Source organism: Anolis carolinensis, chromosome 2 (assembly GCF_035594765.1).
Source record: "Anolis carolinensis isolate JA03-04 chromosome 2, rAnoCar3.1.pri, whole genome shotgun sequence".
Lineage (NCBI taxonomy): Eukaryota > Metazoa > Chordata > Lepidosauria > Squamata > Dactyloidae > Anolis > Anolis carolinensis.
Window position 1 is genome coordinate 128,691,789 of NC_085842.1, and position 143,215 is coordinate 128,835,003.

The 143,215-nt window shown below is 42.8% G+C and overlaps 5 protein-coding genes across 28 annotated transcripts in view; 2 read left to right on the forward strand and 3 right to left on the reverse strand.

The window, feature by feature from the left end:
* The first annotated feature begins 5,006 nt into the window (after window positions 1-5,006).
* stx10 (syntaxin 10) lies at window positions 5,007-20,632 on the forward strand. 2 transcript variants are annotated; one of them, XM_016996152.2, is made up of 8 exons: window positions 5,007-5,274; window positions 9,021-9,187; window positions 11,286-11,380; window positions 12,181-12,240; window positions 13,104-13,193; window positions 14,604-14,710; window positions 17,059-17,153; window positions 18,617-18,709. In XM_016996152.2, the coding sequence occupies exons 1-8, from the start codon at window positions 5,240-5,242 to the stop codon at window positions 18,658-18,660; spliced, it is 693 nt and encodes a 230-aa protein (XP_016851641.1). In that variant the 5' UTR covers window positions 5,007-5,239; the 3' UTR covers window positions 18,661-18,709. The 2 variants fall into 2 exon arrangements, with proteins under 2 accessions (XP_016851641.1, XP_008115683.1); XM_008117476.3 differs by having other exon boundaries at window positions 5,038-5,274; window positions 18,692-20,632.
* A 1,501-nt stretch (window positions 20,633-22,133) lies between these two features.
* Window positions 22,134-61,168, reverse strand: nacc1 (nucleus accumbens associated 1). Of its 5 annotated transcripts, XM_008117470.3 has the most exons (8): window positions 60,939-61,168; window positions 49,190-49,226; window positions 37,590-38,604; window positions 35,778-35,834; window positions 33,177-33,350; window positions 31,473-31,578; window positions 31,105-31,202; window positions 22,134-30,851 (listed from the first exon to the last, which is right to left on the reverse strand). In XM_008117470.3, exons 3-8 carry the CDS (start codon window positions 38,569-38,571, stop codon window positions 30,592-30,594), a joined length of 1,677 nt encoding a protein of 558 aa, XP_008115677.2. In that variant the 5' UTR covers window positions 38,572-38,604; window positions 49,190-49,226; window positions 60,939-61,168; the 3' UTR covers window positions 22,134-30,591. The 5 variants fall into 5 exon arrangements, with proteins under 5 accessions (XP_008115677.2, XP_062826580.1, XP_008115676.2 ...); XM_062970510.1 differs by lacking the exon at window positions 49,190-49,226 and having other exon boundaries at window positions 33,177-33,347; XM_008117469.3 differs by lacking the exon at window positions 49,190-49,226.
* Window positions 61,169-72,987: 11,819 nt separating this feature from the next.
* On the forward strand, window positions 72,988-99,382 carry trmt1 (tRNA methyltransferase 1). Of its 8 annotated transcripts, XR_507094.3 has the most exons (19): window positions 72,989-73,132; window positions 73,631-73,726; window positions 75,176-75,411; window positions 77,180-77,235; window positions 78,381-78,526; window positions 80,872-81,059; window positions 82,309-82,424; window positions 83,407-83,519; window positions 84,766-84,914; window positions 85,915-85,998; window positions 93,519-93,588; window positions 93,683-93,817; window positions 94,500-94,585; window positions 95,494-95,602; window positions 96,672-96,748; window positions 97,222-97,341; window positions 97,557-97,677; window positions 97,832-97,891; window positions 99,190-99,382. XR_507094.3 is itself a non-coding variant. In XM_003225207.4 (18 exons), the coding sequence occupies exons 3-18, from the start codon at window positions 75,203-75,205 to the stop codon at window positions 99,265-99,267; spliced, it is 1,857 nt and encodes a 618-aa protein (XP_003225255.1). In that variant the 5' UTR covers window positions 72,989-73,132; window positions 73,631-73,726; window positions 75,176-75,202; the 3' UTR covers window positions 99,268-99,382. The 8 variants fall into 8 exon arrangements, 7 of the variants coding, with proteins under 7 accessions (XP_008115675.1, XP_003225255.1, XP_008115673.1 ...); XM_003225207.4 differs by lacking the exon at window positions 97,832-97,891; XM_062973942.1 differs by lacking the exons at window positions 72,989-73,132; window positions 97,832-97,891 and adding an exon at window positions 73,141-73,263.
* Window positions 99,383-99,896: 514 nt separating this feature from the next.
* On the reverse strand, window positions 99,897-126,542 carry man2b1 (mannosidase alpha class 2B member 1). Its single transcript, XM_003225206.4, has 24 exons — window positions 126,377-126,542; window positions 121,944-122,046; window positions 119,830-120,003; window positions 118,809-119,002; window positions 118,455-118,587; window positions 117,073-117,215; window positions 116,351-116,467; window positions 115,129-115,211; window positions 113,899-114,019; window positions 113,678-113,756; window positions 112,809-112,918; window positions 112,210-112,317; window positions 111,949-112,065; window positions 110,134-110,346; window positions 108,933-109,030; window positions 107,386-107,503; window positions 105,918-106,036; window positions 105,737-105,838; window positions 105,395-105,482; window positions 105,056-105,136; window positions 103,483-103,719; window positions 102,449-102,598; window positions 101,219-101,321; window positions 99,897-100,358 (listed from the first exon to the last, which is right to left on the reverse strand). The coding sequence occupies exons 1-24, from the start codon at window positions 126,467-126,469 to the stop codon at window positions 100,234-100,236; spliced, it is 3,009 nt and encodes a 1,002-aa protein (XP_003225254.2). The 5' UTR covers window positions 126,470-126,542; the 3' UTR covers window positions 99,897-100,233.
* A 14,530-nt stretch (window positions 126,543-141,072) lies between these two features.
* cacna1a (calcium voltage-gated channel subunit alpha1 A) overlaps window positions 141,073-143,215 on the reverse strand; it is a 389,802-nt gene continuing 387,659 nt past the window's right edge. For 11 of the 12 annotated variants that reach the window (XM_062973920.1, XM_062973922.1, XM_062973927.1 and 8 more), the window contains one exon: window positions 141,073-143,079. In XM_062973920.1, coding sequence (XP_062829990.1) covers window positions 142,330-143,079 — 750 coding nt within the window. In that variant the 3' untranslated portion in view covers window positions 141,073-142,329. The remainder of the gene's footprint in view (window positions 143,080-143,215) is intronic. The other variant, XM_062973925.1, reaches the window with a different exon arrangement.

Genomic DNA, 143,215 nt, shown 5'->3' on the forward strand with positions numbered 1-143,215 from the left:
ACCGCAATCCGATACATAAACAAAGCACACGCGGCCACGCAATTCCCCCCCCCCCCGGGTTTCTTTTTTTAAGGGTGCGTCAACACTAGGTATGGGCAAACTTGGGCCTTCCCTCCAGGTTTTTTGATCTTCTACTCCCACCATTCCTGAGAGCCGCTTAAGCGGCTGAGGGGGAAAAGGCAGGGGCCTGAGGCTGTTAGGAATGGTGGGAGTTGAAGTCCAAAACACCAAGTTTGCCCATGCCTGATCTAGGAACACATTGCCACAAAGCTGTGCCTAGTCATTCTTTCCCTTCTCCCTGCTATGGGATCCTAGGAGTTGTACGTAGTTTGGTGAAGGCAGAAAAGCCTGGTGAAACTAGTTTCCAAGATTGCAAAGCATTGAGCCAAGTGGCATAAAACTATCAAAAAATGGGTTGCTGTGAATGTTCCGGGTTGTATGGCCATGTTCCAGAAGCATTCTCTCCTAACGTTTCGCCTGCATCTATGGCAGGCATCCTCAGAGGTTGTGAGGTCTGTTGGAAACTAGACAAATGGTGTTTATATATCTGTGGAAAGTCCAGGGTTGGAGAAATAATTTGCGTCTGTTTGAAGCAAGCATGAATGTTGCAATTAGCCACCTTGGTTAGCATTTAATGGCCTTGCAGCTTCAAAAACTGGCTACTTGCTGCCTGGGGAATCCTCTGTTAAAAGGTGTTAGCTGGCCCTGATTGTTTCCTGTCTGGAATTCCCCCGTCTTCTAAGTGTTGTTCTTTAATTACTGTCCTGATTTTAGAGGTTTTTTTAAAATATTGGTGGCCAGATTTTGTTCATTTTCGTGGCTTCCTCCTTTCTGTTTAAATTGTCCGCGTGCTTGTAACACCATGCAGCTGTGGATAAGTCTACATAGAGATCACTAAACGCAGCACTGCCTAAACACGAGTCAAGGAGCATGAAAGGCACTGCAGACTCACTCAGCCTGAGAAGTCAGCCATAGCGGAGCACTTGACGAACCAACCTGGAGACAACATATTATTTGAGAACACAGAAATGCTGGACCACTCTAACCACCACCATGTCAGACTACACAGAGAAGCCACTGAAATCCACAAGCATGGGGACAATTTTAACGGAAAAGAGGAAACCATGAAATTGAACAAATGCCAGTATTAAAATAACTCTAAAATCAGGACAGTAAATAAAGAACACAAATAAAGAATTCCAAACATAAAACAATCAGGGCCAGCTAACACCTCCCAACAAAGGATTCCCCCAGGCAGGAAGCAGCCAGATCTTAAAGCTGCAAGGCCATTCAATGCTAATCAAGGTGGCTAATTGCAATATTCACACTTGCCTCAGGCAGACAAAAGTTCTTTCTCCCACCCTGAACCATCCACAAATATATAAACCCCACTTGCCTAGTTTCCAACAGACCTCACAACTTCTGAGGATGCCTGCCATAGATGTGGGTGAAACGTCAGGAGAGAATGCCATACAGCCCCGAAAACTCATAGGAACCCAGTGATTCCGGCCATGAAAGCCTTCGACAATAAAAAAAATGCACCCAACGACGCATCGCACATCCCGCTCAACAGTGTCCTGGGAAACTCTTCATGGTTTCTGCAAGCGCGGCTCCTTTTCTCTCCTTGAAGTGTGTTGCTGTGTGTTTTGGAGTAATCTCTGACTGACCGGGGGGGGGGGGGGGGTGATCCTTGGCAAACTTTATTCTGCGCTGATTCGAGCCCAAAGGCTACCGGTATTTAGGACTCAGTGGGGACTCGAAGCATGCAATCTGCCCCATACCACATCACATAGAAGCCTAATACAATCCCTACTTGATCCTGGGGGTGGGAGGTGAAGAATCCCACGCACATTTATCTGGAAGCAAGTTCTATTAAAGAGAATGCAGGTAGCCTCCGATGAAACCTGCACAGGATTAGGCTGGCCGCCATCCCACCGAGGCCCAGGCAGCGAGCAAATAAGGACGCGCGCGCCCCCGACCGTCTCGCGCCGCCCCGGGGATTTCTCCCCCCCCCCCCTTGTAGCGCCCTGCTGATTGCGTCATTCTCACGAACTCTTGCGAGCCCCGCCCCTCTTTTGGCCAGGAGGCGCCGTACCGTCGGGTCTGCGCATGCGTTGCTGGTTTTGCCACTCCCGGAGACCATTGATAAAAACAAACCAAAATATACACTGTGTTGTCGAAGGCTTTCATGGTCGGAATCACAGGGTTGCTGTGAATTTTCCGGGTTGTATGGTCATGTTCCAGAAGCATTCTCTCCTGTCGTTTCGCCTGCATCTATGGCAGGCATCCTCAGAAGTTGTGAGGTATATTGAAAACTAGGTCAATGAGGTTTATATATCTGTGGAAGGTCCAGGGTAGGAGAAAGAGCTCTTGTGTGTTGGAGGCAAGTGTGAATGTTGCAATTAGCCTTTAATGTCCTTGCAGCTTCAAAGCCTGGCTGTTTCCTCCCTGGGGCAATCCTTTGTTGGGAGGTGTTAGCTGGCCCTGATTGTTTTGTCTGGAATTCTCCTGTTTTCAGAGTGTTATTTACTTTATTTACTGTCCTGATTTTAAAGTTTTAAAAAATATTATTAGCCAGATTTTGTTCACTTTCATGGTTTCCTCCTTTTTGTTGAAATTGTCCACTTCCTTGTGGATTTCAATATACCCCACAACCTCTAAGGCTGCCTGCCATAGATGTGGGCAAAACGTCTTTAGCTGGTTTCTCCTGTAAAACATAACCCGCAGTCCCTTGGTCTGAATCCATTCATAGTCTCCCCTCCGAAAACTAACCAGGACTGACGTTTAGAATGGGGACTTGTGTGTGTCATCACACTAGAGCAGGGGTCCTCAAACTTTTAAAGTGGAGGGCCGGTTCATGGTCCCTCAGGCTGTTGAGGGGCCGAATTATCATTTGAAAAAAACAACAACAAACGAACAAATTCCTATGCACAGTGCACATGTCTTATTTGTAGTGCAAAAAAACCAACAACAACCCAACAACAACTATTTATTTATTTACTACATTTATACCCTACCCTCTCTCACCCCGAAGGGGACTCAGAGCGGCTTACAAGTTGTATGTACGTATAATATATTATATTATTGGCATAGCACAATATTAGCATTATATATTACTATGTTGTCCTATACCACTATACCGTAATATTATTAGTAATATTCCATTTAATATATAATATATACTTAATATTATATTGTATAATTATTAGTATTATATTGTATTACATTATAATATTAGTATCAATATTATATCTATACACAATATATTCAATTGTTACCATAGCACAGTATTAGTAAATGAAAGAACAATACAATATTTAAAAATAAAAATTTTAACCAACATAAACCTATCAGGATTTCAATGGGAAGTCTGGGCCTGCTTCTGGCCAATGAGATAGTCAAGTTAAGTAGGATTGTTGGTATTGTGTGCTTTCAAGTCATATCAGACTTTGGGCGAGGCAAAGACTAAAACTAAGAGCGGGGGCCAGGTAAATGACCTTGGAGGGCCGCATCCGGCCCCCGGGCCTTAGTTTGGGGACTCCTGCACTAGAGCATGAATCCACTTTAGACCTGGTTTCTGCCTCCTGCAAAATTCTGGGGTTTGTGGTGTGGTGAGGCCCAGGACCTATCTGTCTGAGGTGTTTAAAGCCCCCTCCCTACGATGGATTTAAAAGGGATTCAAGCTCTGCGGTGATGAGGTCCTATGTCCGGGCCTTTGACAAGGTCCCCCATGACCTTCTGGCAAACAAACTAGTCAAATGTGGGCTAGGCAAAACTACGGTTACTTGGATCTGTAATTGGCTAAGTGAACGAACCCAAAGGGTGCTCACCAATGTGTCTTCTTCATCCTGGAAACAAGTGACAAGTGGAGTGACATAAGCTGGGTTCCGTCCTGGGCCCGGTTCTGTTCAACATCTTTATTAACGACTTAGACAAAGGGTTAGAAGGCAGGATCATCAAGCTTGCAGATGACACCAAATTAGGAGGGATAGCTAACACTCAAGAAGACTGGAGCAGAATTCAAAACGATCTTAACAGACTAGAGAGATGGCCAAAATTAACAAAATGAAGTTCAACAGGAACAAATGCAAAATACTGTACTCCACTTAGGCAGAAAAAATGGAAGGCAAAGATACAGAATGGGGGATGCCCAGCTTGACAGCAGTACGTATGAAAAAGATCTTGGAGTCCTTGTGGACAAAAAGTTAAACATGAGTCAACAATGTAATGCAGTGCCAAAAAAGCCAATGAGATTTTGGCTTGTGTCAATAGTAGTGTCTAGATCCAGGGAAGTCATGCTCCCCCTCTATTCTGCCTTGGTCAGACCACACCTGGAATACTGTGTCCAGTTCTGGGCACCACAATTGAAGGGAGATGTTGACAAGCTGGAATGTGTCCAGAAGAGGGCGGCTAAAATGATCAAGGGTCTGGAGAACAAACCCTATGAGGAGCGGCTGAAAGAGCTGGGCATATTTAGCCTGCAGAAGAGAAGGCTGAGAGGAGATGTTAGCCATGTATAAATATGTAAGGGGAAGTCATAGGGAGGGGGGATCATGCCTGTTTTCTGCTGCCCTGGAGACTAGGACACGGAACAATGGCTTCAAACTTCAGGAAAGGAGATTCCACCTGAACCTGAGGAAGGACTTCCTCCCTGTGAGAGCTGTTCAGCAGTGGAACTCTCTCTCTGCCCAGGAGTGTGGTGGAGGCTCCTTCCTTGGAGGCTTTAAAGCAGAGGCTGGACGGCCATCTGTCGGGGGTGCTTTGAATGCGATTTTCCTGCTTCTTGGCAGGGGGTTGGACTGGATGGCCCACGAGGTCTCTCCCAACTCTATGATTCTATGAAAGCCTACGAAGTCCTTGCGACCCCATGAACTTCACAAGCAAAGAATACTCAGAGGAGGTTTTGCCAGTCCCTCTCTCTGAAATCAGACAGAAAAAAAGGGAAGGGAGGGAGCGAGAGAAAGAAAGAAACAAACAAACCCGAGGCCCTTCGGCAAGAGGCCCGTGGGTGCTCTGGGTCCCCCAGGGCGGGGAAACTCCCCCCTTCCGTTCCGGGTACTGTAACTGCAGTCTCTTCCTCTTCCTGCTCCTCCCTGGGAAGTCTAGTTCTCCTTTGGCCAGAACTTTTCCCCCTGAGCGCGGCGGGGAAGGGCCTCCTCAGCCCTAGGGGCGGGGCCGGGTTAGAGTGAGAAGTCTCCCGCGGACCTTTAGGCCGCGTGGTCCGGCTGAAGGCGGGAGGATGTCTCTGGAGGACCCCTTCTTCGTGGTGAGAGGGTGAGTGGGCGACCGAGGGAGGGAGGGAGGGAGGGAGGGAGGGAGTGGGCGTGAGGAAGCGCCTCTGCCTCTAGCGGGAAGCGCCCTCCTGGCTCCAGCGAGGACAGGAAGTCAGTCCCCTTCTGAGCGGCTTCCATTATGGGTGCTTTCAAGTCGCCTCGCCATCCTTTGGATTTCATATAGGACACACTTTTGAAGTTGGTCAGGCACGGGCAAGCTCCCACAATTCGAAGCTCAAAACACCTGGAGGGCCGAAGCTTGCCCCCGGCCAGTGGAGCCCCCGGTGGCGTAGTGGGTTAAACCCTTGTGCTGGGAGGACTGCTGACTTGAAGGCTGCTGGTTCAAATCCAACCCGGGGAGAGCACGGATGAGCTTCCTCTGTCAGCTCCAGCTCCACGCGGGGGCATGAGAGTAGCCTCCCACAAGGATGGTAAAAACATCAAAACATCCGGGCCTCCCCTGGGTAACGTCCTTGCAGATGGCCAATTTTTTCACACCAGAAGCGACTTGCAATTTCTCAAGTCTCTCTTGACACAATAAAAAGGTTGCCAATTGCAACATTCACACTTGCCTCAAACAGCCCCCAGTGGAGTAGTGGGTTAAAGCCTTGTGACTTGAAGGTTGGGCTGCTGATCTGCAAGCTGCCAGGTTCAAATCCCACCCAGGGAGAGCGAGGATGAGCTCCCTCTATCAGCTCCAGCTCCATGCGGGGACATGAGAGAAGCCTCCCACAAGGATGGTAAAACATAAAAAAAAACATCTGGGCGTCCCCTGGGCAATGTCTTTGCAGACAGCCAATTCTCTCACTCCAGAAGCAACTTGCAGTTTCTCAAGTTGCTCCTGACACACACACACACACAAACTTGCCTCAAACAGACAAGAGTCCTTTCTCTCACCCTGTACCTTCCACAGATATATAAACCCCACTTGTCTAGTTTCCAACACACCTCCCAACTTCTGAGGATGTTTGCCATAGATGTGGGTGAAACATCAGGAGAGAATGCTTCTGGAACATGGCCACACACCCTGGAAAACGTACAGCAACCCAATATAACTAACAGTTTGTGTGATTTTGTTTCTCTCTTTCACGCTGGAAGCACAATTGCCCAGAAGGATATAAGGGACTTCAAGGAATTAGTGACATTTTTGAAGTCTCTGTTGTAGGAACACGATTTTTGTTCCAGGGTTATAAATGTCATTTCCTAATTGCTTCTATTATAAAAACATGGAAAAAGTTTATTAAACTGCAAAATCTTTGTTTTTGTGGGATATCCTGCAACACACTTTGCTGTCGTTTTCCAATGAATATCATACATACATACATACATACTTTATTACGGTCCATGGACCCACAGCTGTTAAGTGAATAACGTACAAGAGTTTACAGAACAGTCACACTGGGGAAATTGCTTAACAAACACAAACTACACAAAGTCAGGTAATACCCTGATCGGAGACTAGGCTCTTTCTCAGCCTTGCTGCCACTGCAAGGAACTTTGCCACCATGAGGGTCACCTCATGGTGCTTATCCTCCACCAGATATCTGACCTTCCCTTGCGATTGGCAATGTATATCTAATTCAGTCTCAACCAATTCAACATAGCTTGTGGCAGCCACAAAGACAAAGTTTCTGGAGTATAACAATTACTTCCAAAGTAAGTACTGCACAATTAAACAGGAAGTAACACTTTCAAACCAGGAACAGAATATTTTTCAAAGTTTGTTGCACAGTGTAATTCATAGGCTCTTGCAGTCAGCCTTCTGCGTCCACAGATTTGGTATCTATGTGTTCAACCATCCACGGTTTGAAAATATTTTTTACAATCCGAAAAGCAAACCTTGATTTTGCCATTGTATATAAGGTACTCTATTTTACTATACTGTGTGCTGTAATCTGCCAGAATTCTAGAAATGAAACTCAGTGCTGGCAGTCATCTTCCACAGATGGAAGCCATTTACTGATGGGAACCTTCAAATCCCTTGTTGTTGCTACTTTACCCTTCACTGAGAAGGAACACATGGCAGAGGCTGGGTGTCCTGCCTCTGCAGCCGACAAGCAGATGCCTTCCAGGCTCCCCTCTTTGTTCTCCCAGCACCATCTTCTGGATTCAGCCAAGCATCACTGGAGCATGCCACCTCCTCTGCTTCCTGGGTGACTTCACCAGCGGCTGAGAAGCCCAAAGGCATTCAGGGAGTCTCCCCACCTATGTCCTTCTGGTCAAGTTAAATTCAGACCTGAAGCCAAACTGAAATGTGTCCACAAAACACAGCCCCAAGTTACAAATATCCAACTTAATAATATAATAGTAACAACTTTATTTTTGTATCCTGCATCCATCTCCCCAAAGGGACTCGGGGCGGCTCACACAGGGACAAGCCTAACAACAACATAAATAAAACATTATACAAATATAAAACAACATAAAACACATCAACGAAATGTAAAATATGGACAATAATAATAGCTGGATATTCAGAGAATAAAATTGTGCAGAACTATGACTAGGGCCCCTGGGTAGTATAAGGACGACCAGGGATAAGGGGAGGAACAATCTCAGTAAAGCATTAAAACCTAAAAGATGAGGAACAGTGATAAAGTGCAGTAAGAATTGTAAACTGGCTGAGTATCTGGAGGGACTACTTATCATAGGCGCATTGGAAGATCCATGTTTTAAGGCCTTTGCAGGAGGTGGACAGGGAGGGTGCCAGTCTGATCTTCCTGGAGAGAGAGTTCCAGAGCCGAGGGGCCTTCTCCCTCGTTCCTGCCAATCACGCTTGAGACAGCGGTGGAAGCAGGAGAAGGGCCTCCCCAGTAGATCTTAAGGCTCGTGGAGGTTTGTAGGGGGGGAGGCGATCGCGGAGATAAGCAGGTCCTGAACTTACAAACAGTGCACAGTTAAGAATACGGGTGAGACAACAGGAAGTGAGAGGAATCTACCCTGCGGAAAGGAAATCCTCGCCCAAAAGAATTTTCATGGGCGAAAGATGTCTCCACTGAAGCTTTCTTACCAATCCTTGTTTCCACAAGCCAATTTTTTCAAAATCCAACAATCATAGGGATAAAAAGTGAGGTGAAATCTTCTGAATAGGGGCAGAAACAGGAAAACAAACACCACAAGTATATCAACCCTTCCCTATGCAACCCAATGGTAATACATTTATATATTTGGCTGGAGTTAGACTTAAAATATGGACCTGTTCGACTTACAAACAAATTCAACTTAAGAACAAACCTACAGAATCTCTCTTGTTCATAACTTGGGGACGGCCTGTATTGTGACTCAGAACTGGGAAACAGTAACATATAGGCTAAAATTGATGCAAAAGCATCAGTACAAATGTAGTATGACCCCATATCAGCAGGGGTATATTCCTGAACTTAACCTGTATACATAAAACCACGGATAATAGCAAGCTGTATTGGAATTAAGGATTTCTGGCCCAAAAGTAGTGCTGGAGAAGCTAGGAAATGCCTTGAGAGGAGTGTTTTGTTAGATGTGGATTAGTGAAATCACAGATACCAGCCCTGTGGATACAGGGGTCATGCTGTATATAAAAAACATTTTGTAGAATTAAAACATTTTAAAGAAGGTCATTTGGAATAGAGAATGAAAATCAACCAGCCAACATTCAATTCAAAGCTCCCGCAGTCAGTTCCTAAAAGCCTGTTGGAATAGCAACGGTAAAGAAAAAAGCATGCCACCCTGTGTGTCCTTGTAAGCAGTTCTCTTGCTTCTGTTCCACAGGGAGGTTCAGAAAGCCGTAAACACAGCCCGCGGACTCTATACCCGCTGGTGCCAGCTGCTGGAGGTGAAGCATGTCAGCAAAGAGGAGCTGGACTGGACAACCAATGAACTACGCAACAGCTTACGCAGCATCGAGTGGGACTTGGAGGACTTGGAGGAAACCATATATATCCTTCTGAGTCTGGCTGCTGGCGCAGGGGAGGTGGGGAGTGTGGATGGTGGATTACAGGCCGGGTTTGAAGCTTCCTAGCATCTCATGTTGTTTTTTTTTTAATGTTTTTATTGAGTGTTTCTATACATAAAAAGAGTGAGAACAATGGTGGGTCAGAAAGATAGAATGAGCAAAAAAGGGGGAAAGGAAAAAGGGAAAAAAAGAAAAAAATAGAGGAGAGACAAAAAAAGTTAAAAAAAGGAAAAAGGGAAAATATATTTTTAAAAATGTGTTTGCCTTACAATTCATTCCTTTCAGGCATGTTTCATATCCATCTTATATAGTTTTCATCTTCTGTCTTTTATATTTATAAGTATCATTATCTTTCTGACTTCTCATATTGATTCTATATTTAATGGTATTTGTTGTTTTTCTAGGAAGTCCTTGACTCTTGACCAGTCTGTTACTTTGTGTCCTAATTTTATTCTTTCTGTCAAAATGTCCATTTGCATAATCTCAAGTACTTTAGTAGTCCATTCATATATATCTGGTATTTCTTTTTGTCTCCATTTTTTGGCTATCATAATTCATCTCATGTTGTTGTTGAGTTTTATGTGTGCACACATAAGACTCCTAGCAACTATGGGAGCGATTTTGCTATGCCTCTCGGTACTGTTTGAATCCTGGGAGAGGCCTTTTTGAACTAGGATGTAAAATGTCCATTGACTTCCAGTTTGCATCTTTGTTGAAAAAAATGTGTCTGCTAGGTCTAACAAAGCCCATAGAGGCTCCAGAATATAGCAAATGCACCCCAGTCACAGCTTCCAGGAATGCAAAAGGTTTCCACAGTGATTTTTAAGGGTTTAGCAGAAGGGTGTGACCCCGTTAAGTCTCATTGGAGGACAATGCCACCATCCAACTTTCAGCAGTTGCCTCCTCTCTCTCTTTAAAATATATATATATTTAATTTTAGGGCATACACATACACAACATTTACAATTCCCACCACCACGAGGATTATTTTCTTTTACATATTGATCTTTTTTGAAGCGATCTATAGATTTAGATACTGTATAACATTTGTTTCCTATTTCTTATGGCCTGATCTCTAGACCTATTCGTAATATAATTCTTAACCCGGTTCCATCTTTTTTCAACTTCTCGCATTCTGTTTTCATTATCTTTTGAATCATTTAATTTTACATCCATAATTTTGAATTCAATTTGGTCCACCATATACTGATACCATTTGTTTACTGTCCGCTTTGATTTGTCTTTCTATCCCAAAACTATCACCGCTTGTGTGTACTCAATTATTGCTTCTTTTATTTCGCTGTAATTTCCCATTCCCTTTCTTTTTACCAAGACTGCCATTTCTTTTGTTATCACCTAATTGATTCCTCATATTTGGTTTGACACATTTTGTATAGTCTGCCAGAAGTATTGTACCTGTTTGCATTCCCACATCATGTGCATAAACTGCCTTTTCTGTTGACACCCATGCCAGCACTGACTTCTCCCATTTTTATAATAGTACGCTAATTGACAGGGTGTACAATACCACTTGTGTAATATTTTCCTCCTCATTTCTCTTCCTTTTGTATTCCTTATCATCCCTGTTGTCTCTACCACTTGTCTCATATCTTGTTCTGTAATTTGTAACTCCGTTTCCCACATACTTTTTCCTTCTCTTGGCTTAAGGCATTGAAACACTTCCATTGAGAGGGAGGTGACTTTAATGGAGTAAAACCTTTATGGGGTCCATACACATAAGACTGCAGTGGCAGGGAATTGTTTCTGCACTGTCCCTTTCGTTAAGTGTTTTGATAGAATTATAGGGATTCCCACTACAGCTAGATCAGGCATGGACAAACTTTGGCCCTCCAAAGTTTGCCCATGCCTGAGCTAGATGAACCATTGGATAGCAACATCTGTCAGCTTCAGCCAACATATCTAGTTGGAGTCCATCATAGAGGGGCACAGGTTATGCACCCCTGAATTGGAGGTTATACAAAATGAAATCTCAGTGTAGGGTCACAATCATGTTTTTAGCTGATCTCCCTTCACTTTCAAAACTCAGAAACTGAAAGCTCTTTACACTTAACTGTTAACACGCATTGTGGAGTCAAACCCGCTCAAGTTCAAAATCGAGCCCTGTGAGGTTGCAGCACGGCGTTCCTTTGTCATGGAGATGCGGGAATCAGTCAAGGTTAGTTCTCTCTATGAAGTCTGTATTTTGCCACCACAAGGGCAGACAGAATAAAAATCTCCAGAGGTGGTTCTGCTGAGAATGAAAAGCTTGAGTAAAGACTCTGCCCTCTGAGGCAGAAGAGAATTCCACTCTTGAACAGCTTTCACTGTCGGGAAGTTTTCCCCAATGTTTAGATTCCACCAAAATATTAGGAAGATTTTCCTAATGGCAAGAGCTGTTTGGCAGTGGAAGATGCTGTCTCAGAGTTTGGTGGCATCTCCTTTTCGGAGGGGGGCGGGGCGGGGGGAAGGTTGCAGAGGCTGTATGGACATTTGTTGGGAGTGCTTGATTGTACATTCCTGCAGTACAGAATAGGGTTGGACTGGATGGCCTTTGTGGTTTCTTCCAATTACCATTCTAAGATTTGGAGGTATTCCCAAAAGGGAGAGACGTTTTCTTCTTCAGGAAAGAGTCAGAAATTGTATGAGTCCTTAATTTTCCAACAGAGATTGATAATTGCAAAACAAGATTATGGAACTGAAGAAATCCTGAGTTTTATTCCCTGGAGATACTTTGGTTAGGAAGGAAAAGTTTGGAAGCCTGTTTCCTGGTTTCACAAGGAAATGATCAGATGACTGAAACTGTCGTGATGCTAGGTTGTCTAATGTATCAGATTTTTTTTGCTAAATATGAACCACCTACAGTGGAGTCAATTTATGTGGAACATCATTTATTTCCATATATACTCTTCTATAGTCCTTAGGTTTCACACTTTGTCTTGGTCATATATAATCGCTGCTTCTGTTCTTTTTCTTTAGGAAATGCGGGAACATATGTCCAGCCCAACAGCACAAACATTTCTGAAGAAAAACAAAGAGGTAAAAATACTTTACCAATTTCATCTCACCTCCATGCTTTGCTAGAATTAATTGTCAGAGAGGTGAGAAATTACAATTTGGCTATTTTAAGAAATATGTGGCCTTTCAGATGTTGCTAATCTGCAGTTCCCATCACTCCCCACTATTGCCTGCTGTTTGTTGGAACTAATAGGAATTGGAGGTCAAGACCATTTGGAAAGCTGCATTTTGTCCAGTCCTGGGACTTATTTGATGCAAAGGAACAGAAGCAGGTCTGCTAACCAAGGGCAAAGATAACCTCTTTCTCCCAAGAGGCACAGAGGGCATGGCTGAAAGGTTTAATTCCACTCATCAATTGTTCCATTGCCACCTCTGGATCCTAGGAATAGAGTCTCCTCAAGGGAAAAAAAGCATTACAGTATTTCTCTGATTTTGTTCCTTTTTTGTATTTCTAGACCATTTCTCAAAGCATTGTTTTTCCCAAGCAAACTGAAAACTCGATACAAAAATTCAACAAATGAACCTGATTTATGATTTAGTGACTAGCAATATTGATTCTGAATTGTATGTTCTATTTTGTAAGCCACTTTGGGAAAACTGCTTTCAAAAGGCCACTAAGAAATGTGTTACAAAAAGAGGTAAACCATTTAAGAGCCAATGTTTCAGATATCTCTTATGATAATACATAGTTATCATTTAATTCTGGGTTGCAGTGGGAAAAGTTCCTATTCTTCTTTGATGAAAACTGCTGTTTGTTCATTTGGTTCTAGTTCACCTTGACTTGCCAGGGCTGTCATAGCACTGTTCTGAAGAGCATTTGATCTCTGGTTTACTCAGATTGTTGTTCCTTCCCTCCTGTTTTATTTTATTTTTATTTTTTGCAGTCACTAATGGGGAGCAGGGAAGGCTATCACACAGAGGAACTGCTGACAGCCAGTTCACACACTTTGGAGGAGCAGCAGTTGCACCAGAAGGTGAGAATAGGAACACGGTTTTCTTATAATTGACAACAGGCTAATCCATTCCATTCATTTCAGACATTACCTATGGTATTCCTAGAAAAAATACACGATCTGCGATTAAATGAATTAAGAAAAGCGATCCTTTGAAAATGTCATGTGACAGTCGGAATCTTAGAGCGCTACTTTGCATGAAGGGATATTCCATTTAAATTAGCTCACTTCAGGTATTACAAATATTGCTTTTGTAAGGTGTTGTACTTAAAATACAATACAAAATATGGACATTTTTGTATCTTGAAAAAGACAATTCTCCCACACACATCTGCTACTACAGCTTGATCAGCCCCACTGCTGGGGCAGTTGTGGAGAAAGCTGGAGAGAATATTTAGTTGTAAATGCAACTTTAATTGTATTTGCAATTGTATTTTAAAGTATCTTAACTCTGTTTTAACTTATAGCCATGATAGAATATTTAATTGTTTGTAATTGTTTTTAATTTTTGTATTTGCTGTTTTTTAATTTATTGGGTTGTGTCATGTAATTGTGAGTCGCCTTGTGAGTTCCCAAGGGGAGAAAGGTGAGGTAGAAATAAAGTAAACAAGTAATAAATTTAACTTTGCACATGCCCTTTTCTGAAGACCAGTGAACAGTTCAGGAGATTTTGAGTGTATCCACACTACGCAATTATGGTAGTTTTACCATGCTAACGGCCATAGCTCTATGGCAGTGGTTCCCAACCTTTTGTCCTCCAGGTGTTTTGGACTTTCACTCCCACAATTCCTAACAGCTGGTAAGATGGCTGGTATTTCTGGGAGCTGAAGTCCAAGCACCTGGAGGACCAAAGGTTATGAACCACTGCTGTCTGATATGGAATCCTAAGATGTGTAGTTGGGCGATGTACTTTGATGTCTCTGCTGGAGCGCTCTAACGCTGCCACGGGAGTCCGCTTGAACTTCCTATTGCGGAGAATTCTTAACAGTACCTCACCAAACTACAAATCCCAGAATTTCATAACATGGAGACACAGCAGTCATACTGCTGTAACCGTATAGTGTAGATACATGTTTGGATACAGTGTGTGGTTGTTTCTTGGGCAAGTAATCTGCTTTGAGACATGCTTTACTGGTCTGGTCTTTTGGTAAGGCAGAGTGAAGCAGACATTTTCATGTGTGACACAAGAGTAGCAAATTGACTAGTTACTCAATTAGGCGTTCTCATATATTTACTGCTAAAAGATGGGAAGAAGTATAATGGGGATTTCCTGTCTAGTAGGCCAAAATAATTTTTATCAGTTTTGGATATTTCTGTGGGCATGGGATCTCAGGCTGCAAAATATGTATGGAGGGAGGTGTCCTGTCTTTTTGCTCTGGACTTCTCTGGTGGCATTTTACCTGGTCACAGACTCCTTTCTCTCCCCAATAGTTGATTATTGAGGAGCAGGATGAGCAGCTAGAACTGGTTTCTGGTAGCATTCGCATGCTGAAGCATATGTCAGGGCGAGTTGGAGACGAACTCGACGAACAGACTATGTAAGTGCAGATCACAACAGAGAGTGGGAGCAAGAAGAGAATTCTGTTTACTTATTTAAGACATATCCATCTCACTGTTCAGATAAAGCCATTTAGCATTGTGAGCACAATGGAAACAAGACATTAGCTAAGTTGATAAATGAAACTGTTCCACAGTTAATGCTGATGGCAAAGGCATGGTTGTGTTATCACCAGCAGCTTTGTTAATGACCTGTGTTAATAATGCAGTTATCACTCTTATTACTTTCTGCATCCAGTTTCACTTGGATCCTGCTCCCTAACCATGAACACAACACACATACATCGTAACCTCTAAATGTTATCTGATGAAATGGACTGTAATTCGTGAAAGCTCTGGATGCAAAAATATGTTCATATTAAATGCCACACAACTTTGTTGTTGTTTTGCTGGAATAGAAAAACTTAGCTGCCTCTTTTAGGTTCTTACAGTTTGCTTGTTTGAGCCATTTATGTCCTGCTCATTGGCTGAAAAGTTCCTTTGAGGAAGTTACAATCTTTTAGTGGGACCAGTCAACATGAGTCAGTCCATTCCTTCAAGTTTAAATCTAAAAGCCCAAGTTCTGGTACACGGCTCTTACAGTGGCCGGCTGCAATGTTCCAGAGGCTGTAATGCAGCCAAAGGTTCTTGGTTTTTCCAGTTACACCAAGCTGGAATCGAAGGTTGGATTAGTGAACTTTGCCTACCTAGAAATGGATTTGGCAAATGTCAGTTAGTTTTAACCAGAAGGCCTTTTAAAAAACCACAACGATTTAAAAGTTCAAGACTTGCACTGGTTGCTGTCACATTCACATAAGCCAAGACACAGGCAAAGATTGCTTTTGAATCCCTCTCTCCCCGTCCAGAAACGCAAATCATAATAGGTATAGTAATGCTGTCCCTTGTCAGCATATCCATCTTTACTGTGCATTTTATTTGTTCCCTCCCATCTGTCTTGTCTTGTGCACAGAAGTTTGGCTTATGTTAGCCATTTAGTATCACTGCTGACAAGAAGGAAACCAAAATGCCCTTTTCCTCAAATCTCTGTTTGGAAGCAAAAACAGCAAGAATGCCCATAGTCTTCATTAAGGAAAGGTACGAGAAATCAGAACTGTGCTGAGGGTTGATTAGATCCTTGTTGCCAGCTGGTTGTGGTTGTGTGCCTTCAAGTTCTTTCTAACTTATGGCAATCCTAAGGCATCGTATCACAGCATTTTCTTAGCAAGATTTGCTTAGAAAGGGGCCTACTATTGGCTCTCTCTGAGGCTGAGAAAATGTGACTTGCCCAAGGTCATTCAGTGGGTTTCCATGGCAGTTTACAGTTGCTTTTCCTTACATTTAGATGGAAATTGAATGGCTGTGTAAGTAGACCAGCACTAGAAGATGCTAAATAGTGTCAAAGGAAGTCTGGTCAATTGAGCTGGCGAGGAAATTGACACACAATTTAAAGTGAGCTAAAGGACTGGAGCCGAAGGGCAATTTTGGAGAAATAAAGTTAAATTTTATTGCATATATCAACAAGGAAGTCTACCTGTGGAGTCCTCCTCTCTCTAATATTTAGAGAATGGGAACATGCAGTATTCTGCTATTGTAACATGTAATCTAGCCATGCTGCTTTTCTTTATTCCATTGATATTATGTTGTTTAATGGAAATGACTGTTTTCATTCATGTAAACCAAATAAGAGAATCTAATAATAAAACATAACTAAGATTAGTTTTCCCAGGCTGCGAAATTCTTCTTGGATATGACCCAGGAAACTACTACTCATCCATGGATTCCCCCTCCCCTTGGGGCCTTTAAGGCAGAAGTTGCACAGCCTGTGGCAGTGGCAGCCCAGGAGAAATACAGTGTATTGGAGGGGTTTCTGGTCCATTAGCACTTGAATATGATCTTGGCCTTGAACTCTTATAGCAGAGAATCATAGAGTTGGAAGGGTCCTCATAGACCATTGAGTTTACTTTCCCACTCAATGCTGGAAATGCAGCTAGAGCAGGCATGGGCCGGTAGGCTGTTAGGAACTGTGGGAATTGAAGTCCAAAACACCTGGAGGGCTGAAGTTTGCCCAAGCCTGAGCTAGAGCATCCCCAGCATGTAACTGTCCAGAGAAATAAGCCCCATTGCTTCTCTAGATAATTAGTTCCATTTGTGAACTGCTCTTCCTATCAAGAAGTTCCTTTGAATGTTTGTTCAGGACATGCTGCTGTCATTGCTGGCTGGAACCCCTGTGCTTTTTTGATGCCAGTGGACAGCAGGAGGCCAGGTCCACAACTTCTTGAATGGGAGGGATCGTGCCCTACAACTTAACTACTGCCTGCCTGAGCTGACAATACCTTTGTCGACTTTTCAGAATGCTGGAAGACTTTGCCCATGAGATGGACAAAACCCATAGCCACATGGATGAAGTGTTAAAAAAGATGCCCAGAGTCTCCCACATGTCTGGTGGTAAGATATGGCACGTCAGCCCTGTGAGCATGTCCAGGTTCTGTGGAAGAGTTCATTTTGAACTCTAATCTCCTTTCCACCTGGTACACCCAAGTTCCCTTCTCCACAGACTTCTTTCAATTGATTTTATAGTTGCCAGGGAGATAATTAATGAGGGCCAAAGGCCTTCTGAACAAGCACTTTTTCACTTGGCACCTATTTAAAATAAGTGTTGGTGCAATTAGGTCCTCAAGGAGTTTGGGGGGCATTCCATGGCTGGGCTGCCCTGGCTGAGAAGGCTCTCCTACCCTGTTTCCCCTAAAACAAGACACCCCCAGAAAATAAGACCTAGTAGAGGTTTTGCTGAATTGCTAAATATAAGGCCTCCCCCAAAAGTAAGACCTAGCAAAGTTCTTGTTTGGAAGCATGTCCGTTGAACAGAACTCCAGAGCATGCAGGATTGGTAAATTAACGCACCATAAAGTGTTGTTCATGGAAATATTGGTAGTAACAAGAAATTCTTGATAGGATTCACAGTTTGTCTGGTTATGCTGGTTTATGATGGCAACTACTGTACAGTATATAAAAATGTTCACTTTATTTGTTCAACAATAAATGTGAATTCTTCTTCATAGAAAAATAAGACCTCCCCTGAAAATAAGACCTAGAGCATCTTTGGGAGCAAAAATTAATATAAGACACTGTCTTATTTTCGGGGAAATACGGTATATCCCACAATTTTGTATTTCCTTCACTGACAGTGCACAGAGGACACCCTCAACTGAGCTAAACCTTCAGACAGGCACATAGAGGGAGCAATACTCTTTCAAATTTTGAGATGCCAAACTATTTAGGGCTTTACATGTTGTCACAGGAACCTTGAATTCTGCCCAGAAGCATATTGGCAGCTGTAGCTGTGCTGGCTAGATCTGAAAGGATGGGGTCACACTCCCCCTGAAGACACAGGTTCGCAGTCTGGGTGTTCTCCTGGACTCATCACTGAGCCTGGAGCCCCAGGTCTCAGCGGTGGCCAGGGAAGCATTTGCACAACTAAGACTTGTGCGCCAGCTGCGCCCATTAATTCATAATGTATTTTAATAGTTTTAACTGTTTTATGTGCTGTTTTATATTGGTTTGTATAGGCATCTAATTGTTACCACTGTTATAAGCCGCCCTGAGTCCCTTCGGGTGAGAAGGGCGGGATATAAATGTGAGAAATAAATAAAATAAATAAGGGAAGTGTAGACCAACTGTGTCTTGAGGCTCTGTCTTCCTTACCTGTACATTATGGCCATCAGCTTTAGTCAGGGATTGACATTAAGCAGCTATTGGAAGTGTTTTTGGAACCATGCTGCAGGTCTGCCTACTATAAAACCATAAACATCATAGCGCATACTGGTTTTGGGGAAGTGCAGAGGGCATTTCACCCAAGTGTATTTGGGTGTCCATTTTCACAGCAATCATATTTTGAATTTCTTCTTTAGGTACTCATGGGAAGTGTTGTGGATTCTGGACTTCCTGTATGTGACACTCTTTCTCTCTGCTTCCTCCCTGATTAGATCGTCGTAAGTGGTGTATCATTGGCCTCTTGTTTGTCATTGGTTTGGTGGTACTGATTCTCTTCTTTGCTCTGTTGGAATGATGGAAAGGACCTGGGGAATGGCTGCTAGCCCTACATGAAACACCTGGAGGCACCCCATGACGTTGGAAGTAAAGCCTCCCAGTGTGACAAGGAAATGAAACACTCATTTGATGGGACAATGTAGTAATGGCTAAAGGCTCCAGCTATGTGAAAAGGGAGGACTGGATTCGAAAGGTCGGTGATTTTCCAGAGAAAATATGCAGAATTTCTTCTTGATTTGAGACTGGGATGAAATTATGCACAATTGAAAAATTGAGATGTTATTGCAAGCAAAAGCATCAGTTCAAGTTGCCTTTCCTGTCTTTTCCTGTTCCCATCTTAACAGCCTAGGAAGTTGCCCTCTTCCCAGACTGGTTAGTGTCATTGCTGTTAAGGGTCCATATTCCTTATACCACCCCTGTGAATGGAAGCACTGGTGAAACACTGTAGATTAAGCTGGTTGTGTTTCATCTTAGCCATAGCCAGATGGGAACTGTGCCAGAAACGAGTGGGGCAAAGATCTGCCTTACTTCTTAAATTGCGAGTTTACTGAGGGTGGAGAACTGGGATCCAGCTAAGTCCAAAGCTGTTGCCCACTGATTAAGTGCTAAAAATTAATCGTGTTAAATGAAATGAGAAATAGAGTGCAGTGCACCTTCTCTTTATCAAATGCCAACTTCCCTCCAGAACTAGACACAATTTGTAAGAATCCCAAACCTAGGACTCTATGATGTCTTTCAGGATGCGCTGCTAGGTACTCCAGGCAGACTCAATGGTCGGTTTGTTAACTCAATCCCTTCTAAAGTCTACATCTCTGCCAACGCTTAGATAAAAGAAGCTACTCATATCCTCACTTAGAGAATGGAGATGTCTGTGTGACAGATCAACTGTCACATGCATTTAGAAATCATTCTGTATTTTTGTTTTGGGTGTAGGGACTTAAGACTTGCAGGATTTTTAAAATTAGAAATCTGAAATTCACCAACTGGAATCTGGTAGGAAAAGTATGTATTTATAAATGTTTCCAAGTCTAGTATTTTCTTTAGATACGAGTGCTGAACAAAGTTCAAAGTTGTTGTGTGGCTCTGATTTATGGTAAACCTAAAGCAACATCATAGGGTTGCTGTTGGTGTTTTTGCAAGATTTGGTGGCGGGGGATTGCGTTTCATCTCCCCAAGGCTGAAAGGGTGTGATGTGATGTGTCCAAGATTATCCAGTGGATTTCCATAGTTCAGCGAGATTCGAACCCTAGTCATGAGAGTCATAGTTCAATACTCAAAATACTACATCAGTCTGTCTTAGATTCATAATCCTTCCACAAAGTTCAGTCCAGTTATCGTAGACTTTTTTGTCATGATCATTATATTAGGGTGGCAACATAGGCTCGATGGCATTTCTTAGATCTCCCTTCATAGACAGATCCCCCTCAATCAATCTCTCTCTCCCATAGGAGAACTATCACCCTGGAAGCTTTCAACAATGGCAGTTTACTTCTGTGGTCCATCTTTTGTGGTGGGGGTGGAGTGGGGGATGTTTCCATATTTTTTCCAAAACCAGAAATGAGCTTCTAGCCCACTGAGCTTTGATTTCCCTGCCTTCTTTTGGTGCGGTGCAGCTCAGAGCAGGTCCCTGGAGTTCAGAACTTGCCCTTAAACTTACCAAAGTTACCCATAGCAATTTAGAGCTGGTTGGGAAGACAGAGATGGAAGTGGCAGGAGTAGTCATTCTGTACTGGTAACGTTAACAACTGGGACTCAAAAAACTATAACACTCGCCTGTCATTCCTCCAGAGATTTACCAATCAATCCAGATTTACCTTCTGCTCATCCATGTTATAAAGATGCCAAAAAACATAAATTAAAAACCTCTATTTAATACATATATCTGTGTTCTGAGATTATTTCGGAGAATCCATTGCTAAAGAAACTACCTTTAGTTCAATTTAACATGTAATTACCAATACCTATAGATAAGCCATGCTTCTGAATATAATTATTACTGCTGAAACTGATTTCATAACTTAATGGCATATATGCCCTAACCTTACTTTTAATTTTTTTCTGAATTCTTTTCTTCCTAATTTAAAGCTATCCAAACCTTAAATTATTCCTCCTCTCTCATGTGATCCATCAAATATTTTTATCATATTTGTGGCCTAAACATAGGCATACTTGGATTGCAATCCCAGTGTGATCCATGGGGCTTTCCCCAAGTAACAATGAACGTAAAAAGGATAGTATGGTATGTAATGTGTGAGTACTATGTTAGTAATGTTACTAACATAGTACTCACACATTACATACCATACTATCCTTTTTACGTTCATTGTAGTTTATAGACATCTGCGTTTTTGAGCTTTCCCCAAGTAACCATATGAAGTACAGGCAGTTCCCAAGTTACAAACAAGATAGGTTCTGTAGGTTTGTTCTTAAGTTGAATTTGTTTGTATGTTGTAACAGGTACATTTTAAAGTGTAACTCCAGCCAAAAATATGTATCTTTTAGCTTTGGACAGCATAGGAAATGTTCAACACCCCTGTGGTGTTTGTTTTGCTGTCCATGTCCATGTTCAGAGATTTCACTTTCTTTTCCCATGATAATTAGATTTTGAAAGAATTGGCTTATTAAGGAAACAAGGATTGGAGAGAAAGCTTCAGTAGACACCTTTTCCCCATGATAACTCCTCTTTCAGGGGTGGATTTCCCTTCAGGAAGGGGGGGGGAGAGATTTCTCTCACTTCTGTTGTCTCACTCCCTAACAGTCATTTGTAAGTCAGATGTTTGTAACTCAGGGATTGCCTGTGTTATGATTTTAAAACCCACTTCCAACAAAATAACACTCTGTGGGTTGTCCTAAATGAAGAAAGAAAACACACTGGTTATTTTATGAGAAGTGTCTCTCAGAAGAAAAGGGAATGGAGCAGGTATGGGGAATTGCCTCCCAATGGAACATATTTGGAGAGGAGGCTGCAAAGGAAGCAGGGATTGCGCCAGTGTACTGTTAATGGATAAAAGCACCTTCAGGCAGTGAAGGAACACCCACCACACATGAATTAAAGACAAGATGGCAATTAAAGGAGTGTGGAATTCTGACAATCATCTCAGCTCCTTTTAAGAGAATGCTTAAATCTAGGCTAAGAAAGTGTTTGAGTTGAAACAAGATAGGAAATATTGGGAGAAAACAAGTCTTTAACTTTAGTGTATTAGTTCTGGGCAATGGAGTTAAGATTATTTGGAAGTGACATTTGCTTCACATGGATCTTTTGCAATACTCCAAGGTAACAACTCTGCTTCTAAGTGCATTCTGACTCTTTCCAGTTTCAACAAAGATGCTGTATGATTATTCAATCTAGCTTTAAAAAGAAAAAGACCAGGCACACAATTGTTACAAACTTTTTTTTATTAACATTTCTGAATTCCTTTGTTTTAATCTTTACAGTAGTTAATGTGCAATTCTTGATACTCTCAGGTCACAGGAATGAGGGAGTCACAAAATTTTTCTTGGCACTTATAACACAGAACAAATACTGGCATTTTCCAGGGGCCAAAGGGGGAATGGGGATTCGAGGTAAAAAGCAGGGAGGGGTGCTGAGGGGGCTGGGAGGGGAAAGGGGGAGGATGCTTTTGTTATTTTATTTTAAAGGACTGGTTTTCTTCTCTGGAAGGATCTTACGAGGGGTGAGGGAGGGAGGGGGCTGATACTGGAGTAGCTGCTTGCGTCAACCCAAAGCGCCTGGAAGGGGGGAAATAGTCCATGCTGCATCTGCACAGAGGTTACATAATCAGGCTTCATTAGTGCTTTTCAGTGTACATTTTTGTCCTTTAAAAAAAATCTTTGCTCTAGTTTATGAAAGAATAAAAGAGAAGAAAAACAAAAGATGACCAAAAAGTGGACAGAACAAAAGAGATAAGACAAAGGCCTTGGTTTCCTCCTTAAATCTTGAGATAATTTTGATCCCTGGAAGAAAGCCACATCCAAGATGCAAATATGCCACTAAGTGGTATTCCTTGTTTAGTTGGAAGGAACTTCAACCAAGGCCATACCAATCCTAGTCCAGGTGAGCTTCAGTGAGATTTTCTAATCAGGGAGTGGATCCGGGGCATCCAATTTATCCACAGCATCCCTAAAGGATAAAGAGGTTCTCCAAACTGATAGTGCATTTCCCTAAAGACTTAAAACCCCTGCCACCATTTGCAAGACAAGACAAAAGACAGAGTTCCATCAATATGGATGGGTCTTTTAAGATGGTTATATGCCCAGCAGCATGTAAGAGCACAGTCCCAAAGTAAGTAATGCATGCCCACCTTCAGGGGCTTCTTTGCTTATGTGATTTTGTTTTTGAAATTTAACTCTGGCAGTCTTGTCTTAGAAACTATGGCAGCTTGTACCACATAACGAAGCAGGATTCTTTCAGTTTCAAGGTAGTGGGTGAAGGGCAGCTGTAGCACAGCCAAGTCCTTTAGTGGGAAAACCAACCGATGTATGACTTTGTCCTTTTGGGTGGCAGGTGAATGCGGAAGGGGCAGTCCTTGAGGCAAATCGTACCAGCAAATACAGCCACATAAACAACGCAAGAGGCAATTCTATGTTATGCTCCAGTGTTGATATAAGTACTAACCCTCTTGGCACCAAACCAAAGGCTCTATATACATAATGCCTCTATGATATATAAATATGAGATGGTATATCTTCTCCCACTTAATCCAGCATCTCTTCTTTCCCTTCTTGTATCAATAAGACAAGCACTTCAAGAATCCCTACAGGTTCTTGTCCCTGGCAAGTCCCTGTTTTTGTACAAATCCCATGCTTTCTGTTCACTTAAGAGAAGCCATGTTCACCTTAAGGTAACAATGCCAAAGCTGACATACTCTTAAGAGAAACATCCCCAGCTTTTTGCATACATCTATCTCCTTTCCCCAAAGAAAAACCCATAACCCCAAAGGTGGCTTTTACGAACAGCCAAAACAGTCTAGAAGTATACATCTTGTAGATGATAGAGTAATGATGGTGAGTGAAAAGCTAACTGGATTCAAAACGTGGACAAAAAGAGACACATGTTTCATTTAAACAAGGGACCCACTGGGGCTTCCTTTTCCTGATCCAGGTATTTCCGTTGCAAGAAGACAAACCAAAAATCTCGGATGAACTATCAGAGTTTGTCAAAAAGTAAAGTAACATAAGAAGTGGCTTTGTATAGAAAGTCAGACCACTGGTCCATCTAGTTAACTATTATCTATATTGTCTTTCTAGTCCTGTCTGGAGATGATGGGGGCTGAACTTGGGATGTTTTGCATGCAAAGGATGTGCTGAAACAATAAACACTGCATTTTCCTTCAGGCATAGCAATGGCATGCATGCACAACTTGAAGATTATACTGTCTAGTAGTTCACAGACTAGAAATCCATATAAGAATCAAATTTCTTGGTAGTGTTGAGAGGAAGAAAAAGAAAAGCCTTAACTCCCGTGCTTGCTGTGTCAAGATGCTGTAGAAATGCCACCACGTGCAGTAAATTGCAAGGAACATGAAAGCAAATAGGCAATGATGAATTAAAGCAGCGATAAAACGAACAAAAAGTTCATTTCCTTCAAGTTTCTTCAATGCATTCAAGTATCCTTCCCAAACTGCATCTCAGGTTTGCTACTTGCAACAAGGAAAGGTAATTACTTCAACATAACTGTACTCCCACTTTTATAGCAAAGAAGGAGGGAAGAAAGAAAGGAGGCAATCAAAGTCACAATGGAATTAACAAAAAAAGTTAAAACAAAGAGCTACTTGTTTTGCAAATGTGGGTCTTCCACAGCATCTACACATGGCAAGATACCATAATCACTCCTGGCTCACTGGCATATGTATCTACGTTGTATACATGGGGAAGAAAGAACATTTGATTGAGGCACATGTTACATTTTTTGGCATACCCCTTAAAATATAACATAGTGCATAGCTGTCAGAATGCAAGGAGCATAGCAGGAAGGCTAAAAACAAAGGGCAATTAGCTAAGAAATTTGGTGGGAGGGAGAAGGAATAGTAAGAAAAAGACTAATATGTGACCCACCAATCTTTCCACAGCTGCAGGTCTAAAAGGACACTTGCTGTTCCAATGGCAAGAGGTTGGGGGATTGTGGTAGGTTGTCCCACATTTATAGGAGACATTCCAATTCCACACTTCTTTTCTTTGCCACTGTGAATCTTAAAAAGTATTTCTTCCAGTGCTGGTTTGGAGGCAAAACTGGTGAAAGTGTGTGTTCACATACACTTGCGTGCAAAAAGACAGGTTACAGCAATCTTAACTCTAATTCCTTCACATTTGCAACTACAATTGTTGCAGAAACTATCTGGGGAAGATTAAAGTAGAGATGTGTGAAAGAAACCAGATAAAAACAGCACCCAGGAGATGAATTTTTAAAGGGCTCAGTCTCATTCAGTCAGTCAGCTGGAGTATGGGGGCGGCAGGGAAATCATGCTGAATTTTCCAGGCAGAGGCTAATCTGGCCGCAATGGAGCAAGGTAGGACTACAACTCCTTTATGTTCTTGCCACTGGCCATGCTGGCTAGGCTCTCCAAGAATCAAAGCCCAAAGCATTGTGTGAAGGTTCAACCCTCTGTCATAGACAAAATGCTAGAGTGTAGTTTTTCCCCCCTAAAAAGCAAAATGCCACAGCTGCTTCCCACTAGAAATGGCTCACTAGAATTAAATTCATAGCAATGTTAACAGCCACAGCTACTAATTCTCATGCTTTCAGATCAGCTATTGCATTATACCAGGCTTATATTTATGAATGCACAAGTCATGGACATAACATTAAGGGAATCAGTGGGACTGGGGCTGCTTGCTGCTTCTTATACAACAACTACAAATCCACATCTCCACTTGCATTAGCACAGTCAACCTATCTCAGATGAGCTTGGTAGTGCAATACACATCCAGACCTGTCCCCACAATGATAAAGCACATCTCATAGATGATTATGCACACATCTCCCTTGTATTGCAATTGTAAATAGCTCTTCTTGTTCAGGTCTCATATTATTCATTACCTGAACCAGCTGTCTTCAAACTATTTCAGAAATTGGAAAGAAAGATGAGTAGAAGAGACAGGCAGAGACACGGTGTTTTAATAACAGTTACTTTTTGGAGCCATACAGTACTCCTATGACTGAAGAATATTCAGCATCAGTATTTGGTTTTCTAGTAAATGTCTGATTTTTTTAAAATTAAAAAAAAATCACTTTTCTATTTTTTTATCTTCTTGAAGGAAAAACACAAATTAAGGGGGCAGTGAAATTATTTAATTAGGAAAATGACTGTATATGCATAGTAAATAATTCTGACTGAATGGCAAAATAACGATCTTCTCTATGTAAGAAAATTTGGAAGAAAGTAGAAACGCCATAATGTCTAGAGCTGTGTTGAAGCCAACATATAAGTTTTCACATCTTGCCAAAATGTGATTCATATCTCCCTAGTATAGTGCAAATGCTGACAAAAATCACTAGAAGGCATGGTTACTCTTTTTATCAACAGAGTCACCCAAACAGTCATTTTTGAAAAAAGAAATTCACAGATATAAAATGCCTGGGATTCCCTGGAGAAGCCACAACAATAAAGCCAATATAATGCTGGCTCTAGCTTGTAATGTACATTTACCTAGAGTAAAGTCAGAAGCCCTCTATATATCCTAAAGGCACCAGATCCTGCATGATCTTGGAAGCTAAGAAGATTAATCCTGGTTAGTACTTGAATGGGATGCCATTAGAGAATATCCGATGCTTTAGGTAATATTTCAGAAGAAGAAACTAGCAAAACCACTTCTGAGTATTCCTTGCCTCTGAAATTCCTGGGTTTGCCATAAGTCACAGGTGACATAAAGGCACAGATAGACACAAAGTCAAATGATGACTGAACTGATTTGTAAAAATAATTCACAGGAAGTTCATTCCTATGAACCAACAACTCTGTAGTTTCCTGCTACCTAAGCCATCTGCAAACTGTGTCCTTATTTATATCTCCTCAAACACAGGACATGCATCTGTCTGTGTCTCCCCCCAGTGACGGCCAAAGAAAATGTCATGATTAGCATATGAACATTTAATATGTGTTCGGTGGCCTAGGGGATAAAAGCCTCGTGACTTGAAGGTTGGGTTGCTGACCTGAAGGCTGCCAGGTTCGAATCCAACCGGGGAGAGCGTGGATGAGCTCCCTCTATCAGCTCCAGCTCCATGCGGGGACATGAGAGAAGCCTCCCACAAGGATGGTAAAACATCAAAACACCCGGGCGTCCCCTGGGCAACGTCCTTGCAGATAGCCAATTCTCTCACTCCAGAAGCAACTCCAGTTGCTCCTGACACGAAAAAAAATATCCCTGGATAAGTAGTTTAGAGTGGCCTTTTAGTGGTGGAGATTTTTATTCATAGCTCAGGAAGACTAATGCGGCTGGCTATTTACAAAAGAAGGCAGAACTCTTGCAACTTTTGAGTAGATAAGACAGTTTGGATAGGTGTAACTTGTGACGGCATCCAACCATCCTAACAAAAGTATAACTCCACAGGTATGTACAAAAGAGAGCACTGAACTCCCTGCCAAAAGGAATATTCAACTGAAATTTTCTTTTAGTCCTAAATTTCTAGCATGGTAGTAATTTCAAACAACGAGCATTTAAAAACACAGCATAGGCATCCAAATAAAAGCAGCAAGTAATATTATCAAAGGGATGCAAACACGGCAAATAGTATATGAATTATGTTTAATGTCTCATTCCTTACAATGCTAGAAACTTGGGGATTGAAAGAAAAACTCATTTGGGTCAGAATTCTTATTTAACATAAGGCCTTCATTTTACTTTCTCTGTAGAGCTGTAAGAAGATGCACTACAGGAGTTTTTTGTGTATCTTTTTGTGTATCTGAGAAAGTAAGCTCAAGTCCACAAATGCTTATGCCACATAAAACTATGTAGTGTTTATATTCCACAAAACTCTTTGTTGTTTTTGCTGCAAAATTTAACATGACTACCAGTAGACCCACAGAAAAGATTCTTTGTATGTCATTAAAACATACAATAAATTACAATTATTAAATTATTAATAGAAGTATTAATAACAAATGAAAGGTGTCTTCTGATAAACATGAACTAGCAGCAGTCAGCACTTAATAGAAGGAATCCATACTTTTTCTTCCAAACAGAAACCCCTCTTGAAGTTGGGCTGATCCCATTTGCATCAAAATACAGATATACACCACTTCTGGCACTGATCTCCTTAACAAAACTGGATTATTCTAACTGAATATGCTCAGTATAGATCAAATCCACAACAGAGGTGTATAAGTGATTAAAAAATAATTATTTCACAAGAGGTAAGGAGGCTTCTTGACAATGATTTCCCTTTCCAAACAAACGGGAAGAATCCAACTAGCAATTGCCAACCTTCTTTTCTCCCCCCCACCATATGTGTGTGTGTGTGTGGAGGAGACTATATCCAGGTAAGCTTTGCCTTGATTTACAGAGGACTTGATGCAAGGCACCTCCAATTGCGATTAACATTCTGACTTGAAATGATATGCTAGTTGGTCTCAGGTACCACAGAATTTGCTACCCTTTTTTGCTGCCAGGGGTTTAGCACTGGTGCTTTGGGATTTATTCTGACTGAATTCAAAGTGTCCATCTATAAACAAATCTTTTACTTTCCTCTGTTAAAAGAAAGGGCTGTCACCCATTGGCTCTGTTCAAGATCGGAAAGAACAGTTTGGTTCTCTCAAAGGGAGGATAATGATGCTTTAGGGCAAAAATAAGCATAAGTGTGCAGCAAATCTTTCCAGATATCTGCACTGGTGGTGGTGGTGGAGACAGACAGACAGACAGAGGTTTCGATTTCCAGTAAAAATAACTGGAACCTAGATGCTTCTGCCAGGCTTCACATTCTTTCAGCCTCAAGACAAAGGCAGAATTTCTCAGCCAAGCCCTTACCTTAAAATGCCACTCAGAAACCTTGTGAAAGTGAAAACATACAGGGATGTGGAGAAAGGCAAGAAGTGTAACTTCACATTGCAGTTCATTAGCGGCTGGTGGAAATGAGAGCTCCACCAGAGGTTTGAAATCACTTGAGAGAATGCATTCTCTTTTGTTTCCAGGCTTGGGGATATCCTTCAACTTCCCCAAGCACTGAGGAGGTTGTGGCACTGTCAGGATTAAGGAAAGGAGGCTTTCTCCCTGGGCTTTACTGCTTCCTTTCCAATTTTTGTGAAGCAGCAGAAAAGGCTGCCATTTGCTTCAACAGTGTCTAAAAGTTTGGTCTGTACAGAGGACCACCCTTTAACAGTCATGCTGAAAAAGCAATTTCTAGGCACATTTCCAGACCATGACAGCACAAGGAGACAGACCAAGTTGCCTTTCAGTGCCTGCCTCCATAAGTGTAGGACTTTGGGCTACTGCATATATGCTACTGATGCTGTGACAGGACTATAGGCTGGTTGAAAACTGAACTGTTTGTAAACTGGACCCTGTAAAAAGGCTAGCCCTATAAGAATCTGGAAGCCCCACAGCAGTGTTTAAAGAAGAGGCTCATCTTGCAGCTCATCTCCCATTACATTTAGGGAGGGATCTATTTTGATCCCTTTATGGACTGTGCCACTCAAAATACTAAGTGGTCACTCTGCCACACTGGTTTGGCCTACAAATTATCAAGTTTACACATCAGGCAATCCGAACCTGCAAGACAAGTAAAGGGCTGGCACTCGCAACATTATTTTTCTAAACAACCCAAAAGTACATTTTAAAAAAGGAAATAACTATCATGACCATTTTAGATAGTTAAAATTACAACTTTGAACAGTAGCTTCCTTTCCTCATTTTAAAACAGTTTCTTTTAGTTTTTTTTATATAAAAGCAGCAAAATGCTACACTACTGCTGGTTTGTGATATAAACCATGCCTAAATAGGGAGGCCACACACCCCATGACTATAAAAGTAATTCAAGCACTGTTACAGTCACACTGCAAAAGAAGTGGAGTTATCCCTCAACAATCGTAATGATTAATATGCCTTAGTTATTGCAACCACAACAAGAATCATAATAATTACAGGTGACTTTCTATTACTTTCATGCTATGGGAATGGGGAAGGTACATAGGTTCAGGGGGCATGCAAAGCACAGTTGTGTGTCCATGTGTAGTGACAGTGGCAGTAGGAGCAGGACTGCAAGACCTGAGCATTGCTAAGCAAGAGAAGAGAGAAGTGGAGCTGAAGAAGGAAGGAGAGGACATGGCAGCAGCACTGGGGTTCACTCCCTTCCCTGTTTGAGTTTCTCATGGCACTAGGATTTTTCCACTCTAATACGGACCTGAGGAAAGACTTGGTGATCAAACCAAGTTAGAGCCCTGTCTGGAGAGAACTAGGTCAGACAAAGGAAGAGGCAGCGTTCTGGAACCATACTTCCCTGGATCGTGGCCTTTTTTCTTTTTTGCAAATGGATTTGTTTGCTTTAAAAAAATCTACTAAAATATATTTCTAAAAACAATGTATAGAATGAGAATAGAAGGAAGTGGGGACTGGGGAGGGTAGGGTGAGAATGCCAGCCAGAACTGCCAATGCATCAGCAAGGCCTCCCCTCTGAGCTCCGATTTCCTGTGGTGCCAAAGGAAGCAAAGCTCATGTAAGGAACATTTGCTTTTGAAAGGAGGCCGCACAAACACTTTCTTTCCCATTTGTCAAAACAAAAACAAACCAACAACAGAAAAAAAGGAAATGAAATGAAAAAGGTGGAAAACGACCCTACAAAAATCAAATTAGGAAATAAAAACCACTGATTGGGAAAAAAGAAAGAAAAAAAGAAAGTGGGCATGTTTTACTGGAGGCCCTCTGCAGAGGTGCCTGCGTCGCCATCATGGCTGCCCGTCTCAAAGCTGTGCTCCACTCCCATGATATCTGGCTCCATTTTGCCAGTGTCATTGATGAAGGTCGTATAGGTATCGCCCTCTGCCATCAGTAGTTTCAGTTTGGGGATCCAGCTCTTACGGACGACACGTCGCGCGTTTGTGCACATGTCAGCAGCAATAGCGTTCATCTCGCTTTCCTTGAAGTTTGGAGCAAAGTTCTGGCAATAAACTGAGACAGGAAAAGAATGCAGAGCTGTGATTTGAGCCAGTGCAATGGACAACCCCACATCTCTTTTCTCCTCTAGATTCTCAGTGCTAATCCCTGCCTGGGGTCTTCTAAAACATCTAGCATAATGGATACTTAGCAAAATCTACAGCTATAGCATCCACTGGGAGAAAGGACCCATTTTGAAATCTTTACATAACCGTTTGTCCCACCTGCCCTCCAGCTCCACCCAAGCATCTTTTCAGCACACACTCACACTTTACGGCATGCAGCACCCGACTGTCAAGAGGTTTCCGGCTAGGGTCATTGGTGGAGGAGCGGATTCCAGTGCCGCAACTGTTAGCGAGGGTGTTCCTACCAAGCAGTTAAAGAGAAAGAAATTAAAAACTTAACAGATTGGCTATCTCCACCCCTACCCCCATTTGAGAGCTTGGTCCATCTCCATCAGGATTGAGTTGAAAACTCAGTTACTGTCCTGACCCTGATTTTAGCAGAGCTCTTTAGAAGCTCTTTGCCTCTATTGGTTCAAAAAAGAAACAAACAAAAAACAATACAACAAAACAGAACAAGGGGCCAAGGAAGCAGACAGATACACTTCTCCCAATACATCCCTGGAAAACTCACCGGTCAAAGAAGGATGCCAATAGCCGTCTGAGCAGTACTTTGTGCCTTGTCCCAGCACTGACATGACAATTCATCAGCTGTGCCCGAGTAATGTACACATTGGTACCTGTGCAGGATAGAGAGGGGGGAGGGGGCAAAGCCTATCATCAAAGTATGAAACTTCACATTCGCTTGAGACCAGTAAGCCATCTAACAAAATATCACCTTTCCTAAATGCATTTGGAAGTGGCAAAACCTCTTGTAGCTATGTGATCCATCCAGCCCTTCTCGGCTTCCAACAGCACATGGAAAGTGATGCTAAACATGAAGTCAGTTAGCAGACATTAATGGATTCCTCTCGTGAGCCTGACCCTTTCTTTGTAATTTGGTTGCAGATGTGACCCTGACAGGGCTACATATATGTAATGACTATTGTATAGATCTTTTGGGCACATGCTTATAGCTAATTTTGGCATTTCAGTGATGCTGGGAAGAGAGGTGCAAAAATTAGAAAGCAAAAAGAAGTCTGCAAGTACGGATTGAAGTCTACTGGGTTGGAAGAAGATGGCTCTTGAGCAACCTAAGCATACAGAGGAAATACCATATTTCACTTGCTCTCTCGACTTTTTGGGAGGGGTGCGACTATTTTGCAGCTACAGGGCTTCCCTTGGCTACCGAGGGAGGTTCCTTGGGGCAGCTAAGAGAAGCCCCATAGCTCCAAGGGGCAGGGGTGTAGGGTGAAACAACTGTGTGAGGGAGACAAAAACACCCAGCTTTGCTACCTCAAAAATGGGGGTGTAACTATTATGCGATGAAATACAGTTGTTTGGGGCTGCAACCAAGTATCTCAAAAGAGCATGTGCTAGCTGCTATCAGGTTAGCCCTTTCCAGCACGTTTCCCACCTCAAGACTGAGCAACAACCTGCTACAGGTATAACACTCTTGAAATCTCTAGTGGGATAGGACAGAGAAAAGCCAAAATGTAGATTTACTATCAAGAAATATTTAGAAATGAATTTCCTTTGACACTTCTACCTCTGGCTTATCTGCCAGCAACATTCAAACTGAGAGTGAATTCCCCTACTTTAATTGAAGACATTCATTTCAAGCATGATTTTGTCTCAGAGCTTGCTCTCTGCCTAAAGCAGAAGGCACAATCAGACCCATTCTGCTCATTTCAACTGATCTATGATGGCAGGAAATACAGTGGAGCAAAACTGCAAGGGCTGGAAGCTGAACTGCCTGGATACGGCTGCCCTAAGAATCAGGGTCTGAAGCCATGGGCACAATTAGTGCCAGGGCCACTGCTAATCTAGATGACAAATACATACTTTTAGCTTGTGATTCCTTGTGCTCAATTCCCTGTTGCTTATCTTTATGGGAAGTGCAAGGCTGTATGACTAGATTTACCATTCTGTGGAGATGGATGGCATAAGAATCCTAAATTTGAGGGATCTTAAGAAAAGCTGGCACAGAATGAGCAGACTTCCTAAATTCCAGTATGGGTGTAACGAACAATAGGGACTTCCTAGTTTTGGTGCCTGAGCTCAAACACAAATGTATTCCCTGAATAACAAGAGCAAAAAGTACCAGTTCATAAGAGTGGGGTGATTCTCCACTGGGAGGTAATTAGGCTTTTGCTAATTGCAACTAGCTCAAAACGATATGCTGTCCCCCCACCTCCATACAACACTTGACCATTATTGGCTGAGGCACTTTTCTCACCTATCACAAGTTCCAGTTTCTCAGCTGGATCACCTTCGTCATACAATTTGGGATGGCATCGATTCCCAATCTGGTTGATTAGCTCAGCGGGCAGCGATGCCAGATCCTGCCGCACCCGTATCCGGTTGCGAGACTCAGATTGCACCTGGTCTGGCAGAGCTTCCACTTTCTCTGCTGGACAAAGAAGTCAGGAGATGAACAAGTTTACCAAAAAAGACAGAAAATGGGAGAAAAGGAAGCATGGAATAGAAATGGAAATTGTGGCATCCAAATAAGAAGTCATTCTTTTCTTCTTTAAAAGCTTAGAAGTCTACACCCAAACACTCCATAAGAATTGTTGAGTAAATTTCTTATGTGATACATACACATTCACATACCCTTGCCTTTATTTATGGATTTGCTACCATGTCCCTTTTAAAAACAGGACCCTAAGAGCTACTCCATCCACCAAGAACAGAAAGCCATTTAAAAATACAGGCAGTACCCGAGTTACAAACCTCCAATTTACAAATGACTCATGGTTAAGAACGGGGGTGAGACAAAAGGAAGTGAGAGAAATCTACCCCTAGGAAGGGAAATTCACTCCTGGAAGAGTTATTATGGGGGAAAGGTGTCTCTACTGAAGCTTTCTCACCAATTCTTGTTTCCACAATAAACCAAATTTGTCAAAATCCAGTTATCACGGGGATAGAAAGTGAGGTGAAATTTTCTGAGCAGGGGCACAAACAGCAAAACAAACACCACAGGAGTGTCAACCCTTCCCTATGCTATCCAAAGATATATATAGCTGGAGTTATACTTACAAAATGTACCTGTTCCGGCATACAAACAAATTCAGCTTAAGAACAAACCTAAAGAACCTATCTTGTTCATAACTTGGGGACTGCCTGTATACCTACTGGAGCTTTTTTTCAACAGAAGAGAAAAAATGAGGCATGCTCGTCATTTTATTGCCACTGACTCTAGGTCAGTGATGAGATATTTGTGCTCATTGACTACAACTGTTTGTTTCTTTCTGGAAACTTACCAGGGACAATGGATCATGGATTGCAATTGGCCTATGGATCATCATTTTGAGAAGCGCTGATCTAGGATCAGTTTCAATCTGGCTTCAGATTGGTCATAAAACAGATACTATTTTGATTGGCCAGATGGACAATCTACACTGGGATCTGGATAGAAGTTAGTTCTGCTGGACTTCTCAGCAGTTTTTGGTATCATCAATCATAATATTGTTCTGAATCACTTGTCTCAGATGGGAGATGGGGTTGATATACTGTTTTATTGATGGCTCCAGTCCTTGTCAAGGTCAAAGGTTGGTGTGCTGAACAATGACTCCTGTTTGCTGCCAAGAGAAATATCTTTTGGTGTTTTGTAGTTCACCACAACCAATGTGCTGATGATACACAGCTGCATATCTCCCTTATCCAACAAAATCAATTGAAAAAGTTCTGGCTATCAGTTTCTGATCTTGGGCTGGATTTGATGAGGGAACACAAACTAGAGCTTCACCAACACAAGACAGAGATGAAAGGCAGATGTGGGCATAAGGATTTGGCCTTTGCTGGAGAGAATTGTACTCCTGAAATACATTATTTCTAGTCTGGCTGAACATGGGAACCCAGGTTTCAGAAGTGGACAGGAGTGTGTTCGTACCCTTAAGGCAAATACGCTAACTATTCCAGTTCCTGGGCACATTTGATGTTTTATTGCATCCCATTTGGAATACTGAAACATATTCTACCTTGGCCTGGGTTTGAAAAGTGTTTGGAAAATGCATAACACTGTAGCGTGATGGTTAACAAGACCAACTATGGAGAGCATGTGACTCCCTTCATTAGCTAACCATCTGCATCTGGGAGAAATTCAAAGTGTTGGCCATGACCTATCAAGCCCTATATAACTTGGGACCAGGCCTTGCCCGAGTGTCAAAATATTCAGGGAGGATCTTTTCTCTGTTCTGCCAATCTCAAAAGAAAGTATAATGGAGACAGAGGAGAGAGCTTTTTTGGTAGCTGCTTCCAGCCTCTGGAAATCCCTGCCAAGGAGGGTAGGCTAGTTCTTTCTCTGCTATGTTTTTGACAATGATTTTTCTATTCAGACAGATTTCTGTGGCATTTAAGTCATGCTACAGTTGAAGAGGGCTCCTGTTTCCTTATGTTCACGTTTTTATCTGTATTTTTAAAATATGGTTTTTATGATTGAAAAATATTTACTTCTATTTAAATCTTGCTATTATTAGCAATCTCAAATGTCTTTTTTAGTAGTCAGAATGGATATACATGTAATTCATTAAGTACATAAAATCACATAGAAGGCTTTGACTAGCGTTGGGTGGGGGATTAACCCATATTTCAGAACACAATTTTTATGCTATCTCTTAGCACTGAACATTCCACATTTTTGGTGGTATTTTTCAAGATGCCTCACAAAACCTTTGGTTATCTTTAAGACAGTCTCATGGAATAACATTCAAGACTGGGAGAAGGATACATGATGTCAGAAACTACACCTTTCTCATGACCCTATACCATGTTGGTGGCTGAAGTGAGGCCTGAGATGCCATAGTCCATAGTGTATTTTGTTTTTAAAAACCTCTACCTGTATACTGTTTCCCAGAAGGCTTCGACGTGGAACACAACAGAGAACCATCTAAAACTAATGAAAACAAAACAACGATTACATAGAGGCAGAACTGACTCTGCAACAACTCAGGAATGAAAGGTTCTTTAGAAATGTTTTCAAAAGTGCCTCTTAATGGATAGCAAGCAGGATATTAAATATTCATGTGCAGAAGAATCTCCAAAATTTATTTACTCTCTTCAGCAATAGTCCCATGTAAAAAACAACTGTCTGGAAAGTCACCATGGCACGAATGACAGTCCTGAAAGAGTTTGGGAGAGTCAGATTTTTGGACCACTGCTCCTAGAATCCCGCACTTAGCACAGCTGCTGTCCTTGCTGGATGGAGAATTCGAGAAAGTGTGGTCCAACAAAATAAATTCTTCCAACTCTTAGGTCTCTATGCAGGTAACCATCTTGCTACTATTGCATTTCTGAAAACAGGTACAGCATCCCTTATCTGGAATTCCGAAACACTCCAAAATATGAAATTGTCCACCTGGCAGGCTGAGATAGTGGTAAACACTTCTTGTAACAAGCATTTTAGATAAAGAGATAAGCAACTTGCATTTGCAGACCACATTTCAGAAGAAAGCCTGACTATTTCATCCTCGGGAATTTGGGTTAGAAGATACAGAAAGGCACAAGGGGCGTGAAAATCACTCATGATCACAACTACTGTGAGAACATGAGAAAAATTACCAGCAAAATCATCCAGCAAACCCACCTTGTTCACTCACTTCATTTAGTCACAGAGTACAGTTCCAGAACACTGGTCACCTCTTGCGTATAAGCCACACAGTCATGCTATTATGTTTCATAGACATTTCCTCTCTTCTCTAAATTAAACATTGGTAGTTGGGTCTAGAAAGAACCATCCCGTTTAGAAGATGACCAAGGTCTGACTCTGAGGATATGAGAATATAGAACTAAATGGTTGCCAGGTATTTTTTCCACTCAGTATTAAACAAGTGTGGAAGATTTACATTTTTGAACTAAAACTCCCAGAATTCTTTAGCCAGCATGGCGAGCTTGTCTGATTTAATACTGATAGAAAGACCACTTTTCAGACATTTTACAGTCACATTATAGAAGGCATTGCTAAATGCTGACCTTTCACATATATCCACTTCAGCTACAAAATGTGCAACAGTGTTATATGTGCTTTTATTTTTGCACTGTGTGAACACCAATGTAAACAAAAGCAGAACCCAAGGCTAACGGAAGCTCTCAACAGTACATTTTTGTATAAAGGCATGTGGGAACAAGGACATACATTTGTTTGGGATGTGACATGGTACAAGTGGACATGAACACTATTCACCAAGCACATATCTCTGCCATAAAATTTGAAGAGCTCACAATGACAAGCTAGGCAGATCTAATTCCAATATAGTGAGCCTTCTTGTTCCCCCACTGTGACTCACTTTCAGCGGCTCGCACTGGAGAATCTAGAAATTCCTAGAAAGAGCACTGACTACAGAGTTGCACTGGATGACTTAAGAGATTCCTAGGTTCCCTCGGGTTGTAACAACATGGGAAGTTTTTTTAAAAAATAGGCTTTTCTACTTTTCCAGGGGGTCCTATGCCATGACCTCAACAAAAGCTTACTGTACTTGTTCCCCAGATTTCAAGTCCCCTCTCACAACTCAGCGCCAACCAGATGGAGATTTTAAAAAGCTAACTAAGTATCAGTAAATACACAAACAGAGAGACGAGGCAGCTTCCATATTAGCCTCCCTTTGTGGAAAACAGGAATGCCACTCACTGGCAACTCACATTTGCCACTCACCTGTTTGTCCTACATTCATCATGCTGTACATAGTGTACATGTTGCAGATCTGTCGGTACTGCTCGTCAGAGCCCTCCTCAGGAGGATCCTCCTCTTCGTCTTCCTCATTGTGGTAGGAGCTGGGGCTGTCACTGGTATAGGCACTGGAGGTGCCTGGGCTGGTCTGGTCTGAAGTGCTGGGGCCACTGACCACGCCTGCTCCTCCTCCTCCCGTTAGGGCCCCCTGCTGCTGTACCTGTTGCTGCTGCTGCTGCTGAGCCTGTTGCTGCTGTTGTTGGACCTGTTGTTGTTGTTGTTGTTGTTGCTGCTGCTGCTGCTGCTGGGCCTGTCGGTTGCCACTCAAATCCTGCTGGGAGGAGATCTTGGCCATTTTGCGGCTGCCGTTATTACCACCACCACCTCCTCCTTCCTTCTGGCTGTTTTCCCAGAGCCTCTTAACCACAAACGTGCACTGGACAGAGTCCGAGTCCTGCTGCTCTGTCTTTACGCGGGAGACAAGGGGCAGGGGAGTATTGCCGGAGGGCCATGTGGACGTCTGTGCCACAGGGCTCTGTGGCTCCGAGGACGGCGTCTCCTCCGTGTGCAAGCCCTGGGAGTCACAACTGGGCGAGCTGACTTTCAGGAAGAACTCAGTCCCCTTCTCCATGATCTCCTGGATCTGCAAGAATCCTGCTGTGTACATGAGCAGGAACTGGTCACCCACATTCATGCTGAGACGGCCAGTGTAGCAGAAGCTGAGAATCTGCTGGAAGGACTGGGGCTGCACAGCACCAGGGAGCTCCACTACTGTGCTCTTGCTGTTGTTGAAAAGGTCCCGGAAGTAGCAGCTGCTGGCAGCCAGGACAGCCCGGTGTGCCTTGAAAGCATGGCCTTTCACCACAACAGAGACATCGCAGTACAGGCCCTGCAACCGCTGCTCGTTCAGGCACTCCAGGATGCTGTTACCAAAGTTGGGGATCTCCATCTGGAGAATCTGAGCCATCCTCTCCTTCACCTCCTCACTTGGATGGGTACACTAGAAAGGGAACAAGGAGCCCGAGAGGTTGCATATAGCACACAAACAGAAAAAGTTAAAGAGAGCCAACAATAAGACTTAGGGAGTGGGAGTGGGAGAAGGAGAAGAGGAAGTTAACTATTCTATTTTATCATTCAGTTGCTTTAAAAAAATTACCACAAATGGCAGCAGAGAAGATGAAATATAGGCCACCTTATTGACCATTGGATGTGCTGCATCTAAAAACAGCAGCATTTCAGTGTTCCCTCACTTATCGTGGGGTTTACGTTCCAGGACCACCCGCGATAAGTGAAAATCCGCTAAGTAGGGACGCTAGGCTTCTCCTTAGGAAGAAAGTACAAAGAGGGAGGGAGGGAGGAAGGAAGGAAGACATGGAAGGAGAGAAGAAAGAGGCAGGGGAACATGGAGCTGCCTCCTTCTCTTCCCGCTGCTATTTGGGCCGCCTGCACCCGACTAAGACCATTGCCACTGTAAATCATATTTTTTATGATTTATAATATTATTTTAGTGTTTATTAAAAAACTGCAAAACAGCGAGTCCGCGAAAAGCGAACCCCAAAGTAGTGAGGGAACACTGTATATTATACTAGTTAAAGTAAGCACTGCATGAGGCTGCAGTATGGCCAACATAGAATCATAGAATAGTAGAGTTGGAAGAGACCTCATGGGCCATCCAGTCCAACCCCCTGCCAAGAAGCAGGAAATCGCATTCAAAGCACCCCCGACAGATGGCCATCCAGCTTCTGTTTAAAAGCCTCCAAGGAAGGAGCCTCCACCACAGTCCTGGGGAGAGAGTTCCACTGCTGAACAGCCCTCACAGTGAGGAAGTTCTTCCTGATGTTCAGGTGGAATCTCCTTTCCTGTAGTTTGAAGCCATTGTTCCGTGTCTTAGTCTGCAGGGCAGCAGAAAACAAGCTTGCTCCCTCCTCCCTATGACTTCCCTTCACGTATTTGTACATGGCTATCATGTCTCCTCTCAGCCTTCTCTTTTGCAGGCTAAACATGCCTAGTTCTTTAAGCCGCTCCTCATAGGGCTTGTTCTCCAGACCTTTGATCATTTTAGTTGCCCTCCTCTGGACGCTTTCCAGTTTGTCAACATCTCCCTCCAACTGCGGTGCCTAGAATTGGACACAGTATTCCAGGTGTGGTCTGACCAAGGCAGAATAGAGGGGTAGCGTGTCTTCCCTGGATCTAGACGCTATACCCCTATTGATGCAGGCCAAAATCCCGTTGGCTTTCTTAGCAGCCGCATCACATTGCTGGCTCATGTTTAACTTGTTGTCCACAAGGACTCCAAGATCTTTTTCACATAATTATTACAGGGCTAAGCCAGGTATATTATAAAACTGGGTTGAAATGCCAGTTATCTCATAATGATCTAGGAGAACCATACTACCATAAATGCTTTTGATTTCCTCTGGCTTCAGAACCTATGCAGCTTTTCATCTGGCTTTTACTTGGTCAGGGGATTGCCAGGGAACACTAGGGTTCTCCAGGGAGGGCTAAGAAATAATCCTGAAACCTTGTAGAATCAACAAGTCAGAAATGAGATTCTTGTGAAACCACTAGCATAACTGTGACAGTATGATGTTTAATATAGTTGAAACTAAATAAGACAGATTAATACTAAATGTCTTTAGGGAGGGCAAAGGAGGAATCTTGAAACCTAGGAGGCATTGGCAGAAGTCAGCTGAGATCACTGAGTGTGACAGACCAATAGTCAAGGTGAGTTAACAGATGCTTTCCCTGTGTTCATATGGATAAAACAAGATTATGCTGCATTTTGTGGCTGGCTCCATCTCCTCATATTTCAGAACATGGCACAACTTGTAAACAAAAACCTTACAGTAGGAATGATTTCTGTTGGGAGGAAACTTAAAAGTATAAGCAGTTCAGTTATTAATTTCCGTTTTTGTAGTCATTGAGTCAGGAAGAGAATAACCATGAAATCACTAGGACAAGTGTAAGAGTTTAATGTTTAACAGAGTTGAAATAAAATAAAATACCGTAGATTATTAATGTGTTATTTTTACACAGCTTTATGGTTTTTTGAAAAAGTGGAAAATGTAAGAAGTAGATAATGCAGAAAGAAGATAAAATATTCATTTTAATGTGGAGAAAGCTTTGCAGAGAGTAGGCCAAAGCCAAGATGGCAGAAAAGCTATTGTCAATCACGTGGAGCTCACAATATTCTGGATAGCTAGGTTGTGACAGCGTCAGGTCATATGTTTGATATAATGGAACTTATTATGAAGCATACACATTTATTTTCTGGCCCGACAATGAGAGAAGTACAGCATATCGAGCAGAGGCTTGAAGATTCAGATTAAAATTTCTCAAGCAATACTCTTCCTGTTTCTGCCTTTGAAAGCCCAAACCAATTGTTTGTCTGTTAGATAAAAGCACTCTCTATACTTTAAGCATTTCTTAAATATTTCTTAGTGTTACATTCAGACCATACAAAATGCTACAGCTGTGGACCCAACAGAAGGTTAATTTAACCTGCTTACAATTGTTGGTTATATATTATGTCCTGTCTTTTTGCTTTTGCTTATGTATGTGTTATGTTTCAATTTTGTTGTAAAAGCACCCCAAGTCCTTTTGGAGAGGGGGCGGGATATAAATAAAGATTATTATTATTATTATTATTATTATTATTATTATTATTTTATTATGACACAGCAAACATGATAGATATGCTGGATTTCGTATCACAAAATCACATTATTATTATTATTATTATTATTATTATTATTATTATTATTATTATTATTATTATTATTCAGTCTGGACCAAAGCAAAAAAAAAAGAAGGTATCTCGAAAAGCTGGGCTGAAAAAAGGTACTGCACACTTCTACAAAGTAAACTCTTCCATGGAAGCTATCAATAGATAGCAATTGCTATTTTGTAAGCTTAAACGTCAAGTAACTGCTCTTTATACAGCTTGAATCACAGCACTGTAGCAACAGAAGGGAAGCCAGAAGGCCATTTAAATTCAGCCTGATGCCTGGAAGCGGGGGATTCTCAACATCCATCCTGCTGTAAGGCTGAGACTGAGCAAAGAAGTGACCGACAACAAGCTCAAACATATGTTCTCTCTCTAGTACCTCACAAATAAAATATTAAAAAATATATAACTACACTCCCCCTCTGCCCTTGAAATTAAGGTCTATGTAGAGCAAATTACCAAAGTTTTAGTTTCTCCCCTTGCTCAGGATTAAAAGATCTCCCTCTTTGAGAATTTGCAATGAGAAAAGTGTTAGTGCTAAAAACATCCAAAGATCAGCATAGCTTCCAATATCAAGCCATGATCCCACAAATCTACATGTCCCTAAGGGGTCAGTCCCCTCAAGTTTCCTTTGGGGATATTTTTAAATGGCTTTATAACTGGCTTTTATTATGGCTTGATCTTTTTTGAATTTCTCTGTTCTTGCTTTCTGTGAGGAAAGCTGAAGGTGTAAATGGATGGCTACACTAGAACTGCTTGCAAGTAGTGAGTAGGTTTTGTAACAATAAATCAAGACTTCCACCAACCATCTCCAATGGGCATGTGCTTTAACGGTTCCTCAAGACGGAAACATTGATTTTTGGGCTCATATTCCACACCCAAGTTTAATTCAATGCCATAATTCTTCCTAGCCAACTGGTATGCTGTTCACACTGTGCTTGACTCCACTTGGGGCTTTTCCCATTTATTTATTACTATAAATAAGCAATAAGCTATCTCAAAACTACCAGACAGCAAAAAATATAAGATTCGGGGCACACGCATATCCAAGACAGATATACAGTACCAATACAGAGCTGCCAATAATCCAGAGCTGTGTACAAGTATTCAAGTGTACACAATAAATATAGCTTATACACACAAACAGAGAGTGTTTTTGTGCTATAAAAATTGCCTCTTCTTATTTGCTAAGAAGCTTCAAAAAGAATATCTGTCTCTTACTACATAAAGAACAGCTTGGTGGCGACTGGCAATGAGAAAGACCACTCTTTGCAGGGCATTCTCATTTCTTAATCTATGCTTTTTATACCTGTTGTGATTTTTAACATGCTTCATTGTATCATTGCTAAATGTGACGCTTTACAGAAAAGCCCTTAAGACATTTTGATATTATGAAACACTGCAAAATATATTACAGAAAAACATCTAGATACTGTATAAACATAGTTCCCTTATCAATACTGGAAAGGGGCAGGGTTGTGTTAGACGAATCCACAGAATAAAATGCAAATAATTATTCCATATGTCATAAACAGGCTGTAATTCAGCAATATTGGTCTGCAAATGCACGGAGACCTTTCAGCCCTGCAGCCTATTTGGGAAGGAAGAAAGACCCTCTGTGATGCTATGCATAATTTTCTCCAGTAAAAAGTCGAGCATAGCATCATGGGTAATGTCTGTTTAAGACAAACATTATGCGGATTAGAGATAAGAAATGGCATGAATTTAAATGAATGCTTTTGCAAAAAGACAGAGAAAACAGTCACGTGCTTTCTATTACTTCAGATGTGCCAACTGTGGAGGCAGGTTAACGCTGGGTGGAATGTTAACCACTAAAAACGAATCTACTCTTTTTACTAAGGAGAAGAGGTACTTTGTCCTGACAGGGATCATGTTTTTCCAACAGCTGCCTTTAAAAATCTATCAGTCACAAAGCACCCTGAGTGAAGATATGTAGCGTAAGGAATGATATGAAGCTGGCAGCAGAGTGGGCAAATCCTGAGGCCTGAAGGCACAGCACAGTGACTGTTGCTTTCAGAAATCCCCACAAACGTAGGTTGGACTGAAACGTCATTTCAAGAGGGGTTGAGCAGAACAACACAACGAGGATGACTACAGATTACTTCCCCACAGAGAGTTTTGCATTCAAGTTGTGGGGCTAGGCTTCACTAAAACCTTGATCCCTCTTTCCATTATATATATATACACTCTCACATTCATATTTAAACACTTCTGTTTCTGAACAAAACTTTAGATATTTTAGTTCTCTATAGTTAACAAAGCCTATGATAAAGAAACACCTTTTTACAGTTTTTACATCCTCATCAAGCCCCCCTTTTCTTCCTTGTCCTCTGTCCAGCTAGATGATTTTACTACCATCACGATTGGGAGGATGGTGAAGCAGAGCTAGCAGGCTGTGGCAGCATATCTGCAGTAAAGTAAAGGTAAAGGTTTTCCCCTGATATTAAGTCTAGTCATGTCCGACTATGGGGGTTGGTGCTCATCTCCATTTCTAAGCCAAAGAACTGGTGTTGTCCGTAGACACTTATGCAGTCATGTGGCCGGCATGACTGCATGGAGCATCGTTGCTTCCACCGAAGCAGTACTTATTAATCTACTCACATTTGCATGTTTTTGAACTGCTAGGTTAGCAGAAGCTGGGGCTAATAGCAGGAGCTCACCCCACTCCCTGGATTTGAACAGCTAACCTTTTGGTAAGCAAGTTCAGCAGCTCAGCGGTTTAACCCACTGCGCCACCGGGGGAATCCTATCTGAGGTAAACCTTGCATTAAAACTTGAGCTGGGAAAGAATGGGGTTCTACTCCAAATGATCATACAGTGGTCTGTGTGCTACCAGCACACGAGGAAAATAGTAGCTGACTTCAAATGGCCTTTTCTGAACATGCATAAACAGCAAAACAAAAAAAGCAGAAAACAGATAAGCCTCCCTTCACTAGCTTCTCCAAGCTGTGAAAAACAAACATAGATTTGTAAGTCTGGCTAAAAAAAAAAAAAAAAACATAAGTGGAGGCTGTTAAAAAAAGTGATTCTTGCGTGCATTCTGGAAAAGGGTTTTACTTGTTTTCTAGAAGGTTTATTTGTTTTATTTACCAAAGACAAGGCCTACCTGATCAGTCTGTTTCATTTCATACCTGAATATTATGCATTTTGAAAAAAAGTTTGCTAAAACATGTTGAACTGCTCCTTTCTTTTCATGTTATTTCCAGTACCAAATTTTCTGTTTAAGAATGTCCAAGAGTGCAACTACTTCATTAAATCAGACATATTTGTATACAGAAGTACCAGGGCTGGCCCTACTATCAGACAGCAAGAAATAATGGTCTACGTAGCAGATGACATGAAGCAGCAATGACAGCCTTCCCTCCTAAATATTTAAACATTCCAACTTTCTACTGGAAAATGGAGCATTGTTTTCCATACAATCTGTCCTGAACCCACTAAACCAGTGGTTCTCAACCTAGGGTCCCCAGATGTTTTTGGCCTTCAACTTCCAGAAATCCTAACAGCTGGTAAACTGACTTGGATTTCTGGGAGTTGCAGACCAAAAACATCTGGGGACCCCAGGTTGAGAACCACTGCACTAAAGTATCCCCTTATGTCCAGGTCTGGTGGTTGACACTGTCCCATTAACAATGTTAAATTAATTTTATTATCATGGTCACAGATCAGAAATATAAAATTGTAAAACATTTAAAACAGAGGGTTTTAAAAAAGGTGTTAACAAGACCAGAAATTCACAACATTAATAATGTTAATGTTGTGAGCTGCCCCGAGTCCCCTCGAGGAGAAATAAAGTTTTACTATTATTATATTTTTATGTTAGAGCAAGACACCATCTTGCTCATTGTTTCAAGCAGCAATGCCTTGAACTGGTCTTGAGTGGCTTTGAAAAGTCTATTGCATAGATATTACTGAATTGAAAATCCCTTCAAAAAGTTGTATGAGTTGTAGGGTGAAACATTAGTGTCTATGGAGACAGGGATGTGAAAATACTTCTAACTTCATTTTTAAATATATACTACAATAGTATATATTTAATATATACTATTAAATATATACTTATATATTTAATATATACTATTAAAGCACTGAGCTGCAGACCGAAAGGTCCCAGGTTCAAGCCCCGGGAGCGGCGTGAGCGGCCACTGTTAGCTCCAGCTCCTGCCAACCTAGCAGTTCGAAAACATGCCAATGTGAGTAGAGCAATAGGTATCGCTCCGGCGAGAAGGTAACGGCGCTCCATGCAGTCATGCCGGCCACATGACCTTGGAGGTGTCTACGGACAACACCGGCTCTTCGGCTTAGAAATGGAGATGAGCACCACACCCCAGAGTCGGTTACGACTGGACTTAATGTCAGGGGAAAACCTTTACCTTTACTACAATAGTACTTAAGATCCACCTGTCTCTCAAAAGTTAGTGGGTTGTGGGGTTTTGTTTTTTTAGTTCCCTCTTCATCCACAAGTAGAAATTTCTCCCCCAAACAGAAAACTGTGCTTTCTTGGGGGGAGGTGGGGGGGATACATATGGCCTCTTTCATTCCATTGCTTTAAATGGGATTCATCCATGGCTACCATTATAACAGGATTGTGACTGACGTTCAAATATATTGAAAATCTTGAAAATACTAAGTCTTCTGCCAGGTATTTTTATTCCTTATGGTTGAAGCCTTCATCATGCAAGAAATGGTAAAAAAATACTCCACATGATTTGAACCACAATTTTGAACCAGAAATAATGAGAAAGAACAATGACACGGCAAAATGTTTGTCCTCCTCCCCTCACTTATGAAAATATAAGATAAAGATAAAGGTTTTCCCTAATCATGTCTGACTCTGGGGGTTGGTGCTCATCTCCATTTCTAAGCCTGTAGACACCTCCTAGGTCATGTGGCCAGCATGACTGCATGGAGCACTGTTACCTTCCCTCCGGAGAGGTACCTATTGATCTACTCACATTTGAATGTTTTCGAACTGCCAGGTTAGCAGAAGCTGGGGCTAACAGCAGGAGCTCACCCCGCTCTCCAGATTCGAACTGCCAACCTTTCGGCCAGCAAGTTCAGCAGCTCAGCGATTTATTCTGCTGCACCACTAGGGGTTGTTATATGAAAATATAACCAATCCAATTTTTTGAGACCGAGCTATGGGTATGAGAACCTGAGAGGGTTCAAAATAGTCCTATGCTTTCCCTCTGTTCAGGTGTGCAGACAAAGCAATGAGGAAGTGGAAGGTCAAAGCATACTCCTGTGAGACCCATAAATGGTACCCAGAGGATTGGATGGAACTATGGGAGGTTTATGTAAAATAGCACCAAACATCTCATTGTGCAGCTTGCCTGCAGATAAGGACATGGGGAAAGGGGGGAAATTGGAGTTCTATTAAGCCCTATCTCAATCATTTGAAGTACAAACAGATTTGTCCTCAAAGAAGTATTGCATGTACACATGTAAAGAACCACGCATTTTAGAGGTTGCAAGATATTGCACCTATATAAATTCTATTGCCTCACTCCAGTCTTGAATATGCTAACTGCACCATGGTAATTGGTTGGTTGAGTATATTTTCATTGTATTTTATATGTCTTGTTTTTATGTTTACACGTTTTAAATGCATTTTGATATTGGTCCTGGTCCATTGTCGGTGGGGGTCACTGTTTCTCTGGATGCAGGTGAACTATAACTGCCTTTTCCCCAAATTTGTCCAATGTTCTCTAGGTTATGGGGGTCTGTGTGCCAAGTGTGGTCCTGGTCCATCATCAGTGGGGTTCGATTGCAGGTTAACTATAAATCCCAAAACCTACTACTCCCAAATGTCCAGGCCAATTCCCCTCAAAACCCACCAGTATTAAAATCTGGGCATATCAGGTATGCATGGCAAGTTTGGTCCAGACCCATCATTGTTTGAGTTCATAGTGTTCTGGGTGTAGGTGAACTACAACTCCTCTAAATTCCACAGTAGGAGTCACAGTGCTGTGACTTGATGCAGGGTGAATTACAACTTCCACCATGTGGAGTCAATCCCCAAACTCCTCTAGTAAATGTAGTTGCTGCTCAGTTCTGCTGTTTGTTATGCAGACAGATTTGAAAGGGGAGGGCAGTAGGCGGGGTCATGCACATTTCGCATCAATGGAGAACCCTGGGATGCCTGTCTGTGGTGGAGGAAAATGCAAAATCTAGGATGAAATTGTCCACAAATGAAAGCATTCCTTGGGTGGTGGGCTGTAATGTTTGGGGAGGACACTGGCAGGGTTTGGACTACATGTTCATGGAGCTCGCTGTAACCGCAATGTCAGTGGATGGGAGTGACTTGGTGGCTCCTTAGCACTGGGAACTATAGCCTGTTTGTGGAGGTCGGAGGCTGTCTGAGTGAACACCCGTGACACTTTTCACTTTTATTATGGATATAGAATAGAATATAGAATAGATTTGGGCTTGATCCCCATGTGAGCTGCCCCGAGTCCCTTTGGGGAGATGGGGTGGGATACAAAAAAAAAGTTATTGTTGCTGTTATATTATTATTATTACTATATTATTATTTAAAATCAACCCAAAAACCTGGGCTGACTATATCTTAATTTTTATCAAAAAAGAAACCATCTGCTTCTCTGAATAGAGTGGCAAAAGTTGAGAACTTAGTCTCAGAGAACCTAAAAAAGGACTGACACCCTACTTTCTCTGCCAAGGCATTGCTTTTGGCTTTTTAAAAAGTCTGGGTGGGAAAACGGCAGCAGTGGTCAGGAGCACCTTGTACTTCTGCCTTCCCTTCTCTACAGGATGGTCCATGACTTGCCCACAGGTCATATTGAATTCCATAATTTTGATCCCCAAACTTACCTTTGACTTATAAATGAAGTCAACTTATACATGAGTAGATATGGGACCCAGTTTCTAAATTTTATCCGTTATCCCTGTAAATAAATGAGCTAGGTTCTATTCTTCTAACCTGCTGGGAAGGTGATCAGATTTAAATATGTTATCTTACACTAAGAAGCAATTATTTGAAAGTATGCTACAGCACAGCAAGAACCAGTAAGTAGTTTTAGTAGATTTTAAAAATATGGAAATATTTGAAATATTTAACACCAGCACTCAAAGCAGAATTACTCCGAAATAAATGTGCCTAGAATGAGAGTGCCAGTTCCCTGTTTGTTGCAAGGCTCATAAATCCTTCAAAGAATCCAATGTCTGTATGGAGCAGTATGTTGCATTTTAAAACGTAGCTAATCAAATAAATATTGTTCAAATACTGGTTTGTAGGATGAACAAATTCTACAGACTTCACATTCTTTTTATGTATTGATATGCTTCATAATTTATAATAATACATGAAGCATAAAACTGGTGAATATGACCATCTTATGATCTGTATTCTGTAAAATTGCAATTTAGCACTTCATTTGAAGAGACATGCATTCTTAGGCATTTTATTCAGTTTCAGAAACAAAATACATTCATTTACAAAATAGAGAGAATGTGCAGTACTTTGCAAAATATAAAATAATGACTAAGAGGAAAATAATGTTGAAAAAGTTTGTTAGCTGTTAATACCGCTTCACTTCATTAAATTATACCTGATATTGGGCTATAAGCTATGCCTATCATGGCATCTAATGCAAATAAATGAGTACAAAAGTATATTGTTGCTAAATTATTTAACTTGGTCTTTTAACTTTTTTATAGAGCATGGTTAGAAAAAAAAATCTTAATTTCAAGATATGGCATAAGCTGAATATTCTTACAACACAACTATGGGCAACTATCAAAGAAAAAGCAGAAGTGAGCATTATATTCCCAGCAGCTCTGGCTAGCACAACTAATAATGAAAAATGTTGGGACTTACAGCTCAACATTTGGAAGCTCACGTGAAATTTTCTTCCCTGTTGCAGGACAGAAGAGGAAGAGATATCTCAGACCACATGAAAGTATGAATGCAGAAAATATGAACATTAACACAGAAATGATCTAAAGGACCAGTATATCTTAACATTCTTATAGATGTAATTTGTTGTTGGTTCTTTTTTTAAAAAATCAAATGAAAGGCATGTGCAAGTAGAAATCTGATGCCCTCCAGATGTTTCAGACGGCAACCCCCAGACCATAGGTCACTTGGCCTAGTCAGTGCTTATGGAAGTTTCAGTCCAAAAATATGAAGAGTGACAGGGGAATCTTCATAGAGGGTCATAAAAGTGAAATGTATGTTATATGTGCATAAACCAAAATAAATAAAGCAAATATACATGCTACGGACTAACTACTGCACATAGTTTAGTAAAAGTTATGATTGAGGTGATCCAGACACAGTACCCAATTTTAACTACTCAAACATCCCCCAAAACACATAGTGACCAAAGGTGCCTAGTGAGTATAATCACAGAGATAACCATGTGGATCTGTTACTACCCACATGGATACCACAGCCTTGCTTTGGCTTCAGTGGGAGCTGTAGTACAGGAAATGCTTCTAGATAAAGACTGATTATACATAATGTTTTTTTCTCTTTCATTTAAGTTAACCATTTTCAAGATAGTTTAAACATAACATTAATGAAGTTTAGAGACTTAAACCTACACTTTTCAAGAAGAAAGAATAGCCATTTTGGATGTTGGCTGTTTGCCATTGTTTTTATACCAGAGGGACACAAATACAATGCAGGAGGCAGAAAAGGATAGAACATGCCCCATATTGGTAATGAATTTAGAAATCCTAATGGATTTACTTCAACTAGAGCCTCTATTTCCTCAGAATTAAGGAAACCAAGATTACAGATATTCTTCCTTTCCTGCATATCTGTTTCTAAACAGAATATTCCATGGTCATGCGTATCTAAGCAATATAACTGCAGTGCAATTCAGCTGCTGCTTTCTGGAATAGCCTTTGTTAGAGGCAGGTTCACCAAGCTGAAGGTGAGCTTTGGGGTGGAGTCAGGGGAGAAAGGCTGCTCCTTGCTTTACACTTGAACATGTAAGGAGCACTGCTGCTCAGAGTTCAATTAAATATCTTACCATTTAAAGAGCCCTTGTATTTAAAGCCTGGGCTCTAGAACTCCTGCGTCTATCTCTGCCTGAATCAGGAAAAACAATTCAGCTGCTTCTGCATCCGAATGGTGTATATATCATGAGCAAAGGCCTGCCACAAAGAGCATAAATAGCATTCCAGAATCAGAAGCATCTTAGATGAGATACAAGAAACTGCCTGGATCCTTTATCACAAGACACACATAAACAAGCACAGGTGCCTCCTCGAGGCAGAGCTGCAACAGCCAGCAGCATTTGCTTTCTCCAGTAGAGTCCCATCAGAAACTGTAGTCCTCCTCTGCAGGGAACTGCCCCAGATCAGACTTTTCTACTGAAGGGACACTCGGCTGTTTTTCCCTCTATCACCTTCACCTCTCTCTCTTTTTCAAAAAATAAGGTAGAGGTTACTTTAGAAGAAGTTATTAATAGCAGCAGTATCACTCCATGCTGACAGTCGGTGCTTTAGTTAAGAAGTACTCAACAGTCACATTGCTTCTCTCTGGGTAGGCAAATCCACAGTGCACTCCTTATATCAAATGGAAGCCTTCTGCTCTTGAGTATGAACTGTCCCTTCTCCTTTATTGGGGTGCAGAAGGGGAAAAGTTTATCTCTAAGGGATACCTAGTTTAAAGTGGTATTTTACTCCAGAACATAAGATTCCAGGCACTCAAAACTAGATGCAATGTGGAGTTTTGTGATCTATGTGATTTTTTTTTCTTTTCTAAAAAAATGCCCCTTACTATGGTTGTTTTCTGGAAGAAAATCATTCTGCCCCCGTACTCCTATTTATCCATCCCATTGAGAAAAACTTCTAGACGCCCAGCAATTTCAAAACTCCCATGTCATGTCTTATCTAATCTGATCCTGAAGATGCAGGCTTTCCTCAGCTTTGGAGCAGAGACCCACACTTTCCCTAGACAGAGAGTCTTATGCTCTCCTATTCCAGTCAATAATGATATTCGTGCCCTGTTCACCTAACAGCCATAGAGCATCAAGCACTCCCAGACTGCATACCAGGTCCATTCCTCCTTTGCTGAGTTAATGCTTGGCTTTCCTGCAGATGTTGTGACAAATAGTACCACCAATATAATACTAGGAAGACATGGACAGGAGGAGTGAAAGGGAGAGAGTTAGAGCTCATCAGCTTGGTATCCACTCAACAGCTGTTAAGCAGGCCCAACTCACATGTCATCCTAGAACAGAGACTCCTTCAGCATAAGAAAGTCTCTCTCTATAACTCTTTGTTTCTCCCTTTGTTATAGTGTCACTCAAAAAGCCCCTGCTCTTTTGTCCCTTCATACTAACCACCTGGCTTAGACATCTGATACTATATCGTTCTTCAGAACGGAAGGTGTAACAGAGCTAGTGGTCCAGGGAGGGATGAAACAAGGAACAAAAGGCCAAGGGCTGCCGGGGAAAATCCCTGCAGATCACTGCCTGCGTTTGTTCTTATCCCAGCCTGATCAAGGGTTTGTTGCGTCTGGCAGCGCTCTGCTCAGATATCAAGAGTCAGCAGAAATGCTATCCTAAACCTTAGGAGGATATCAGTCTTAAAGAAAAAGCATCTATGTCTGGTTAGGTAGAAATATATTTTGTTAACTGCTGAAGGGAGAAGCACAGTTAAACCAGCTGAGAGCTCAAGAAGGAAGGACTGCTCAGAAAGACCACAGAGAGGTTGATTTTTATTTGCTCTCCTGTAACTGGCCCATCAAAGACTTTTATACCTGGGGGTGGCTAAGGAGATAAACTGTGGACACATTTAAAGCTGAGAAGCTAATCTATTTTTAAATCCACAAAAAAATAATTGTAATGTCCTTTGTTGTATATATTTTCCCTCTTGCTTTTCCCCCAGTAGCTAAGAATGGGATACATGAACAGTGATATGCATTCTTTCAGGTCTTGTATCTTCACAATTCCCGTCAATGACAGTGATCGTCCCAAGGTTATCAACTGAGCTTTCTGGTAGAGCAGGGATTTGAATTCATAGCCAGCTTTATCCGAAGACTCCAGCCACTACATCACACTGGCTCTGATTTTGATTAAGCATGCTCCTGTTTGGGAGGCCAACCATGGCAATTTTCAGCATGTCACCAAAATTAAGGACGAAATGTAGTGATACTTCTTGTGCACACAGCTAACAGTGGTTTTCATCCAAGATGTTGTTCATTTTGGTGGCAAAACACTAATTAAGAAAATCTTTATGAAGATATGGCTATTCTCTGGGAGCAACTCAATTTCAGTATGCACATTAATCAGGGTTCAGTTACTAAGCCCTGAACTTAGGAAGTACTCACAATGAAATAGCAGTGTCTTCCTCTTGCCCCACCACACAATGAGTCAAGCATATTTTAAATATTTCATTTGCAGATAACACCCTGATCAAGATTGCAATGTTCTCTATCAATTTCGCTGTCTGGCTCTAACAAAATTAAATTCATTTTCATCATGTTTAACTGAATCATGATACAGCAAATTCATGACTTCCAAGCAGATAAGAAATGTCTCCCACTTCTCTTTGAGAGTGACCTGGTGGGCCCAAAGTAAATTAAATGTGGCTGAGTTTTTAGGATTCACCTCACCCAGAGGTCAGATGATCAAAGCAAAAACCAGACAGAAGGTCCATAGAGGGTCATTATATGATTTTAAAATTAGGTAGGAAAGAACCAATGGACAAACAGAGAGATATCGCTGGCTTCATGAAAACCAATGTTGTGCAGTGGTTTGAGTGCTGGGTTAGGACCAACCAGTATTCAAATTGTTGCTCAGCTGCAGAAATGTAATGGGTGACCTTGGGTCAGTTATACTCTCTCTTTCTCAGAGGAAAGCAATATCTCTCCCTCTTGCCAAGAAATTTATTGCTTCCACTTAGGGTTGCCACACATCATAAGTAAAAGTACATAACAAGCCACTTACCAAAGGGTCAAGCCTGCAAGGTATCTTGTCTACTTTAGATAGGGTGAAAGATGAAGCTAGGTATGTGAAGGCCAGGCAACTGTCATAAATATTTGCATTAATTCCTCAACCAGACCACAAAAGGATCACATAACCAAATAACTTCAGCCTCCCACTACTCCCCCCCCCCCCCCAAATAAGTAACATAGGATAATATCTGGAGACAACAAATTCCTTAATACTTCTGGTTTCTTATGTTGTGAAACATATTGAAAAGTTAGGTCCATCCCAACAGATTGTAACTAGAAATTCAGTTTTACAGCTGCTTTCAGCCAAAAAGACCTTTGAGCAGCCTGCCTCATGCACTTGACCCTGGATGGCTTGAACAGCACACCTGCCAAGTTACTTCCAAAACATCCTTGTGCCAAATGGTGAAAATTGAGCCTCTCTCATGTTGTAGTCCTTTTCAGCATAAAAAGCTGTAAAAGAATCTTGTAACATCCTTGAGAGTTCTAAGGAAAAAAAATTCTAAAGAACTCTATTCCACTCCATCAGATGCAGTTGAATGTCTCTATTTACTGGATGCTTTACAAAACTCTAAGAAAGGTTCATCCCCATCATATCCTGCTTGCAAACTTTACAAAGACATCTTGCTGGTGTTTGCTGAAGACAAAACTGTAGACCAGATATTTCTGTACTCTAATCAAGCACTCAAATTTAGAAATAAGGCTTACTGAACCCAAGCAGATAATATTAGTGAATAAATAACCAGAAGGCTGACATACATATGATGTCTAGTGCCTATGGTTTCATTTCTGCACTTCTGGCATTTTCTAATTTCTCCAGCGCAATTCTATGGTAGACTTGGGGCAGAAGCCCTTTATTTCAATGTGCTATTCTCTGTGGTTTTGCATAACCACATGAAGTCTGGGAACATATCCCCTGCAGATACAGAGGCTTTACAGATTATAAGAATTCCAGTTCTCTTCATGGACAAATATATTGACACTTAATATTATGCATTTAATTTATTAGGATATTTATAAACCACCATCTATCAAAAGATATTAGGGCTATGAATAATGCATGTTTAAATTAATTGGACACAAAATTGTCCAAAGTTCTCAAGGCCTTTTTCATATGTTGTAGGGGCGCTGTAACCAGGACTACATATTTTCTGAAGTCTGAGCTAGTCTCTCTTCTTACATAATCAGCTGTGTCAATGCAAACCAGAAAACTTTTTGCGTTCTGGCACTATGGTGACAGTGACCTTAGCAAATCCCAGAGGCAAAAGAATCTCTGCCTCCACTTGAAAGCTTAGAGGCTATTACTTTAAAACTCTTTTGTTTCCTTGTTATTGACAAAACACACAAGGTTTAAGGAGTCCAGGAACATAAATGGATTGGTAGTAAGTTTAGAAATATGAGAATCTTCACCCTCATAATATCATTTCCTACATCATTGACATCATTAATATCTCTTATCCCCCGTTGCAATTTTCTTTCTGTTTTGTAAAATTAAAACAAAATATCAGCAAGAAAATGAGACCTCCCATTTATACAGACAACATACTCTTTATGAAGATAAATGCCCACTATGCGATGGACAAACACTGTCTACCGCAATTTCTTCCTTGAAAATTCATCAAGAATAGAATTAGCGAGCTTTTGCAGCTGCAGTTTACTTTTGCATTCAAATGAAAACAGGAACCAAACTAGTTTGGCAAGCCCAGAACCAGGGAAAATAACCAACCAGCAGACCTGGCAACTATTATGATTTGAAGGATTTATATCCCGTTTACTAATCTTGTTGGTTAACAAAACATTTAGAACGTAACAAAAAAGGTAAGCAGAGGCTTCCTCCAGACTTGTTCACAAAGTAGAGGAAGTCTTGTCTTGTGATCTAACATTGTTTACTGAGGCATTCGTGTCTTTCGCACTACATAGTTATAGAGCTATAGTTCCGTTTAAATGGATGTGGTTTCATGCTATGGGATCCTGGGATTTGCCTTGAAAGGAGAGGTCTTTAGGTTCTCAGCTAGGGAGCTCCCTGGGACCTCAAAAGACACATCCCAGGATGCCACAGGATGGAGCCATGGCAACTACAGTGGAATTACAGGACTGTAATTGCATAGAGTGAAAAGGCATAGAGAAGAGGAATACAAAACATTAAAAATGTCTATGTTTTAATATATAGTATAAGCACATGGTGTTAAAAATGTTGTCTATCAGATCTATCCAGTCTATTTTGATTCTTTGTTGGTCACAGAGGAAAAAGGAGTGCTCTCTCCCTCCTCTGCCAGCCTTTCCATTCACCTTGCACAGAATCCTACATACAGTAGAATCTCACTTATCCAACATTCGCTTATCCAACATTCTGGATTATCCAACACATTTTTGTAGTCAATGTTTTCAATACATCATGATATTTTGGTGCTAAATTCGTAAATACAGTAATTACTGCATAGCATTACTGAGTATTGAACTACTTTTTTGTCAAATTTGTTGTATAACATGATGTTTTGGTCCTTAATTTGTAAAATCATAACCTAATTTGATGTTTAATAGGCTTTTCCTTAATCCCTCCTTATTATCCAACAGATTCGCTTATCCAACATTCTGCTGGCCCGTTTATGTTGGATAAGTGAGACTCTACTGTACTTGCCTATCTGAACTTCCCAATCATCAATGACAAAGTGAGCCATGAAATACCAGATTGCACTATATCTGTATTTCACTATTTAAGTCATCTGGGAATTGCAAACATCTCCTAAAGCAGAAAGTCTGCTCTTCAATGAGCAGACTGCAATATTCCTTTCTTTTCCTCTAAAGTCTACTACCATACACCATTTTCTTACACTAAAAAACCCCCAATACTATTATTACATACTCATATTATGAGTATGTCACACTAGAAATCTTCTAAGACGCTGAGTCAGACCAAAGATAAGCTCAATAGAGTCCAAATCTGCCACAAGAAACAATATTGCCTAACTTACTAATACTCCTCTATTTTCTGGTATTGTTCTCAAGCTCTAGCAATTTTTAAAAGTGTGCTGAATAGAATGAACTCCTACCCCAATCTGCTTAACAAACATATGTTGATATTTCTATCACATACAAAACATTCTAGTCTTTATTTCTATACTTTATGTATTGTTTCCACCAAAAAGCATCATAAGAGAATTATGTAGCTGGTATCGATCTGGGCCAGTTAACATCTCCAAACGAAGGATTCCCCCAGTCAGCTACCAGCCAGGCCCTGAAATTGCTGGCCATTAAAATGCTAATTCAGGTGGCAAATTGCAACATTCACACATACTTCAAGCAGACAAGAGTTCTTTCCCTTGCCCTGGACATTCCAGAGATATATAGACCTCACTTACTTAGTTTCCAACAGACCCCTCAACCTCTAAGGATGCCTGCCAAAGATGTGGGTGAAACATCAGGGGAGAATGCTTCTGGAACATGGACATAGAGCCCGGAAAACTCACAACAACCTAGTAATTCAGGCCATTAAATCCTTGACAACACATGAAAAGATATTCTCTCTTCTTTCCGTCTTTCTTTCTTTTCAGTTTTATAAGATGAAATAGTTATAACTGACTACAACATTCAAGTACACCTGTAGTCTATTTTTGGTAACTTTCATCACTAGATAACACATTCAAGTTATCTATGCTAGCATTTGCTCTTACAGCCAGAGAAAAGGAAATCAGTTTAAGGCTGAAAAAAGGTTATCACTTAGTAGCTCCTATAACAGGTACTTGGCAGGCCCAAGGATCCCAAATGATGCTTAGTAATCTGGAACACTGCAAGTTCATATAAACCGTGGCTGCTAAATTAACAACTTTTGTTCTGTTTTGAATATCTGAAACTTCTTCAGTAAACCTGAAAAAGAATATATAATTCCCCCAGGATTCAAATGTTTATGTAAGATTTTAAATATATTTTTAAAAAATTGTACAGTGACACAAACAATAGAAATTAATACCCGAGAATGTTTTTATATGTTTTGGATTTGTTGTCTGTTCTGTACCCTCTTCAAAGCCTGGAGAACAGGAAGCAGGGCAGAGATTACTATAAAAAGATATGTGATCCAGAATACAACAGACTGCAAAGATGAACAGTCTGTTGATGGAATAAGCTGGGAGGAGAACAGAATACAATTTATGTGCACGGTGAAATGTTTTTTCTATGCCCGGACAATCTCCCTTGCTCTAAAAGTCTAAAACTGCCTCAATGGTGGTTAGGTTTACAAAGAACCGGGCAATACAGAGTCTACCCAACAAGAGGCCGCCTTGATACAAGAAAAAGAAAATATAATGACATTAGACTATGTGGTCTGGAAATAAACAAGATCATTGATTAATTAATCATTCTTCTAAGTTATCTTTCCAGTTTTTCTGTCATATTTTACTCTCTAGAAACAAAATAAGGATCAACAAGAAACAGTGGACCCTTGGTATCAACTGGAGTTTGCATCCAGGACCCTCCATGGTTCCAGGATTCATGGATGTTCAAATCCCATTACATACAATGACACAGTAAAATGGTGTCCCTTGTATAAAATGACAAAATCAATGTTTTCTTTCTGGATTTTAAAAAAATATTTTCAATCTATAGAAGGTTGAATTTATGGATATGGCAGGCTGACCATATTTTGCAGTCTCCATCCTGTAAAATTCTTCTGCCAACTATATTTAACTATATAGCACAGTATTTTCCAAAATGACACCATCTAGGAAGTATTTTACTATAGCTCCCATCATTCACAGCAAGATGGGCAATGGCATCAGATTGGAGAAGGCTGATGATACATGTTGTTAAATATGTAAGAATTGAATTGAACCAGTTAGTCCGGGCCTGCTGAACCAGTTGCCAAATCTTTAGCCTGCTTGAACCACAACACTCTGTTTTGGATGAATGCGGGCTACCGAAGGCGAAATGGCTTGACTCCCAGACACCATGAAATTTGTTCTTTTTCAAACACAGTGAATCCATTGATAACATTTTGCACTCTGGCCTCTTAAGTATGATACAATAAATCTCTGTAGAAAAACATAATGCAATTCCCTGCCTGTCTGGCCAGAAGTAAGTCCAAATGTATTCAGAGGGACTCACCTCCAGGTGAATATGCACAGGAATCTGGCAGCTTTGAATTTATGGTAAACACAGCTGAAAACGACCTTGACTCATACTTTAAGAGACAAATCACTGCAGAAGTGCTAATATTTGAAAACACAGCTACAAAATTCCAACCTTTTTTTAAAGTTAGTGAGAAGTACATCTGAACCAACATAGAGGTGTTTTGCAGAGCAGAGATTCCACTATACATTGACACAGAACTTATTACTAATAGTATCTGATTTGTGTGGCAACCTCACAAAATAGTCTTGTTTTCTACAAAACATTCCAACTGAAATGCACAGCAATCAGTCCGTGGGGCAGAACTGCATTGTCTAACTCACATTTACTTGGGGTACATCTACAGTGTAGAACAAATGCAGTTTGACACCACTTTAAATGCCATAGCTCAATGCTATGGAATCCTGGGATTTGTAGTTTGGTGAGGCATCAGCATTATTTGGCAAAGAAGGCTAAAGACCTGATTAAAAACAATTACCATGTTTCCATAGCCATAGAATTTAATGTGTAGTCATTCTACACTGTAGATGTGTCCATAATCTCAATTTTGACTGGAATTTCTCAGTGTAGTCTTAACCTATACAGTAGTAGAAACGATGAAATACAGAAGCGTATGCCTGGAAACCTTCTCAGAAGCTGAATGAACAGCATTTATGGTACCACATACCCATCACCTTTGCATTTTCAGGGCCACTTTGGGGCAAAACCACCGGAGGCTGCTCACGAAGAGGGCCCTTGCCAGTGAAAAATAACACCACAATTCTTCTTGTCATGAAATCTGATATTACAAGGCAGTCGCTGAATCCTATGACAGAACAAACTTGGCAGTTGGAAAGGGCAAATAGGAATTCAGTAAGAAAAAACCGCCAAGACTTGAGAAAACAAACAACATATGGTGAAAACTGCACAGCAAATCATGGCTTACAACATTTGTTCATCATGAACTTGCATCGCCACCTCCACAGACGCGTCTTTGCGGAGACAAAACAATCCCCACATCGCATCCATACTATTTTCTCCCTGCCACACAAACACGCCTTTCAGCCATTTTATTCCCCCTTCCTACACACACACACCTTACACATCAGGAGCAAACAAGTACTAATTGCCCCACCAATTCCTGAAACAGTTACAGTGAACTTTTCATTCCTCCAACCTTCCCTGCAAAGCAGAAGGGATGCCTTCAAGTCAGGAAGGTGGGACCTTGTTTGTGAATCGGCTCCATCATTTGGGCAGGAGGAGTTTGCTCCCAAGTGAAGATGCGGGCCCATACCTAAAGTCCTCCCCAGCCTCAGCCCCAACATTCCCTGCCCTACAAACACCTCCCAGAACAAGTTCCTCCTGGCCCACCGTTTCTTCCCCCCACTTATTCCCTGTGCAGGATGAAGGAACAAAACCTCTGGCCTTTGCTACCCAAGCAGGCTGCTGCCTCACCAAACTGCAACAGGCCTTCTAGGTGGTGACCCCACAACTGTGGAACTCCCTCCCCAGTGGCATCAGAACAGCCCCCTCACTCTTAAGCTTCAGGAATAATCTTAAGAACTGGCTATTTAAGAAAGCCTTTGGGGATAAGTAAGACTGAAGAACGGCTAAGCGAAAGCTCAGCTGGTGCTAGAGCAGGCATGGGGCCTAAGTTGGGTCCTCTGGGTGTTTTGGACTGCAACTCCCACAATTCCTAACAGCCCGTAGGAGTTGCAGTCCAAAACACCCAGAGGGCCCAAGTTGGCCCATGCCTGTGCTAGACTTTTGGTATGTTTTAATCCTCGAAAGACTGTTTTAATTGATATTTATTTTAGTTTTATAATACTGTGTTTTACTGATAATTGTTATGATCTTAATCTGGCATTGAACTAATGCCATAGTTTGTAAGCCGCCCTGAGTCCCCCTTCGGGAGGGGTGTGTGTGTGTGAGAAGGGCGGGGTATAAGTACAGTAAATACAGGCATGGGCCCGGCTGTTAGGATTTGTGGGAGTTGAAGTCCAAAACACCTGGAGGGCCGAAGTTTGCCCATGCCTTGTAAATAATAAATAAATAACTCCGACGATGGCATGGCACTGAAGCAGGGCAGATGAAGTGGTCTCAAATTCCACGCTAATTCCACGGTGTGGATGCACCATCCTGCCTTCCTCTGGGGTCCGTCTTTGCCCTGTGGGCAGGCAGGGCGGCGGGGAGGCGGCCGGGAGGACAAAGCCTCCGTCCGGAGGGAGAGAAGCCGGGCATTTGGGCAGGCCTGCGGGGGGGAGGGGAGGGGAGGGGGGGAGAGGGACCGGGCGGAAGAAGGGTCGCCAGTGGGGCCCACCACCCCAACACCGCCTCTCCTCGAAGGGCTGGCCTCCCTCCTCCCTCCTCCCTCTTGCCCAGGAGGCCTAGCCGGGATGCAGAGGCCTGCGCAACTTCTCCCCCACCCCCCGCCTAGGCCCCGGATGGGGCTCGGCTTGGGGCGCCCCCTGGAGGGAGGGGCAAGGAGGGCCCCCAGCCCAGGAGAGACAAGCAGCGGGGCGCGGGAGGCCTCGAAGGGCCTGGGAGGGGGCATTACCTGTGCAAAGGCGTGGGGAGGGAGGGAGGAGGGAGGGAGGCAGGCGCTCAACGGAGGGGCTCTGCTCCCCAAGCCCTCCAAGCAGCGCTACCACCACCAGCAGCAGCAGCAGCCATTCATTGTCGGCCAGGGAGGCTCAAGAGAACGCCGAGCGCATCGATAGGGCCTGCTCGCCCGCGGCCCGGGAAGAAGAATGCGAGGAGGCCGGGAAGCCGCTCTCCTCCGCCCCCCTCCCCTCCCCAGGCAGGGCTAGCCGAGCCCAGAGACGGCGCCCGCTCCTCTCCTGGCCCCTCCCTCCCTCCATCCTCTCCTTGGCGACTGCGAAATCTCTGCCTCTGCTGCTGCTCAACTTGACGACTTTTTTTTCTCATTGAGTTGGACACAAGTTTCCTACTCCAGTGAAGGGGACAGGGTTAGGGTTAGAGATCCAAATAGCCTTCCTCACGTGCGGGGTTTACACACACACACACACACACACTACCTGGCCTGCACTAAACAGGAGTCTCCCTCCCTCCCTCCCTGACTGGAATGCATTCTCAGGCAAAATGGCCACATGAGTCACCTCAGGGACTTCCCACAAATCTGGCACCCTTATCGCTCTCTCATCCGGTAGGAATAAAGTCAGTTCGGCGAGGGATTCCCAATCCGCAAAGGGTTGCGACGAAACGGTTCTAGCCAGAATGTGATAACATGGTGGGCTCTGGGCTTGGCAAAGGGGGCGAAACCTAATTGGGAGGGGTAGACAATACTCTTGAAGACAGGAGCAGAATTCAAAACAGATTTAACAGGTTGGAGAGAGATGGGCCAAAACTATCAAAATAAAGTTCGACAGGGACAAGTGCAAGATACTCCACTTAGGAACTCATCATACTAAAGCAGGCATGGGCAAACTTGGGCCCTCCGGGTGTTTTGGACTTCAGATCCCGGCTGTTAGGAATTGTGGGAGTTGAACTCCAAAACACCCAGAGGGTCCAAGTTTCCCCATCCCTGCACTAGAACAAGGATCCACTTTAAATCCGGTTTCTGCCTCCTGCAAAATTCTGGGGCTTGTAGTTTACAAAGGGCAGGTCCTGGGCCTCACTAAACTACAAACCCCAGAATTCTGCAGGAGGGGATCCATGCTCTACTGCAGGCACAGTTTTGGACTTCAACTCCCACAATTCCTAACAGTTCAAAGTTTGCCCATGCCTGCTCTAGTGTGATGAGGCAGATAGGCAGAAAAAATGAAATTCAAAAATACAGAATGAGGGATGCCTGGCTCAACAGCACTATGTGTGAAAAGGATCTTGGAGTCCTTGTGGACAACAAGTTAAACATGAGTCAACAATGCGATGTTGCAGCAAAAAAAAAAGCCAATGGGATTCTGGCCTGCATAAATAGGAGTATAGTGTCTAGATCAGGGGTCTTCAAACTTTTGAAGCAGAGGGCCGGTCCACAATCCTGTTGTGGGGCCGAATTATCATTTGGAAAAAAAAATACAAATTCCTATGCATACTGCACATGTCTTATTTGTAGTGAAACAACAACAACGAAAGAACAATACAATATTTAAAAATGAAAACAATTTTCACCAACATAAACCTATCAGGATTTCAATGGAAAGTGTGGGTCTGCTACTGGCCAATGAAATAGTCAATTTAATTAGGATTGTTGTTGTTGTGTGACTTCAAGTCATTTCAGACTTTGGCCGAGCCTAAGTCTAAAATTAATTATTTATTTACTGCATTTATTTACTACATTTATATCCCACCCTTCTCACCCCGAAGGGGACTCAGAGCAGGTATATGTACATATAATATATTATATTATTAGCATAGCACAATATTAGCATTATATAATTCTATATTGAACTATACCATCATACTATTATATGTTATGTAATATATAGCATATAATTAATATTATTATATGGTATTATTATTTGTATTATATTGTATAATATAATATTATTATCAATATTATATGTATATACAATATATTATAAAATTAAAACTAATACAAAAATATTATATTATAAAACTGAGGGCGGGGGCCAGGTAAATGACCTTGGAGGGCCGCATCCGGCCCCCGGGCCTTAGTTTGGGGACCCCTGGTCTAGATCCAGGGAAGTCATGCTACCCCTCTATTCTGCCTTGGTCAGACCACATCTGGAATACTGTGTCCAATTCTGGGCACCGCAATTGAAAGTGGTGCCGAACAGAGACCCCCCCCCCCTTTTTTTGCACAAAAAGATGATTTATAATAAGGTTCACATATGAATATGTGAAACCAAGGTAGACCAGTAAAATAGGTTGGCATCCAAGTAGCATGAGACAAAGTGACCTTTTGGCTTGGCCAAAACTCTAACGACCCAGCTATTGTCTGAGCTGGCAGAAGAAAATTTGCATCTCTATACATCTGAGTTGATCTAATCATCTCTAGGGTAGCAGAAGAAAAAACCAGAAAAACAAGTGTGTCTATTTCCAATGAGATTTTATAATTTCAAACCCAAAATTGTTCCACCTATCTGCTTACATTTTATATATATATATATATATATATATATACACACACACACACACACACACACATACATACATATACACACACACACATATACATACATACCCTTTTCCCACCGTGCCCTTTCTTTTCTCTCTCTCAGCGTGTCCAACATCTCCACACACACACACACACACACACACCCGGCCATGTTGTAGCCAAATCTTTAGCAAAAATGTATCTTTTCCCCCCTTTCACTGATGCATGTATTACTATGTATCTCTCTTTTCTGATTCTGGGGTTCAGGATTTCCTCTTCCCTCCCTTTGAGCCCCAAAAGGCTCGCTCTCTCTCTCTCTCTCTCTCTCTCTCTCTCTCTCTCTCTCTCTCTCTCTCTCTCTCTCTCTCTCCCCTCCCCCCCCCCCCCCAGCACCAATTCCAGGCTGCACTAACCCTTGGGAAACTATAACTTATCCTTCATCCTGCTTTTCCTTTCAACCAGCTCCATGGGCTCCAAATTAATCCTTTTTTTGGCTTTTTATCCCATGTGGTTTATGAACTTATCTTGGACTATTTTGGTGGGTGAGATGGGTCAATACGATTTCCTGTATTCCTCCATGAGTATCCCTTGTATGTCTCCCTTTCCCCAATGCCCCATATATGAACTCTAACATGTGAAATGCCATCTTTGTGTGACCCCAGCCAGGGAAACCCTCACATTTCCGAGGGTACACAATCCCATCACAATAAGGATTTAATCAAATCTACTTGCATGAACAAAAACAATGGGCATCCCTCCAGGCATCGGAGCAAGACCACCTGAAAGAGGATGCCCCTGGTGATCTTGTCACATTCCAATAGAGGACAACTCGCCTTCGGAAAGCGGAGATTGCCCCAACTGTTTCTCTTCTTTGTCTTCACACCTGGCCGCAACTACTGTCAAAACCTCGCCTACTTGTTCCCATATTCAGCCTTTAGAAAATCCGGGTCTTGACGGACATGTCAGACACAGATGTATATTCACACAATCAGAAATAATATCTTGCTGGCTTGAAAACCCCGGGGGTTATCGCCAGCTGTTGGACACTAATTGAATCATTTTTAATCCACTCAAAAACCATCCCTGGTTTTTTGTCTCCCACTCGGACTGCCTCCTGTTTCCTGATTGGCCGAAAGGCCGAAGCGGCACTGACTTTCTGATTGGCCGAGGCGCCCACACCTCCCTTCCAGCTGATGACAACGGCCAATCAGCGCGGAGCTGGTAGAGGGGGGTGGGCACGGGAAATTCAAAGCTGACCGCCCTGATTTTTGGCTATATATTGTATTGTTAAATGTTGTATGGTATATGTCTGCTTCAAGGGGAATCCTTTATCTAGAGGCTCTCTTTTCTTGCCAGGGTAACGAACCCTTATTTGTTGGGTCTGCGGTCTCTCTCCTATTGAGAGCGACCCTCCAAATTCTAGCTCAACATCAAAAGGAGATGTTGACAAGCTGGAATGTCTCAGAGGGGGGCGACTAAAATGATCAAGGATCTGGAGAACAAGCCCTATGAGGAGCTGGGCATGTTTAGCCTGCAGAAGAGAAGGCTGAGAAGAGACACGAAGAGGGCCATTGTAAATATGCGAGGGGAAGTCATAGGGAGGAGGGAGAAAGCTTGTTTTCTGCTGCCCTGGAGACTAGGACGTGGAACAACGGCTTCCAACTACAGGAAACGAGATTCCATGTGAACATTAGGAAGAACTTCCTCACTGTGAGAGCTGTTCGGCAGTGGAACTCTCTTCCCTGGAGTGTGGTGGAGGCTCCTTCTTTGGAGGCTTTTAAGGAGAGGCTGGGTGGCCATCTGTCGGGGGTGCTTTGAATGCAATTTTCCTGCTTCTTGACGGGGTTGGACTGGATGGCACGTGAGGTCTCTTCCAACTCTATGATTCTATGGTTCTATGAAATGGGCAAAGGGCCCTTGGCAACTCCAGTGTTTTATGTCAGGGGTTAGATCACCCTGAAATCCATGCCCACAAAGATGTGGTTCTCCAAGCCCAATCTATTCACTTCACTTTATAGCATTTTTACTCCTTGCCGTATATAGTCTTTAGGTGTATGCCTCCTCCAGCACCTTAATGGGATAATAGTTCCTGGTACCTACCTCTTTCCTAATCTGTACTGTATAAAACTATTTGCACTTTTTTGGCCCACTACCCTTTTTAGGAGCCAACCCAAGTTTTTATCAAAGTGTGCTTATGGTTTATTGGTATATGTGATTTTATTTGTTTATGATTTCTTTTTATTGTTGAGTTTTATACTGCTTGTTGCCTGGGCTTGGCCCCCTGTAAGCCACCCCAAGTCCCCTCAGGGAGATGGGGCGGGGTATAAAAATAAAATTATTATTATTATATTATTCAGAGTTAAATCTATGCACTTTGGTGGAGCATCATTCTGAGAAAGGGGATGAGCAGTCAATTCAGAGGTGAACCAGGTTTATTTCCAAGAGAAGCCTACTCATGTCAGTGGAGCATACTTCCAAGGAAGAGGATGGAGAATAGTCTCAGAGTTGGAAGGAGCCCATGAGCCACTGTGCCCAACCCCCTTTCTGCTAGACCATCCCCAGTAAGTAGTCCAGGCATGGGTAAACGTGGGCCTTCCAGGGGTTTTGGACATTAATTCCCACAGCTGTTACTTCCTTCTATTTAGAAACTGTGCTTCCCTTAATGCAGGCTTAGCATTCACCTTCTTTAAAGCATTACAATATAACACTGCTGGCTCATGTTCATCTTATGATCCACAATAAGCCCAAGGTCCTTTTTTTTACATGTTCTATTTTTGAGCTAAGTGCCCCTGATCCTATACCCCTGCATTTGGTTTTTGTGCCCAAAATGTAGAATTGTTACATTTACCTCTGAAAAATTTAATTTTTGGAGCCCTGGTGACGCAGTGGATTAAACCACTGAGCTGCTGAACCTGCTGACCAAAAGGTCGGTGGTTCAAATCCGGGGAAGGGGGTTAGCTCCCGCTGTTAGCCCCAGCTTCTGCCAACCTAACGGTTTGAAAACATGCAAATATGAGTAGATCAATAGGTACCGCTCTGGTGGGACAGTAACGGCACTCCATGCAGTCATGCCAGCCACATGACCTTGGAGGCATCTATGGACAACGCCGGATCTTCAGAACACCAACCCCCAGAGTCAGACACTACTAGACTTAATGTCAGGGGAAAACCTTTTCCTTTACCTTCAATTTCATTTAAATTAATTTATAACCACTTTCCTAGTTTTTTGAGGTCCTTTTGAATTTTGTTCCATTATCTTTTAGTGTGTTAGCTATCCCTCTCAGTTTTATATCACCTGCAGACTTGATAGCTATATTAAAAGAATTGGCCCTAAGACAGAAGCCAGCAATTCCTCACTTAAGATCTCCTTCCCCTCTGAAATACAGCTGCTGATGACAACTTTTGAGCATGGTTTTCCAACCAATCGTGGTTCTATCAGATGCTGTTTCCATCCATTCCATATTTAGTGGGTTTCTAATCTGAATGTAATGGAATTATAAAATGATTGCTGCAATCCAGATAAATGGCATCTACATTATTCAGACCAAATTAGTGATTTGACTAAAAAAAATAATCCAACAAGGCTAGTTTAGCAGGATTTGTTCTCAACAAACCCATGCTGCTCCTACTAAACTCTGCCTTACCTTCAAGATTCTTCCAAAAGGACTCCTGTATAATCCATTTTATTTTTTTCCTGCCTGGCCTACTATCATATTTTTTTTGCCTTTTTTTGTCTCTTTAATTAAAGGGACAATGTCTCCTATGCTCATCTGTTCTTCAAGATTTATAAGAAAGTTCATCAGGCCCTGGAAATTTTAACTCATTTAAGTTAACTAGGTGATTACTAGCTAACCCCTTCTCAGTCCTGATTTGCCACTTGGGTTCCTTACTAAGGTCTCTGCTGAAGCATGGAAGCACACAATGGTGGGACCCCCGGACAAGCAAAATAGATATTCAGCACATCTGCCCTTTAATTGTGTTCTATCAGCATTTTACCAGCCTTGCTGAGTAGTGGTCTCATCATTTCCTTCATCATTTTCTTGCCTTAAATATGTTTTGGGGGGGGGAAACCCCTTTTTGGTTGCTTCTTGCTTGGCTAGCTAGTCTCAACTCATGTTGAATCCCATTCTAGACAACTGAATGATAAAACAGTCTTTATTTAAAATGGCAAAATCAAGGTTTGTTTTAGGGTTTGTTTGTTTTTTAAAATATTTTCAAGCCATGGCTAGTTGAATCATTGGATACAGAGGGCTGACAGCAAAATCAGTTCTAAGACTGAATTACTTTTATACATTGCTTATGACACATAGCTTCTTTTTAATTATTGAAAATTAAGAATGGGGGTTGCCAGTAGAGATGGTGTTGTATTTTCTTGCCATTCTTTTAGTCTCACTACCAACTGAAATGAACTCGGTTTGTTCCCAAGCATCCCTCCTTATGCCTTCCTCTTCCTCCTCCCTTTTATTTAAAAAAAACACTAAAAATAATTAAAAACACTAAAAAATTAATACAATAAAATACTATAACACAAAATAGCTAATAATAATAAAAAACCATAAAATATAATAAATAAAAAAGATAAGTTACAATAAAATTAATTTAAAAAAATACAAATAACGTCAAATAAAAATTCCACAACAATTTTTAACCAATAACACTGTTGTCGACCGCGTTTTTAGGGGATCGGGCCCCTTAAGGAGAGAGCCGATCCGGTCCTGAGAGAACGGACCTTGGCGGAGCCAATAGGAGAATATGAGCCGCAATACAACCTGAAGCCGAAATGAAGAAGGTCCGCCAAAGTTGAAGGAAAATCCGCCAAGGAGTCTTTATTGAGCGATTCAGCTGAAAAGGACACTAGTAGCGATCATTCAGCCTACTAGCGTACCATATATCCAAAATAAAGCCATATTTATACAATGTTTCAGTCTGACAGCCCCTTGAATTTCCCGCCCCGCTCCCCCGCCCATCTGATCGCGGATAGGCTAGAGGGTTGAATGAGGCGTGCTTTCGTTTCCCGCCTTGCTCTGTTGGCCCAATAGGGAGCTGCTTTTTGTCCCCACTCGAGCCAATCAGGGAGGAGAAGGCGGGAGTTATTGAAACAATGAAGTGACAGGGCAGGAAATATCATATTAATTCCTGCTAGACCGATTTCTAAAGGGATTAATGACAGCAATCAAGATTTTAGATATGCCTTGGGGTGTCAGAGGTGGAAGTAAGGATGGGTGGTAATGAGCCATATTTACAGGCTCTGCAGGGCGCCTTCCTGAGGTGTCCTGGTTTTTCCTTTGGGTGAGATATGACAATGTTTGCCTTGGGGGCGAATCACCTTTTGTTTTTGGGAAGGGGAAGCCTGGGTCATAGGAGCTGGGGTTCATGTTGGGGTCAAAATATTTCCCATTTGATTTAATGATTTGACAATTATATGAAATAAAATGAAAAATAAAATAAAGTTGGAATATAAACCCTGCTGGGAAAAATACATATTTTCCGGGGATCCTAAAGAGTACAAATACATATAGGCAGATAGATAGATTTCATGGAAATAAGGGAGAATCCATAAAAGTGAGTTACATTGCATAAAGGGGAATCATGAATGATATAAACAATTGAAAATATCTGATAAGAACGAAGTTCATAACATCTGGGGAACCCAATATGGAAATTCATAAAAGTGGAGTTTTAGCAGCATGATTTTACAATTCATGAAGTTGTTATCTCTTGCCTCAGAGTGCAGGGATAATCCACAGTAAACTCCAGTAAAAAAGTCTCAATCACCTTCTACTATAAATATATGGAATATAGAACATAAAGTCTTGACTTTTGAACTATCTTTTACAAAGTCCTGGAGGGGAGGGTGGTCACCTCGATCACAACACCACCACTTTGCCACAGCAACGCGTGGCCAGGCACAGCTAGTATAATATATAATAATTACTGTGGTATAATAATACAGAAAACAATCTCTAAAATCAGGACAGTAAATAAAGAGCAACACTCTGAAAACAGGGGAATTCCAGACAGGAAACAACCAGGGCCAGCTAATACCTCCCAACAAAGGAATCATCCAGGCAGGAAGTAGCCAGGCTTTGAAGCTGCAAGCCATTAAATGCTAATCAAGGTGACTATTCGGTGCTGTTCAACCTGGCCAACCAAGATTTCCCCTAGATAGAAAACCCCCAGGCTTTGAAGCCACGAGGCTACTCCATCCCATTCGGCCTGGCCAATGAAGGATGCCCCTATGTAGAAAGCGGCAAGGCTTTGAAGCAGCAAAGCTATTCAGTGCAATTCAAGCTGGCCAAAAAACCATTTCCCCAGAACGCAAGTCTCCCGGCCTTCCAAGCAGCAAGCCTATTCAATTGTATTCCAGCTCAGCAAACAAAGATTCCCATAAGAAAACGGCCAGGCTTTGAGGCTGCAAGGCTATTCACTGCTATTCCACCTGGCCAACAAAAGATTCCCATAAGCCACAGCAATGCATGGCTGGGCACAGCTAGTAATGTATAAATATATAGCGTCCCTACTTTGCAGATTTCCACTTATTGCGGGTGGTCCTGGAACACTGTATAATAAATAATATTTATTCAGCAACTGGGTACAAGGGAATTTGGGCAGGTGCATCTTTCACATCCCTTTTGAAAATGTATCTGCCAATGTTCACTCTCCTAGAAATGCATAGGGACTTGCAGTGGTTAATTGCAACAAAAAAGACAGAACCGCAAACAGCACAATACATTTAACAATATTTAATGTATGTAATACAATTTAACACTGCATCAGCTTTAATGGGTTTGTAAAGTCCTTATGTAAAGATTTTTTTTTTTTGCTATATGACAGCGTTTCTCAACCTGGGGGTTGCAAGGGGGGTTTCAGAGGGGTTGCCAAAGACCATCAGAAAACACATATTTCTGATGGTCTTAGGAATCCAAATCCCTCCAGTATTTTCTGTTGGTCATAGGGGTTCTGTTGGGGAAGTTTGGCCCAATTCTATCATTGGTGGGGTTCAAAGGGCTCTTTGATTGTAGGTGAACTATAAATCCCAGCAACTACAACTCCCAAATGGCAAAGTATATTTTCCCCAAACTCCAACAGTGTTCAAATTTGGGCATATTGAGTATTTGTGCCCAGTTTGGTCCAGATCCATTATTGTTTGGAATCCACAGTGCTCTCTGGATGTAGATGAACTCCTACTCCAGAACCCAAGGTCAATGTCCACCAAACACTTACCATATTTTCTACTGGTCATGGGAGTTCTATGTGCCAAGTTTGGTTCAATTCCATTGTTGGTGGAGTTCAGAAGGGTATTTGATTGTAAGTTAACTATAAATCCCAGCAACTATAACTCCCAAATGACAAAACCAACCTCCCCAACCCCACCAGTATTCAGATTTGGGCGTATCAGGTGCCAAATTTGGTCTAGTGAATGAAAATACATCCTGCATATCAGATATTTACATTACGATTCATACCAATAGCAAAATTACAGTTATGAAGTAGCAACAAAAATAATTTTATGGCTGGGGGTCACCATCACATGAGGAGCTGTATTAAGGAGTTGCAGCATTAGGAGGGTTGAGAACCACTGCTATATGAGAATTAAATTTGGTATTGTTCCATTATCCAGGCTGAGGCCACAAGAGGGTGCTACAGAGAGAAGGATAGTCTATTTTAGGGAGGGAGTTGAATGAGTAAAACAATTTCTCCGTTTTCCTGTCATTCCCCCACCCATGTCTCCATCGTCAACCATCATTTATGATTTTCCTGTTATTTTTCCCCCACCCATGTCTCCATCCTCAAAACAACAATTGTTTATGACATGGGAAAGCTATGCTTCTCTGTGTAGGCCCCCTTTTGGAGTCTGCCTGGATAATGGAACAGTACCCAAAAGTCCATAGAAGCAGCAACCAAATACATCTCTGATTGAAAAACTGTTCACAAGCAGGTAAAACTGCTAGATCCTCATCTAGAAATGTTACTTGTAGAGACTGGCCCAGAGTCACCCACTGAACTTAATTACTTAGTGGGGATTATTTTCAGCACACGCTCTTACATAATACTAGCCTCAATCTGTCCACAGGGAAAAATCATATGTGTTTCACTTTTGCATTTAAGCTGCATCGCTGCACTGTGTTCTCATGCTAGGAAATGCATAATATTTCATTTAAAGCAGTTAAATCGGGGTGAGGGGCAAGAGGGCAGCTGAAGCTGTGAAGGAAGGTTTTCATAACTGGCTAGAAAAAAGCAGTTTCTGCAAGTGCTGCTCATTTCATCTTTGCATGACAAGAGGCACTTGCCTAACTCCACTTTAAGAGTGAGTCCAATGGATACTTGCTTAAGAATGAATCCCATTGTACATAGTAGGATTTACATCTGAATAAACATATAATTACACTGCTGAGCTGCTGAATTTCCTGGCCGAAAGGTCAGCGGTTCGAGTATGAGCAGAGTGAGCTCCCGCTGTTAGCCCCAGCTTCTGCTAACCTAGCACTTCGAAAACATGCAAATGTGAGTAGATCAATAGGTACCACTCTGGCGGGAAGGTAACGGCGCTCCATGTAGTCATGCTGGCCACATGATCTTGGAGGTGTCTACAGACAATGCCAGCTCTTTGGCTTAGAAATGGAGATGAGCACCAACCCTCAGAGTCGGATACGACTGGACTTGATGTTAGGGGAAAACCTTTACTAAACATATAATTGATAAGTACTGTTATGTGCCTTCAAGTCATTGTTGCCTTGGCAAATTACAATTCTGATTTATATTTTGTACTATTTTCACAGTCTGGCTTCAACATTACAAAAACAAAACAAAACCCTATCGGTTACAATTTACCAGCAATATTAGCCTTCTCAAGGCATGGGGCCATAGTCTTGTGTCTCTGTGCAAGTAGCTACTTTAGTCAGTGTGGAATATTGCACATAGGAAAGCTAGCAAAGAAGACTGCATTTAATGAATAGCTAATAAGCTTTAAAAAATCTTAATTCAATTGCATTTAAGTTGGAATGGGAAAAGCAAAACTATTTTTATGTCAAATTGCCATTTGCATTTAAGTTAAATGTCTGAATGTAAAAAATACCAGTAATGTTTTTTACATCTGCCACCATCCCTGTATTGTTCTTTAGAGTGAAGGAAATAAATGTATGGTTTTGACAAACCTATTTCTATCCTACCAAACAACGTTACTTTTGCTTTTTCATTGGGGGGGGGGGGGCACCAGCCCTCCTTGGCAGAGAAGACCAAAGGCCTCGTAAAACTACGATTCCATAGCACTGAGCCATGGCACTTAACGTGGTGCCAAACTGCATTCACCCTTAATCTTCAACTACTAAGAGCACATCTCACTTTATTATTATTACAGATGGTTGTTGGGATGGGAGGCGGAAGGGATGTAGATGTTGTCATAGGCGCGCGCACACACCCGAGTTCCGGAAGAGGTCGCCTTGAAATGAACCACAGCTGAATCACGGCAAGCTACTTGGAAAGATCGCAAGATTTCCCAATTGCGCTCGGAAATTTGGAGCGACATTGTATTTTTTTTTGGTTCTATAGAGGCACCGTCCGCTGCTATAGTTTCATTGGCTGGAGGAGTATCAGCTGATCAGTTCCCAGTGACGTTCAACATGGCGGCGTCAGGAGTAACCAACCTGTGCTGAAAATGTGGAGCTCCGTCTTGACAGGTGTTTTTCATGTTCGGGTGGTGGAGAAACGGGTTAAGGGCCTTGGCTGTGCTCAGAATGTGGACAAAGCTGTCTTTTCTCCCTCTGATTCCTGAAAGGCGACTTTACTAGTTCAGAATTCTTCGGCGGCGGTATGGCAATCACGTGTATATATTATTTTCAGTACCCTGGGATCCTGTGCACTGTAGAATTAAGGCAATTTGGCACCACTTTAATTGCCATGGCTCAATGCTATGGAGTCCTGAAGTTTCACAAGGTCTTTAGCTTTCTTTGACCAAGAGTGCTGGTACCTCACCAAACTACAAATCCCAGGATTCCATAGCATTGAGCAGCGGCAGTTAAAGTGGTGTCAAATTGCATTAATTCTGTAGTGTAATGCACTCCCTGTACCAGTTGTCGTGTCAGCTTAGATTTGCTTCTGACTCTATAGAATAAGGGAAGGCTTATGCATGAACTTAATTCTGACGTTTGTGTTTCTTCTTTTTCCGGAGGATACAGGGAGCTGTAGCTCCAAGCCATAAGGTCACGGCCTCAATTGCAGCGTAAGGAACATAATGGTAGCCTGCAAGCCTCAAAGAGCATCAGGGATTTTCAGTTAAGTATCAAGCATGTTCAGTGGCTTTGAGGAAAAGTAATCAAAACCTTCTCAAGCCTCGCTATCTCTCTCCTTAAGATTATCAAATTTTCCTTTGTTCAGATAAAATCAAGGGGATGCTTGAACAAAGAGAACAACCCTTAGGATGTATCTATGTACTGTCGATTGAATGCAGTTTGATACTATTTTAACTACCAAGGCTCATTAATATGGAATACTGGGAGTAATTTTATAAGGTTTTGAGTCTTCTCTGCCAAAGAGTGCCGGTGTCTCACCAAACTAAAACTTCCATGGTCCCATAGCACTGAGCCATGGCCATTAAATTTGTGTCAAACTGCATTCATTTGACAGCGTAGATCTAAGAGAGTTGTGGGTGTTTTTTTTTTTTGTGTAAATACTAAGTAAAATAAGGAGCCCCAGTGGTGAAGTGCATTAAAGCGCTGAGCTGCTGAACTTGCAGACCGAAAGGTCCCAGGTACAAATCCCGGGAGCGGCGTGAGCGCCCGCTGTTAGCTCCAGCTCCTGCCAACCTAGCAGTTCAAAAACATGCAAATGTGAGTAGATCAATAGGTACCGCTCCGGCGGGAAGGTAACAGCACTCCATGCAGTCATGCCGGCCACATGACCTTGGAGGTATCTACGGACAACGCCGGCTCTTCGGCTTAGAAATGGAGATGAGCACCAACCCCCAGAGTCAGACATAACAGGACTTAACATCAGGGGAAACCTTTACCTTTACTAAGTATTACCACTTTAATATCAAGTAGTAGTACTTGCTTCAGTACTAGTTAGAAAATATTTTATTACAAATATCTATGAAGTCATTTTTTTGTGTGTGCTTCTAAGTTGTTTTTGACTTCTGGCAGCCCTATCACTTGGTTTTCTTGGCAAGATCCGTTCAGAGGGAGTCCATTTTTGCCCTCTTCTATGCAGAGAGACATCTCTAAGCTCATTCAGTGAATTTCCATGGCTCATTAGGAATTCAAATCATGGTTGCCAGAGTCCTAGGCCAACACCCAAATCACTCCACTACACTAGCTGTAGTGATTTTACTATATCCAGAAAGGCTAAGATTGAATATGTGGCTTGCTGAAAAAATATCCTTAAGCAGGAACACTTGTTTTTCATGAATAAAATTGGAAAGGGGTTGTGCTTCATTCACTTTTGCTTCCTCCTTCACCCATACACAATAATGTATGATATCTTGGCTTTGAAAGGTGCTACTTAGACCAGGAGTGCTGGTGGATAAATGCATGGACTTATAGGATGTCTGCAGTAGGAATAGCTTTTCTTCTATTTTCAGAATATAGTTGAGGGGAAGTCGTATGCAGATGACAAGCAAGTCTTTATGGAATTGGCATCTGGGATGCATTTTGGCTCCATATAGAAATGTAGTGGCACAGAAGATTCAGAAGAGTTATAATCTCTTGTCATCAACTGTACTTCAGGTCAGAAGACGTTCTTCTGGCAAAGGCATGGAGGATGAACAGCTGCAGGAGATGAAAATAGATAATGCTGATCTGATGCAAAATGTGGCTCAGTCACCTAACGCAGAGACCAGTGGTAGCTGTGAGCCCATGCAAAATGGCAAAACCTTGATTACTGAAGGGAAGGCAAGAATAATTTTCCCATGTGCCAATGAAGTCTTCTACAACCCTGTTCAAGAGTTCAACAGAGACCTCACGTAAGTAAGAATGAGTGGAAATGTTATTGATGAGCTCTTGGAATCTGTCCATGAATGATGGATACTCCGATTTGTTTTTTTTTAATCCTTCTCAGTGGCTTTCTAGTTTCAGTCTGCTCCCATGTCATGGCAAGCATTGCAGCCTTTGCCGAAATGGGGGGCGAAGGCATATTGCCAATGTGTAAATCCTCTTTTACCATCCTGACGGCTTTCTTGATAGCAGCTGCTCCCACATTGTGGCAGGCATTGTAGCTTTTGCCGAAATGGGGGGCAAGGGTGTATTACCAATGCATGAATTCCCCCTTTTAGCCTTCTCAGTAGCTTTCTGGTTTCCGTCTGCTCCCATGGTGCTGCAAGCATTGTAGCTATTGCTGAAATGGGACGAGGGCATAATGCCAATGCACTGTCTCTTTAGCCTCAGTTTGCTCTCATGTTGTGGTGAACATTGCAGCCTTTGCCGAAATGAGGGGTGAGGGTGTAATGCCATCACACTGTTTTGCCTTTTGGCCTTTCCTGTTGCTTTTCTGTTACCATTGGCTCCCTTGCCTGGTGATCAGGCTGGCAGGGAGGATGTAGGCCACTTTGCCTTCGGACCCTGCTGGCTCCATGGTATCTCCTGGGCTCTGTCCCATAAACATGTGGGCCAGCATTACTGCAGGGGCTGGTAGAGGCTCTAGCCCAGCAGAGGAGGTGCGCTGTTCAACAGGCAAGCACCTCTTGGGCCGGGTGGCACCATTAGTGCCTGCTCAGTCAAAAGCGCCTTCAGGCTAATTCAGATTTCTGTGGGCCTGAGGGAGGTAACACCTAGCAGAAATGGCAGGACTGGGTTATGTGGTTCCCTATGAGTCGCCCTGAAAAACTTGGCATAGCCATCTATGTGTGGCAGGTTGCCCCGTAAGCCCCGTATTTGGAAACCATTACACATGAAGAGGGAAGGGGAGGAGATAGTTAACTGAGGTCAGGCAGGCCGCAGACAAGAAATATTCAGGAAGCTGAAATCAAAACCAGGTCAAGTCAGGAAACTTAATAATCAAAAATGAATAGGCCGAAAGGCAAGCTAAAAGAGATTCCTAACCTGATGCTACTGAGTCGGGAAAAAGGAATTGAAACCATAGCCCCTCTCACTGACTATATACTACTGAGAGGAGTGTGGGTGGGGCTACTGCCAAAATGTATCTTGTAGAGCTTCTAGAGATTTCTGAAACTGACTGCAAGCAACCCATTTGTGTGATTTCACCGAGACCACGAAGAAGAAATGACTTATATTAAGACTTTGTCACATGATTTGCCAACCCCTACACAGTACTTTCAATTAGTGCAACATAGCCATGGTCCAGGTGTTCAGATTTAACACAGCTCCCGTCGGTCCTCATACTTGGCTATGCAGGCTTGGTCTGATGGCACTTGTAGGCCAATATATCTATCATTATTAAATTAATTTTTAAACCCAATATTGCAAGATATGCTTTTAAAAAGTGATCTTGTTAGGGTTGTAAGAGGAAAATTGTCCTCACACCAGTTTAAGTACTGATGTCAAGCTTTGGGGCTAATAATTTTGTTCCACTGTTTTTATAAAGTGACAGATATGTTTGGGTGCCTTGTAAGTGAGCCTTTACAAGATTTTTCAAAGTAATGTATTGGATGCCCACAGTTTGGAAGACAGACAACTCACTGTGTAGTGTTTTTGTATATTCTAGCTGCAAAGTGACCGAACTACAATGGTCTGAGTGTTGATACATCCTGAAATCCTCTTTTCTTTTGCTAACAGGTGTGCAGTCATTACAGAATTTGCTCGTCTGCAGCTTTCATCAAAAGGGATTCGGCGTGAGTAACAGTATATATTTTATTTTATGTTAGCTCCGTCCCTTCTTACATATCACCCAATGATATGTAAGAAGCCCACTCACTGCTAGTGCTCATATACAGTAACCCTTACAGATTGTCCTAGTTTGTTACACAGTCCAAACACTGAGATGATTTCTGTATTAGGAGTTCTTCTCAGTTCTTCCCAAGAGCTAGTCTATCTCCTGCCTGTAGTAGGCAGTTGCAGAAACGTGTGTGGATAATCTGTTCTCCCTTCCAATTATATGGCTTGAATGATTGAAATCAGGCCTAGGAACAGCTTTGTGTTTATAACCAACTGAGTGATACAAACTAGCCAGGGATGACTTTGAAACTGTACAGACTGTTACAGAAACATGAATAAAGAGACTCTAGATATCCTTTTAACTAATTTCTAAAAACACAGTCAGCTCTCCACATTTGTTGAGGTTAGAGGCACAGGACCTCTGCAAAAGTAGAAAAACAGTGAATAAAAGAACAGTTTTTTTTAATCTGATGAAACAGCTCTTTTGGAATCTTTAGGTCCTTCAATGTATCTACATGGTCAGCTTCCACTGGACGTTGACCATACAATCACTCTGGAGAATCTGGAGAGTCCTAGAGCTACCATATTAACCAAATCTATGAAGGTTAAACCCACAAATTTGGAGGGCTGACAGTATTGCTGTTAAGCCAGGATTCTGCCTGCTCTTTACTGTAAAGAGCAACAAGCAGGTACAGTCTGTTTGCTCAATTTATTTAAAGTGCAAGTATGCAAAATCAACAGAAAACAGAACTTTAACTTTTTGGATGGATGTACTTCTTCAGCTACTTGCCAAACCTTTCTTCTGATTCTGAAAAATAGTTGTTAAACTTATTGGAGAATGTTTGCAGTCAATTAGTAGCAGCTGAATTAAAGGAACAAATAATGTTAGCATCCCTGCAGCTAAGATACTTAAGTTTATAACAAAGCATCATAATTGAAAGCACTGAAGGTGCAAACAATTTAAAGGCAAGTAATTTTAATCAGCCCTGTTTAGCTTTATGTTGAATTGTATGCTGTATTGCAGTATCTGTGCTTTGGAGAATGGGTATTCTGTTCAGGCAGGATTCCAGGTATAGATTTCATATCACATTCTATCACCCAGTTGCTGTCCCTGGAGAGGAAAATAGCTCTAAAGTGGTGGCGGATCTCTCAAAAGAAGAGAAAGATGATAATTTGGAACAGCATCCTTCTGATGATCAGCTGCAAGAGGAAGGTCATAAAGTTGCAGCAGTGGGACAAGTCTGCCAGGTACTATAGCCTTCTGTTTATGGTTTGAGGTTTTGAGAGGGCTGTCAGTCACACTGCACTAGATAGCAGTTTATTTTATCTGTGTGCTGATTTATTATTTTAAAGGTGTTGATTTCTCGTTTCCCCTTATCTGTCCTTCCAGCCTTTCTTTTTCTTTGTTCACAAATGCATCCATTTATTTTATGTTCCATGTATGTGCCACCTTTCCTCCAAGAAGCCTCCATGTATTGGAGATAATGCCTGGCCTACTGGACAATAGACAGACATAAAACTGAACTGGTCCCGTGTTTCAAATACCTGTAAGTAGTCCTCCATTCTACCAGTAGCAGAAAAGCCCATGGGGACCATGTGGCTGAGACTGCGCAAAAGAGCTCAACTGCCATTCTTAAATACCTCAGGTCAAGAGATGGCCACTTCATACCTGAAGCCAAACCAGTAGCACAATTCCTGTATTGAGCTCAGCTAGGCCCCTTCTCCAATTTTGCCCCACTAGAGCTTGTGCGATCAAAATTGCTAAGATTAGCCCTGCAAAATAGGTCTCCAGTGTCATCCTGTGACTAGAGACAGGCTTCATGAAAATGGAGGCTAGGGTGTGGGTGATCATATTCAACTACTGGCTCAGATTATCCCTTTCTTCCCTTGGTCTTGCCCCACTAACTATGAGGGAAGATTTCCAGTCTATATGTAAACAGGCAGTAGCAATTAAAATCTCATCCTTGGGTTTTTCTCCAGGGTTGCTACTCAGAATGGGACAAGATCAATCAAGCCAAAGCACTCATTAAACAACATATATTAGGCAAAGAGCACCAATTGGATCTAGCCAATGCCCCAACCTTTATTGTCAATGAAGCCAGTAGATACTTTGCCTCCCCTATGATATACTTAATTTATCTAGAGGTACCCAGCCATCAGGGGGCTTGGCCATGGCACGATGGTATAACCTCCCATCAGCTGTATTAAGGGGTCTATAATGAAAGACTCCTACCCAGAAAGACTCCCCTGTGACTCTGGACACACCGAAACAACTGAACATGCGCTCCTCTAGTGTCTGTTTTACAGAGACCGTCAAACTAGTCTAATCTCACCATTGCACTATAAATGTCCAGGACACTCAAGACACCACCCTGTTGCTCTCAAATACCAACTCTGTTACAACCTATAAGGTTCTCAAGTTCTGTGCTGGCACCACAAGTTAGCATTCTAAATTATCAGAAAATTGTAACTATAAATAAATGTAACTACAGATATTTTGGAGCTCCCGGCGGTGCAGCAGGTTAAACCGCTGAGCTGCTGAACTTGTTGACCAAAAGGTCGACAGTGGGGAGTGGGGTGAGCTTCCGCGGTTAGCCCCAGCTTCTGCCAACCTAACAGTTTGAAAACATACAAATGTGAATAGATCAATAGGTACTGCTCCGATGGGAAGGTAATGACGCTCCATGCAGTCATGCCAGCCATATGATCTTGGAGGTGTTTACGGACAATGCTGGTTCTTTGACTTGGAAATGGAGATGAGCACCAACCCCAGGATCGGACACGACTAGACTTAATGTCAGGGGAAAACTTTTACCTTTACCTAGATATAGTTTATGCTCCCACCCTCTAGTCTCTTAGACCTGTGCTTGACTGTACCCCTCCCTCTTATGCTCCTTCATATTCCCTGAATGCTCCTACCCCTCCCTCCATTTTTTCTTCCTTTTTCCTTTTCTTCTAGATTTATTATTATTATTATTATTATTATTATTATTATTATTATTATTATTATTTCTAATTAGTATCTCATATTTTAGCTTTTAGCCTAGATTTTAATGATTTTAATGTATTATGCTTTTATCAAACTGTACCAACTCTCCTTATTCTGGTCTATGACTGTAATAAAAGATTTGAGTGCCTGGCCTGAGGCCATTCAGTAAGCTTCCCAAGTAAGACTCCCCAGTTCTGCCCTTCCCCATCAGCAGCCAATCCTAGAGTCTCAGCTTCAGATTCAGAAATCTGAGAATGAGGAAGAGGAGCTGATCTGGATACAGTTTGCAGCACTTCAGGGTGTGCCACAAAAGTTAACTTGTGTTTATTTTAGCATGTAAAATGTTCATAAGTGTAAGTTACATGGAAAAGATTTGTTCCATAACTGCCTCAATTAGTGCATTTGTTTATTGACAGTTCTGCAGCTGCCATCATGCTGGGCTTAAGACTTATGGGAGCTAGTCCTTCTCTCCCCCCCCCCCCCCCCCCCCCCCCCCCCGCGGGCAAGGGAAGGTCTAAGTCAGCAATTGTGTTGGTTTTTAACTCCATTCTTTCAGAACCTCCCTCTGCCTCTCTCGCTATACTATTCCTCTTGCTCTTTGCAGGATGGGCTGAGAGTGCTGGAGGCCTTGGCTGCTTCTGGGCTACGCTCAATTAGGTTTGCCAAGGAGGTTCCTGGCCTTCGCAGCGTGGTGGCTAATGACTTCTCTTCCAAGGCTGTGGAACTCATAACCCAAAATGTTCAGCTTAATGATGTGGGTCACCTGGTGACTCCAAGCTTTTCAGATGCCCGGTAAGTACAGATCTATTGAGTCGGGATGTTGGGGTCCTTCCTCACTTGGCAGCTTGATCAATTTGTCTTCTTAAATGACCTAGATGACAGCAGAGCTGTCTCTGGGATGTTTTGTGTATAGCTTAAAGAGGAATGCAGGCACAACTTCTCAGGGTCAGCCCAGTGCATTGGAACAACTAGTTGATCTGAATTCCTACATGTTAGGAAATTATAGCCTGACTGCTTTCAAAAAAATCTTGAAATGAAATCTGAATGTTTATCAGATTTTGGGTTTTGGGTTTAGATAGGGATTTTGAAAAGTAGCTTTCCAGATATTGTTGGACTACAACACTCGGTAGCTCTAGACACCACAACCAAAAACGAAGGCTAATGGGAGTGTCACAGTACAAATGTGCAATGAGCCAAGCATAAGCTTTTCCATGGCCTAGCCTCATTCGACGGAAAAGCTTATGCATGGCTTTTACTGCAAGTTGTTCTGTTCCAAGTAGCTTACCCAACAGTTATATTCACAAGTTTGGGACAGGTCCCCACCCTGCCCCTGCCCCACAAGTTCTTCAGGAGCTTTGTTTTGTGGTACAGGGTGAAGGGGAAGAATTAATGACTTTGAATCATTTGCTAAATCTGTCCAGCTCTTAATGCTTCTTTATAGCCATGGTTAGGTTCTTGCAACTCAGAAATAATATGCAGTCACCTCCCTCCCCCCCTCCCCCCGGGCCATAAACTAACAGAAATGAAACAAAACAATCCAGAAAGAACCTCATGTATTTGCACTCCTAGCAATTTCTGACTCCACAATTAAAAGTTGTGAGGGACATGCTGCCTCTGAATCTTTACTGGATGCAGTTCTGGAGCAGAATCAGGAGTGCACCTGTGTGAGATGTGGGACCTGTATCTCTGCAGCCAGTCAAGATACGAATGGCCACTAGTACAGTGGCTTGTTTCAGAGATGGTGGCACAGAAACATTGTGTGTTTCACTACTCCAGTTATTCAAACTGAAAGGATTGCCATGGAGATATATTCTTGAACACACAAGTACTTCTTGCAGATAGAAAACTAGCCTGTCATAACCCTGGTGTTTCATTTTGGCATTCTAATTTCTGTGTAGCAAGAATGCTTTAACGTGGAGAAGCTCTCTAATCCTAAGTGATGTCATTCATGGTCTACTGTATCACTGAGGCTGCAGCTTCCCTATGTTTTATTCATGGGATGTGCTACTTCTGAGCACCTCTTTGTTTCTCATGTGCCCAGGATGGTGATGTATCAGTGTAAGGCAGACAAAGCACTCTTTGATGTCATCGATCTGGACCCATACGGCAGCCCTTCCACTTTTCTGGATGCTGCAGTGCAGGCTGTCAGTGAGGGAGGTAAGATGGCAGGTTTTTTGTCATTTCTTAGGTTTTCCCTAAGAGAATGATGCTGGGGAAAATGGAAGGAAAAAGGAAGAGGGGCTGACCAAGGGCAAGATGGATGGATGGTACCCTTGAAGGGACTGGCTTGACCTTAAAGGAGCTGGGGGTGGTGACGGCTGACAGGAAGCTCTGGCGTGGGCTGGTCCATGAGATCACGAAGAGTCGGAAGCGATTGAACAAATAAACAACAACAAGGTTTTCCCACCTAGGTTGAAAAAATAGGTCCTTCGATAGCTTCTGTATTCTGTCTATCCTATATTTTAAAAATTCCAGGTTGGGGAATTCAGCTTCTCCCTCCCTTCACCAGCTTGAAGAATCTGATTCCTATGAAATACAGATCTACAATTAGCCCACTTTTCTATCTCTAAGATCAAAATCTTTATAAGCAGAAGAAGACAAAATTTGTCCCATGTTGCCCAATATTCTTGGACTGCAACTCCCAGTGTTCCTCACCATTTGACTATGCTGGTTAGGGCTGATGGAAGTTGTAGTCCAACAACATCTCGCTAAAGGTTGGGATGTAACATAGGAAATGGTGGGAGGGTGCATGAGAAATTAAAATTGGCAAGTCTGTCTGCAGCTGGCTTTGGGAAATTATATGGCTCCTACAATTTTCTGAGGGACTGAATGACTTCTGCCAGATGAATGTATTTGTCTCATTGATGTTCCGCTTTGGTCCCTGCATTCTGTTTGTTCCCTGCCTTATAGTCACGACACAGGAGATGGCAGTCATTTCTTTTACCATGGATTGGCTTAACTATAGGCTCTTCTAAAAAGGATAATGTCATATCACAGAGATTCCCCTCCCCAAATGTGAAAAGTGATGGTTGTCTTAACTATGTATTGCTTGACAACTATTGTGCAGTTTGATACTTGCTTAAGTATATTGTGGAGAGGAAGTCTATATTGCATTTTCTGTGCATTTTCTGTGTTGCAGGTCTCCTGTGTGTCACATGTACCGATATGGCTGTAATGGCTGGGAACTCTGGGGAGACTTGCTACAGCAAATATGGGGCTATGTCGATCAAGGCCAGGTTCTGCCATGAAATGGTGAGTGGACGGAAGTATAAGTAATCCCCATGCGTACAGTGTGTGCCCTGCTCTTTTTGGCCCATCTCCTACCCTGCTCAAAAGGAAACAAATAATTGCAAATTGGTTGTTTTGCAAGATTCAGTGGTAATAATCAGCAACACTTGGCAACATCCTCATCAAAAATAAAGAGATTGTAGCCTTTTCTCCTTGACTGGCTTTTCTGTGATTCACTGAAGGACACCTACACAGTAACAAATTAAAGTAAAAACTCATTTTCTAGATAAGGAAACCTAGGAATGTATGAAAATTACACAGTATATGAGGAAGACATCAGGACTCAAAGGCACCATGAATAGCATAATGCAGGGGTCCTCAAACTTTTTAAGTGGAGGGCCGATTCACAGTCCCTCAGACTGTTAGGGGGCCGGACTATGATGAAATAGTCCAAAATTAAGATCGTTGTTGTTGTGAGCCTTCAAGTCATTTCAGACTTAGGTCAACCCTAAGTCTAAAGTTTAGGACAGAGGCCAGGGAAATAGCCTTGGAGGGACGCATCCGGCCCATAGGCCTTAGTTTGGGGACCCCTGATCTAGATCATCTCCTAAGACCATAGGTAAGCAAAGAGACCTCCAAAGACCATCTAGATGGTCTCATAAAACCATGGGTAAGGAAAAGGACCCTCAAAGACCATCTAGACGGTCTCATAGGACCATAGGTAAGGAAAGTGACCTCCCAAAGCCATCTAGATGGTATCATAAGACCATTGGTAAGGAAAGGCCATCTAGATGATCTCATCAGGCCATCAGAGGACCATAGATAAGGAAAGGGACCCCCAAAGACCATCTATATGCTTTCATAAGACCATAGGTAAGGAAAGGGCCCCCCAAAGGCTATCTAGACAATCTCATAAAACCATATATATGGAAAGGCACTCTCAAAGGCCATCTAGACAGTCTCATAGGACCATAGGTAAGGAAAATGACCTCCCAAAGCCATCTAGATGGTCTCATAAGGCCGTAGCTAAGCAAAGAGACCTTCAGAGACCATCTAGATGATCTCATAAGACCATAGGTAAGCAAAGAGACCTCCAAAGACCAGGTAGACTTAGGTCAACCCTACATCTAAAGTTTAGGACAGGGGCCAGGTAAATGACCTTGGAGGGCCGCATCTGGCCCCCGGGCCTTAGTTTGGGGACCCCTGGCATAATGTGTCGCTAACCATGTGGTCTCTGTTCAAAGACAGCTATGGTTTCCTTTTTCTGCAGGCCTTGCGGATTATCTTGCACAGTCTTGACCTGCGTGCCAACTGCTACCAGCGTTACATTGTCCCACTCCTGTCCGTCAGTGTTGATTTTTACATTCGTGTTTATGTCCGGGTCTTCACCGCACAGTCTAAGGTCAAAGCGTCTGCCAGGTGAGCCTGCCCAGACTTTGTTGCACTGCCTTATGGTTCCCACTGTGCTTTATCTGCTGGGAAACATATATAAATCTCCTGTGTGGTGCTCTCTACTGCTCCCACTTCTCTGAGATAATGGAGGGGCTTTTTATTTTCTTTAATTTTTTTCCATGGACCAACTTATCTAATTCTTTATGCCCAAAATTTCATTGTTTCTGTTGGAGGTTTGTTCCCCTGTCCTTCAGTAAACACAAAGTCTATAAACTTTCTCCATATTTTCCAAAAGTCGTTTGTTTCCATATTCCCTTTTTAACTTTGATGTCACAAGTTTGTCATTAATTGCTATATTCCAAATTTCTCTGTACCATTCTTTCAATTGGATTTCACTTTTCTCTTTCTATTTTTTAGCTACTATCAGTCTTGCTGCTGTTAATAAATTGGAAATTAGTTCCTTCACTTTTTGTGAGGATTTAGTATTGTCATACAGTGATAATAATGCTATTTCTGGTGTGCTGTTTATCTCTATTTTTATTATCCCTCTTATTTCCTTAAATACTAATTCCCATAAATTTTGTATAAATTTACATTCTGGTTTTTATATTTCTATTACAATAGAAATTTAGCATATTTTGCCAGTTTTTTTCATTCTTGTTCCAAAATTTTTATAGGTAACATTCTAAATAAGAAATTAAGCTTAGGTAATGTCTTCAATTTAACTAGTGCAAGCCTACTAAACCATTTTAGTTTAAATTTAGCATACTCTGTCAATTTAATATTCATTTCCTTTCCCAGTTTGGCACTCTTGTATTGGGTTTTCAACAGTTAAAAGAGTATCATCTGCAAAACAAATATATTCTGTATTTTTCCTTAATTCCTATTCCTTTCCCCAATTTTGTTTGCAATAGTGATGGAAATATTAGCTGTTGTAATTAGAGAAGAAGTAAACATAAAACAGAGGGGCTTATTCACTTCAATCAGTGTTTCCTTTTCTACCTCTGCAACTTTTTTCTCTTGACAGCAAACAGGCCTTGGTCTATAACTGTGTGGGCTGTGGTTCCTTTCACATACAGAGACTTGGCAAGATGGCTCACAACGGAAACAAGTAAGAGAACTGGGTGTTTTCAATGCCTTTTATTAACAGTTCCTTCCATTCTGTTACTTTAGCCAGTTCGGTGGGTAGATGTAGGAACAATTGCACTGAGAGATATTTCTGTGCCACTCAGAGAAAGATATTTCTTTCAGCAATGTGTCCTTTTACAAATGTGGGTCACAGCAGCAACATGCTTTCCACTCAGTTTCTTTTCATGTTTTCTTTATGAAACCATTATACAACTATTGGCAACCCACTTTCACCTTGTTTTTCCTATTTTTTGCAGAGTATAGGGCTTTACTTACAATAATGTATCTGAGGCATTTATCAGCCTTTAAGCTAAGGTCAAATGTTTACTTGTCTGAGACTCAGAAAATAGAAAAGGGCGAGGTGTTGTTTCTGGATGGAAAGGAAAGCTGTCTTTACTATGAGTTGTAACTGAAACCAAATCCAACCTAAACGTTTTCAGTGTTGCCTGTCAACATAAAAAAATAGCTAGTTCTTCTCTCAATTACACTAATGGCCCAAAAGGGCTCTCCTCACAGGGACTGCAAACTGCCAAATAGGAAGGGCAATGAAGGTCCAAAGCTGAGCACCAAACAGGTGCTGTGGACCTTTGCCTGATGCCAAGTATAGTGGACGCAGTTCTCATTCCTGTATGGGGAGAAGCATACCGTGTTTCCCCCAAAATAAGACAATGTCTTACATTACTTTTTGCTCCCAAAGGCACGCTAGGTCTTATTTTCAGGGGATGTCTTATTTTTCTCCCTCCTCCACCACCGAGGAAGGCACGTGTGGCGCGAAGGAGGAGGGAAAGGCGCCTGTCTTTCCCTCCTTCTCCTTCCCTTCCTTAGCGGAGGAGGAGAGAGCCGTTGCCACCGAGGAAGGGAAGGAGAAGGAGGTAGAAGCGCTTGCCTTTCCCTCTTTGCCCTTCCCTTCCTCGGCGGAGGAGGAAGAGGGAGCCGCTGCTGAGGAAGGGAAGGAAGGAAGTGTCAGGACTCAGCCTCCTCTTAAAGAGCCACACACAATAAGTAAAGTTAACAAATGTTTATGAAATGATTAACTCCAGTGTTCCCAATAAAAGTAAATGTCCTTGTTTCAAGAAAAGGCAAAAAAGCAGGAACAGAAAATAATCCGGATTATCTAGCCTGATAATCCGGCTTAACTTCAACCAAACTTTTACTGGAACTAATGTCACGTCCTGCTATGGCACAAAGAGCCAAGCAAGAGCCAAACACCCACCAGTCGTGAGCACAAACGATGCCGTTGTCCAAAAGCCAAGACGAATCCAAAAACCCAAAGAAAAGCCAACTGGGAGTAATGATGCCGTCGTCAGGAGGCAAGCCAAATTCAGAAGCCAACAGGGAAGCCAACCGGAGTAGCAATGCTGTCGTCAGGAGCCAAGCTGAATTCAGAAGCCAACAGGGAAGCCAACCGGGAGTAGCAATGCTGTCGTCAGGAGCCAAGCCGAATTCGGGAAGCCAACAAACGCCAAGCCAGGAACGAGTAACGCCGCCGTCAGGAGCCAAGCCAAATCCAAGAACCAACAGGGAAGCCAACCAGGAGTAGCAGTGCCGTCGTCAGGAGCCAAACCGCATTCAGGAACCGAGGGGAAGCCAAGAACGAGCATTGTCGTTGTCGGAAGCCAAACTGAATTCAGGAACCGAGGGGAAGCCAAGAATGAGCGTTGTTGTTGTCGGGAGCCAAACTGAATTCAGGAACCAAGGGGAAGCCAGGAAACGCCAAGCCAGGAATGAACATTGTCATCGTCAGGAGCCAAACCGAATTCAGGAACATGAAGCTATACAGCCAGGACCCAAGGAGAACAGGCAGCGACAAAGCAATGTCCCAAAACGACAACCTGCCTTCTGCAAGGGAACTCGCCGCCACTTGGCTTTCTCCCCATTTTTGTTTCTTACCTATCCCTTTTAAACCTATGTTTTTAGCAGTGTGAGTCAATTGAGTATACTTAACTCACATTGTTATAATTGCTTTGAGTAATTAGCGCCTTGGTGCCTTTATTCAGGACTGGGTTGTGTAGAAGAAGGAGGGTCTGGCTAGAAGAGTAGAGTAGTAGAGTTGTAGTAGAGAATGAGTCAGACAGATGCACCCGGGAACCACGATCTATCCCAGTTATGCCACCTCATGGGTAGATCGTTTAGCCTCGTCCTCTCTCAGCTCGTAACAGTGAATGAGAAATTAGATCATCTCCTCAAAGGAATTTTGTTACTGGTAAACACCACTAGACTACAGGATGTTCCTGGGGAGGATAATAATAATACTGGTTATGATCTAAAGGAGGCCAGTTGTCCTTCAGATTTGGTGGGAGAGGTAGAACTTGGGCTCCAAAAGGGTAGTAAGGAGCTAAGATTAGAAAATGATGAGGTTGAGGGAGGGGATGATTTGTTTGTTGATCAAACTGTTCAAAGGAGGGAAGGTATGGATCTAGATTTGGCAGCGGTGAAGCCGATAACTAATTCTCCGTTGGAGGGGGATTTCTCTCCTCCATACGCAGAGGATTACTATGAACATCTTGTACAGACGAAACAGCTGGCTTTTCTAATTGAAGACTCTATATTGAACAGGGGTAGATGGACCTCGGAAAGAGTGATCCAGAGGTCCTTGGGTCAAATTCTTTCAAGGAGCCTGACGACAGTCAAGCTAAAGATGATCACTTGGCTCCATAAGGGCTATCAATCATATGATCGCTCTTTACGCCTTATCTTCACTTTTGAGGATAAGTCTATAACAGAGGAATTATGGGCCCTTAGGTTCCGGCTGCTCTCATGGGGCATTACCATTAGAAGAGTATTTGTGGACCCCGTGATTCGCCCTTTGGTGGCCAACCTATCTTTACACACTCAACCATCTGTTAGGCCCAGAGATAATAGGATGTGTAGTCCTCAGCATAGGCTCCCCCCTTTAGAAAAGTCTCAATTAGAGACTCTGGCCCAATCATTTTCCGTACCAGACCAGCAACTTTCACCCTCTTCAACCTCACTACGTTTTTCCAATAGGCCCCATTTATCCCCTTCTTTTGAAGTAAAGTTAGATGGTGTGTCTAGTAACCTTTTGGATCCAGGGAGCTGACTAGATTCTCTTAAGGATGCTCCAATTGAGCCAGACTCCTTGGAGGGTGGGGAACAGGCGGGGGGTGGCTCCATCGAGGTCGTGTGGGGGAGGAGGAGGAATTGCCGTCAACGAATTTCCAGGGAGAAGCGCAACAGGGTTTTTGCGACCCTGGAGAAGGATAGGTGTGGTAGCCTCCATGGTAGCCCCTCCCGGCTGAAGGTCCTGCTGTTTAATGCCAGATCCGTCAAAGGTAAATCATCTATTATCCAGGATCTAATCATGGATGAACATGCGGATCTGGCCTGTATCACCGAAACCTGGTTGGATGATCTGGGTGGGGTTAGTCTTACCCAGCTTTGTCCTCCAGGTTTCGGGGTGCATCAGCAGGCCAGGCCAGGAGGGCGGGGAGGTGGGGTTGCGGTGGTCTTTCAGCAGTCCATCGCCTTGGTCAGATGCGCCGTTCCGCAATCTGCTGGGTTTGAGTGTCTCCACTTGAAGGTGGGTACCCGGGACAGTTTGGGGATTCTGCTGGTGTACCGTCCACCCCGCGACACAGCAGTCTCCCTGCCTGAGCTAGCAGAGGTGGTTTCTAGTGTGGTGTTGGGTTCCCAGCGCCTGTTGGTGCTGGGTGACTTCAACATTCATGCTGAGACCACCTTGACAGGTGCAGCTCAGGAATTCATGGCCGCCATGACGACCATGGGTCTGTCCCAAATAATATCGGGTCCCACTCATCAAGCTGGACATACACTCGACCTGGTTTTTGTTGCGGGCGACGGTTTGGTCGGAGTGGAAGATCAAATTATTCTTCCATTGTCATGGTCCGACCACTATCTGATCAGTTTAAGACTAACCGTCTCTTCCAACCTCCGCAGGGGTGGTGGACCAATTAAGATGGTCCGCCCCAGGAGACTTATGGATCCTGAGAGATTCCTGAGGTCTCTTGGGGATCTGTCTACCATGGAAGCTGACGATCCTGTCGATGCCCTGGTCACTCGTTATAATGGCGAGTTGTCCAGGGCAATAGACACGATCGCTCCTGAGCGTCCCCTCTCGCTGCGTGGAGTTGCCCCAGCTCCCTGGTTTACTGGGGAGCTGGCGGAGATGAAACGTGCGAGAAGGAGACTAGAGTGCCGCTGGCGGACAACTCGTGACGTATCTGACCGAGCACGGTCTAGAGCCGCTATTAGGGCCTATTCCGCGGCGTTGCGGGCAGCCAGGAAAGTTTTCTCGACTGCCCGCATCGCGTCTGCAACAAATAGATCTTCAGAGTTGTTTCGAGTTGTTGGGGAGCTCCTCCACCCTCCTCAGGTCGGGGGAGCACCCGACATCTCATCAACTCGGTGTAGCGAGTTCGCTCACCATTTTGCAGACAAAGTCACTCAGATTCGTTCCGACTTAGACGCCGGCCTTGATGCATTGCCAGGTGAGGTAACCGAGGCATCTGTCTGTTCGATCTTGTGGGATTCATTTCAGCTTGTGCAGCCTGATGATGTGGACAAGATTCTTGGAGCGGTGAGGGCAACCACCTGTGCCCTTGACCCTTGCCCATCTTGGCTCTTAAAACAAGCCAGTGGAGGGCTAGTTGATTGGTTTGTGAGAATAATCAATGCCTCTTTGGAGCAGGGCATATTTCCATCTGGCCTAAAACAAGCTGTGGTGAGACCTGTTTTGAAGAAAGCCTCCTTGGATCCGGCTAACCTCAGTAACTACAGACCAATCTCTAACCTTCCATTCTTGGGCAAGGTCTTGGAGCGGGTGGTTGCTTCCCAGCTCCAGGGATTCTTGGAAGATACGGATTTTCTGGACCAATCGCAGTCTGGTTTCAGACCTGGCTACAGTACCGAGACGGCTTTGGTCGCCTTGGTGGATGACCTCCGCAGAGAGCTGGACAGGGGGAGTGTGACCCTGCTGGTTCTCTTGGACATCTCAGCGGCTTTCGATACCATCGACCATGGTATCCTTCTGGGACGTCTCTCTGGGATGGGCCTTGGGGGTGCTGTTTTGCAGTGGCTCCAGTCCTTCCTGGAGGGTCGTTCCCAGATGGTGAAGCTGGGGGACACCTGCTCGGACCCCTGGCCATTGACCTGTGGGGTCCCACAAGGTTCCATTTTGTCCCCCATGCTTTTTAATATCTACATGAAACCGCTGGGTGAGGTCATCCGGAGTTTTGGAGTGCGGTGCCATCTCTACGCGGATGACACCCAACTCTACTACTCCTTTCCACCTAATTCCAAGGAAGCCCCTCGGATACTGGACCAGTGTCTTGCCGCTGTATTGGCCTGGATGAGGGCGAACAAGCTGAAGCTCAATCCTGACAAGACAGAGGTCCTCCAGGTCAGTCGTACGTCTGATCGGGGTATTGGGTGGCAACCTGTGCTTGACGGGGTCGCACTCCCCCTGAAGGCGCAGGTCCGCAGCTTGGGGGTCCTCCTGGACTCTGCGCTGACACTTGAGGCCCAGGTGTCGGCCGTGGCTGGGAGGGCCTTTGCACAACTAAAACTTGTGCGCCAGCTGCGACCATACCTCGAGAAGTCAGATCTGACCATGGTGGTCCATGCCTTAGTTACCTCTAGACTGGATTACTGCAATGCGCTCTACGTGGGGCTGCCTTTGAAGACGGCTCGGAAACTACAACTAGTACAACGATCGGCAGCCAGGTTTCTAACTGGGGCAGATTACAGGGCGCGCTCAACGCCGCTGTTTAAAGAGCTCCACTGGCTGCCATTTATTTTCCGAGCCCAATTCAAGGTGCAGGTTATCACCTACAAAGCCCTAAACGGTTTGGGACCCACCTACCTTCGAGACCGCATTTCCCCCTATGAACCCGCACGACCTCTTCGCTCGTCAGGGGAGGCCCTCCTCTCGCTTCCACCAACTTCGCAGTTGCGGTTGGTGGGGACGAGGGAGAGGGCCTTCTCCGCCGTGGCCCCCCGGCTGTGGAACTCGCTCCCCAGGGAGATTAGGCAGGCCCCTACCCTACTTTCTTTCAGGAAGAGCCTGAAAACTTGGCTATTCCAGAAGGCCTTCGTTGACTGATCCTTGTGGGATCATGTTATTTACCTATTAAGCAGTAGACCCTCTGGATTGTTTTTAGGATTCATTCAGCACTTTAAGTATTACACCTGCTGTATAATTATCCCTCCCTGATAACTTGATATTGCTTTGCACCTTGGCCTGGATCTTTTGACCCAAATCGGGATTTTAATATTATTGTCTATATTGACTTTTATGACTGTTTTTAATCATGTTAAAGTTTTACTGCTCAGTTTAATGTTTTATCTGATTTGTGCTGTCGTGTCTGGGCATGGCCCCATGTAAGCCGCCCCGAGTCCCTCCGGGGAGATGGGGCGGGATATAAGAATAAAATTATTATTATTATATTATTATTACTTCCAACTCCACTTTTAACTTACACCTCGGAGTCTGATGATGATGAGGCCTGTCATCAGTAACCACAGCTGATCTAGATCTCACATGTGAACCTCGCCCATCATCCCTCCAGTCTCTCTATCTTTGTTCAAGACTTAGACCTCCCCATGTCCCTGGTGTACATGGGGTTTGCCAGTTCCCTGAAGCACCCTCAGAAACTGGCTCTGCACACACATTTACTTGAGTCCAATCTGCAGCATCTTCCATCTCACTCCCAGACCCATTATTCCCAGAAAAACCCTCAAATGTTTCATCCTCCGTGAGAGCAGTGAGTATATCCCGGATCTTCTTCCTTTCCCTTTCCTCATCTGACTCCTGCTCCTGAGTTGACCTTTTAGTTCTTTACTTTCTGGTAATCCATCATCTTGCAGCATTGACTCCTCATCACTAGAGAACCCTTCAAACATTTCATCCTCAGAAGGAGCCATAAGTATTTCCCAAACCCGCTTTGCTTGCTGTTCCTCATCAAACACCTGCTCCCCATTAGCCCTTTTCCTCCTGCTAGCAGTTTCACTAGTAGTACCATTACTGCCCCTTGGCCCAACTACAACAGGAAGAGTGTGCGTCTTTCCCTCTTTGCCCTTCTCTTCCTTGGCGGAGGAGGAAGAGGGAGCCGCTGCTGAGGAAAGGAAGGAGAAGGAGGGTAAAGTGCTCGCCTTTCCCTCCTTCTCCTTTGCGCTGCAGGCGCCTCCCTCCTCCTAGGTCTTACTTTCGGAGGATGTCTTATATTTGGCACTTCCCCCAAACCTCTACTAGGTCTTATTTTCAGGGAATGTTTTATTTTTGGGGAAACATGGTAGCAACGGTCAGTTAGTCTACTGCATGTCTAGTTAGTCTACTAACGGTCAGTTAGTCTACTGAATGTCTAGTTAGTCTACTGCATGTTGAGAAATGGATACTAATAGGTTTCCTTGTAGTATGCACTAAGGCAGTTTCTATGCATCTGAATAAGAAAAGACAAAACTAGAAATTGGCCCCTTCCTAGCCTGAGGATGATCTTAAACTTCTTGCTCTCTCTTGCCAAATAGTATCAACTACAAGGCTGCCTGTGGGCCTCCCGTGGGCCCTTCCTGTGAACACTGCCACCAACGCCACCAGGTGAGATTCCCTGGTTGTTACACCTCATTGTTGGATGATTCTGGCCAGGAGATTCTCCAAGTGACCTGTGTTTCCCCCCCCCCCCCCCCTACAGCTGGCTGGCCCTTTCTGGGCAGAGCCTCTCCACGACATGGCCTTTGTCCAGCAAGTCCTCTCAGCTGTTGGGAGCAACCCAGGACGCTTCCAAACAGGCCAACGGATTCAAGGCATCCTGAGCATGGCATTGGAGGTGAGCATAGTGCTTGTGACTGCTTAGACAAGGACAGGTCTTGCAGGACAGGATGAAGTCCCTTTTAAGATCTCGTCCAGCAGGGGACAATGTCTCATAAGGTTGTAAAGCAGCATACTATCAGGTTGCTGTGGAGCAGAACCAGCGAGTAGAACAAATGGTATAGTTACATTTATGAGGCACTGAACAAATGTATGTGTGCATGCGTGCATTGCATTGTGGCTATTTGTTCAAAATGGAAATGCTAATGTATGTGTTAGGGTTATTGGCAGTTATTTTGTTTTTAGCCCTTTTCAGTCCAGGCTGTTGGTGTTTGGATTATGTTGTAAAGCAGTATTTTTAAAAGAATCCCAGGGTTCCTGGGAGTGAACTGCTGCTAGATTCTCTCTTGCAGTCTATATCAATGAGGTAATATTCATGTTTGGCTCTCAATTTGTGTAAAGTAAGGGGGAGTTAGCAAACTGGGCCTGGGCCTATGTGATTTGAATGTTTATCCTAGACCTCTTGGTTCTGAGTGGAATAAATTAGTACTTCTTATTGATTCCCTGGAAGCAGAAAGTTTAAAAACCATTGATTTCTTTTCTGCTAAGGTTATCTGTAAGAAAAGCTTGTGCTGCCTCACCTGCTGTAACACCAGCTCTAATATCCTTTCTGACTAGTCTGTTTCTCTCTTCTGCGGCAGGAACTCAGTGATGTCCCTCTTTATTACACCCTTGATAATCTCAGCAAAACCGTCCACTGCAGCAGTCCTTCCTTGCTGCAGTTCAGGTAAGATTGGGAATGATAGGGCAAGAAATGGTAGTAGAAGTAATACCCCAAGAGAAGTGGGCAGGAGCTCACCTGTGTAGTATGTTGTAATGGGCAGGGCCACATCTTAGTTACTGGCAGGACCAAGAAGCCTTTTGCGATCCAAACATGAGGGCTGGTGTCTTCTCTGGCTGTCTAATAAGCACACCCAACACATTTATTTCTTTGGCGTTCTGCTCTGGGATTTGGAATTTACCTACAGAATGCCTTGTTGTTCATTGGTTCTTTATAGTTTGGGCTTAAGCATACCAGCTGTTAGAATACTATATCAGGGTCAAAAATGTGTAGTTTTAAAAAAATGTTTTTGAACTGCAACTGCCCACATTCCTCCCCATTGCCAACTGCTGACTACTGTTTGTGAAAGTTGCAGTTCAGCAAACATCAGGAGCTTGCAAATTGTTTGTTTCATTGCATAAGATACACAGGCCTTAATACCTGAGTTTTCAGATTGTCCAAAATATCTTCATCCCATGACAAGACGGGTTATTTTTTATGTAATTTTTGCCTGGCTTCAATGCACAATTGCTTTTAGTCTGGGAATTGACAGCATGTGTGTGGTGAGGTGTGGGATTTTTGGTTCTGTTTGTAGGATATGAGATGAAGAGCATTTCACAGACTCCTTGGGAAGACCAAGCTGACGGGTTATAGCTTATTGGTCACAACAACCAACAGACAGTTAGGGTGGCAAGCTGACAGGTCCCAGTTCCTAATGATTGCTTATCACATAGTCTTGACCACAGTCTCCAATCCATACAGAGGTCATTTTGAGGCAACCCCCCCCCCTCTCTACATTAGCTTCTGTTGATGTTTTTTTTTCCTTTCGGAAACTAGGATGTTCTGTGTAAGATTTCTTTGGGTTTCCTGTTCAGATCGGCTCTCCTCCATGCTGGCTACCGGGTGTCGCTCTCACATGCCTGCAAGAGTGCCATCAAGACAGATGCACCGCCACCAGTAGTTTGGGACATCATGCGCTGCTGGGTAAGTTGAGCAAGGGATTACTTTTGTGAAAAGGAGCTTTCCCTTTTGGATCACTGACTACAGACACTTCCCAGAATAGTTGGGAAGGTGCTCTGGCTTTCAGGCTCCCTGTATACTGGTCAGCCTTGGCATTGGTACCACTCTCTTCTTTGTATGCAGTGATGGGGGGCATGAAAGCCTACATTGTGTCTTTCTCTCTCACTGTAGTGGTGTCTAGTTTTCAAGACACTTCATGCTGCACTTTTTCTTACACATGTGCTGTGCCATTTGGATCTGGTGTGATGCAGATCCATATAAATGTAATAAATATATGGAACCAGGAGGGAGCACTTGGACATGTTTACAGAGACTGAATTCCCAGATCCCTTCCTCTTAAAGTTACTCCTTTCCTGGCCAGTTTGCAGTCACATTTTTTAAAATATTTTTATTGCTTTTCAAGTGTTATTTTACAGCTAAAGCGAGGAAAACAATTCCGTGGGGGATGAGGTTGGGTAAGGTAGGGGAAACGGATGGGTAGAGAAGGTATAGGAAAAAGGAGGGAAGAAATAGGAAAAGTAAGAAAGAAAAAGGGAAAATAATAATAAAATAATAATAATATAAATAAATAAATAAAGGAAGACTTCTTTTTGTCCTCCTGAGGAGTTGTATTTTCGTGATTTCTAACAACCATTTCAATGTCCAGTTGACCTTTTCATAGTTATTGCCTTTCATACTTCAGATAAATCAATTGTAAATATGTTTCCATTCTTATGTGTAAAGTCTTTGAAGCTTGACCAATCTGTTCTTATCTTTGCGTCTCTTAACTTCTGTGTTAGAATGTCCATTTGTATCAGGACTAGTAATTTCAAGATCCATTCATTTATAGAGGGTATCTTATTTTGTTTCCATACTTTAGCGAGGACTATCTTGGCAGCAGTACCCATTAGGAAAAGCATTCTATCCAGATTTTTATTAATTTTTTCCAATTGTAATGCCTAAAAGGTACTTTTCAGTTTGCAGTCACATTTCAATGAAAAGATAACATTTCTTCTCTCCTGCTTTCTCCAATATTCCTATCCCTCAACTTTAGGAGAAGCTCAACCCTGTGAAGAGAGAGCGCCTGTCAGAGAGCAGCCCAGCTGCCCGCATTCTCTCCTTAGAGCCCAAGTAAGTGCTGGAGACTGTGAAAGTAGAATCTTAGAATAATAGAGTTGGAGGAGACCACATGGGCCATCTAGTCCAACCTCCTGCCATGCAGGAAAAGCACAATCAAAGCACCCCTGACAGATGGCCCTGACAAAGTACCCCTAACACTCACCACCTTATAAACAAGTATCAAGATTAAGTGTTTGCTGGGCAAATATCTACCTTCAGCCAAGCTGGATTTAGTCTTACAGAAAAATATAGTGAGGAACATGTGAACACACATCTATATGGGGCATGTTTTTTTTGAGTTTTCAAGATAGCATCTGGGTAATGTGTACACATATGCACAAATGCTTGTCACTTGGAAGTTGTTCATCTCTAAGAGAAAGAAATGCTGTGTTTCTTCACTTTGTGATAGGCAGTATCTGTTAACAAGATCCCTCTGAGGTTGAGATTTTTGACCTCCTTCAAGGCTGATGCTTTCAACTCCACAGGTTACAGGCCTCCTTCACTGTCCGAGCAGATGCTAATCCTAGTTCACGAAAACAGGGCCTCAAAAGATTCCAGTTGAATCCAGAGCGCTTCTGGGGGCCAAAAGCAAGAGCAAAAGCTGGGTAAGGGTCACAGGAAACTAGGGATGATGGGGACCACATATACCCAGATTTCGTTTGGAAATCTCCTGGTGACCAGGGGTTACGCCAGCAGTTTATGGGCCTAGCAGGGAAAGCAAATTGGAATCTTGGGGATATTGGCTGCAACTCTCCATTATGCTATGGTACTAAACTAAGCAGAAGGAGCAGCTAGCTCCTTAACACATTTGCTGGGTTAGGGGAGGGGTTTCTTCTAATCTTCAGGAGAAGAGAAAGCTACACCAGAACAAGAGGAAGGCATGTGGAGAAGAGAGTGATGGGGCCCACTTGAAGAATTTCCCCTGCAAAAGATTCCGGCAGGTGAGCACTTCTAGGGCTAGTGCTTGGAACTGGACATGTCCAAGTTGCCTTTCGCTGGTCCAGAGGGTCTGCTAGGTCTCCAGAACATTATTCAGGTAGCATTGGGGACCAAAATAGGAATTGCAAAATTTGCCATCCTGCCATCTTCTTTCAGTGAGTGAAACGCCACTGAGTATCAATCTGGATTCAATGCACTCACTCAAGAGCAAGAGAGGTGAGTAGAACTCCCTCAGTTTGTGCTGCTAAAGTTCCTGATCTCACCTTTTGACCTCTCAAGTGTCTTGGACTACAGATCTGATTGGTCCTTACCACTATCCATGCTAGCTGGGTTTCTGGGACTTGGAAGTCCAGAACATCCAAAGGACCTGGGGTTTCATGAGGCCTCAGTATCCTAACAGTGAGCATTGCTGTTCACTGCTATTGCCTTTCTCTCCCTGAAATTCTTTCTTATGTTTGCAAGATAAACATCTGGATCTTGGTCTTCTGGAATAGAAAACTATTTTGAAAAATGCTTTTTTACTGAAACATATTGAATAGGATGAGGGTTGTTCAGAGGGCAGGAAGTGGGTAAGCAGCCCTTTCTCCACTGCACTGGAGCTTAGTTATACTGCAGCTGTGGGTTGATTGTCCTGCAAAAGTATCAGTGTCAAACAAACTCTTTTGTTATTTCAGTGGCTGGTAAGCAAAGGATCTTAGGAGCAACTATATTTCTGGCTCCAGGAAGGCAACTGGATTTACAATCATTTTTGATCCAACTGCCATCCTATGTCTCTGAGTAATGCTATCTAACTCCCTTAGTTGAATTTGAGGGAATAACCTTTGAAAAGCAGATGGTAATAAAAATGCTACTTCTTTCAGCAAAGTCCCCACAACTTACAAACTATCCAAGTAAATGCTGCATGTCAGAGCCTTCTCAGTTGCTCTGCTTTTATGGACAAAGGCAGGAAGCAAAAAAAAAAAAATCCAAAAAAAATTCCGTGAGCTCTTGATTAATCTGGTCATGTCCTATTTGGGAAGGTCTGCTTGAACTTTCCCTTTTCCCCAGAAACTGGAAAAGCCACTTGAAGACTTGGTGTGTCCCTCTTCTGTGCAAAACGGATGATTTAACATTAGAGGGAGCACCTTCACCCAGCACTCTCCAGAACATGCCAGATGCATCATCTGCCCACTGTCTATATTCAATGGAAGTATTTTGAAAGCATGCCCTGGATTCCTGGGTTAAAACAATATGAAAGTGTGTATTTCAAATGAGAATTGTTTTTGTAAGACTTGGAAGATCACAATTCTTTAAAAGAATGTGTTCTGTTCTTGTCTAGCTTGAGGGTGGTAAGTCATACATGGCCTGCCTGACTTACGGAAATATTAATGTAGCACTAAATTCAGTTGCAGGAAGCCGATTTCAAATGATGTGCTATGCATGTAAAGGCCAGTTGAGCAGTGTTTTCTGAACTGAGAGTAAGGATATAAATGTCTGATTTAAGATGTGAAATAACTGCCATGTTTCACTTTCAGGGTAACTGTTCACTTGGGGACAAATGCCGTTACTCCCATGAAACAGAAAAAGAGAGAGAGCCAAGGGATGCATCATGATGACATTGTTCCAGAACACCTGCTTGGGTTTAACTTTTGTTACAAGGGAGAGCCTTTATTTTAAAATGATTGTCCCTTGATTGTCTGCTTGTCATTAAATAAGAATATCTTTTAATGGTGCTTCATTTGTATTTGGGTATTTACCTGGCCAATTGAATTTGCCAGTCCAGCCTGACAGTATCCATGATTTTGAGAAGTTGAGTTGAAACCCAGAGGCTTCATGTAAGATATGTAGGAAACTTCAAATTATCCAGGAGTTAATTGAAAAAAAAAACTTCCATGTTGAAATCTGCATGCTTGCAGGAACATGTGAATTTCCACATAGGTACTTTTGAAAAATCAAGACAGGAAGCTAGTCAGCAACTCACTGCACTGAAGTGCCAGTCATGTTTTGCCTGACAGCTAAGGAACTCACTTTTGCCACTCCAATGTTTGAAAAGTATGTCATTTTCAGTCAATGTTAGACTGGAGGTATCTAGATTGAAATTAACATACATCCACACATGATAAAAGTACCAAATAATTGGCTGCTAGGTGTGGTGTAACATTAAAGAAATGAAACAAATAGCAGCTTGCCTTCCTCTCATGGACACTGAGCTGGAGTGTGGTAGCAAACTAATTATAGCCCATTCATAAAGAAGTGGTTTATTCCAAAGTTAATGATTGCACTTATGGTAACTCAAGTACTGCAACAATCCACCTACCCGCTTACATATGAGTGCATTTGAAAGGGAAGTGGGGAAGGAACAGAAGGGCAATTAAACAGTGATCCCTTTTTCAATCAGCGGAACGTAAAAGAGGACCCAATTGCCCTTAATTCATTTCCAGCTTGGAGTAGCCTTGAAGAATCTTCTCTCCACAAGCAGTGAGAACATGTGGCGCAACTTGACAAGCCCTAGCAGAGAGTTCCAATTCCCTGCCATTCCTTGAGGCAGCAACTGAATTAACAGGACATTAGCTGCTTCCTCAGGCTCTTCTCCTAGAACTGGCTTGGGGCTGAACATGAGCCAAGAAAGTCCGGATCTCCATGGGTTGTAGCGTGATCTGAGTTGGATCTAGACTAGCAGAATCTGCTTTCTGCTCTACTGCTCCTGTGGATAAGGAGGAATTAAGGGAAGAGTGAGAATGGAATACAATTATCAACAGCACTCTAGCTGATCAACTACTTCTTTCTGTCTTTGGTGTAAAGACATAGACCTCATTCCTGTCTTGAACTGATTTCGTTATGAAAAACTTACATCGATACATTTGAGACATGGTAATTTATGCTAAATAACACTTGTTCATTTTAAGGTGTCAACAAAAGAGCAAGAAGAATCTGCTCTTTGAGCCATAGGTTGCTTTATTAGAGATGGAGGCCACTCTGATATTATTTTGGTAATCTTAGATGCACACTAGTCGAGCAATTGAAGCCTAGATTTACCTGGAAAGATTCTTCCAAATAATGAGATGAGTGGCAGTGAGAGGGTGACTTCCCACCAAACCCCCAAATATGATTATTTTTCCATTTGCAGAACAGTGCTTTTGCTTCAGCTTTTAAACAGTTGTGCATTTTAGGTGAGCTGACCACTAAGCTGGTTCAAAAGGACTAGCTGGCCCAAGGTGCACCAACTCACTTCCTGCTTGCAGCATGTAGCAGACAGCGAGCGGAATCCTACTCATGAAAAACAATTGCAATTGCACTTTTTCCCACAGAGATGCAGCAGCAGTGAGTGAAGGCAAACAAATCTGCCAATTCTGAGGAGTCTCTAATGACTTCCTTTTGCAACAGATATATCCACAGCTTCCCCTGACCCCCGCCTACAAAATAACAGGTGGTTTTATTAGCTTCCAAGCCCAGTTTAACTAGGCAAGGAACATAAAGTTAACAAAGGCTTATTCCCACTGGCTGTCATCCTCTTGAAGCAACAAACACAGGCTTAGTGGACCCTACTCTCAACTGACGACGCACCTTTAGCGGACTGCCAGATTAACCTCTTCATATCCTCCCGCTTCTGATTAGCAGCCAAGCTCATCTCTTGCAAACTGATGATGTTGAAAGAAGAGAACAAGTTCTGGACGAGAGAGGAAAATCACAGAAGATGTGATGAAGACCAAGAGTAATAATGGAATAGTAAGAGATAATGCTATACTGCAGGACTGAACTTAGCCCTCATTCCCTTTGAGGTTCCTCCAACGCAGTCGATGGTTTTGGAAGATGAAACATATTGAACTGAGTATAGTTCTTTCACTGTGTACACTCTTAAGTACCATAAATTTCAGCATTAGTATTCTTCTTATACTATACTTCTATTAAAAGAGTGATCTTGCAAGATTAACTGGAATGAGTAAAGTAAGAGGCTGGCTGGGAAATGCCTGGTTCAAATATCAGTTCAGTTGTTATTTCACTGTAAAGCCAGAGGTCCAGCCACTTGCAACTTCAGTCTCTTATCAGAAGATGGGGATAATAATGCTACCTTTCTTCAGGACTACTGAAATTTGGAAGATACCTGGGGAAGCTGTAGCCCTCCAAATTTGGAAGTCCAATTCCCATCAGTACCTGCCAGATTGCTTAATGCGAGCAGTTGTTTGTCGACCACAGGTTTGTTAGTAGAGTCTCACTTATCCAAGCCTCGCTTATCCAAGTTTCTGGATTATCCAAGCAATTTTTGTAGTTAATGTTTTCAATATATCATGATATTTTGGTGCTAAATTCGTGAATACAGTAATTACAACATAACATTACTGTGTATTGAACTGCTTTTCTGTCAAATTTGTTGTAAAACTTGATGTTTTGGTACTTAATTTGTAAAATCATAACCTAATTTGATGTTTAGTAGGCTTTTCCTTAATCCCTCATTATCTAAGATATTCGCTTATCCAAGCTTCTGCTGGCCCATTTAGCTTGGATAAGTGAGACTCTACTGTACTTAATTACTGTACTTTATATATGTAACAGACCGTTGAACAACAATGCCTTTTTTCCAATTCTATCCAAAACTGTGCACCCGCATCCTTGCCACCAGGCGAGACCCTCTGATGAGGACCTCCAGGACCAGTTTGAGACAATAGGTATCACAAAATCCTAAAACCTCTCACCTACCTCTAAACAACAGATTCAGGTAGAAATAGCAAACACTGCCGGTTGGTTTTTTTTTTGAAAAATTGGCCTGTGCACCCTTCACAGTTGTTGGAGTCCTACCTGCAAGTTAACAACAGCCGGCATAGAGCCATTGACACTCTCCTCACGTTCAAACTGGTGCTCCAGGCGGATGAGAATGGTGTTGGGGTCCCACTGGGCCAAGGTCAGCAAGTGGACATTGGAAGGGAGGGCATGGTTCAGAGCAGTGTACTGGCAATTGGGGCAAAAAGGGAGAGAGTCAAAGAGACATCGCAACACTAAACTACCATCAAGTTAACACAGGGGCTCATTTCAGTTTTGTTCCAGTTCACTGACTAGCCAGAGCAACCTGACAAACTGGCATTTGAAGTAAATGCAAAAAAAATTGACAATATCCAAAATACATACAATTGACCAAAAAAGTATAAAGTAAAACCACATTTTATAATAGGAATATTCTGCTAAATGTAACTATATCTTGATAGCTAATTTATTAAATACAACTTTACCCTTTTTTAAAAAAACAAACAAAAAAGCCTGTTAATTAGGTCTGAAGTAGATCTCCAAGACGGAGATGCATTGCTTAAGATATCATATATTGAGCCAAGGTCATTTATAAACATAAGGCACCACCTTCTTGCAGTTTCTCAAGTCGCTCTTAACACGAGGAAAAAACCTCCCACCTTCTAGCTCATTACTGTCTATTTATCTTATTTATTTATTTATCTACTTTATACTACCTTTCTCCCCAGGGGGACTCAAGGGAGCTAATAACCACACACTTTGATAATTTCAAAACAAAGCATATACAAAAATTAAAAAAAACAAGTAAATAGTATTGTGTGTATTAGGTTAAAATACAGTTAAATATAATAAATACAATTAAAGTGCATTTTAAAACACACAATGCCCTCCAAAAATCCTGCCCACAACCTGCCCAGCAGTGTGTCCCTTATCCTTCCCCAAATGCCTGCTGTCTGTTAACTGGAAGTTGTTTGACAGGAGTCTTTCTGCAGATAGAAATGTATGACCATGTGCTCTGCATCTAAGCTCTGGCTCCTTCCCCACAACAATTCAACTAATGTGACACAGCCTCTCTTTCTTGTCCATCTCACCTCCTTGAGGCTGTCCTGCCCAGGGTGGTATGGAGGCCCCCCACCAGGTGCTAGCACCAGTTGGGGTGCCATATACTCCTGCTGGGCCCGCAACCGGTGTTGCTCAGCAGACGACTCCACTGTGTCCAAGAGGATGAGGTGTCGACCCCGCACTACCAGCCCATTGAGGTAATCACCCGGCTCCAACAGTGGCTCCCCCACACCCCGAGCATCATCATGCAGCAGTCGCCGATGTACCTGAAACGAAGATGGAAGATGAAGATAGAAGGGACAGAATATCAGATATGGGCTACAGGCCAGGCATGTCAGCTTCTGCCAGAATAGTTCAGATATTGTGATGACTCATGGGCCATGTAGTCCCGTTCCTAGTACTGTTGTGACAGATGAAGAGGAAAACTTGGGTTTCCCACCGTTTCTGCCAGATTTGGAGCCCTTGCAGCTGCAGGATGTTTGCCCACAAGAAGTCAGCCAAACAAGCCTTGAGCAGGAATCTCCCCCATTTTCTCGCCGCCTTTATTATAATCAAGATAGACGCGCTCGGGAGGCGACTCGCCGAAGCGCCCGGATAGCTGCCAGACAATTAGATGATTAAGTCTGTTTCCCTTGGGAAAGTTTAAGGAGTCCTGCATCTGGACAGTATAGGTTTCGGTTCTTGTTCCCCAGAGAAAGTGTGCTTTGGCGGGAAAACAAGATCCTATATAGATGTTTGGCCACAAAGGATTCCTTGCGGAGTCAATTCGTCAGCTCGTGGAGTGAGATCGTGTGTAGACTTCGTACCCCAGTTCCCAGCTCCTGAATCAAGTTTCCAGCCCTGCCTTGTTCCACGGATTTCTATGGACTCAGTTCTTGTTCCACGACTGTCTTGTTTCAAGTTGGACCTTGCCAAGTCTCAAGTCTTGCCTTGCCTTGCGTTTTAAACCACGGACCCTGCTTCTCGGATTCCAGCCTTGTTTTCCCTTCCTTCGGATTTACCTTGAGCCTCAAAGACTATGGACAGTTCCCCACACTATTGCTTGCTAAATAGTGTGTGTTTCGGTGAAGTGGATTATAACTTTGGACTTTAATATCATATATTGGACATTGCTTTCCTGGACTATATTTGACCTTTCCTGAAGGGTCTACTTCTGGACTATATTCTACACTTGTTTTTATTGACTTTATATAATTCTTTAATAAAGATATTAGATAGATTCTGGCCTCTGCGTATGGTTATTGGTGCTCTGCAGCCTGGGTCCTGACAGATATTAACAGTACCTATTATTGTAAGGTTGATGTACCTCTTAAGAGGTGATTCCTGGATAGGGAGATAAAACTTTTTATGTTGTGCTTTGGTCTTGCCAGCTGTTAAATTCCCAGCTCATGGGTTTCTGGTAGTTTGGTTCTCCCTGTGTACCCCTGTGTATCCACTTCTATCAATTATAGTTTCTCTAACTTTCTGGATCTAATATCTTAACAATGGAGTTTAGTGCTTTTAAATTTGCAGAAAGAACTGTTCTCCATATTGCACACCGTGACAACTACAGGAAGCATGTTTTTGTTTTGTTGTGTCTAATGAATGTCCAACTATGCTTACCATGAGTTCAAGGGAGCCATCAAAGATGCTGCTGCCTCCCTGTGAGCGGTCCGTCAGTACGGTTAGTTGGACCTTTTTATCCTAGAAAGATTAAAGAAGAACAATAGAATAGCTACAAAGGAAATCCCTAGCTCAAGTTTTAGGGCTGTTGCAGAGTCACTCTCTTCCTGGCATGGTTCTTACAACCATCACACACCACAAAGCACCCTTCTCTGCCATCTCAACACTGGAAAGAAACTGAGCCAATCCCAACAGCCTTCTCTATAATTAGAGCTCCTAGCTCTAGAGATAAGTCCCCAAGAACAACCCAATCAGACATTTGTCAGATGATGTCTGTACCTTGATATATATGCGACTGTTCACAGGGTAATAGTTGCCAGCCACAGGTTCAGTCTGACTCAGGTTCCATGTGGCTCTGTAATTGCGCCTATCATGGAAGTAAGAGAGAAAGATACAGAGAGCAAAGGGAACATATTAGATAATTGCCTTTTCTTTACCTGATAGGGTTTGGGAAGCTTTAGCCAGATGTTGTTAAGATATCTGAAAACACTTAAAAGAAGCACTGCAGAAACCTTTTTTTGAAGCAGGAGCCTCCAGGTGAAGGCTTGTTAACCACTCATTATACCAGCTGTTCACTCTGAACAGCTGCCTAGCTTCAGTCTGCTCCTACTATTATAGTACCTTCTCTCTAGGATTTCACGTCCATTGGAGTCTGTGTAGAAGAGCCCATCTGTCTGCAGGTTTGTCTCAAAACGGCTGATAATCTCCTTACCAAGGCCATCTCTGTAGCAGAACACAAAGTGTCAAAAACTGAACTCTAAAGTGAGTAGGAGAGCTTCCCCCCTTTGCTTCCAAATCTCACCGGATTGGGATGGGACCCACCGTCCACTCTAGCTCGACATAGGGCTGCCCATCATAGAGGCGCACCACTTGGGAGCACCAGTCGGAGAAGTTCTGGTATACCTCCTGCACCACTCCAGTCTACCAGACAGAGAGAGAGAACACATCCTTGTCTGTAATGAGCAAACAATCCTGTCTAGATACTGAAATGGCACAAAATGCTACTTAAGTACGGAAACAAGAAGACCAAATTGGCTATCATTTTTTTCCTGACTTGGGCTGGCATAACCATCAGTTATACCACTGAATTTAGCCAGAGAAAGTATATTGTAGAAAGACATATCCAATACCTCTTTTTGAGGAAGTCATGTGACCCTGCTAAACTGAAGGAGATGGGGAATTTAAGGGTGCAGCTTCCTCGCTAAGGCTACTGAAGGCTATGGAGCTGCACAGCTATCCTGCACACATGGGAAACAAGGTGCAGCTTTATGCTTCAGGCAGATGGGGCTCTTTCCCTTGGTGGACAAGTGCAGGCAGAAGGTGCCTGGGATCATGCCTATAGCCGAGTGCTGGCTGAAGGGGTGACGTTACCTGAGCCCTTTCAACTTGTATTTCACACCTGGGAAGAAGTGGAGAAGCAGCAACAACAGCTTTGTCTCTCCTCCCCACTAAACACACATACCATGATGGTGTAATTGCAAGACAGAGAATAGTACTCTGCCAGGATGCTAACTAGATCCCAGTGACCATTTGTAGAAGTTGATAAACAGGAGCTGTAAACAAACTGCTTGGCAGGAATTATTCAGCCCTGTGAACCTTAAAATAATGAGAGACTTAAAATATATGTCCAGAAGAAATCTTACTCCTAGGTGCCTCTAGCTTTGAGAATCCTGACAACAAATTCCTTCGTGCACTTGGAAAACTACTAAGGGAACCGATCCTGTCTTTACCATGATAATTCTTCTATGACATGATTTCACATAAAACTAACACTCTATTGCAGGTTTGTTGCACAAGGTGCCTCTGGTTGCAGACAACAAACGACAAATCTCCAAAGCAATCCACAAACCAAGAACCCATTCATGAAAAACGGGGCTCATAATCGCAAAGGTTTAGATTCAGACCCTCAAACACTATTCCCATTCCCTTGCACTGGGAGCATACATTACTGCCACCAACTTCACTCTGCTATCTCCCATCAAAAGCATTTTTAATATATTTCATCAGGCGGTAACATAATCTTCCAGCCAAAATAACACAGCAAGACCAGGAAACGTTTTTGATTGTAAAGTGCCATGTTCTTGTTTACTGAATGTGAGACTTCACAGACCGACTGGCCTGAATGAAGCCATGGTCCTTCTGATGACTACATCCAGGCTCTTGTGGGCCGTTGGGGAATAGGTCAGTTTCCTGAACAGCCTGGCAGCCCCTTGCCCCAGATACTCCCCTCAGTCCTTGCGTTGCCCTCTGCAGCCAGTACTTTCCCCTACCTTCACATGGTACAGGTGGGCTCCCTGAGCAATGAGGAAAGGCTCAGAGGTGTTGGGACGGAAGATGTAGGCTCCAGATGCCTGGCTGTTCTCTTGAGTCCCAATGCTGGCATTGTACCTGGAAAAGAAAGTCAAAGCATAGACATAGTAAAGATGTTAGATTCTGCATTCACTTACCAATAATCCAAGCAAATCTGCAGAGTTAAATTATAATCCAAGCAATTCCACAGTAAAGAAGGATAAAACAACCAAGCTACCTACACCCTTTCCCAGTCAGCAATACAAACTGTAACATGGAAGTAACTACTTAAAAGAAGTAATTAGTTCCAAATGACAACTAATAACCTATTATTTGTAGTTAATTTTTCTTTGAGATATATTCATAATGTAATGTCCATTGACCTGTGTAACATAACAAGAGATAATTTTAACCCACATGAAGCAGAACTGGAATTTTTAGTCACTATTAAAAATCACAGAATGGAGAAAGAGGAGGAACATCACATGGTTCAAGTGCTGTCAAAACGAGACTCAGTCCCAGATGACTGTTTGTGGTCCAGGTTTCTAACCGTATCTGGGTTAGAGACTTGCAGCATTCAGGTTTTCTTTCTTTATATATAATTTAATTTTTAATTAAAATTTACAAATGTGATAGATACACACAGTACACATAACATACAGGGCACCTACACGACAACATGAGACATCCCTCTTGTCCACATCTGACACAAAATTAAACCTTATCCCACACTTATGCACCACGCACCTTGACTTCCGTCCCTAGTTATTGTGGTGCCAATAACATTAGTTATTCACCCTTCTATTGTGTTTTGCCCATACATTCCTCTTGGGACTATTTAACATTCACTTTTTTGACTCTCCTCCCAGATATGCCATCACTAATTTCCATCTCTTTAGGAACTTTTTAGGAACTTTCCATCTCTTTAGGAAGTCAAAACATTGGGGGACCCACAGGTTGAGAACCATTGCTCTAGATAAAGTAGATTTTGGTTCTGTAGTGTTATCCAGTTTTTCAACCAGTTTATCCCTGCTGCTTCATGGTAGTGTCTGAGATCTGGTAGATTCATACCCCCCTCTCTCTTTCGCATCAATTAAGTTTCCATACGCAAACCTTGTTCTTTTCCCTGACCAAATAAATCTGGTAAGATCTTTTTTCAATTGATCAAATATCTTAGTGCTCTTGATAATTTGTAAATTTTGAAATAGGAACAGCATTTTGGGCAGTATCATCATTTTTATCACCACAATTCTATGCAACAAAGTTATCAGCATTCAGGTTTTCAAAAAGTAGCTGCTTTAGTTATTCTTCAAAAATGGTGCTATGTCTTAACCTAGCAAATATAATTATAATGAATTGATGAAGGGTAATGAGGTGACAGGCCTAGAGAAATAACTAGTCATTTTTAAAGCAATCTCCCAAGTGGTCTACCATTTACTGCAATGGGACCAGGTGGAGAGGATCACCCTCCCATGCTCCAGCACTCTGGTCTCTCTCCAAACAGAAAACAACTGCATGTATGACTCACCAGAAGAAGTTCTGGGACAGTGGCAAAGAGATATTCTTGTCCAGGTTCTCTATCTCTTTCAGGAGACCTGTTCTGGAATCAAATACAACCCGTAGATGCTGAGAAAGGAGGAGATGGGAGGAGGGAAAGGAAAAAGGAGACACATGTGGGTGATCTGGTCAGGAAACACTTATTGGATTTTTAGTTTGCACGGGAAAGAAAACTTAATCCAGATAATTAAGCTTCCAAAAAACCAAAAACCACAGATTGGCATGAAAGTAAGGATGTACTAGACCATCTCCCTTTAATATGTAAACAAGTGATTCATGGCCAAGTGATTATTTTTAAGTACTTATTTTAAAAGCTACTACTGTGGGTAACCTCCCAAAACAACATGTTCTGTTCCAAAATTAGTTCTACAATCCAAATCTTTTATCGATGCAGGTTAAACTCCAGCCCATGGAGGAGACACAACCTGCTTCCTCTCCCTAAGCCACCCTCAGACCCATGCAATGAGAGTGTTAAGGCCTAACAGGAAGATTTGGTGGGCTGCATCTGGGGAAGAGTGAGTACCCCATGCATGGCAATTTACCAACTACCTAACAAGGCAACTAAGCTTGGAAAGTGCCTCCCACTCAATGCATAGGGACGCTTTTCAAAAGTCTTAACTCCAGCATGGGTGGGCAGGTAGGGGTTCTGCTCACATCTGGTGAGGAAATCCTGCCCAAGAACAGGCTGTGACCCAGTACCAAAATAAAGTCCTCCCACAGAATTTAGGCTCAGAAAAAGAACTCACTGGAAGCTTTTTAAAATCTAATTACTCCAGGGGGGAAGGAGAGGTGTTCAAATAAGAGTGTGTGCATATATGCTATCCTAAGCAAGTGTCCCCACTAAAACATGGACCACTTCTTTATTATTAGGGTTGCAAAATTTGAGGTCTGCCTGATATTTTTGGACAAACCGCAATCACCCTGCCCCTGCTCCCAGTAGATAGTGTGGAATAATGGGATTAACAGTTTGGTAGCATCTTTGGGGGGGGGGGTGTCATAGGAGCTCCAGCTCTGTCTTAGAACTGGAAAGAAAAAAGGAGCCTTTTGGGAGCCTGAAATGGGCCGTATCAGCCTCACTCCTGGACTCCCTTATGTCCCATTTTTAGGAGCTGCTGAGAAAGAAGCATGAAGCTAGTCATGATGACCACAATGGAAGATTGTGAACCCTTTACCTGGTTCTCAATGGCCCAAGAAAGGTGCTCTGTTCCAGGCTGATCGTGCAGCCGCTTCAGCGCTCTGGAGCGTGCTGGGCCCCGGCCAGGCAGCCTGGAGATGGAATAGGTGCGGTAGCCCAGCGGTGGGGCAGAGGCTTGGAACACCAGTTCATTGACAGCATCACCCCGATCCCGCCTCACAGCCCGGGTGAAGCTTGACACAGGGATCACCTGGAAAAGGCAAAGTGATTCAGTAGAGTCCCCCTACTCCACTCCGGAGGATGCCCTCAGAAGAGGGCATTTTTCTCTGAGCACTTAAGAGAATTCAGTAGGCACCAGGTGACCCACACTCAGGCACAAGAAGGTTCAGCCCTGTCAAAGATATTCCGGACACCTTCTCTCTATTTCTATGTTTTGTACAGGAAGAGTACAGAAGGTCCAGACTCTAGTACAGGGGTGCCCAATCTTTAGGCTTCCTGAGCCACACTAGAAGAAGAATTGTCTTGGGCCATAAAATACACTAATGGTAGCTGATGACCCAAAGGAAAAAAAAAAAGGGGGGGGGGGAAGTCCCTTGCATAATTTTGAGATATCTGCCAGCACAGGTAAGCAAAAGAATCATCACATAATAATTCTAATTATGTACTACCATGTTCGGAGGGTCTTTTAAAATTGTTCAGTAGGTTTTCTGGCAGAACTGATTGCACTTATAACACAAAGTATGGATAATACTCTAATATTTGTGGATGGATGTACTCAGATTATTCCATTCCACTGTCGTGTCCAAAGTACATGCTTGAGAATTGCACAAAAAGTTATTTAAACATCACAAAAAAACCCTGAAACTTTAAATAAGTTTATGATTTTTGTGTTGGGCTGTATTCATAGCCATCCTTGCACAGAGCCTGGCATATAAGAATGAACAATGTTTCCATCTTCCAGCTGTCTTGGCCAAGGAGTACAAAGTCTGAAATTACTAAAATTTAAGTGTTTTAAATTTGTACTTGTCAATTAAATTTAAGAAAAGTATCTGTTAGTTTTCCAATAACAACAGCCACCATCACCTGTCTCTCCTCATGGCTCATGGAGTGTCCTGCAAAAGCTTTACTGCCCTGCCAGCACCCTGAAGACCCCTAGCACCTCTCGTTTTCCATCAGTGCCTGAGCGTAGTTACCTGGTGCCCATTTCACCTCTGCTTGTTTAGTTAAAGCTTCCCAAGCGACAGGGTTTTATTTATTTATTTATTTACGGTATTTATATTCCGCCCTTCTCACCCCAAAGAGGACTCAGGGCGGATCACATTATACACACATAAGGCAAACATTCAATGCCCATAAATGCATCAAACAGAGACCGAGACAGACAGATGCAGAGGCAATTTAACCTTCTCCTGAGGGGATGTTCAATTCAGGCCATAGGGGGGAGCAGCTGCTTCATCATCCACTCTGACGGCACTTCCTCATTCCAGGTTGTAAATTAGTTAAACTTGCCTCCCCACTTTTTTTTATAAGTGGTACCTTATTTCTTACTTGATAGATGCAACTATCTTTTGAGTTGCTTGGTCAGCAACGAGCAGGGGCTATTTTTTTTTTAATTGACGGGTGCTCACCCCGCCACGGGCTGGCCTCGAACTCATGACCTCATGGTCAGAGTGATTTATTGCAGCTGCTCAACAGCCTGCGCCACCTCTGCTTGGTGCCCTCAATATATTTTTGAATGGGATTTCCAACATGTCTGATTGAGACTGGTCACAGTGGCTGTGACCGAGAGTCATTCTCACCTGAAGGTTGCAAAAGCTGCATTTATGGGAAACAGAGAATGCCTCCTTCCTACCTCATTCGGGACAGTCTGTCCATCAGGAGACAAAATTGCGTAATGGCTTCCATTGACTGGCAGCCGGATGTTCCAGCCCACAGGACGTGCCAATGGGTTGTAGACAATCACCATGAACTGTGAGGCAAAAAAAGAAGCATGGAAGTATAGGCATTACTGAAGATGACAGGGAGGCCAGCTATCTGAGCTAGAAGGTGAAAACCCCAACCCCAAACCCCAACCCCAGCAAGTGAAGGTTTAGGCAATAACATCATCCCTTACAGTCTGGGCGGCTTCAGTCAACTGGCAGACGCTGATGTTGAGTTGGGTGCAATAGATGAAGTTCTCTTTGGTGCCCACAATACTGGCAAGGGCATTGCTGATCACGATCTGCAAAGTCGGAGAAAAGGTGTAACACAGTAAACTCCCCCCTCCTGCCACGAAATTACTCAACACTTCAGAGGCATGTCTAGAGAAACTTCAGGAAAGCTATGGAAATCCCACATTCAGGGCAGGGTTTTGATGGAAGACAGAGTGACTAGTTAACTTGTTTTGCCACCTGTAATAGGTAAAGTCAGCCCACAAAAATACAACCATGTGATCTCTGTAATGAGCAGTTTAAGGAATTAAGCAATATTATCCTCTGGGAACCAGTGCTAACCAATCCTATATCACTCCAAGACTCAGGGATGCTGTATTTCTGAGCCTAGTCTCCATAAATATTCTTGGGAGAAGGCTGGAGCTTTGGGGAAGGAGAAGGAAGGGGCTGATGTCCTCATTTTCACTCACTGGTGTTTGTATATAAATGAAAAGTGTTTCTCGAGAAAGTAAGTCAGGAGGGAAAAAGGAAATAAAAGAACTCCACTGGATCAGATACTCACCTGACAGGCATCCCACCCAGCAGACAGCTGTTTGGCATAATCATTGGTCACATGCTGCTTTGCTGTGCCACTCACTGCATCATGGTGTTGAGCAACTCCCATGGCCTGACCTGTAGCAACATTACAGAGAGGTCAAATACTATAATGATTGGACATCAGGGGCTACTAGACACAGACAGGGGTCACCCATAGCCTGATTCACCCCCAAAGCAGATGTTGTCCCCCAAACCTGTTCTCATACTGCTCCCTAGTAGGATCACACTGTCCACCAGACCAGATGAAACTATCCCTTTCCCAGTCTATCTATATATATAAAAGAGTGATGGCATCAGGGCAGCGGACAAAACAACAAATCTACAGGCCCCCCAACCTCGAAATTTGACAACACAACCCATCATTCACGGCTCTAGGTTGATACAACAAAAAGAAAAGAAAAATAAAGTCCTAATTACAGGGAGAAGAATAATAGTTTTTATCCAATTGCTGCCAGTTTGAAGGCTAAGCTCCGCCCACTTGGTCTCCTAACAACCTACTCAACCCAGGGGACAGGCACAGTTAGGCCTCACTTAGGCCTCTTCCACAGATTATCAGATTTTAACTGGATTATATGGCAGTGTAGACTCAAGGCCCTTCCACACAGCTATATAACCCATTTAGAATCTTATATTATCTGCTTTGAACTGGATTATCTTAACTCCACACTGCCATATAATCCACTTCAGTGTGCATACTAAACATAAAGACAACCATACAACAGACATTCAATACCACCACTACCTCAACAATTTCTCACCAACACCACCAGACAACGCCACAGCAACGCGTGGCCGGGCACAGCTAGTTAACTATAAAATAATCTGGATACATACGCAGCACTGAACTGTTGGCATTGCCATAAGGCCCCATGTTTCCTTGTATGCCAGTTAGCACTTCCAGCTGGTTGCAGACCTGCAGAGAAGAGGCAACAAAATCAAGCAAGATGCATCTTTGTGAGAAAGGCATGAACTCAAGGATATCATGATTACAAAGACAGGATCAGAGCTAAGGAGTCTTAAGCCTCTGCCTTATTTTTTAAAAGTTAAACACTAACCTGCAGAAAGTTGTTGCTGAGCCGTTCATAACGTTTTAATGCTGGTCGGCTGGTGAAGTAACCTGTCCAAAACTGGTGGGGGCCGTCGGCATATGGGAAGAAGTCATCATATTTCACAGTCCTGTCCCAATACATGAGTTGGTCAGCCTAAAGCTACATCTGCATATGGTATCTCTTTCATACACACTCTCTATTTCTCAACTCCTGTTATAGTGAGCAGGAAAAGCAAGTGGTATGATATGCCGGGTGAATGAGGATCTAATCCAACACAATCACAGACTATGATTCTCAACCCTCACTTCCTTTATATAAGGTAAAGCACCTAACCTTTACAAGAACACTGGTTGGAAAAATATATCATCCAGCCTCTCATAAATGAAAATTCTACAGAAGCTGTTAAATTAGCTAACTGTTATGAAACAAGGAAATTGCATTAACACACTTGTAATAAATTACATCACTATTAAATCATTTTGGAGACTTCCAAAAATCATATTTGTGTCACTTTTTCGTGCATTGGCATTCATAAAAGGAGGGGTGCTCACTTCCCTGATCCTTGTCACAAATCAGCTGGAAGTCCCCAGGTACTAATCCGTCCCACAGTTGTCTCTCTGTGTTCTCTGTGGAGTTGCCAGAGGCTGGAACAGGTGGCCAGGGGGAGAACATTCTCCACATGCAGCTGGCTTTTGCACCTGAACACTATAAGGTCAAAGGCTTAAACACCCTCACACTTTAAAAGATCATCTGTCACATATACAGCAGCATTCTTGACTTCATAGGAGTATTTGTTCAAAGTGAAATAATAAGTGGACAGCTGAGTGACCGATCAAGAGGATCTCACAGCTCAACTGAGCCCAGTGTGTTGAAGACACCCAGCACTGAGAATGAAGTTTCATAATGTGGCGCAGGCCTGGTCTTGCCTCTTCCACTGGTAGAGGCAAGGAAGATGGGATGCTTCACACGTCCAATATGGCATTTCTGTTCTCTGTGGAATGGGGTGGATGAGCACAGGGCCCAGAAAAGGATTGGCTGGTCACTGTGAGGCATGCCAATTTAGCAGAAGCAAATAAGAACTGGTGGGGTTTGGGCCCAAAGCCAATCTACAGGCATCAAAGGAGAAAATTCCCATCCTGCCAATGTTTGTGTAAAAGGAGATTTTGCTCTGACACCTACTTGCTGTGGCTTATCAAGCAATCAATTCACACTGTATTCATACACCTGTCCTCTCACCATGACATATTGGCCTTGTTCAACTCCCACAAGTAGCAGCTTGGAGTAGAGTAGAGAACATTGACTTGTATCCCACTCTCTTGCTGGAGAGGAAAACAAGGATATTAAGAGGTAAATACACTCAGAGGAAAGAAAAGCTGCAGAGACTATATTGACTGAACTCTGGTAAGGTGACAAGAGCAGACACAGTGTTCAAAATACTTTGTTTCCTAAAAATCCTCCTTGGCCCTTTATTTACAGGTCTAGCCTCCCCTCTCCCACAGTACATGCCATATTTTTTGAGTGTACCAACCAAAGGTACTAGCTCAGATATCAACTATCCTTCCACGTACTAAGCAGAGTTCACACAAAGGCACTTTCCCACCTCCTTTGCAGTCTTACAGAGGTCTGATGCTGGAGGCTGGGAACAGTGTGTTAAATTGAAGACATGAATTGGGAGAAATTGCTCCACTTTACATAAATGGCAGTACAACTGAGGAGGGCACATAACTGAGTCTGTATGAACATGCCTGTGTGTGCTGGGGCTTTGAATGTGCCTATGGGTGAAAGAGAAAACAAACTGGCCTCCCAAACTCTTGCCAATCAACTTAATGACAGATGAACAAAACCATCAGCACCTAAAATACAGTCCACTAGTTCTTCTATGTGTTGGGAAAAGGCTCATGGAAGAGACTTCCAGCCATAACCACCACCACCCACTACCATCATCATAATAATCATCATTATGACGTTTATTTATTTCCCGCTTTTTTCCATAAGGAGAATCAAATTGGCTAACATTAAAAGCATTACAATACAATTTAAAATATACAAATATTAAAACAGTATTAAACATTATTAGTATTTAAAAACAATTCAGATTAAATCCATAAAAACATATAAAACTACAGCAGCCCCTGACATGATTTTAAAAAACATTCTTCTTTAAAAGCCTGCCTGAATAAAAAGGTTTTAGCCTGCCACCAGAAGGACAGCAGGGAGGGGGCCGTTCTGGCTTCCTGGGAAGAAGGGAGGTCCAGAGTTGAGGGGCAGCCACTTAGAGAGAAGACCCTCTCTCTCATTCCTACCAACAGAGCTTGAGATGGAGGTGGGACAAAGAGAAGGGCCTATCACCCCTTGCCTTGCGTTACCCAAACCCCCAGCTTCTTCACCAGTAAAGAGACTCTCCTCTCCAAGTTTGAAGGACTGTGGGATATGGCTTCAACTTATAACCCAGAAGTACCTTTGCATTGACGTGCTTGATCAACTTGTCCAAGTTCTTGTACCACATGAGAGCATTCTCGTACTGGAAATCAGATCCCATGGTCATGACAATGTGGTTGGTACGATAGTAGTTGGCCTAAAGGTGACAAGGCTGAAAATTGGTAAACACGTTCTGTTTACTGCTGGAGTAACCACCTCATTATCCAAGAAGCCTTTTATTTGTTCATAAAAATAATGGTTAACATTTGAAAGGCCTCACGTGTATTCTCTATTATTATTCTCTATTATTATTCCTTCTAACAATTCTATATGGATTTGACAATCTGTGACCCCTCTAGCTGAACTGCAATGCCAATGAGCACAGCATTAGCAGCACAGCTAATGTTGAGCAATGATGGGAGCTGCATTCAATATATGGAGGAATACATATTGCCCATCTCTGATGCAAATTAAGGATGATTGTTTTCTACACTGTAGAAGGTGGAAAACAAAGACAGCATACCCCTGAAGACTATGACCAATGACCAGTGTGAGTGGGTCTGAGAATCAAATAGTAAACTTCTAAATTATTATTTCATTCTCTCAGCCAGCTAGCATCTACTAGTGATGCACCATTTTCAAAGTGATCCTCAAGCTGCCTGAGACCTTTGCTTTTCCAAATTCTATTCTATTCAATAATTAAATTGAATTTAGGTCAGGACCAGGAGCCCTGTTTGCCAGCCCCAGCCCATTTGCTCAAACCTGAGCAGCTGCAGTCCCCAGAAAATAGGCCACAAGGCTCTCGACGTTGTTCTCTTCACTGTCATCGTCCACAATGGGGTTGTCAGAGCAGATCTGATCCCAGCAGAGAGACATGGGAGGGTTGTAACCATTTGGTAGGACACCTACCAAGAGACAGTCAGCAGAAATGAGAAGGGCAGCACACAATCAAGCTAACATCCATCTAAGCTGAGTCACCCCACATGTTAAAGGCAGGTGATAAGACAGCTAAATCAGAGCAGAGTGCAGGCCTTCTCCTGATCAGCACTCCAGACAAAGGGAATAGTAAGGGGAGAGATCACACCCTCGAGCAGAAAAAGAATGTGTGAAATTATGAGAGAGGACTCAGGGAGTTAAAGAGAGCATCCCAGACAAGGCTGGGCCATTAAAGCCTTCCAGACACTGTTGGGCTGGAATTTCCATGATCCTTCATCACTAGCTGGGGTTGACTGAAGTTGTAGTCCAACAGCAGTTGGAAAGACACATGCAGCTCAATCTTATCTTATGTATATATGTACTCTATATATGCCCCATCTACACTGTGGTACAAAAGACAGGTTGAGTCTGCCTTATTCAAAATGCTTGGGACCAGATGTTTTTTCAGATCTTTCAAATACCTGTATTTGCTTGTATATAGTGAATGGGGAGTGCGTGTGAGTGTGTGTGGAGAGGGGGTTAGTCACATTTCAATACCCACCAAGCCCCCCATTTGAGGAACTCCCCACTCCACCACTGGAAAAGAGAAGAGGAAAGGTGGAGGACTCTGCTTACAAAAATCAGATGTTCCACACACTTCTTCAGCTGTCAGCTCTTTCCACCCTTTTAGCAAAACATACGGGAAGAGAGTGGAAAATCCTCCCTCTGCTGAGTAGCAATCAACGGGGTCTTTCCAGGCTTGCTCTTGAAAACCATTTCTAGTGTACCAACCCTGCTGCATGCTGCCATTGGCTGGGCAGAAGGCAAGTGCAGAATGCGCGCAAGACACCCACTTTTTACAGGATCCTTAAGTGGAGTCCTCCCTACTCCCACCATTATCTCTGTCCCCCACCAGGATTCCTTGAAGAAAAACTCAACCCTGCAGCTATGTATTCATTCAACCTAAAAAGCATGACCTGTGCCCTACAGTATAACTCCACCCAGGTTTATATCCACGCAGCTCATGTCTACCTAGCATCTACAGTCCACTGAGTCAAAGCCAGTTTATTTATTTTTATCTTTACAAACTGACCCCGAAATTCACAAAGATTTGGGCATAAAATACTCTGGACTGTTTACCATGAGGCCTGGAAATGTCTAGCTGTGAAAAGAGAGCATCATTGTGAAAACTCTGAAAGAGAAGTTTTCATTGAGCCTCACTTGCTCACCAGTAAAAAGATCGGCAACAGGGGGAGCCAGGCTTCCACTTGCACGCCACAGTTGCTCCATCTCCCGCCAGGCCTCCCGTTGGACCTTGTCCTGGTAGTCAATGCGGCCCACAAAGAAGCCATCGTAGCCCATCTTGAGAGAATAATGAGAGAGGGAAGATGAGCGCTCAGGAAATGAAGGAAAGGATGCTAACAAAAATGCAGGACATCAACCATAAAGTCAAATAAATATCTTCCAGCTAACTGTGCCAGGTTGGTTGCATAGGCAGGATGTGGGCTGGGAGACACTTGGCAGTTTTCTTGTAAAAACAATATGAATTATGTAAGCTAAATGTCCAGGAAATACAGACTAACCTGTGCAAATAATGAGGCCTGCTCACGACTGTGCCCAAAAGGGTCAATGTGCCAGGCCACGCGAGGCCGGCCACACTCGCCAAATGTCTCTTGCAGGAAATGGAGACCCAGGCTCATTTGATCAATGACGGCACTGTAGTGGACAGCAGCCTCATCATTCATGCACCAACCACCATTTACAAACTCCAGTCGCCCTACCAAATAAAGGAAACAAAGAAAAGGAATGTTAATTCTGGATAGAATTCAGAATATTTTTCTTCTCTGAATTAGCCTAGAAGCTATACCCACCCCACAATTTCTCTGAAAAGATAAGCAGGAGAACTTTGCTAGAAAGGTAAACAGAGGAAGGAGGATGTGCTACTTTGCACCAGAACTGCAGAGACCCCCCAGATGGTGTTGGACTCCAGCTGCCATCATCTTAAACTATCATAACTAGTGGTCTGGATTGTTGGGCTTCCTACCACAACACTAACATAATATTGCAAGACTAGAAGACCTTATTTGCATGAGGACAACTCAGAGCAAGAATAACAATTTATTTCCCGCTTCTATCTATCCAGAAAAAATTAAAGGAGGTATGACAAAATTCCTGCCATGCTGACAAGATTGCCAAGTCACAATCCAGAAAACTGTCCTGCTTCCTTAACTGTCCCCTTGTATCAAGGAGGCTCCATTCATGGCTTCTCTCCCTCTACTCCTCTTAACCCCATATCACACACATTTCTTGTCTTCTGTCTGGTGGGGGGAAAGGGACATTTATTTTGATCCAGAAGGAGAGAGAGGAAGCAAGCTCTCTTTCTGCAATAGCAGAAAGTCTACTAAGCCATGTTTGTTGATCGAGGAACCACTGACTCCACCTGGCCTCTTACTCAGGGTGGCATCTCCAACCCAAGAGTAAACTGGCTCCAGAATTTCCTCACCCATTTATCCATCCATCCAGACATACGTACACATACTATACATCAGATAGAGAGATCAGATGCTGCACAAAGAAGTAGCAATAGTATCCCTGACAGCTTACCTTCAGCAACAAGTTGCTTCACAGCCTGGCGCATGCTCTCAGTTTGCAGCCCCCACCAGCGAGCAAAGAATGCCACTTCCACATAAATGAAGCGCTTGCTGGGATCAGCCAGTAACTGTGGTATGACAGAGTCAAGGATGTATTGGACCCCAGCATGCTGGATGTCATTGCGGACTGAAAAACAATAAAGGAGCCAGTATATGACACAGGTTGACTTGCTGCAGTGTAATTTAGGGAGATCCAAATTCTAGTTCCCACTGAAATAGAAAACCCACTCAGTGACCTTGGGACAGTCATTATCTTGCAGTCTAGTCTAGCCTACTGGGAAATGGCAAAGTTGGTGGGTGAAGGAAAACTATGTGCACCCATAGGAGGAAAGACTGGATAGAAATGTAGCGAAGAAATGAACAAGGATTGGGAAGAAGCAGAGGAGGTACACTCAAGACAGAGACAGACCAAGTCCTTTTGGAACCTACTCCCCCAAAACAACAAACCAAAAAACACCACTCCAATCATTGGGTAGAAGGGAGATAATCAACAACATCTAGACTGAAAAAACTAAACCCAGTTGTTAGTCCCAAGTAGAGCAGTTCCACAGAATCAATACAAAACACTAAGGTGTAGACTTACTTATTAATTTTTTTGTGATTCAACAGTCTAGTTTAGTTGACTTTAGCCCCACAACCACATCATGTTTCCCCCTCTGCAGGCACCAAGAGTACAGTTCATGGCAGGGGCTTCTATATCAGAGACTCTATTTCCAAATATTTCCACTTCCATTTCTGTTCTGGCCTTGGAAGTCATCAAGGAAAGGCCACACACACAGGTATGGCCTCCAGAAACAGGATGCTGCTCTTAGGTGTATCTACAGAAGGACAAAGTTTATCTACCAGCAGAGTCTATTCAGGGACAAGGCCAAACACCACACCAGCTCAAGTACGAAGATGGAAAAAGTCTAAGCATGAATACAATTCACATCTAATTCCCATAATCTGGTCTAATCTAAAAAGCAGAGGGCTGTTATTCAGGAAGATTTTGGCAACCGATTGGTAACAGAGAAAGGGCCTTTTAACAAAATGTTGTTAAAATATGCTTTAATAGCCACATAATATTTATATATTCACTATTATAACTCAATTGTGTTTTAATACTAAAATTTAGTATCTTTTGTTGAGAATCTGTGAGCTGCTAGGCTCAAAAATAACCCTCTTTGTGAGGTAGATTCCCAGAAATATAGCAGAGTGCAGAAGCACGCCTTCAAAACAGCAGAAAACTTATGTGAGGTGAGCTAAGGGAAGCCTTTCTTCTCAGGATGGCAAAGGATTGCAAAGTCAGCTTAAAAGTTCAAAAGGTATTTATTGAGGTAAAAAGAAATCCATTGTAGATAGAAAAAGGTTTTGGAGCTAACTAGCTGTCTTAGCTAGCTTCTAAGGCAGGTAAAAATAACGAAGATATCTAGATAGCTACATTTTGCCTAAGAGAGTGGCAAAATGCATCCTTCTTGGTAGGAAGACAAAATGGAGGAAAAAATGGCAATGACCACATGGTCTGTGCCTTCTCTTTGGGGCAATAAAAAATCCAATCTACAGAGGAAGTTACCTCATCCCTGAAGAGATCACATTGCTAAAACAACAAGGTGAAGGGAGTGGATGTAAACAGGATAATAAGAGGGAAAACAGCAAAGCCTATTTGGGCATGCATGGGATTTTAGAGAGGATTCCCTCAGTCTATTCTATCCACTACCTATCTAATAAATGAGACTTGTGTAGAACAGGATTATTTCCAACATCTTTATCTGTAGCCTTTTGGTTGGTCTTGTTGTGAGGCGTCTCAAATCTCAGTTTTGAGAGCAAGGAAGAATATAAATAAACAAATAGTCTGTCAAAAAACTAGGAAGCATAACCTCCTTAATTTACAAACTCTGTTTCAAACAGGGAAGGGAAACTGCATGTGCTTCTGGTCTTGCAGAGCCAAAGTTCAAGTAGCAAGAAACATTAGCATCTGTGACTCCAACGCCAAATGCCATGAGCCAGCAAGAAGGGGCAGAAGCTATCAACAACATAAAATGGATCCTTTCCACTCCATCCTTTCGCCTTAGAGCTCTTTCAACTTACCTCCAAAGAAATACTGATCCACTGTCTTCAGCCAGCCCACGTCGTCATGTGTGTGAGGTATCAGGTGAACATTGAGCATGTCCGGTTTTGTCACTGGGCAGGACTAAAAGGCAAAAGACACAAACAGTCTCAAAACAGAGAAGCACAGAATGGCAGAAGTCTCCTAGATAGGGGAAGACTGGTGAGAAGTGTTAAGAGGAAGAAAGGTTGCTTGTTACAGTATGTGGAAGGATTACTTATTTACTTCAGGGCTACGAATACTATGGCTAACTACGATGTATGTGACTTTTGTAGGTTGTAGGCTATACATTTTACTGAAATGTAAGTGTCTTGCTCACATAGCTGGGATCAAAGTTCCTTGCTGCTTGCAGGAAGCACAATTCAAGAGATTTCAGAAGAGCAAGGAATGAAAGCATAGACAAAGTAAAGATACATCACCCATGAAAAAGCACAGGGTGGGAAAACAGTTTTCTCAAGGTACCCCAACTGCAACAGTCTAACAGGGACAGTAGACAGGGCATTACTGTTTAAAAGGGCATGGAATTCAAGGAAGGCTTTAAGGCAAATTTCCTCAACATTTTCAGATTTCTTTAAACGCACATCTCATAATCTTCAACCACTTGGAGGAGAGCAGTTGAGGAATGCTGTCTTAAGGAATGAACAGATTGATTTGGGAACCGAAGTCCTTCAGATTTCCAATATTTTGGGCCAGAATAAGAAGTGTGATCAACTGCTGAAAGCAGAGACAAGGGAAGGGATTTAGTTATGAGCTGTAAGCACAGTGCTTCTCTGTCTGACTCGTTATTATTAATGCAATGACTGATACCCAAGTTCCCTATACCTAGACCTGATGAACTGAAATGGCACTTCACTATGAATATGAACAGCACCCATTACCTGGGGTTGTGTAAAGTGCTAGTAATCCTCATTGAGCTGTGAGGCTTGATTATGAGTAAAGATACTTAGGTTTGGGCGGCTTCTCAGCCAAGGAGATAATTTAGATATACAGAAAGCATACCACAGCCCAATACTAAGACAAAGTTACTTTCAGCAACCATTTGATATAAAGTGTGACTACAGCTTTTGCAAGACTTCCCAAAGGCTCACACAGCACTGCCTTCCACAAACTGCTTTCTTTAGATGCTCTACAGTACAGCCAGAATCCTGCTGTCAGTCCTAAATAGAGTAGATCTCTTGAATCAATGAAACTTGTATAGCTGTCAACTTGCCATATTGCCATTGATACAGTAAGTCTATTTTAGTTAGAACTAACTATAGGCTTTAATTCTGCAACTTTACATTCCTCAGTCAGCATATATAACACACCCAGAAGGCAGCGGATATGGAAAGTCCCTTCTTCGGAGAGTTTGAGCTTCCTCCTATGTGAAACCAAAAGGTTTTATGTAACAACTTCTATTATTTTGTCTATCAAGAAGCTCATAGTGAACTACAGAAAAAACAGACCAGAAATTCAGCCCTTGGTCATAAATAGAGACTAAGTGGAGTGGGTGGCCAGTTTTACGTTCCTGGGTGTCACTGTTAAGGAGAATCTGACCTGGGGCGTTCATATGGCAGCGCTGATTAAGAGAACCCAGCAGAAACTGAACTACCAGAGGCTTCTAAGAAACCAACAACTGAATGAAAAACTGCTGATTTTTCTACCGCTGTGCTATAATGAGTGTCCTAACCTACTGCATTTGTGCAGCAAATTATTGGTTGCCCTCTCCTCTCTTTGGAAGAACTTTATAAGTTTCACAGGCTCAAGAAAGCTCAGAGCATTCTTGAGTATCCATCTTACCTAGCATAATTCTTTCTTTGAATTACCACCATCTGGAAGACGGTACAGGGTAACAAGGACAAACAGGCTGAGATATAGCTTTTATCCTAGAGTTGTAACTATTCTGAACTCCATGGGTTTGCACTGTTCTGTCATTGGGGGCTATGCGGTGTTGTTTGGGATGTGGAGGGATGGGTTTGTTGTTTTTGTGATGTGTGCTGCAGAAAGCATTTAATTTCATTGTTCACTGTACAATGACAATAAAGTTATTCTATTTTGACTTTTTATTTTTTATTTTTTAAGCTGAAGTGGAAGAAAAACACTAGTTTTAAAGTGTTCCAAGAGCTCAGAGATAAATGTTACTTTTTATAAACATACAGCTCCCAGAATCCTTCAATAGATCATGTTGGTTGTGGGAGTCTGGAACTTGGGACTGCAAAACAAGCAATGGCTGCAAACTCTTACCAGGGTGGGGGTGTCTAGAGGTGCAGAGTCCTTCAATTGGGAAGCCTAACAGCCAGAGACCAGATTCCTGCAATTTGTAATCATTAGAGAGGAAACAAACAATGTGTCGACCTTTAGCTAATCCACTTCTCAGAACACAGAGATAGGATGGATTTATTACCTAGCATGGGTTTCCTCAGAATCTCAGGATGGGGGATGTCAAGGATACTACATCAGGAGACAACATAGGTAGGAGGCGGATTAGAGATGAAGAGCCTGGCTGACATCTGATAGCAGACATTGACTCAGCCTCCCTGGCCCTGATTTTGCCTCTCAATCAACCCATGCTCTCAAGTCCTTGATATCACGACACACACAATAGGATTGCCCCCCAATGCTACCTCCAGAAGGGAGGTTCTGATAGGAAAAAATTGATGTAAGATGTGGCAATTCTTTCCAAACAGCCCCAAGGACAGAGCAGAAACCTGAAGGGCACACTTCATCCTGCAGGCAATCAAAGTTTCTGACAGTGCATAATGTGAATAAATGTGTTGTTGAAGCCTTTCATGGCCAGAATCACTGGGTTTCTGTAGGTTTTCCAGGCTGTATGGCCATGTTCCAGAAGCATTATTTCCTGACGTTTCGCCCGCATTTATGGCAGGTGTCCTCAGAGGTTGTTGAAGTTTGTTGGAAACTAGGCAAGTGGGGTTTATATATCTGTGGAAGGTCCAGGGTAGAAGAAAAAACTCTTTGTCTGTTGGAGGCCAGTGTGAATGTTGTAATTGGTCACCCTGATTAACATTGAACAGCTTTTCAGCCTCAAAGCCTGGCTACTTCCTGCCTGGGGGAATCCTTTGTTGGGAGGTGTTAGCTGGCCCTGATTGATTCGTGTCTGGAATTCCTGTTTTCTGAGTGTTGTTCTTTATTTACTGTCCTGATTTTACAGTTTTTTTAAAAATACTGGCAGCCAAATTTTGTTCATTTTCATTGTTTCCTCCTTTCTGTTGAAACTGTTCAACAAAGGATTCCCCCAGACAGTAAGCAGCCAGACCTTGCAGCTCGAAGGCTATTCAGTGCCAATCAAGATGGCCAGTTGAAACATTCAGACTTGTCTCCAACAGACAAGAGTTCTTTCTCCCACCCTGGACCTTCCACAGATATATAAACTGCACTTGCTTAGTTTCCAACAGACCTCAACAACCTCTGCAGATGCCTGCCAAAGATGCAGGTGAAACATCAGGACAGAATGCTTCTGGAACATGGCCATACACCCTGGAAAAAATACAGTAACCCAATGTGAAAAAGTGGGCAACCAGGAACACCTTCAGATGTTCTGGACAGTAACTGGCATAATCCCTGATCTGTGGCCATGGGGGCTGACAATAACAAGAAAGGTGGGTAGCCCTATGCAGTCCATCCCTCAGGTAACTAGGAAACCAGTGCTAAGGGTAAGGTGTCAGGGGCTATTCTGATCACATCCCGCTTGTCACTTCATCCATGGCACCTGGATGGACCTTGAATCTGAGTTTCCATGCTGCTGGCCTTGAGGCCTGCTCCAAAATGAAAGCCTGAACTGCGCAGAGGTGTCGAAGTGCAAGGAGCTTCCCTTTCTTTGCACAGAAGTATCTTCCCACAAGTTCCTTCCCGGTTTCTTGGAGGAGAAACCTTCTTGCCATCATTACACAAGCCCCCCCCCCCCAGTCGTTCTCCCTCCCTGCCAAGGAGTGCTGGTGCCTCCACAAACTACAACTCCCAGGATGCTGTAGCACTCAGCCATGGCAGTTCAAGTGGGATCAAACCGCATTCATTCTACAGTGTAGACTAGGCATGGGTAAACTTGGCCCCTCAGGTGTTTTGGACTTCAACTCCCACTATTCCTAACAGCCTCAGACCCCTTCCTTTTCCCCCTCAGCCGCTTAAGCCTGAGACTGAGGGTCCTGAGGCTGTTAGGAATGGTGGGAGTTGAAGTCCAAACACCTGGAGGGCCCAAGTTTGCGCATGCCTGGTGTAGATGCACCCATGATCTCCGCACACACAGTGATCCCTCGCGCGCTGCTCTCCAGGCAGTCTTGGCCTTCCTCTGAGGCTGAGAGAGTGTGACTCGGCCAAGGTCACTCGGTGTGTGTCCGTGGTTCAAACGGGGCTTCGAACCCTGGCCCACTGCAGAGGCCCCTGGCGGCCCCGACGGAGCCCTCGGCCGCGCGCCCCTCACCTGATAGCCACACCCGGCCGCGGAGCCCCACCGCAGCGCCGCCGCCGCAAAGAAGAAGAAGAAGGCGCCCGGCGCCCAAAGCAGGAGCCCCATCCTTCCGCCTCAGCCTCCCGCCTGAGAAGCTCCCGCTGTTGCTGCTGGTGGTCATGTGACCGCGCGCCCACGTGACGTAAGATGGAATAGGCTTCCCGGCACGCCACGCCCCCCAGGGCAGAGAAAAGGAACTGACTGGCTCCTGGGAGTTGCATTTGAAAAACTATGCAAATAGCTTTGGGCGCGGGGCTGTTGATTGGCTGGCAAGGAGGAATGGGCGGGGTTGAGGCCGGGCACAGGTAGTCTCCCGGGGTGCTTCTAGACCAGGTATGGGCAAACTTGGGCCCTCCAGGTGTTTTGAACTTCAACTCCCACCATTCCTGGCAGCAGGTAGGTGTTTTGGACCTCAACTCCCACAGCTGTTATGAATTGTGAGAGTTGAAGCCCAAAACGAGTAGGGCAGGGCTGTATACTCTCACCCTACCTATTCAACTTGTACGCAGAACACATCATGCCACGTGCGGGGCTTGATGAATCCAAGGCTAGAGTTAAAATTGCTGGAAGAAACATTAACAACCTTAGATATGCAGATGATACCACTCTGATGGCTGTAAGTGAGGAGGAGCTGAGGAGCTTTATCACCAAGGTGAAAGAAGAAAGTGCAAAAGCTGGGTTGTAGTTAAACATTAAAAAAACAAGATTGTGGCAACCAGACTGATTGATAACTGGCAAATAGAGGGAGAAAACGTGGAGTCAGTGAAGACTATATTTCTAGGCGCAAAGATTACTGCAGATGCAGACTGCAGCCAGGAAATCAGAAGATGTTTACTTCTTGGAGGGAGAGCAATGACCAATCTCAATAAAAAAGAGAAGAGCAGAGACATCACACTGGCAACAAAGGTCCACATAGTTAAAGCAATGGTATTCACCCTAATAACCTAGGGATATGAGATTGGACCATAAGAAAGGCTGAGTGAAGGAAGATAGATGCTTTTGAGAGTACCTTGGACCGCAAGAAGATCCAACCAGTCCATACTCTGACTGCTCACTGGAGAGAAGGATATTAGAGGCAAAGAATAGGTACTTTGGCCACATAATGAGAAGACAGGGAAGCTTGGAGAAGAGAATGATGCTGGGGAAAATGGAAGGAAAAAGAAAGAGGAGCTGACCAAGGGCAAGATGGGTGGATGGTATCCTTGAAGTGACTTACTTGACCTTGAAGGAGCTGGGGGTGGCCACGGCCAACAGGGAGCTCTGGCGTGGGCTGGTCCATGAGGTCACAACAAGTCAGAAACGACTGAACAAATAAACAGCAACAAACTCAAAACACCTGAAGAGCCGAAGTTTGCCCATGTCTAATCTAGACTGTAGAATCAATGCAGTTTGACACCACTTTCACTGCCAGGGCCCCAATTCTATGCTATAATGGGAGTTGGTTTACAAGGCCCTTATCTGCCTCTGCTGAAGAGTGCTGGTAACTCACCAAACTATCATTCCCAGGATTCCACATCATTGAGTGATGCAAACTGCATTAATTCTACAGTGTAGATGCACTTGACATCGTCCCCTCCCTCCCCATCAAGGTAAAGGTGTGGAAGAGGTTCAAGGTCTTTAGGAAGGAAAACAATAAATGGAACAGTGTGATATGACTCTAGTTTGTTGAGGTTGAGCTGCTGCATTTTTGTCTTTTAACATGTGTTGCCCTGAATCCTATTCTGTGATACAGGCTGAATGTCCTTTCTCCAAAATGGGACCAAAAGTGTTCCATGCTTTGGGGATCTCTCTCTGCTCAGCTTTTGAATACTTACCGAGACATCATCTTATATCTTGGAGATGGGACTCAAGTCTTAACAGGAAATCATTTATGTTTCATATACATCTTACACACATAGCCTGATGATAATTTTATCTTAAAAAATTATGTACCTACATTGAACCATTAGAAAGCACGTGACATCATCTTATCTGAAAAACTGGAGTATTTGAGAATTCTGCTTGAAGGATCTTCAACCTATGCTTCCAAGTCTATAAAGGGGGGAAGTTCTTAGTGGGTTCTTAGGTAGAGTGTTGTACTTGTGGAACAGTATACTGTTCTAACTTCAGACGAAAGTCAACAAAAGTAAAGGCTAGAACACCCCCTCCATAATTTCAGCCCAGGAATTGGCCCTCCAGGTGATTTGGACTTCAACTTCCACAATTCCTTAAGTGGCTGAGGGGGAAAAGGAAGGGGCCTGAGGCTGACCGGCTGTTAGGAATTGTGGGAGTTGAAGTCCAAAACACCTGGAGGGCCGAAGTATGCCCATGCCTGTCTTAGCTTCAGAAGTGGCAATTTGTGGCCTTCCTTTTTATAAAATCACATCTACCACCATTGACTAGGGCTGACTGGAATTACAGCCCAACAATACCAGGGGACTCACAAGGTGACTATATACATCAGCACCTCATAATGAGGACGTTAATGTGCCGTTTAATGAGGTTTTGCACTTGGTTGTTGATAATCTGCAAAGGAATGACAGACAGATTTGCAGGTAACACCCATTTTAATCAGGAAAGTTCAAACAAAGCAAAATGACCTCTGAAAGGATCTTTCCCAGACAGAAGAATGGATGTTAAACGGGCAAATACAGTATATTGATAGCAATTATCAATTTATAGACAATGGGCTAAACAATTTTAATATTATACTGGCCAACACACATTTTGGTGCCTCAAACATACCTGTTTCTGAGTATATTTTGCCTGCTAATTAAAAAAAATAATGGCAGCCGTTTTCCCCTATCAGCTCTAGTTTTTGAGATATAGGACATACAGTATACCATATAGCAGTCTTCATCTTCCTGTCCCTTTTTTTCCATGTCAGGAGTGACTTGAGAAACGGCAAGTCACTTCTGGTGTGAGAGAATTGGCCATCTGCAAGGATGTTGCCCAGGGGACCCCCGGCTGTTTTGATGTTTTATCATCCTTGTGGGAGGCTTCTTTCATGTCCCCGCATGGAGCTGGAGCTGATGGAGGGAGCTCATCCACACCCTCCCCGGGTGGGATTCGAACCTGGAAGCTTGCAGATCAGCAGCCCAACCTTCAAGTCACAAGGCTTTAACCCACTACGCCATTGGGGGCTCCATGAAAAAGTCCATGAAAAAGCATGATAACTATATCTAAGAAACTAGAGCTATGTAGTCTATCCAATGCAGTTTTCTGAATCACTGTCCCAAATAACCCCAGGAACAGGTCTAAAACCCAAGACACAAGGGTTTTGTTGTTAGGCTGTTTAATATATGTGCAGGTAGGCTCTAAGCCGGCAATGATGGATCTGGAGGAAGACTGCCATGGATAGGCCAAAGTGCCCGGCTGCTGCAGACATTCTGTGACGGGGTTTATCAGCAAAGGAACTGATAACAACATTGCCTTTGTACAAGTCTGTGGTCCAGGCAGATATAGTAGATAAGGTGCAGAAGTCGGCAACCAACATGATCCAAGGTCTGAAGCAACCCCTATGATGAAAGGCTAAAAAGGCTTAGGAAGCTTATGAGTAACAAGGCACATGACAGATGTTTGAAACAACACATCATGTTTTCAAAGGTCAGAGGATTTTTTCTCTTTCTCATATGAGAGTCCAATGAAGCTAAATAGTTGGAGAGTCAAAACAGAGAAAGGAAGGTACATCCTAGTAAAATAACAGTATGGTGATGACTGCCAGTTGGATGGATGAAGAAGAGGATTGGACTGGGCACATAGCCATTTTGCAAATGTGAATCTCCATGAATATGGGAGTCCACCTTTTGAAAACCACTAGTCAAGAAAGGCATGACTTTGTAAGAATTCAACTCTTTGAACAAGTGATATTCATAAGCATTTATGTAATGGCACACAGGTAACTCAGCTGTTAAACTGTAGAACCATGTCTTTGGCAGTTCAAGACATGCCACTACAAAAATATATTTGGTTAGCAGAGGATGGTTGTTTCTTTGAAGTTGAAATTGCCTAAAAAGATATAAACTCCTTTGAAACCTCTTAGTTTAAAATATGCACTCAGAGATAAAACAACAAAGTCTTCTTTGAAAAATAACGTATCTTGTTTATACACAAATATCTTGTATTAATTCACCATACAGGTACATTTCTGATTTAAGTTCAGTTATAGATAGGATGTAGTTCTCTCTGTGTTGAGTACACTGGGTATCATTCTTAATCAATAGTCCATAGTTGTGATGCCTCATGGGCCTTGTAGTCCTGCTCCTAGTGCCATTGTGGCAGATGAAGACGAAAACATGGGGTTTTCGCCGGTTCAACAAGAGCCGGAGTCCTTTCACCTGCCGGATGTTGATGTTTGTCCCCAAGAATTCAGTAAAACAGACCTTGGGCATTCCTCGCCTCCGTTTCCCAGAAGGGAATCTTACTCTAGAGACAGAGGAGTCAGAGAACAAAATCGCAGGAGTTTACGGATTGCTGCCAAACAACAGGCTGATTAGGTCTGCTTCCTTTGGGAAATTCTAGGGAGTCTTGCATCTGGATAGAGTTGGGTTTCGCTTCTCGTTCTCTAGGGAAAGAGATTGTTGGCGGGAAAATGAGACCCCAATATAGGTGCTTGACGCGGGAGAATCTTTGCGGAGTCAACAGAGCAGCTTCAGGAGTAAGATCGTGTGTGGACTTCGTAACCCCAGTTCCTTGCTTCCCGGATCAAGCATTCAAGATTTTGCCTCGCCTTGCTTTTAACCACGGACCTCGTTCCAGGAATCACTGGTTGCCTTGTACCTAGTCACGGACCTTGTTAAAGAACCAAGTTATATCCAGCCTTGTTCCAGCTTTGTTGTCAAGCTACCCTGGACTCTTAAGATTCGGACATTTCCCCACACTATTGCTTGGCAATAGTGTGTGTTTCGGTATTGGATAAAGAACTTTGAACTCTAATATCATTTATTGGACAATACATTTTTGGACTATATTTGACCTCATTTGAAAGGTCTGCTTCTGAACTATATTCTTCACTTGTTTTTATTGCTTTTATATATTTCCTTAATAAAGATATTAGATAGAGATTGGCCTCCGTGTATGGTTCTTGGTGCTCTGCTGCCAGGGGTCTGACAATAGTCCATAAGAAAGACCCCAAATAGGCACCCTAGATAGATTGTCACATGGTTATTAGTATTAAGAGATATGGAGGCCTGGAAAAAAAGAAGACTAGAATCAGGAAAAAGGCATTTTCGTTTTTACTCTGAAGCCTGTTTCCCTGGGAAAAAGGGTTAATTAAACAGTTTCTTTTAGAATGATGAATAAAATGTTTTAGACAAAGTGTGTACGAATTTATTGCTCCCAAATCATTTCTAAGCATTGTGTAGGAAGAATGCTTCTATGTGAAACATAAATGTACAGTATCATTGCAACTCCTGGTCTCGATTTCTTGCCCTTAATGCTCTTTATTGGAATTAGTGTGATATATCGGCTTGACACTATGGATTGCTAATGGGAAGAATTTTTTTTACTATAATAATGTCAGTGGTTTCTAACTGCTATTCAAATTGACAGAACTAAAGAGGTTCCTTATAATTCAAGAGTTTCTTAGAGCTTCATTTGTAACAAATAAGAAAATGTTTTTAAAGTGTGTTCAATTTGTAATTTCATTCTGAATAATGTGTACTTTTAATATATTAAACACAATTTTATACCGAGCCAAATTATATATAGTACAGGCCTTTTCACGTTCCTAAGGTAACAAAGTGATTTCCTACCAATAAAGGAGACTAATGTTGCATTTTTCAATGTTTCTGAAAATTTCTGTTTCCTCCCGCATACCAGAAAAACAACCACAGAGTTTGTTCCATGGCGTCCCGATTTCCATAAACTGTGCATATCTAATTAGTGCTCTTACCACAGAGTTTATATTAGCTGCCAGAATGCAACTGTTTCAAGACTCTGAATTTATAAAATGTAAAAATAGCCTCTCAAAACTGCACAACCCACTTTCAAAATAGCTGAACACATTTTTACTAGGTTGCAATTTTATTTTGAGCTGTGCTTGAAGCACTTTCAAAGGTACACCCATCACCAGTCATTATGTACTTGTATGACTGTAGCATGACAGTCTGGACAGGAAGAGCTTCTGTTAAGAGAGTGAATGTCAAGCCATCAGTCTTCACGAAACCCTTCCCATATGAAGGTATCTGATGATGAAGCCCTGTGCATTTCAGCGAGGTGTATATAAAAAGCATGAAATGCACAGGAAAACTGAAAGTGAGCATGGTTTTCAATAGCTACTCCATAATTAGAAAAGCAACTGAATAATTTTTTATACGAATCTGAAGTAATCCAGGATTCCTTGGATGATAGTATGAAAAAAGCACATGGGGGAGCTGTATCTTAACATTCTCACAAGAAATCAGGAAAGAATGGTTAACACTGAAATAGCAGTGTCTGTTTCCTTATTCAGGTTTACTTACTGTTGACAGACAAAGGCTAGAACAGAATAGCATCTGATTCCATATATAGCCCATACTAGTGAATTCTGTAGCTGTTTTGTGTGTCTTGAAATTGTTTTTGACTTATGGCAGTCCTAAGGTGAACTTATCACATGTTTTCTTGACAAGTTTGTTCAGAGGGAGTTTGCCTTCCTCTGAGGATGTGACATTTCCAAGCTCCTGCAGTGGATTTCTTGGACTGAACAGAGAATTGGATCCTGGCCTCCAGAGTGGTAGTCAAACACTCAAACCACTATTCTCCATTGGGTCCGAGTAAATTATTTCCCCATTTTCTTTATTATTATTGTACTTCATTGAATTGAATGACAGAATTGTATCCTTTCCCATCTTTTCCTCTCTTCCTAGCATTAGTCCTTCCCCTGCATCTTATTTCCCTGTCTCTGATTTTAGTTTTTTTTTCCTTTAGCAGATATGCTGCTCAAATCAAAACCAGTATTTCTCATAGCATTCCATGTGGTCAGATGGTGATGATGTGTTTTGTGTTTCTGTTGGTACTCAAGATCAGTTACTGCATTAAAAAAAATAACTGAATATTCTGAAATATTATAAAATGGTAATTTCTATTGAAACAAATGTGGTTCTTTCACATTTATTAGCTGATTTGCATTCTGTCTGCCATTCCTTCATCATCTTCTTGGCACCTGGGTGCCCAACTTGTCAAGGTGGTAAAATCCAAACAGGTAGAGTTAACAACACTCTACTTAAGCCAAGTGTCAACGTTAACTCTACTTGTCTGGATTTTACCACCTCCACATGAACCCAAATTAGTGGTCAACCTGTATCATCATAAACTATGTAGTAATAGTTGTTGCAATTACCAATTTCTTTATTTAATGTAAAATAATGTGATCTTGTATATGCTTCAAGTTCTTCCACCTTCAGTCAGTAGTACTTACAGTTTTAACATATTCCAGGGAAATAAACTGTAGTTTAGAGATCAAGGATGGATTCCATAGTTGTGTGTGTGTGTGTGTGTGTATATATATATCTATATCTATATATATAAAAGAGTGATGGCATCACGGCAATTCACAAAACAACAAAAGTACAGGCCCCCCAACCTCAGAATTTGACAACACAACCCATCATCCACGCCTCAAGGTTGATACAACAAAAAGAAAAGAAAAATAAAGTCCTAATTAGATAATAATAATTTTTTTTATCCAATTGCTGCCAGTTTAGAGGGCTAATCTCTGCCCACTTGGTTGCCTAGCAACCAAGGGACAGCCAGGTTTCAGTTAGGGGACAGGCAGATTTAGGCCTCACTTAGACTTCTTCCACAGATTATCTAATTTGCACTGGATTATATGGCAGTGTAGACTCAAGGCCCTTCCACACAGCTATATAACCCATTTATAATCTTATATTATCTGCTTTGCACTGGATTATCTTGACTCCGCACTACCATATAATCCACTTCAGTGTGCATTTTATACAGCTGTGAAGAAGGGGCCTCATATAATCCAGTTCTGAGCAGATAATATAAGATTAGAAATATACAGTAGAGTCTCACTTATCCAACGCAAACACGCCGGCAGGATAAGTGAATATGTTGGATAATAAGAAGGGATTCAGGAAAAGCCAATTAAACATCAAATTAGGTAATCGTTATACAAATTAAGCACCAAAACATCATATTATACAACAAATTTGACAGAAAAAGTAGTTCCATGCGCAGTAATGCTATGTAGTATTTACAGTAGAGTCTCACTTATCCAACACTCGCTTATCCAACGTTCTGGATTATCCAACGCATTTTTGTAGTCAATGCTTTCAATATATCGTGATATTTTGGTGCTAAATTCATAAATACAGTAATTACTATATAGCATTACTGTGTACTGAACTACTTTTTCTGACAAATTTGTTGTCTAACATGATGTTTTGGTGCTTAATTTGTAAAATCATAACTTAATTTGATGTTTAATAGGGTTATCCTTAATTCCTCATTATCCAACATATTCGCTTATCCAACGTTCTGCCGGCCCGTTTATGTTGGATAAGTGAGACTCTACTGTACTGTATTTACAAATTTACCACTAAAATATCACAATGAATTTAAAACACTGACTACAAAAACATTGATTATGAAAAGGCAGACTGCGTTGGATAATCCAGAACATTGTATAAGCGAATGTTGGATAAGTGAGATTCTTCTTTAATATGAAATAATTACTGGGATAGAATAATGCAGAACAATATAATCTCTAAAACCAAGACAGTAAATAAACAGGGGAATTCCACACAGGAAACAATCAGGGCCAGCTAACACCTCCCAACAAAGTATTCCCATCATCAAAGTCTGGCAAATTCTGTTTTCTCAGGGCCACAGACAGTAGAAGCACATAAAATATAGCAAACAACATCACTCTGAAAACAAGGGTATTCCAGACAGGAAAGAATCAGGGCCAGCTAACACCTCCCAACAAAGTATTCCCATCATCAAAGTCTGGAAAATCCTCTGTTTTCTCAGGGCCACAGACAGTAGAAGCACATAAAATATCGCAAACAACACCACTCTGAAAACAAGGGAATTCCAGACAGGAAACAATCAGGGCCAGCTAACACCTCCCAACAAAAAATTCACTCGGAGGAAACAGCCAGGCTTTAAAGCTGCAAGGCCATTACATCCTAATCATTTTTCCTAATTGCAGCATTCATACTTGCCTCCAACAAACAAAAAAAACCAATCAGAAATATTGTATATTCACAACCTTTAGGAAATAATATCACCTGATGGTGCAGCGTGTCAAAGCGCTGAGCTGCTGAACTTCTGGACTGAAAGGCCACAGGTTTGAATTGGGGGAGTGGAGAGAGCCCCCACTGTTAGCTCCAGCTTCTGCCAACCCAGAAGTTCGAAAACATGAAAATGTGAGTGCATCAATAGGTACTGCTCCGGTGGGAAGGTAACGCCGCTCCATGTAGTCATCCCACATGACCTTGGAGGAGTCTACGGACAACGCTGGCTCTTCGGCTTAGAAATGGAGATGAGCACCAACCTCCAGAGTAAGACACGACTGGACTTAATGTCTGGGGAAAACCTTTACCCTTGACCTTAACTACCACCAATTCCTCAATACTTTATTTCCCATACCACCATACTTCGCCACAGCAACGCGTGGCCGGGCACAGCTAGTATATATATATATTCTCATTTTTTTATACAAATAAAATAAAAATGACATGAGTTTTCATCCCATTTGTGCAAGAAATATGGGATTGCAGTACATCATCCACCGGGAGAATGGCTAGTCCAGAATTAGCACAGATGTAGCTGTTGCCCCAAAGGCTTCCATTTCTGGCCATCTTGTGTCTGGCCAAAAGGGCATAGGTTCACTCCACCAAAGTTGCTTTCATTAGCATATACACATACAACTAATTGTAAAAATGACTTCACAAAAGTATAACCCACTTAATATATTGGGACTTATTCCACACTGATAGACATAGGATGGGCTAAAATCACCTTTAACAGTGGCTGGGCATAAAGATCCAACCAATGCTGCTATGCAAGAGGCCCAGAAGATGGTGCCTCAGAGCTTTCCTGATGCTCTTCCCTGGAAAATCAGTGGCCACTGGGGTTGGAGTGGCTTAGGGAGCTGTGCCCGGTTGCTGTCAGTGCAGCAGGGAGCAGAACATTGCAGTGTCTCAAGTAGATGTTTAGCGGCACAACAGAATTCAGAATTCATACTGTCTGCATCTGCATTTGTCAAAGACATCAGTCTCTGGTGTGAGGTTTTCTTGGGCACAGACAGCAAAACAAACACTACAAGGGTGTTAACCCTTCTCTATGTTAGCCAAAGCTAATATACAGTATATATATTTGGAGGTTTTTAAGCAGAGGCCATCTGTCGGGAGTGATTTGAATGCGATTTTCCTGCTTCTTGGCAGGGGATTGGACTGGATGGCCCACGAGATCTCTTCCAACTCTAGGATTCTACGAATCTATATTTATTTTTCGCTGGAGTTACGCTTACATTTTTTCCCTGTTCTGACTTACAGACACATTCAACTTAGAACCAAACCTACAGAACCTATCTTGTTTGTAACTTGGGGACTGCCTGTACACCGAAATGACAGATATTGTATATTTGGGGACACAGAGTACATCCATGTTCCCTTTTTAGCAGGAGAGCATTTATTGAACTAACGTCGGTCCCCCTTTCTATCATGTACAGGAACTTTTTCTCCTCTCCTAGCACGGTGTTAATTTTCTAGGTATTTTCTCTTGTAGAAATGCAGCGAGGACTCCCCATGTGGCAACTTATGCTGGTAATTTCAGACTATTATTTGGCATAGATCTGTGGACAGCCAGAATTTATCTTTCCTATGACAGAAGGAACTGCCCATGTATGTGAATGCTTTGAAATCTTTTCAGATATGACATATTAAAGTTTGGAAAAAACCTCCCAAAGGGATTAAACCATATTTTCATGTCTGATAAACTGGGCATGTATTTTTTTCTGTAAACCCATCCAAGTCATTCTTATGGATATGCCATGAGAGAAATGGTTCGACACTACATAATCACAAGGTGTATCCCTTCAGTAAATTCTAGAATGTGTCAAAAACTTTGCCTGTTAAACCCTTTAATGGGATATATCAGTGCTGACATCTTCCTTCCTTGAGTCTCAGGAGGTCAAAGACATTACTTAATTGTTCTTATTTGAACCCACTAGTGTTAGCAACCTGCTTGTACCTTAGAGCATTGTAAGTGGCCAGGGACGCATATTAATTAAGCTTTATAACACATAGTGGTCTCTAGAAACCTTAAATCAAGACATGGTAAACATTTTATTTGCAGTTTCACTTATGAGAAGAATGTTGTTATAAAAACTTGTGTGTGAGAGATTCTGTGCATTGATATTGCTCTGCTCTTTTTAAAATATCTGGGTGACAGCTCCTCAGTGGCTTTGTTAGTGTCTGGGTGACCATTCATGAGGAGTTTGGGTTGTGCAGCAAATGTTGCTTTCTACCCTGAACCAGCACCTGAATACTGTGGTTCCTAGGATGACAGATGCAGCTCCCCTTAAGATGCCTCCCTCCCCCCTTGTGCAATCTGGTATGTGCAGAGATTGCTGCTGTTGAAGGCACAGCTGGACCATGAGAAAATTCTTTGCCCAATGCTAGATTCTATGGAATCTAAATACCTTTAGATTCTAAATATCACTATGTTTCTCAGCCCTGCTGTGTTGCATAATTCTATGTCCATTTTTATAAGAAAGCCAGCATGTGCTTGGCTGAACCAGTAGCCATTCTGCAGCGTTGAACTGATGAAAGGGGATGGTATTTTTTCGGTACTGTTCCAGGTGAAGGCCACAAAGGGGCGCTAGAGAAGTAAGGATAATTCATTTTAGAGGGGGAGAGTTGAAAGAGGAAAACCACTTCCCTGTTTTTCTGTTATTCCCCCCTCCCATGTCGCCATCGTGGAAACAACCCTTGTTTATGATATAGGAAGGGGGGAGGGGGAATAAGCAGCAAAAATGGGGAAAATGGTTTTTCTCCTTCAAAACCCCCCCCCCCCCCCAGTAAAATGGAGTATCTTTCTTTATCTAGCTCCCCCTTTTGGCCACTGCCCAGATAATGGAAGAGTACCCTTTTTTCCTTAGCAGGAAAGTTATTTCTAGGAGAAAACAGAGTGTTTGTTCTTGCTGTTCCTTTGTGGTACTGTACATTAAATCCAAAATGACTCTTTCACCTGTAGGAGACACAATTCTTCCTAGTGACAACGGCTGCTACCTTTTAGTAATAAACATAACTGTGATTTGGTTGCAGATTTCATAATGCAACTGCTTTATCTGAAAGTTTAACACAGTGGCTTTTCCCTGTTACTGAAAAAATTGTTCCTGAGGATATCTTTTGATGCCAGTTTGCAGCAGTAGCCTCAAACAATGCAAAGATGGATGGTTCAAGAGATATAGCCCGAGCAGTGTTTTATAGCTACATCTAAACACGCAGTTTGCATTTGAGCAACATTTGCTTCCAATCCTTCTGTCACATGGAAGCCAAACCTGGATAAAATTCACATAGAGATGTATACTGACAAACATCAGTGCACAATGTATGAATAGATCCTTTGATAACACATGGAAATGAAACAGCTGCCCAAATTCAGTTGCCTTTTAGATAGTATTCCATCACTGATTTTGTGAGGAAATACGTGTGTGTACATGTGTGTGTGTGTGCGCGCGTGTATGTGCGCGCGTGTATGTGTGTGTGTGTGTGTGTATATATATATATGCCATTTCTGCTATATAAAATTTTAATGGGACAACAACTTAGGTGGTCATACTGTCACACTCTTATATATTCACTAGCACTGCCTGGGTATGCATTTTCTAATGCTATTGCTTTGAAATGCTCATTGTTAGTTCTATGATATGAGTGGTCCCATTAGAAAATGCATACCTGGGTAATGCCAAGTACCATAGCTTTTTAAGTTTCAGTAATCAATTTCTCTGCACAGGTGAACTCGGGTTAATTCTTTTCTCCATTCATAAAAGATACACTGCTTGGAATACAGGATTCTGTTAGAATTAATTACCCAGGTTTTATAATCTTAAGGACTCCCTTCCCCAGCTCACTCCCATCTTTGCCTGCCTCTCGGAGGCCTCCATGAGCATATCTCCACAACAATGCTCTGGCCAACCTAGTGTTTTCTGCTGGCACTCTAAGCCTGTTCCCTTTGTCATCTCTCAATCAGAGGTAGCCTTTCTATCTATCCAGTGCCTTCTTGTGGTTTCCTCTAAGTGCTGCAGCATGAGACTCGTGGGTCAGCAATGTAGGTTGCTTTAAAAATAAGGCAACAAAAGGGGAGTTTTTTTAAGTTTAAACCCCTCCAGTATGTTAAGTTGGATAATGATGGGTATGTGTACCAAGTTTGGCCCAGATCCATAAAGCCACCTAGGAGCCTTTGAAGAACAAACATACATACACGTTATTGCTTTTATAAACTGTATACAGATTAGTGAATTCCATTTGTCCATCTTGTAGCATTTCTTAGTAGCCGGTCAGTAGTGAAGAGTGAAACTAGTAATAGTTGCTAAGGGGCTTGTATATTTATTGGCCTCTTTGGCATTTGTCTTGATGGATGGTTAGGCAAGTGATCTTGTTGGAGATTGCCACAGATATGTGCATTTCAGAATGAGTAGTTTTCTTAAAAAAGAAATCTTCCATCCAGGCCTTGTTGACCAACTTCTGCTTAGCAATCTGTTGTTCGTATTCTTCACCTCACAAAGTAACAAACACTTCTGGGTTGCTGTGAGTTTTTCAGGCTGTATGGTCATGTTTCAGAAGCATTCTCTCCTGAGGTTTCGCTAGCATCTATGGCAGGCATCCTCAGAGGTTGTGAGGTCGGCTGGAAACTAGGCAAGGGAGGTTTATATATCTGTTGAAGGTCCAGGGTGGGAGAAAGAACTCTTTGTCTGTTTGAGGAAAGTGTGAATGTTGCAAATGGCCAGATTGATTAGCATTTAATGGCCTTTCATATTCAAAGCCTGGCGGCTTCTTGCATGAGGGAATCCTTTGTTGGGAGATGTTAGCTGGCCCTGATTGTTTCTTGTCCGGAATTCCCATTTTGAGTGTTGTTCTTTATTTACTGACCTGATTATAGCGTTTTTTAATACTGGCAGCCAGATTTTGTTCATTTTAATGGTTTCCTCCTTTCTGCTGAAATTGTCCACATGCTTGTGGATTTCAGTGGCTTCTCTGTGTGGTCTGACATGGTAGTTTTTAGAGTGGTCCAGCATTTCTGAGTTCCCAAATAATATGCTGTGTCCAGGTTGGTTCATCAAGTGAATCTGCAAGGCTTTCAATGCTAATCAAGGTGATCAATTGCAACATTCACACTTGCCTCCAACAGACAAGAGTTCTTTCTTCCAGCCTGGGCATTATTCCACAGATATATAAACCCCACTTGTCACGTTTCCAACAGACCTCACAACCTCTGAGGATGCCTGCCATAGATGTGGTCAAAATGTCAGGACAGAATGCTTCTGGAACATGGCCATGCAGCCTGGAAAACTCACAGCAACCCATTGATTCCGGCCATGAAAGCCTTCGACAACACAAGTAACACTTCTTATCAACCATGCCAAGGTATATATTTCCATTCATACAGTACCATATCCTGGCAGGAAGGGAAAGGGAGAACGAGAGCAAAGCATGAGAAAATTAACAGTAAAAGACATGTCAATCAAAAATTCATTTTTTAATATTTTTGTTTTTTTTGTTTTTTTTAATTTTTTTTTCATCATTTGTCTTTTTACTTTGTTTCATGCAATATTTCACAGTCCCAATCCCACAGGTTTTTTTTCATTTTTTTTTCAAACAAGTAGGAAAAAAAATAAAGAAGCTGAGGAGTTTATTAATTTTTTTCTGATGGAATTTCTTTTTTTTTTTTCATCTTTTTCAAGCAGGACCAAAATGTTGGAAGAAAATGCTTCTTTTTTTAATCAATCGTTTTGTCCGTTTTTTGTTTTTTTCTGTTTAGTTTTATGGTTTCTTTTTTTTCTTATCTCTGCAGGCAGTAATATTAGGGTTTGGTATAACCAGCAAGCACTCTTTTGTGTCTGTGTGTGTGTCTGTGTGCGCGCGCTCATGTCTCTCTGTGTGTGGTGTGTGTCTGCGTGCGTGTTGTTTGTCCCTCTGGGAAACCTCAGGCCACAAAACTTTTTTTTTAAAGTTGACCAGGTAAATTGAGATGATAAAACTCATCAATAGAAGCCCAAGGAAAAAAAATACTATTAATTGGTTGGTCTTTTTTGTTTTGTTTTTACATTTTTTAAAAAAGACTTTGTTTTACTTTTTCCCGCCCTGGTCAACAGCCTGCTTCCTGCCTGCCTGGGTCATTCCCTCCGAGGCAGAAGCCTGACCGACGGCGAGGCTGTCCCATTCCCAACTTCAGAGAGGCGCCCTCCACTCTGTGGAACAGGCATGGGCCAGCTTGGGCCCTCCCTCCAGGTGTTTTGGACTGCAATTCCCGCCATTCCTCACAGCCTCCGGCCCCTTCCTTTCCCCTCTCAGCCGCTTAAGCGTCTCCTATTCCTTCTCCTCGCTTAAGCGGCTGAGGGGGAAAAGGAAGGGGCCTGAGGCTGTGAGGAATGGCGGGAATTACAGTCCAAAACAACTGGAGGGAGGGCCCAAGCTGGCTGTAGAAGGCAAGACAAGGGACGCTCAGGTCGCCCAGGCCCTGCCCAACAAACATGTAAACAAACCAAAGGTGAACAGTTGCTTCCCATTATCAGCCTCATAGGCAATCCTCTTCCCTCCTTCCTTGCGCGGGTCCTCCTCCTCCTCCTCGAGACCGGGCCCGAGGGAGGTGTGTCTGTGTGGGTGTGTGTCTGGGTGTGTGTGGGTGCCTTGCGCGCGCGCGTGGCGGTGGGGGAGGTGGGCCCCTCCTCTCCCCCTCCCCTTCCCTCCTTCCTCTCCCTCCCGCCAAGAGGTCAGTTAGCAGCAGTCGTCCTCGTCCGTTTCGCTGTAGGAAGGTTCGTGCAGGGCTTTGCGGGAGGCGCCGCTCCCGCGCAACTTGGCGGGTCCGTGGTGCGAGGGGTAGTAACCGTTGGGGAGGCGCCGCCCGTGGCGCGACGGGGACACCGACGGGGAACCCCCTCCTCCTCCTCCTCCGCCGCCGCCTCCTCCTCCTGCCCGGGAAGTCCTGGGCGCCCGCCCGCCGTGCTCGTAAGGGAAGGCGTCCTCCCCGGCGTAGTCCGGGCTCCGGTAGTATCCTCCGTGGCGGGGCTCAGCGGCGGGGACGTGCGGCGCCGACCACCGGCTGCTGGCGTGGCGGTAGGCGCGGCGCGGGGAGTCGTTCCTGGGCGGGACGGTGTGGCGCTCCAGGGCCGGCGAGCGGCTGCGGCGCTCCGAGACCGCGTGGTGGTGGGCGGCGTGGGTGTGGGCGTGGTGGTGGAGAGGCGGCGGGGCCTGGTGCTCGGGGTAGCGCCGCGCCGAGGGGCTCCCCGTGCGGCCCGAGGGCGGAGGAGGCTGCGGCTGCTGCTGCTGCTGGATCTGCGCCGCCTGCTGCTGCTGCTGCTGCTGCGCCGCCGCCGTCGTCCCCGCGCCCCCTTTACGGACCACGGGCGAGTAGGAGACGTGGGGCCGGGGCGTGGAGGGGGTCTGCGGGAGCTGGCGGCGCCCTCGCCTCGGGGTGCTGGTGCCGGACGTGGAGAGGACCGGGCTCCCGCTGACGGAACTACTGCCCTACACGAAAATCGAAACAAAGGAATTCAAAAAGAAAAAAAGGCCCCAGGGAAGTCGACCGAGAAGAGAGAGAGAGAGAGAGAGAGATTGAGAGAGACAAGAGGGGAAGGCGAACAAGGAGGGAGTAGGAGCGGGT

What these genes read in the sequence shown, in the direction of transcription:
- man2b1 (XM_003225206.4), bottom strand. Translation starts at nt 126,469, where the DNA reads ATGGGGCTCCTGCTTTGGGCGCCGGGCGCCTTCTTCTTCTTCTTTGCG. An exon ending in GACAGACTGTCCCGAATGAG is followed by an intron (nt 110,347 to 111,948) that starts GTAGGAAGGAGG and finishes TGCCTTTTCCAG; the next exon opens with GTGATCCCTGTGTCAAGCTT. An exon ending in CGTGAAATCCTAGAGAGAAG is followed by an intron (nt 105,483 to 105,736) that starts GTACTATAATAG and finishes CTTCCATGATAG; the next exon opens with GCGCAATTACAGAGCCACAT.
- stx10 (XM_008117476.3), top strand. Translation starts at nt 5,240, where the DNA reads ATGTCTCTGGAGGACCCCTTCTTCGTGGTGAGAGG. An exon ending in GGACTTGGAGGAAACCATAT is followed by an intron (nt 9,188 to 11,285) that starts ATATCCTTCTGA and finishes AACTGTTAACAC; the next exon opens with GCATTGTGGAGTCAAACCCG. An exon ending in AGATGCGGGAATCAGTCAAG is followed by an intron (nt 11,381 to 12,180) that starts GTTAGTTCTCTC and finishes CTTTTTCTTTAG; the next exon opens with GAAATGCGGGAACATATGTC.
- trmt1 (XM_003225207.4), top strand. Translation starts at nt 75,203, where the DNA reads ATGGAGGATGAACAGCTGCAGGAGATGAAAATAGATAATGCTGATCTG. An exon ending in CCAAGCTTTTCAGATGCCCG is followed by an intron (nt 81,060 to 82,308) that starts GTAAGTACAGAT and finishes TCATGTGCCCAG; the next exon opens with GATGGTGATGTATCAGTGTA. An exon ending in GGGACATCATGCGCTGCTGG is followed by an intron (nt 95,603 to 96,671) that starts GTAAGTTGAGCA and finishes CCTCAACTTTAG; the next exon opens with GAGAAGCTCAACCCTGTGAA.
- nacc1 (XM_008117469.3), bottom strand. Translation starts at nt 38,571, where the DNA reads ATGGCTCAGATTCTCCAGATGGAGATCCCCAACTTTGGTAACAGCATC. An exon ending in TTCTGGGAAACAGTATACAG is followed by an intron (nt 33,351 to 35,777) that starts GTAGAGGTTTTT and finishes TTCTTTGTCCAG; the next exon opens with CAGAGAAAGTGGAAGCTCTG. An exon ending in TTGGCATCCTTCTTTGACCG is followed by an intron (nt 31,203 to 31,472) that starts GTGAGTTTTCCA and finishes ACTGCTTGGTAG; the next exon opens with GAACACCCTCGCTAACAGTT.